The sequence below is a fragment of the Heloderma suspectum genome, chromosome 4, assembly GCF_057233095.1.
Source record: "Heloderma suspectum isolate Gila_16-S chromosome 4, 16-S_ref, whole genome shotgun sequence".
NCBI classification, from domain to species: Eukaryota; Metazoa; Chordata; class Lepidosauria; order Squamata; family Helodermatidae; genus Heloderma; species Heloderma suspectum.
In genome coordinates, this window is record NC_139461.1 from 194409102 (window position 1) to 194533452 (window position 124351).

A 124351-nucleotide genomic window follows, 5' to 3' on the forward strand; every position below is an offset into this window, starting at 1 on the left:
CTGCTTGGGATGGCTTGGTGCATTGACTGTATACAAGTCCATTTGTGGATCTCTTACTTCTATGGCTGTGAACCCGGAACTCGGTATACCCTTCAAACTCAGTAGTGCAAGCAATATACTGCATTTAATTCCATCGCACAATGACACATTTAGCAGAGAAGAACTAGCAGCACCAGCAACCTCAGGGTAAACCACCAAGAAGACTGTCTCTTCCTCGGAGGAAGGAGGGGGCCAGCTCCCATAGCCCTCTATCCAGGTGACTAAAACTGCTTCCTGTGTCCTTCCTGCTGTGGAGGGGCAGAGGGATGGGGTGGAGTCATCAATCATGTTACAGGAACCAATGATCAGGGGAGGGGAGGGGAGGGGAGGGGAGGGGAGGGACCATGGAGCCAGCAGCCCCCTTCTGTCCTGATTGTTCCGTGCAGCTCCGTCCAGCCATGAAAAGATACAATGCAGAGGGACGTGCTATGAGAGATGCTGTATACAGGCCCTGTCTAAATCCCAGAAAGGATCAGGAATCAAAGGGAAGGATTTGTAGTGGAATAAAATGGCAAGTGTGAAGAGAGCCTAGTAGTAGCAATGATTTTATTGTTTATCTATAAGCCATAACAAAAATGGAAGCTGAGCAACAGATTTTTGTCTCAGTTTCCTGGCTGGCAGTGGCAGCACAAGTAAGGAAACATGCAAGGTAACATAATTTTCATTATCAAACCACAGAAAACATACACCTTCAGTAGGTATAGCGAAATGCTTTCTCAGCCTAAACTCAGACCAATTTTTTTCACATGGATCCTTATCGAGAGGACATTGGGTAACATGACTGACGATATCCTCTACAAGAATTTTACAAAATACACGTAAATGGTGTTCCAGTGATAATTTCTTGATAAGTCTAGAAATACAATACTTTTAGAAGCAATTACAGTCATCTAAAAGTGAAACTTTCCAAGTGCTTGAAAGATGCTAGGCATTTGCCAGCTTTTTACCTCCCCCACAGACTAACACAAAATGCTGACAGCTATGAACAGCACATGGGCCACCCACAGAGGCAAGACTGTGCATTTCAACATATCCTGTTTGCATTGTTCCATTATAATCACCCTGCAATTATTTATAGGAGTAGATCTCATGGTCCTTTCTTGTAATTCACAGTCACTGACACTGTTTTGAATCAAAGAGGAACTCTGGGCTTCCCTCAGGTTACCCAATGATAGCAGACAAGAGTTCAGGAAGGTGAAATGATCAAGAAAGTGTACTGTGTTCCAATCCCACACTGCGTCACATATTCTTTAAAAAATTATTTTTCAAAAAAAGAAAGAAAGATGGACCCATTTAAATATTCATCATCGACTGCAGAAGCCGGACACTAACTAGAAAAGAAACAGGAACATAGTGAACTCAGATATTAAGAAGAATGTTTCAAATTCAAAAAAAATTTTTTTAAAAACCCCTTCCAGTGGAATCCATCACCATCCTAATAATGAATCAGGGTCACTTCAAAAATTACTTTTCATGGATATGCCTGTTAAGACTGTGATCAATCTCATTTTTTGGACACTGAATTATATCCAATGTTAGTTTAACTTAGATCCCATGCATTTCAATGGGTCTACTTTAAGTAGGGCTAACATGGGATACAACCCGTAGGGCAGTATCCAGTACTGTTGCTATGCTCTTGCTCACTCCACTGTGCCAGTGGGGCTCACTACTAGTGCAACAGAGAGTTAGGACTTCATAAAGGAACTTTGGAAATGATCAGAAACACTCATTTCTGGATCTGGCCAGGTCAGCAGAGCTCCCTTCTATGAGCTCTGCTGATGTTCCACATTCTGGAAATGAGCGTTTCTGCTAATTTCCAGTCACTTTATGAACCACTAGCTCCCCGTTGTGCTAGCAGTGGCTCCTGCAGGGGTGCAGGCAGCATAGGATACTGCCCGTACATTTCATGCCAATTTCACTTCTGAAATGCACATTTGGACAAAGGTGCAACTTGGAGAGGGAATTGGCATGCATCTAACTACGTCAAATAGCATTAACACAAATCTTAAGAGACAGGTCCGTTGTGAGACCCATGTCAATAAAAATTAAGGTGACCCTGAACCAACCCTGAGTCTGAGTCCCAGTGTGCTTGTTATACTTGCTGCCCAAAACCACAGTGAGTAATTCTCCACTCTTGCCATAACATCTTGAAGTTCTTGCCATGGAGATAGTTGCCACCATGTTGAGGGTCTCCATGCCACCACCATTGGCTGGAGGGAAAAGGCCCCCCGAGAAAAATTCCACCCTTGCCAATTCCAGTTTAGATGAAAAGAATGTCTAAGTTTGGAAGTATTTATAACCAAATGGCTAAAAATGGAGCTGAAGTGTCTACAGTATCAACAATACCAACTAGGTTATGCCAACAGTGAGATAATTGCTCTGAATGTATAAGTATTTTTAACCAACACATTGTAAAAATGCATGTGAGACACCCAGTGATGGAGCCATTTTGCTTAGATGTCTATATCTGCATTCACTTAAAGAGCCTAGGAAATAAACACAGGATACCAATTATCTCCTTTTTGCTGACACTTGTTCCACAATCACGTTAATTGGAATCAGAATAATTGCTTCCACGATTAGAGTGACAAAGAGAGCTATGCATTAAACTGGACTATGGTTCTGTTTAGATAGCACCCTGCCATTTTCAGAAGGAAGTTATCAAGAGAAATTCCTAAGAAAAAACCATGCAGGTGATAGAAAGGGAATGATGCAGTGCTGGATAGCTATGCGAGAGCAGAAGAGAAAGGTGGGACCAATCTGTAACAGCAAGATGTGACATTCTATGTACACCTTTTAATTAAAAATCACCGAAACTCACTCTACCTGATGTGTAAGTGATCCCTAAGATCAGCAAGAGGCGTGGTAATTAAAATGTTTAGGCACATTCATTTGCAACGTTTGAACATTGAATCGGACTCATTATTTTGCTTCATCTGAATCCCTGTGATGCATTAGACCAGACATTCCCGAATTATGTATCTAGTCCTTATGCTGGATCTAGTTCTCATGACAGTAGGTGCTGGAAGCAAGACAGTACAAAGGAATAAATAGAGACACCATTGCTAGGTGTCTCTATTTCACCCTGGGAACTCTGCCTAACACCTTAAGAGCTCACATGTAGTAAGAATATGGAATTTTTCTAAAAGTAAAGAGGTTTCAGGGAAGGATTACACAAGAGAGTATATAAACATATAGTCCCCTGCCTAGAATCTGAAATGGCCCTCTCCCCAGAGGGCTGTATCCCTTGATTATTCTGAATGTTTCAGATCAGCTTTTACAGGGGTAGGGGGAGTTTCAGGGACCAGACCTGGTTGTCCTGAAAAGACACATTTTATGGGTGCCCTTAGTTCCCTTAAGAAACACAAACGCTGATTGGTGGTTCCCTTGAGAATGACAGCAACAGGATTAAACAGGAAACGGGATTAAATAGGTAATTCCATCTGTAACATAAACACAGTCAGTGCTCTTTAAATCCAGACTGAGTTTATGCTGGGAAGTGGAAGAACAGGATTCCCTTGAAGTCAATCTGGGGTGAAGATAGTTTATGTGCCCAAACTGTGGTGAGTACATTTCCACAGTGGGCTCACCATTAAAAAATACATACATTCTAAATGTGTCAAAAGTAGTTTTAACAATCATTCTCTATCCCGAAAACATACGCTGCAGAAAGCAGTAAATGTGTATTCAAATTACTTCCACCAGACTTTTGAATGTCTGCCTGTCTTCACCCTCAGTTTCCATTTGTGGTTCTTCCAGAGCATCACCACAAGAGGATGTGATAATGGTATACGCACAGTACGCAAAGACCCAAGGAAATATGTCTGTAAAGCAATGGAAGTTGTGTGGGTGTATGGCAGCAATGTGACAGTGACAGATGGCTGTGGGTACAACTGAGAGAGAGTTGTGGGGCATTCTAAGTTATGGAGGAAGCTCTTAAACTTGAGTGTAATACTGTCCCTGCCTGCTTTATGGGATTGTTGTTCAGGGCCTGTGTCAAGGTTAGCACCTGCCGAGGGCTCATACCCCAGCAGGGGTGCACTAACCACAGCCCCCTTGACTTGGTCTTCCTCTTCATCATTGCAACCTGCTTGTTTTAGGGATGGCGGAGAATTTCTCCACGAATCTCCGGGAGGCCGAATGCCAATGCATTCGGCCCCCTGAAATTGGTGGTGAAATTCTCTGCCCCCCCGCCCCCCCCGGGATGGGACTTACCTCCTTCGAATGTCCCTCTCGGCGGCAGGTCCCAGCGGCGTTTCGGCGGGGGCGGCGGCCGGTCTTCCAACCGGCCGCCGCCGCCACCATTACAAAGTAAAGTAAACAAAAAACAAAAAACGTGATAGGCTACGTAACGATTTACGTAGCCTATCACGGCTAGATTTTCAAAGTCAGCCGTGATAGGCTACGTAAAGATTTATGTAGCCTATCACGGCTGACTTTGAAAATCTAGCTGTGATAGGCTACGTAAATCGTTACGTAGCCTATCATGTGTTTTTTTTTTTTAATTTACTTTTTTTATTTCGCGGCCAGGGAGACGGGGCGCTCCCACCTGGCCTGAATTTCGGCTGGGAGGGGCGGGGCGCCTCCCCCCCGCCAAGAACTTTGGGGGGAGAACCGAAGCGCCTCCCCCCCACCGCGAAGCAAGCTGCGGGATCAGGTAAGGGACTTTCGTCCATCCTTAGCTTGTTTCCCTGCCTCTTGCTCTGGCCCAGACAACAGTGGTGGTGGCAGTGAGAAGGCGGAGCAGTACTACTTGCTCACTGGTTCTCTGCTTCTCAAGCAAGCAAGTGGTAGCAATGATGAGAAAGAGGAGAAGGAGCAACAGCAGGCGATGACAAGAGCAGCGAGAAGGTAGACTCACTGAGGCAGGGGGGCCACTGATGGTCTGAATAGACCGTACCACTCCAGACTGCAGGTGTGTGTGCATGAGGAAAGGTTCATAATTTTTAACTCTCCCATGCATTAATTGCCCCCCTCTCCTGCAAGTAGAACATGGATACATATGGGAGTGGGCAGGTCTAGAAACTCCCCCCCACATGTGCTAATTTTTGTTTCCGGGTTATTTTTTTTAATGAGAGGGTACATTAAAAATATGGCATCCCGCACCTGTAACCTGAAGTGATACAGTCCACTCTGCTAGCTTTTTGTGCTGTGGTGTAGACCTTATTCTGTAGGGCCTTATTTTGCAAAGACACACAGCAAGGGTTTTGGCAAACCAGTTTTCTCTTGCTTTGGGAAAGATGTTTGGTGATCCACACTGTTTATTTAATGTCCTGCTTTATCCCAAGGGCAGGATGCAACAAAACAGATCCAATTTTATTACCTCTCTAAAGTAGGTTAAACTGGAAAATCATGATTTTATCTTGAGCCACCAATGAAGTTTCATAGCTAAACAAAGATTTTAGCCTGGAGCGCAGAGACAAAAGTGGATTTACCTGGTTTTCTGCAACTCCCATAAAGGTATATCAAAACTCTTAAGTTCAGTGATAAATGTCGATGGTTTCCCCCCTGAAATCCACAATTTTCCAGGTATTCCATACATGCCTGTGCCTGCCCAGCTTTACCTCTTGTCATTTCCAGCTGTTGAATCCTGAGCCTTTATCATCAATAGGGAAAACAGATTGACCTCAGTAGAGGGAAGGCGCCATATAGCTCAGTAGCAGAGCACAAACTCTGCATGCAGAAGGCCCCAGGTTCAAACCTTGGCATCCTCAGTTAAAGCAGGGGTGGGGAACCTATTTTGGCCTATAGACTAAATTGGCACTGGACAAGTGTGTCAGGGAAGGGGGCATGCCCCTAGTGGGTGGGGCCACCGCCCGAAGCAGGCAGGGCCGGAGACACTGCTGGCATGCGCCTTGACTCACGTGCACAGACCTTGTTCCCCATGCACACACATTCACTTGCAGGGAGGCAGGCAAGCACACATGCACACACGCTCACCCAGATAACAGGCAACGGAAAGAGCCCTACCTCAGAGCCCGGAAAAGTGCTGCTAGTTGGCAATTCTGGGTTTGATGGTCTGATTCAGTATAAGGCAGCTTCCTATGTTCAGAGACAGATTTTCACTCTAAATTAGAAATCCTCACACTGCCTTCTTCAGGGCTAAACTACACGCTATGTAGCATGCAGCTGATCCCACACCATATTGCTTACCTTAGTGTAAGAGTGTGGGGTGCTGATTGGGTAGGGGAGGTTTAAATCTTCCCCCCAACCACTGCCCCCCCCAATTCACCCCACCACCACCACTGTAGGGACTAAAAAGGGGCGGGGGGACATGCCTCCATTAGCGCCAATGGACTTCCCCCCCCCTTTTTTTAGTCCCCACAATGTGGTGGAGGGAATTTAGGGAAGATAAGTGGTTGGGGAGAAGGTTTAATGATCCACTACCCACATGCTTGCAGCACAGTAAACAAAATGGTGAGGGATCAGCAGCACGCGATGCATTTAACAGAGTATGGAGTTTAGCCCTCAGGCAGCTAGAATGAAAATAGCGAGCAGTTGGAAAGCAACCTGGCTGCCTATGCTTAATCAGTGGCATGAAGCGATTACGGAAACTGGCTCTGATGGACAATTAAAGCCACGAATACATGCCGCCAATGGTTCCAGCAGCCAGATGCCTTCATAGAAAGATGGTACCCGTTCATTTCACACGTGAGCTAAGACTCTTCAGATAGAGCAGCCTTCCCCAACCTGACACCCTCCAGATCTGTGGGACTACAACTCCCAGCATGCTGCAGCTAGGTATCTGAGGAATGCTGGGAGCTGAAGCCCAACATAACTGGAGGGAACCAATCAGGGAAGGCTGAGCTAGACCTTTTATTAAAGCCATCAGCTGTTATGGCCAGGTGTACCTACTTCATCAAGTTTTCATCTTTCTGGGGTCCTGATATATGAGATTTGAATTGTCTCTGCTGATATTGAAGCATACATGTTTACTCTGCTGCCCTGTGATTATATGATTTCCATTTGTTCTCCATCATCGGTCAAATATGAGGAAACGTGTTCAATAAAAATATAGTTTAAAAACAGAACATAAATTCTCCGTTTATCTTACTTGTAGTTTTTACTCACTTTTGTATATATTGCAAGATGCAATAGATTTGACTCAACAAAAACCTAGTTTTTGACTGGAGTCTTTATTTGACAGTTTAGTTGATGGTTTAACCTCTGACAGCATACTTATGCTGTAAACTAAGCATCATTTGCCAATCACCTCAGGATAATAGCTAACTCGCAGACTTAAGTTTGTTGATGGAAAGAGTAGTCCGCTCTTCCTTCTGCTTTTCAGAAATGTCACTGTTCTTTCTCAACAGTGTCATTTTTCTTGATATCGGGCCTGCACGACGCGAGACACCCCCAAGCCAAATGCAGCCCATCAGCCATGGACTGTCTGCCTGTGCCTGTTTCTGCACCCTCAGGCAGGCCGCAAGAACAAGTAGCTTTGCTGAGCCCCAATGGATTGCTATATACGACTGACAGGCTGTGTTGGATCCAGCATCATGAGTTGGATCCAAGATCTGTCTTCTGTGAATGGAAGGGCTCTACTCACAGAAGGCGCCTCCCCCAATTTGGGGGGATAGCACCCCACCACAGTTCACGCCATTCAGCAGGGTTCCCTGACCATCTGCGTAGCATTTTCAGGGGGCTGGAGGGGCTGCCATGGAGAGGAGAGGGCGAGGAAGCCCACTTCTGCCTGCCCAGTTGCATGTGCCTAAATCTGGATCCAACACATTATCAGTAGGTTCATCAAACATATGTTCCACGGTATGTTTTAGGCAAGCTCTCTTTCACCTCCCCAGGAAGAACTGTGGTGGCAAAAGAACAGGAAAGAATGAGCATCTGTCCCAGGGAGTTGGTTCAGGTGTATGACAGATATGAATCTGGTATGAATCTTCCTTCCTTCCTTCTTTCATATACAAGTTTGCAGGTTATACAGAACTTTTCCTCAGGCTATATGGTAAAGAGGCTAATTGCCATGTATAAAAAGAGTGTAGTTGGTTGCAAATGCGATCAGATTTTTGCCTGACACTTTCATTCAGATGGAGGCTGCTTATTTGCCAGCATTTCAGACATCTTTACTAGATTGTCATGCTGGTGATTAATAGGTTATGGGTATTGCCCATGAGGTCCCAAGAGCTGGGAATCCTCCATAAGAATCTCTAAGAATTTCTCCCTTGATAAATACCAGCATTGAAATGTATTGGGAATTCAATTGGGTCAGCTGTTCCTTTTTTGATTTTGGTTTCCAGCCTTACAGCTGTTTTTTTCCGGATCCCTATTGGTACTGTTGCTTAAACCAGCCTCCCCCAACCTGGCACTCCCCAGATGTGTTGGATTACGACTTTCACAATCCCCAATGGCCATGCTGGCTGTGGATGATGGGAGTTGTAGTCCAACCCATCTGGAGGGCATTGGGTTGGAGAAGGCTGGCTTAAAACCTTGCAGTAAACTAATAATTCCCTCAAATAATTTACAGCCAAGTTGGCATGCTCTGCTATAAACATTTCATTGGCATGAGTTTGGGAGGACTGAGGAATGCACAGGTGTGTGCATGTGCGTGGGGGGGGGGAAGCAGCAACAACGTACAAATTAAATAGTTGCAGAAAAGGCCTTGGAGGGGTGTTAGGGATTTAGTCCTAAGGAGCAAACAGATACAGGGACATAATACAAGTAGGACTATGCTGGGTTGTCTTTAGAACTTTGCACGATGCAAGCCCAGATGCATCTTTAGTGGTGAAATCAATGATGACAGAAGGCACATGACACAGCCAGCCTGACCCTGAAACTCTTCCACGTGCAGATGGAATCATGCAGGTAAATGGAGAGGGAATAAGAAGTGGGTGGAGAAGGTACAGCAGTAGGGCTCGATATAGAGCCCTGGGTGGAGTGCCAAAGGCAGGGAGGAGAAACAGATCAAATTAGGTCAGCTATGTAGGCAGAGTAGCAATACACCGATACTTAAAAGCAAGCGTCTTCAAAAACCTCTAATGGCCAAATTCTCCCAGGCACAAAGCCCCAAGCCTTCATCCTATTACTGTGGAAATTTTAATTCTCTCTCGATTCCCAGGTATTCCTATATAATTTGCCCCTGCAAAAACTACACCAGCCTTCCCCAACCTGGTGCCTTCCAGATGTGTTGGACTGCAATTCCCATAATTCTTGGTCAGCATGGGGAAGGCTGTTAGGATTTTCACCTTTGACAATTATTTTCACCATACTGTTATGGCTGTCAGTATGTCCTGAAATTGTGGATGTACTGGGGCTGATTACCTTGCCTCTGTTTTACTTTACTGTTTTACACTTACTTCAATGGGCACTGATAAGCAAAAGATACCTTTAAAAAAGAAAAGAAAGAAAAGAAAAGAAAAGAAAAGAAAGAGCTGTGATAGCTTTTGATGGCTAGTGGATGCTAGATACGAGGTGCATAAACATCCCTCTGCTTGGATGAGGGCTTGTCAGATGGAAAAGAGCCAGCAAAGAAGTCTGAATGTTGCTGCTGGCTAATAAGAAGGATCTTTAGAGCTAGGACAGAGAACGTGTCCTTCAGATCTTGTTGGACTACAAGTCCCATCAGCCCTAACCAGCATAGTCAATAGTGAGAGATTATGGGAGTTGCAACAACATCTGAAAGCCCAAGAACGTCTGAAAGACCGCATGTTCCCCATCGCTGTCCTAGAGGGTCTCAAGAGTGTGTTGTTTGCTTGCTAGAGACAACACTCTTGTTCTGTCTGGGTACTCAACTATCTCCTCATATTCAACTTGTATATTTGTATACAGACAGATATTACAAACACAGACACATACCACACATCTCCAGGGGCCCATGCTTTCTAACGCAATTCTGTTTAAAACCAAGTTTTCATGAAATCGGATTTGCTCCTCCCATGGCATGGCACATGCAGCCAATTAAAGCAGGGCATCCTCCCCACAAAAGAAACGATTTTGCATGGCAGCCTACAAGCTTCCTTTAAAAAAATCCATAGGCTCCCCCCCCCCATCCCACTCTTAAGTACAATGGAAGTCAATGCCTGGGTCAAGGGAGAGGAGTGTGTGCGCGTGTGAGCGCCTGTGTGCACCTTCCTCTCTCCTGGCGGCTCCCTTAACAGGAGTAGCCAGGCCATGAACCCAAGCGGGCGATGCAACGGAGGATTCATAGTGCCTCTCTCTCTCCGCAGCAGTGCTCCAGGCTCCACAGAGGCCCTTCCCTGGAAGGAGGAGGATTCAGCAGCCCTCCAGCCCAGCTCTCTTAATTTTATTTCCACCACCCCTCACCTCCACACCTCTGTAGCTGCAAAGGGGTGGAACCTCAGTGGAAGTCAATGGGAATTACTTATGAGTAGACATGTTTAGTGGGCTGTTTTCAGGCAGAAGTGGAGATTTCAGAAGAACAAAAGTCATCCCACTTCAATGTGCTGATTTTAAGGCTCAATTGGGGAAAACCAGAGCACAATCATGCGCAAGTCCAGTCCTCTGGATATGATGCAGCTTTCCCTTCCTCCTATCAGCGCTGCAGCCCCCAGCTGATGCCAAAGGCAGTATTGCTTGCTAGCTGAGGTCACACAGATACTGCACTGGACCCAGCATGATGGGGAGATCCCTCTCAAAACGACTTTGCAAAAATGCAGGTTTTACATGTGGTTGCTGTGGGGAGGGGGAATGTCATGTACCACAATCATCTGTGAGGCTCTGTAGCACCAGAGTAAATCCCTTATGTAGATGGGGCCCTGTATTTCTCTCCTCAAAAGAAACAGATACTGTAGAAACTTCTTACTGCTTTGGGAAGTGGTGGTTGCAAACCAATACAAAGACACACCCATTTCACATTTGATCTTCCCACTTCAATGAGCTTTCACATCTTTATCTCTCCACTCACTGACTATTATGGCAAGTGGCTCTGTATGATGGGAACAACCTTAATTCTTTCTCTCTCCAGTCCATTTCTCAAGTCACTTTTAGACATCCACTGCACGTTTTCAAAACCTGGAACAGTTCCTTCCAACCCAGATTTTACTCAGGTCTCTTTCTCCTTCCAAACTAGAGTTGCTTATGCAGCCATAAAAGATTCTGGTAGGCCTTACTCTGTTTCTAGTAAAATCATGTCCGTAAAGCCATGTTTTTCCCTGAACACATTCTCTGACTTTTCCTGAGTCCCTGAAGAGTCTTACAATGCTGAATCTGGAGCAGGTGCATTTGACTGTGGCCATCTCCTCCTTAAAAACCCTTAATCCTTAAAAAAAAATCTGCCTTCACATATCTGGTAACAATGTCTAATGTCAGCCAGGAAAGAACATTCTGTAAAAGGATAGGTACTTAAAATAATAATGAATGTACTGTATTCCGAAATGGTGGATGCATTTGGAGGCAAGGGCTTTGCTTGGTTTTACTTATCACTGGGAATCACTGTAAAATTAAGGAATATATAGGTGATTGTAGCTAGTTATTTATGATGGGATTATTTAGTAATGATGCCTCCTGTTAGAAAGGCAATTAGCAGAGAAAAAACAAAAAGGCAAAACAGGAGCCTTAACCAGTCCCACGAGCATACAGGCTATCTTAGAATAACAAAGGAGACCACACACTTCTTCAGTGAAGGAAAGAAAACAGTTTTACTCACAAGTATTCTTGCATATTCAATGCAGGTGCAGTGTAGAGTTTCAAGGAGAGGTTTGTTCAGTCCATTTTGTGCTCCATTACACCAGCAGGAGCAAGAGAACAAACACACATGCTCCCACCAATGGAGGAGGTCAGAGAGAAGCAGGAAGGGGAGGAGCAAAAGGAAGAAATCACAGGAAACGACATGGTAGGCTATAGAGATCCTAAGGGTAGGTATGGCCTATATTCCCATGAATTAACTAACTGCAACACTGCTCCCTTCCAGTAACTTGCAGAGACAAGGTTGTAATATTCCCAACAATGTAAGGTACTGATGGGCAGAAAAGAAGGGTTACAATAACCACAGTACATAAGGGATGCAAACTGGAGGAAGCTAGGGCCTTCTCCAAGGCTGCAATCCTATGGTTCCTGGGAGGGTGCCTCAGAGGCATAGGATTTCTTGGGATCTCCCCCTCTGAGGGCAGAAAGAGAGGTCTGCCCTTGGAGGGTGAGGTCCACTCTTGAAGGGTGAGATCTGCCCTCAGATATCCCCTCCCAGCCCCCATGGAAACCTCCGCAGCCCTTACTTCTCCAACACAGGAGGTCTGTTGACGGAGATGGGGGAAACTAGGTGTGTCAGGCTGGGTCAGTGGGCTTGGCAGGAGAGGCTGTGGATCCACAGCTCTCTTGCCTCCCAGACCCACCCCCAAACCAGGTCCTGATCTGTCCTACCACCAGAGTAGACATGTACAGGGTGCTGCTGCTAAGTGTTCAACTTTGGCTGGATCATGCTCACTATTTTCATGGGTATTTGTTTTCAAAGGCCTTTTTGCATGATTATTTTTAAGTCAAGGTCTGGTTCTTTCCTATCTGGGGTGCTGTGTGTGCACATTTTATTCAGGTAAATGGTTTTGTTCTAGAAACTGTAGGTTTTCCAATATATTAGATTTTTCTAGCTGGGAAAATAGAGTACACCCTCCAGATAACATATTCAAAACCATTGTAATTGCTGTGTGGATTGTGGTTGCATAAGCCTCATTGGTGCTTTGTGGGCACCGTTTGTGACTGTTTATGGTGAAAAGAGATGCTACTCCATTCTGTGGCTCAACCGCATTCCAAGGCTACTCTCAAATACTCCATTCCACTAGGTGATTTTCTTTTAGAAAAAAGAATTTGGGTGGAGCTTGTAAACTCCAAGCTGTCTAATGTGTTCCCAGTATTAGGAACAAGATTGTGTGGTAGTATGCTCAAGTCATCAAGCACCTGAGCATCACAGAATAGCTTGGTTGGGCTTCTGTAGTTTCAGCAGGTAGACCAGGAATGGGGAACCTATGGGCTGAATCCAGCCCACTAGGCCTCTCCATCCAGCCCACCGTGCCCCCTACTGAAGCCACCTCCCCCTCCCTGACACCCTTGACTGATGCTCAGTTGGCTTTGCTCAACCCTAGTCTTTCCTGTCAGGCTGTGGCCCCACTCACAGCTGGCATGTGGCCCCCAGTCACCTTCCCTGAACCCAATGAGACCCCTGGGCCAAAAAAGGTACCTCGCTCCTGAAGTAGGCCTTGAATTTTAGGATGTTAATGGACATTTTCAAAGGGTTTCTTCCCTCTCCCTGCTCTCCTGTCCCAGGTATTGAACACGATCAAAATAACCTATGCAAGCTGATACGCTTGGGTGCTTGAACACACTTGTCCCCATCCAAGCACTTGCCACATTTACATTACAGTGTTGCAGATCGGATACACACAGTTGTAACAGACAGGGTACTTGCTTGCAGACTGCAGAGCACACAAGAGATGCAGAATGTGAGAGTGTAAATAAAGCCCTAGAGCTGCCTTCCCCAACCTAGTGCTCTCTAGATGTTTTGGACTACAACTCCCAAGATGCCGGACAATTGGCTGTGCTGGATGGGGGATGCTGGGAGTTGTAGTCCAAGACCTCTGGAGAACACCAGGCTGTGGAAAGCTGCTTTAGGGCTTTATAACTTGTGACAATTACATGCACTGAAATCCCATTTCTTTCAGTAGGCTTTTTATCCCATGCCTAACTACATAACACAAAAGTAAATTCATCTGGAATGCATGGACTTAATTTTGAAGAATGTCTTTTGGATTGGGGTGCACTTAAAGCCCCCTTCATACGTTAATTCTGTGAAGGAACCGCCCCATAATAAGCAGGGAGTGGGGCTGTGCTGCTGGCCCTGCCCTTGGCATCAGGCACACCACTGGCCTTGCTCCCCAGAGGTCCACGTGTAGGTGTCTGCAAGAACGTCTGCGCATGAGCAGCCCTTCGCCCTAAGTTGTGGTTGAATCATGTCCTTCTGTCGTCATCAGCTGAACTGCCACAACTGCAGAGGAAAGATGCTGCCATTCAACAGTTGCTAGTGCAACATCTTCAGCCTTGAAAATGTCGGTTTTGAGCAGCCGTCCCCGCCCCAGTGCCCTCCAGATGTGTTTGGGCTACAGCCGTTTGGAAAAGGTATGACCTTAACAATACAGTGGCTAGGGATATACAGTTATTGCATAAAGCTCAGCTTGCTGTGGTGATGCTGCTTAAAGACCATGGGCCAGGGACAGGAGAACCAGGGATGCTTGAGCTTGCCAAAATCCTCCAAACTTCACGTCAAAGCTCAGTTCAGCTCTCTCCCATTCTCATTTGCAAACCGTTTTTTAGGTTCATTCAAATGGGAAAAGTGTACATTTTGAATGAGAAAAGTGTGCATTTCTGTGTGCATTTTAAAAAATGTGAGTTTTTAATTTTGAATGCAAGTTCGGAAATTTGCAAACATTTTTGAAGAACATGAGCTTCTGTTTGTGTTTGGGGTTGAAAACGGGGCATTTTCAAGTGAACTGAAATTCTTATTCACTCCCTTTTCATGGGCACAGCCAATGCAAACAGTGCCCTCTGGGGGCAGTGATTTGAAATTGCAGGCACAGAGAAAGAAGTTGCCAGGTGTAAACTGTGAGCAGGGGGGTGGTGGTGGTATGGTTCCACATGTGCCACCATGCATTGCTTTTGAAACTGAGCCCACAGGCCCCCTTTCAATGTGATTAGCGCAGTTCCATTTGAACACAAAGAATGACCACCACTGTACCTAATTCAGCCGTCAGGTTTGGTTGGCAGTTAAAGATTGCCAACTCTGCAGGTAAGATAGTCTCAGTGGCGTGAGCAAAGGCATCAAAGGAAACATGTACCAAAGGAGGAGGAGAGCCTATTGGGATGTCCAAATATTGCAGGGCTTGTGTAATAAATGAGGGGAAGACTTGAGAGCATTGTACAATAAGGATGCTTTTTATTTTGATTTTACCCAATTTTGGACTTGGGCAAACGTGAACATTTCTATTCAGTAGAAGTATGTGTCAGGGAAGCAATACAGAAGAGGGTAATTTTGCAATGTATTTGTACTTTGAGGGTTTTCAGTGCTCCTCCTCTGCAGAAGTCACTTTCGTGGCCTCCCTTTTATATTCTGTTCTTCAGCTCCAGGATTTTATTTCCACACACGTTGCTACGACACAGAAATATAACCATGTCATCCAGCAGTTCTTTTATTATCATCATCATTGCATCATTGTGATATAATGATGATGATGATAATACATTAGAAAACCAACAACACACAATCCGTGGGCCACACTTTTTGCACCCCTTATGTAAGGAAAAATTAGATGCATGGGACTTAAACTTGGTCCAGAGCCACACACTAGCTAAGGTTCCTGCCAGCAAATTCTACCATATGTAATCATGTAATACTGTGGAACATTTTAAGAGTAAGTATTACTCTTTGAGATTGATCGCCATTCCATAGGAAATTATATTTACCGTTCAACACCTATTGTTGTTGTAAGAAGTATCTTTACCCTGAGATAAAAATAAAAAATTAATAATTACTTTGCCATATGTGTGACTTTTTGCAGACAAATTTTTCCTCCGAGATCTCAGGTGAATGCTTCACCACGAATTCAGTGACAACATGATCACTCCAAAGGGGTTGCCGGATTCACACAACCATTAAGAATGTAAAGGCTGCCTTGCTGGTTCAGACCAAGATACATAGACTGCATTTGGATATAATGATAAACAATAGTTTATCATTATGTGAACTACTAAGCCTAAGCAGTCCTCACCCCACCCCCCTCCAGGATGGGCATGAGACCAGACGGGTTTGCTTCCATTTGCAATTAACAGCTGTTCAGCATTATGTCCAAACTCTAAGCTGTGGTTAATCTTCAAACCATGCTTTAAAGTTGGTTTGTTTTAGTGAACCCTAGTTAAGACCAGCGGTGTAGTGGAGGTGGAATGTGGGGGGGACTGCAGTTCCAGGCCTTTCTTCAAAGCAGGAGCAGAGACATCATCTGCCAGAGCGCCAGGATAATTGACTGATTCTCCTTGCTCTGGCAAGTGAATGAGGTGACAATGAGGCTTTCAGGTTTTACTGTTGTTTGTGATCGATTAGCAGAAAGGAAGTCAGAAAAGAAGGAAGATAATTCAGCAGGGACTGGATACATAGGGCTTCATCACACAAGGCTAAAAATTCTGCAATTTACCGGAGCTTCTGCTTCCAGAATCTCTGTGGGATCAGATCGGGTTCTTTCCATGTGGCTTAAAAAAAAACCCCTAAACTTCTCAATGATATCTATGTCTTTCATTACAAAGGCACTAGATGGCGCTATTGTTTTATTTGCAGTAAAAGCGACTTTAAACTGTATACCCTCATTTACGTCGACTCCATGGTGGGAGAAAGGAAAATGCCGGACTTTCCTCGTCATGGAAAACAAAACTGTAGAGCTCACAAAGAGCAGGAGGTTCCCTGATGGAGGGCTGCGTCGTGTACAGGACCCGCAAACTTCTGTGAGTAAGCAATCTCCATAGCAGAATAAAAGCCCTGCGTGAAGGAGCCAATAGAATAGAATAGAATAGAATAGAATAGAATAGAATAGAATAGAATAGATTGGAAGGGGCCTCTAAGACCATCGAGTCTTTCCTAGTCTTTAATGTGGTTCCTATTTCTCTTTAACTGTTTAAAAGAAAACACTCCTTTGCAAGAGTGTTTGCATTTCTAGTTAAAAGCTAAAGTTTACATATCAGCTGGCTGAAGATCTTTTGTTAAGGCTGCCATCCTGTAGATGCTTACCTGGGCATAAATGTCATTGAACTCAGTGGAACCTACTTCTGAGTAGACATGTATAGAATTGTGCTGCAAAGCTCAATGTGTTTTAGAAGGTGAACCTATTTAGTCAGAAGTAAGCACCACTGAGCTCAATGGAACTTACTCCTCAGTAACTATGCATAGAAGTGCAGTCATGCTGATTCTAATAAACTGAATATTATGCTACGTACTGCTGTTCTTTGGTATGTGTGTCTGTACATACTGTCATTATGAACTCCTACACTTCAAAATTTACCACTACACCACTGTTTAAGACTAATCACAGTTTGTCCGGGTTCAGACATAATCCTAATAAACCATAGTTTATTGTTACATCCGAATGCAGTGCTGGGTATTTTCTGATCATATCTCCCAGTGAAGTTGTCTGAAGATCTGAACAAACAGAGAAGGAAAGAGTCCGTACCTGGTTGTTGTAAGAAGATGCTTGACCCTGCAAAGAGACAAGCAGTCAGTCACCACATCGAATTGCTTCTGCCTGCCAAATCGCTTCAACCTTCTCTTCCCTGAGTATGGCAGCCTCCACACCACTGCTTTTAGCACAGCAGAAAATGCTTGTGTCATTTCCTGCATGCTGCATACACACCCTTGAACAAGACTGCCATCAGCCAGCAAGCCAAGAGCCACTGGGGGATTGATTGCACCACTTGCCTCTCAGGAAAACCATCAAGCCAAGGGGGAAACCAGTGTGACCCCATCCATCAGTCAGAGAAGGAGCAGTTGCAAGAAGCTTGCTTCCCCGTTCCCTGCTGGAAAGAACACCAAGTTCCAACAGCCAATACCAGCGAGCCAGTATTGGTTAGAGTGTTGGATTAGGACTGGGGAGACCCAGGTTAAATCCCCACTCGGCCATGAAGCTCACTGGGTGACTTTGGGCCAGTCACTGCCTCTCACCTTAGCCTACCTCACAGGGTTGTTGTGAGGATAAAAATGGAGAGGAGGAGGACCACGTAAGCCACCTTGGGCTCCTTGAAGGTGGGATACATATGTAATATATATTGGGCTGCGGAAATTAGAAGTGGCAGACTCTGGCATCTGCCACCAGTGCTGGCTGCTGGCTCCATGCAGCATCTCCATCCAAGCCAGACCACCAACAGGGGAAGATCTGCCTGGCTCCTACTGGATAGAACGGCCTGTTTACAACTCTTCTCTGTGTTCTTGCACTGATGCCCTTTCCTCCACGTTTCCCCTCCGCTCCCCTTATGTGTCATGGGGTGGATCCAGACTTAGTCACACTTAGAGGAGACCCAGTGAAATCAAAGGGACTTAAGTAACTCATGACTAAGTTTGGATCCAACCCCTTATCTTTTTAGTTTGCAAGCCTAACGGCACGGGCTCTGTCTCACTTTTTTAAAAAATTGACATGAGCCACTTTGGGAGACAAATTATGTCTGAAAATGAAGAGGAAAATGGAATAAAATAAAATAAAATGGAATAAATAAAGTATGTGTTTGTTTGGCCTAGAGTGTTGTTAGTTGCCTTGATTGCCATTTTTCTTGGTAAAAAGGTAGGATACAAATCAAATAAATAAATAGTCTCGGATTGTCTTAAAGGAAGGGTCAGCAAACCTTGCGGACTAGTCCTCGGATTGCCAATTTATGGGCAAAAGAAGTGTGAAGAAAATGGGTGACAGAACTAGCAGAACTTCCTGAACTTGATAAGGTGGGGGTCAAAGTACTTGCCCCACCACCCGTCCCTTGCTTTTCAAATTCGCTGTCCAGGAAAACTAGTTGCTGACCAGGGCCTTAGAAGGACAGAACTGAATTTGTATAAAACGTTATATTTCCAGATAGCAAATCAGGATTAATCTCTATATAAATGAAGAGAAAGGGAACCTACCGGGTTACAAGCATTACTATTGCCTTGAAACTGCGAACTGGCCTAAAGAAAAGAAACAATGCAGGAAAAACGCACATTAAAATAGCTCTTCAAAATCAGCTGAATTTCAGAAATGTAATGCTTAGAACCTTTTGGGGCCACGTGGAAGAATTTTGCCATTTATCTTAGTAGAATTTAAAGCAAATTTTAAGAAGAAAAGTATGGAAATTCAGGGCAAAATGCACAAACCCCACTGAAGTGAATGGGAGGTGCACAATAGTTCAATGGGGATTGTACAGGGGACCATCTCAGTGGGTTGCATCCTAGGTTGTCTCAACACCAAAATTTGTTACGGACATTTTCTGATAATGTCTTCCGGTGAAGTTGCCTGAAAATCTGTACATCTTGAAAGAAACAGACAAGGAAAGAGTCCCATCTTCTCTTTTCTGAATGGGCAGCCTTGCTAAAGGCTAAGTCCACTGAGCATTTAAGTCCACAGAAGATCTTAGATGTGGATCTAATGCACCACCAGGTCAAGTCCACAGTGGTTAAAATGTGTAGCCATGTTTTGAACTCCTCAATTTTCTCTTTTAAAGAAGGCTAGTACATGCTGTTTCCCACATGAAGGGTAATAGTGTAAGATCTGTACATCACCTAACTGGAAAGAAATAGCCCAAGGAATATGCCCCTACCTGATTCTTGTAAGAACTTTGTGACTGCCCCTGTGGAAAAACAAGAAACCAGTCATGACATGGAATTGTTACTCTTATTTATTATTTTATTTATTCAGTTTATAAGCTGCCCTGTAACAAAATGTTCTCAGGTTGGCTGACAGGTTAAAAACAACAAGTATGCTAATAAAAGTTTACAAATCTAAAATGTCTGGGAGAACAGAAATGCCTTCACCAGGTACCAAAAGGATAAGAGCACATGCACCCCAACTGAGAAGGCGCTCTCTCTTGTAGCACCTGCCTAATTTCATTCAGCAGGGGTGCCCAGAGGAGAACTTCCAAAACTGATGTAAAGTCTGAGCAGGTACATATGGGAGTAGACATTCCTTCAGGTACTACGCCCCCAAGCTGTTTCGGGTCAACAACACTTTGAATTGGGCCTGGAAATGGACTGGAAACCAAAATCAGTTCATCTTCTCTTTTCCTTTTTTTGAATATATTTTTATTTATTTTATTTTTATAAATGAAATAAACAATACCAAAATTACCAACAACCGAATCAATACTTCAATTTCCCAACAGTACAATATTCTGATGAGGACACCACAATAACAAAGAGAGAAGAAAAAAGAGAGAAAGAAAAAAGAGGAAAAGGGAGGAGGAAAGGAAGTGAAGAAAAAAAGGAAAAAAATTCCCTCCCCTCCCCCTCCCCCTGCTCTTAAAAAAATTAAGTTTAAACTCCAACACCCCCTGGCCTCCAATGCCATTCTGTTTTAAAAACTATGTCTATAACCTTAAGAATCTTACAGTTTAATAAACAACCTTACATTTCTATATCATATCATCAATCTTATATCAAGGAAACAGGTCTACAATTCATTCCTAAAAGCCTATATTAGTAGTAGTAGTAGTAGTAATAATAATAATAATAATATAATGAAATATATATATATAGTATTATATAATAATAAAACTTAATATAAACCTTCAACCAGCAGTAATAAATTTTATACTAGATATATTATCTATTTTAAAATAAAAAATATTTTAAAAAGCAAGAAAAAAGAAAAGATAAAAGAAAATAAACTATCTGAATTAGCCTGAGGCATATAGACTAAGCACAAACAGTTAACAAAGCTTGTTTAAAGATTCTAGTTCATGGGGTTGTAACAGAATTCTCACGCATTTTTACGTTAAGCCAAGCCTCCGTCATTTCATGATTTAAAAACTTCTTCATCTGACCTTCAAACACAATACAAAGTGTAGCAGGATATTTTAAGTAATATTGTAAGTTCATTTGTTTTGCCATATTCTTTGCCTTGACAAATTGCCTTCTTTTATTCGCCACCTCTTTGATGTAGACTGGGAATAACATAACTTTGTCTTGTTTCCTGGAAAGGCTTCCAGCCTCCCTTGCCAAGCGCAGGATATAATTCTTTGTGGAGTCTTCTGCAAATTGAACTATGATTGTGTAATCAGTCCCTTTAGCATCTGGCACACGAAATGCCTGCTCAATATCAAGTAAATAATCAGATGAAATAGGGAGTATCTCATGCAAAAGTTTATCCACAAAAACAGGCAATTTTACATCATTAGGCAGATTTTTAATCCCCAAAATCCGTACATTGGATCTTTCCGCGAAGGCCTCCAGTTGAGAGATTCTATCAGAGATATTTTTAAAATAAATTTCTGACCGAGTTTCATTTCCTGCCACTTGTTTTTCAAACTCATTAATTTTTGTCTCCATTTTTTGCCGTGACGTATTAATTAAATCTACAGCTCCTTGCAGGGTGGTGATGGAATTTTGGATTAAATCCAGCCTTTTGACTTGCTCCGTAAATTGCAAAGATAAAGTCTTTATCAGTGTAAATAATTCCCCTATATCTTCTGTCTTCGACACGTTTGACACAGAGGATGCGGGGGGAGTAGATGTCAGCTCCTTTCTTCTCCTCAGCACAAACATGTTTCTCTCAAACAGATCTTACAGGTCCTCAGATGTTCTCAGATATTGTTAATGTTTCTTAAATCATCCCTCAGAGGTTGTTGATATTTCTGAAAGCATATATTATTATGGAACATGCCAGCCCTGTTTTCTCCTATAAAATAGGAGTCTCAGTACAGCTTTTTGTGTTGGTAAAGCTCTGGGGAGATAATCCTGGAATCCAGCCCCCCCACTATCACGTGGGAGTTACCTTTCTCCAAGATGTTGTCCAGAGCTGTTGCCTTGCCCCCCCCCTTTCCATTCCAGCGGGGAGATGAAAAGGTTTTTCAACCTTTTAAAAAGCTATTTGAAAAAGCTCCCACGGAGACCCGTGGGAAGCTACCAGAGCGACATCGGTCCCAACTGGAAGTTCAATCAGTTCATCTTTTCTGAGTGGGATAGACTTCCCAAAGGTAACCCATGAAACCACCGACTTTCTGAGATTTGAATCCAGTCCACCAGTTCAACACACTGACTCAAATTCCGGCAATGTTTTGCACTTGTACAATTTCTTATGGGCATTTTCTGCTCTTGTCTCACAGTGAAAGTGCCTGAATATCAGAGCATCATCATATAACACCTGAAGGAAAAAGCCCCTACCTGCTTGTAAGTGCTTTGTGAAGGAGAAGGAGAAGGAAGAAAAGAGGAGGAGGAGGAGGAGGAGGAGGAGACTGGCCTTGTGAAAAAGCAAGGAACCAATCACTACATATAATTGCTATTTTCTCTTTTCTGAGTAGGAAATACTTGCCAATTTATATGAAGAAGTTGGAGTCATACATGCTGACTCCCACATGAAAGATTGTGTGGAATTCTGTTCCTGCTCCTCCCCATCTTCTCTGCATATTCCATTTCATGACCTCTTACTGAAGATCACTTGGGAACTCCCCACCCCAAAACGCACTCCATGTTTTCTTCTCAGCTACTTCTATTCTGATCATTTGAGCAGATATCAACATTCATCCAAACTGTCATATTAAATACTAATATGAAAAACTACTTTCCCTGCTGATTGTGCTGCTACGCAAATGATCTCACTAGGCATGACACCAACACACCTGTGTTTTATAAAATGGGATGCGGCCATTTTATAAGTGGGGTGATGGGCTATGGTTCTGGGCAAAGAAGGGTTTCCACATCCTTCCTCCAACTGCACTTTCCTTTTGAAAGCCCCTTCCCCCTTTTGCTTTTCTCCTAGCCAAACTCTGAGGATTCCTTCAGAATTTAGACCCATTGAGCTGGGGGAGGCAGTTTGGGGTGGCAGAAGTGTGGGCAGAGGAAAGGGTTCAGTACTTCCTGCTTGTCTGCCATTGGAGCTTTTATCCTGCTATTGAGATTGCTCACTCACAGAAGTTTGTGGGCCCTTTAGATGTCGTCATCAACCTCCAGGGCATATCCCACACTAAATGACCTTCATTCCATTTTTAAATAGATCGCAGATAATGAGCTATCAAATTACAGCGCTTGAATTCTCCTTGAGTTCCCTCCGTGAAAAGAGGAAAAGTCGCCATAAGAGGAGCTAGATCAAACATGGAAGACTCAGATAAGGGGGAGAAGGCGGGGGGAAGGGGGGAAGGAAGCGTGTGTAAAGGGAGTCCGTTGTGATCCTGCATTTAAAATGGAAGCAGAAAGCCCCGTTTTAAATGTGGGATTTTAGGCTGGTGTAGAGATGCTCACTGTCGCACCTAGTTAGACACAAAAACTAGACGTTTCTTAGGAATAAATCTTAAAGTGAAGTGAATTAGGAGGCGTACCCGATTTCTTAAAACCAGTATCACTATGACCCACATATTCACACTCACTGCTAGAGTGCCAGTGGAGCTGTAATTACTGTTCATGATATTTACACTACCATAGCCTTTTTGTATATATTATTTATTTATCCATAATACTTATATAGCGCTTAATATAATACCATCTCTAAGCCAGGGATAGGCAACCTGGTGCCTTTCAGATGTGTTGGATTAAAACTCCTGTAAACCCCAGGTAGCATGACCAGTGGTCAGGAATTATGTAAATTGTAATCCAACACATCTGGAGGTCACCAGGCTGCCTACCTCTTCTCTAAGCAGTTTCCACACAATATCAAAAGATCTATTAAGTGCACCAAGCAAATTGCTGCTGATGCTATGTCAGATGGATGGAAACTGTGGCCATAGAGATGATAATTTTGCTCCAGCCTCCCTGGTGTAGAAAAGATTGCCAAAGTTTTAGAGTACACTCCCACTCCCTTTGATTTTGCCTATTATGTTGGAATCCCAGTGTGCTCTGGATAAATGCAAAGGTTGTGAAGAGGTGGTTTAATATACTCTCCCTCTCCCCACAGCCCTTTCGCAGTGATGGTCATGTCACCAGTGTGCCAGATGGGCTGGAGAAGGGGGACATGAGCGGGGTGAATCTTCACTGTGAGAACAACACAGGGCTAAACTATATACTACATTAAATATGTAGCATGCAGTTGATCCTAACTTTCTTTTTTACCTTCAAGTAAGCACACAGGATCCTGACCCAGAGGTGCAAACTGAAGTTTCCCCCCTCCTTTTCGGGATATTTAGCAGGGTATAGCTGGGTGGGAACATTTGAACCTTCCCTACTCAAACATGCTGGTCCTGATCCAGATCAGGGACCTGCATGCTTACTTGAAGATAAAAAAGGTTAGGATTATCTGCACACTACGCATTTAATATAGCATGTAGGCTAGCCTTGAGAAATAGGATTTGCCTGCCTTTCTAAGGACAATAAGGCATTCCAACACTGTATTCAGTATATATGAACAACATGGAGTTAACTACACCAGACGTGGGCAGATAGCAGACTTGCAGGATCAACTCTTTTTTTATTAGAACACCAAGTTCCAGCAACAAGAACCTGTTGCAAAAAGATATATTCACTTAGTATTAGATCTTAATGATATAGGGTGGGATACAAATGTTTTAAATAAAATAAAAAATAAAAATATTAAAGAATCCTGAGCCCAGGAATATGTTTTGAGCACCAGAACAGTCTTTCCATACAAAAATCCACTCCTGGTTACCCCAAACTTTCTTCATTTCACTAGTATAATTTAGGGCAGGAGGGGAGTCACTTTACTGCTGCTATTGTTAAATAACTGTGAGTCTGAAATCCCTGCTGATCTACTGCAAATCACCCAGAGATCTATCAGTAGATCCAAATCTACCTTCTGTCAACCCCTCAACTACACTCGGGGTTCTACTGGTGGATAACTCATCCTCTCATACCATGGGAAAGCATTTATACCCAAACATTATATAGTTGTTCCAAAAGAAAATATATCATTACTACATTTATGGTACCTATCCATTCTTGTATTGAAGGCAAAAGGAGAAGGGGACGGCAGAGGATGAGATGGCTAGATAGCATCACCGATGCAATGAATATGAACTTGAGCACACTCCGGGAGAGAGCGGAGGACAGGAAGGCCTGGCGTGCTATGGTCCATGGGGTCACGAAGACGTGGACACGACTTAACGACTGAACAACAACAACATCAGTTCTTGTATGGTTTACTATCAGTAGCAAAAAATCTCAGACTCTCTCTCTGTATTATATATTTTAAAATTTTGGCTCAGACAGCTCCTTCTGACCAGCTGTTCAATTCCTAGATCACAGAGAGACAATTTTCTAAATGAACTGTCAAATAAGAAAACCTACCTGACCACAAGAGCTGCTACCACGTGAGGAAGATCCACCCTGCTTTAAAAACAAGAAACAAAAATGTTCTGTTAGATTTAAGGAGTGCTCTTGCATTCATGTCCTGTTGTGGGGTTCTCATAGCCATCTGGTTGGCCACTGTGCAAACAGAATGGTGGACTAGATGGGCCTTTGGCTGGATCAAGCAGGGCTCTTCTCATGTTCTTAAAGTGATGTATTTTATATACACATTCCACCAATTGTGGGGGTTTTGCCAGTTAATCCAAAATGGTTTAACACTCCTAAAATTTAGTTGAAACACTGGAGTCATCCACAAATAAAAGGTTTAAAAATGGCTAAAGGATTCATTCACATAGAAGGCAACCCGGAATGCAACAAAAAGGGATGATTACCTGGCTCATCAAAAGTACAGAGGCATTTTGTAGCCTAGAATCAGTTCTCGTCTGGACCAGGTGTGATCATACTGCTTATCCATTAAATACCCTTGAATTATTTGAATAACCTCCAGTCACTTTTTAAAAATTTCCTTCCTCTTGTGCTGGCTCCTTCTATCCATGTCTGACTTGACATAGGTTAACAGAAACAGCTGGTACTAATTTTGAAGCAAAGGCTCCAAAAATGCTTATAAAATGTTTGATGTAGCCTGTGGTTCAAACTGAAATGTCTATAATGTACTACATTTTTATCCCACTTTTCTGTCATGAAGCTCAAGGGAGTATACATGATGCTTCTCCCCCTATAGGGATGTTGAGGACCTGAGAAATCCAGTTCAAACCCTTGCTCCATCAAGAAGGTCACTGGGTGACCTTGGGCTGGTCATTCTGTAAAAGTATTCACAAGGTGACTTGCAAGAAGTGAAACCATCATAGAATTACCCTATGAAAGGGCATTGTAATTATGTATATTAAAAACCACTGCTTGCAGCTGCCATAGAAGGGAATGGTAAGATCTTAAGGGGGAGCATGTGATATTCCATGTAGCATAGGTACACACTAGTCCAGGGGTGGGACATGTGTAGTCTGCTAGATGTTGTTGGCCCACGACTCCCATTAGTCCTAGCCAATATTTTATTTATCATTTATTTGATTTGTACCCTGCCTTTCTACCAAAAATGGCACTCAAGGCGGCTTACCAGTGGAGGCTGGTGGCTCTGTTGTCAGTGGGGTGGTGAATCCGCTCTGGATTTCAGTCCTTGGATAGCTGCTTTGGAGTTCTGAGTGGTTCTGACTGAAACCTGAAGTGGATTCACCGCCCCACTGACACTGGAGCCACTAGCTTCCACTGCGGCTTACAATCACTAATAAAACTTGATAAAAACAATAATAAGCAAATACATTTAAAAAAATTAAAAACACAACAACAACAACAACAACAACAGAGTAAAAAAACAGCATCCAGCTCAACAGACCCGCTTATACACCAAAGGGCCAATTGAATAAAGCAGTCTTTGCCTGCCGGCAGAAGGAGAACAAAGAGGAAGTGAACCTAGCCTCCCTCAGCAGACAGTTCCACAACCAGGGAGCGGCCACCGAGAAGGCCATGTCTCGCATTGCCACCAAACATGCCTCCGAAAGTGGTGGTCTCAAAAGAAAGGGCAATGGTGTGGGCTGATGGGAGTTGCAATCCAACAACCTTTGGAGGCCTACATGTCCCTGCATTAGCGGTTACTATGGGAAGTGGCATTTGTGACTTAAATTACTAAATACGTTAGTATTAAGAGACACAACTGACTTAAGAGGCACCATGCCAGAGTAGGGCAGGCCGAATGGGCATTAACATACAGCATATGAAACTGTCATTCATGATCTTCCAGCTTCATCCTCTTGACCACTGAAAACCCAATTCAACATCTTAGAAAAAGAAGCCCAGTGAAAAATGCCACTGGGTTGGCTCCTCTGTACCTGGATCCCATGATTCTAATGTTATGCTTGAACGAAGGATTCATGCAGAATGGGCAAATCATATCAGTGCCACTGACAGAGCTGATGCATCCTCCATCCCACATGATTTCTCCATCCAAAAGCATGGGATGCCATTGAGGGGAATCAGCACTTCTATATTAAGGGTGCAATCCTATGTGTACTTAGACAGTTATAGACTAAGATTTACAATTAGTGAATTCCTTTGTTTCTTTAGTGATTTTGATTTGTTATTATGTACGTTCTTCTTTTTGTTGCCTTCATTAACTTTATTTTGAAATAAAATAAAATTTCATGATAAAAAAGGCTGCAATCTTATGGTTCCTGGGACAGCGTCTCTCCAAGTGTGGAGAGAGAGATCTGACTTCAGAAGGAGTGATGTGGCCTAGAAACACCCCTACGAGTCCCTGTGGAAACTTCACCTCTCCATCATTGGGCCTCCAACATCAGAGAGGGGGCAAGGGGGGCATATCAGGTGGCGATCTCTGGGTGTGCTGGGAAAGTCTCCCAGTCCCCGTTCATGCCTCCAGAACAAGGGGAGAACTGCGGTTCATTTCTCTCCCACTGATGGCAGGAAGAAAGAAACCATGAGAAAGAAAGAAAGAAAGAAAGAAAGAGAGAGAGAGAAAGAAAGAAAGAAAGAAAAAGAAAGAAAGAAAGAAAGGCAAGCAAGCATACAAAAAACTCAGAGGAAAATTCCACTCATTCCTGTCCCAGGGCTTTGGGTATACTGGAGTCTCCGATGTCAGAACTCTGCCTAAGGACAGGTAGGAATGCCTTGCCCAAGTAGTAATGCCTTTACAGCACAATGCTACACATGTTCACTCAGAAGTAAGTTCCACTGAGTTCAATGGTGTTTACTGGCCAGGAAAGTGAGTATAGGATTCAGCCTAAAACTGTATGGGCCTAATTCAGCCAAATTCAAGTGCTTTGCTCTTCCATTGAAGAAGATGTGATGTGCAATGTGAGCTTTAATCATAGGCTTAAAACTCTGACATGGAAACCAATGGTATTTAAAAGTGCTTAAGCTTTGGATAAACTGTGCCGTACATTTTTAAAACAAGCGATCATGACATCAGGAGATACGGGCTTAGTTATAGTACATGTTACAGAGCAGCAGAGCTCAGAACAGGACTGCTGAGCATATTTGGGCATATCTACACTTCAGACTTAAACCACCACTTTACCGAGGCTTCTGTTCCAGATTCTTTGCAGGATTAAGCTCAGCTCCTTTACAGGTGCTTTTTTCAAGGGTTTTACTTTCTGTTCCTTTCCTTATGTTCCATTACACAAGAATTGCGCAAATACACTAGGTTTCATGCCACCATTCACAAAAAATCCAGACTTTCCTTATGTTCCATTGCACAAGAATTGCGCAAATACACTAGGTTTAATGCCGCCATTCACAAAAATTCCAGACTTTCCTTGTTAGAAAACCCCCAGCTAAAATCGTTGCAAAGCACGGGAGAGTCCCTGGAAGATGACGACGTCATGTAAAGGACCCGCAAACAACCGTATGTGAGGAATCATGAGCCCACAATAAATGCCTTGTGTAGAAAGGCTCTCTGTGTTGCTTGCCACATAGTTTATCCTAACACCAGAATCAATCCTGACAGGCGTTTGTTTTTATAAACTTCCTGTGATGGAACTCCACACCCTTCCTGAATGACTCATCCCATTATCTAGCCCAGACTTCCCCAACCTAGTGCCCTCCAGATGTTCTAGACTACAATTCCCAGCATTCCTGACAATTGGCCAAGCTGACTGGGACTGATGGGAAGCGAAGTCCAAAACATTTGGAGGGCTCCAGGTTGGAGAAGCTTGATCTCATCATCAATTCATCCTTTTCAATATTTAACCTCTATTTTTTCCTCCCATGTAATTTAAGCTCCGTTTTCTCATCTCATTGCTCGTGGGCCTGGAAAACAAGGAACAAATGCAGAACCCATTTTGTTCTGCAGACTTCCCTCATATGCCATTTCCTTTGAGGCACTCCTCATCATGAAAACAGCCATTCTCAGGAGCTCTGAGGTAGCCAAGCTTAATCTCCCATGCACACACTGCATGGCTGCATAAGGGCCAATTACAGACCTGCTTCAGTGGTTACTAAGAGGCACGCCATGTAAAAAAAAAAATCACTTTAAAAATAATGACACAGGGATGCTTACCTGGTTACAAACTTGGATGTTATAGGAGGGAGAACTCTGTAAAGGAGAACAAACACCAATTACTTAGTTGAGAAACAGGTTATTTGAATACATCTTTTGTCCTGAGACATGAAAACTAATATAGCTCTTCTACTTGAGGCTGTTAATCAGCTATATCTACTTTTGCTTTCGTCACAGAATTGAGATCCGAGCACTACATGAGTATTTTCTTTCCTGAATTTCCACTACATAACCTCTAGGTGGCACTGTGGTATAGCAGAATAGTGCAAACACACAAGTGAAAACAGAATTTTCTTTTGCTTTTACAATTAAATACTGCATTTTCCCTGCTCTAAAAAAATTTGCAGAAAGTCTTTAGACACAGAAGTGAAACTGGTGGATCACAATGTCATCTGAAAAACACTTAAACAACTCTGAGTAGGAAACGATGAGTGCACGATAAATGCCTTGTGTAGAAAAGCCCTAATAGTATTTATAGCACTGTTGGGATGGAATGCACATGAGAAGTCATCCTGCCATTGGAAGGTGGCTTGGCTTGATCAACAACAGGGCATTAAACTTGAATTTCAAGATCAACTAGCAAAACCTGCTCAGCCATGGAATTAACATGTAGCCTTGGGGAAGTGAGCTTCAGTTTCTTGGGTGGTATCAAATTAATCTCTCCTTCTGATGGAATGGCTTCTGTCATGGTATGGGCAGGGGGAAATTCCTTCTTCCCCTTGCAGGCTCCCATGCACCCTCAAAATCTGCTCCAGAGGGTTGGAGGAGCCTTCAGATAAGTTTTCAAACAGCAAGCTGTTTCAGGGCATGCAAGCACTTCCACATATTAAAAAAGTGTTATATACATGATCATAAACTCAGCTCCCAGCAAAAGGAACAGGAAAGACCCTACACAACTGTCAGGAGGATCAGCCAACACTCCAATAAAAGGGCCTCCTGATCTGATGCCTCCTTGTGGTGAGCTGCTTAAGGCCACAGTGTGGAGGAAGAAAGGGCAGTGTTGTCTTCACATGTGTCAGCATGGCTCCATCTCCTCTGCATTCCCCCCCCCCCACACACACACACACAGCCCCTTGGTTCTTGCTGTCCTGCCCTGGCTATAAATGCTTCCAGGACAGGCCTGGTCAACTTAGCCTGCAGAAAGCCCACAAGCAGGTCATGAAGGCAATAGAAGGTTCCCACTTGTGTTCCCCAGCAAATGTTATACAGACTGGCATTCTGCTTCTTATATGGAAAGTCATATATAGCCATCATGACTGTTAGTCATTGATAGCCTTCTCCTCCATGAATTTCTGTCATCTCCTTTTAACGCCATCCAAGTTGGTGGCCTTGACTACATCTTGTAGTAACAAATTCCATAGTTGTGTGAAGATGTCCTTTGTTTTGCCTGTCCTGAATCTCTACCCATTCAGCTTTGCTGAATGGCTTTCATTTATCAAGATGTATCAAAAACTTTCCCAGGGTGGCTTACACAACATAGGAAAAAAACAGTGATATAACAACAAAATAAGATGAAAATAACATATAGTGGAAATGATTACTGACCTTATCACAAGCTTGTCCACGCTGTGAAAAAAAATCAAGAAATCAGGAAACTGGTCATTGATTTTATCAGTGGGTCTGTTTCAAGGTAATATTGCTAAAAAACAACAACCCCACCACAACACCCCCTTCCCTCTCCCTCCTTTTCCTCGTATTTGTTAGTGGATGTAAGAAGGAACCTCAGGTTCTATTTCAACTCAGCCACTCCCACCTCCACAGATTCTTCCACCAACATATTGGTGAGGGTTCTACTTTAAGATAATGACAAATAGAAAAGAAGTTTAAAATCTGGTCTGTCTCACTATACAGCACATACCTGAGGAACACCATTTTTCACATTTCAAATTTGCAGTGTAACTGAATGATAGTTACCTGAATAGTAATACGGATGCTTTCTGATGAACCACTTTGAGGTTTTGAACCCTGGAGAAAAAGAATTGTTGTAGGTGGATTGTTAATTGCGTTTATGCACTAACAGAATGATTCTCTGGCCCTCAGACAGCATCTGAGGGGCCACAGGGTAATTTGAATTCCCAGAGCCAAGGTCAGAGACAGCGCTCCGACCTCAGAGCTGGGAACTGGAGCTCCAATCCCCGCTCCCCTCCCAGCCGGTGTGAAAAGAACCTCTTTGAGATCAGGAACGCAACCTGAGAGAGTGGGGAAAGGGGGGTGTTTCAGTGGGCAGGGAGGGGAAGAAACTGGAGAGGCCAGGATACGAGCTATCCTTCCCTCCCCCTTAGAAGTGCCCCAGCTAGACAAGCAAAAAAGCCTGTCTGATGAAAATGCAGGGCGGAAGGACAGGGAGATGAAGATTGCCTCTGCTGCCGCTCCTCCTGCCCTGCACAGGATGGCTGTAAGCCGCCAAGTTGGGACGCTTACAATCATCACAATAGGATTGCACCCAAAATGACTTACAAGAAGTAAAACCATCATTATTACAATCAAATACCAACATTTAAAGAAACCTTCAAAGCAAAGTAATACAAACTGAGTCCAGTTCAAATCACACAACTGTAGCTCTGTAGAATTACCCTATGAAGGCCTTTGCCATTGTGCATACAGGCGGTTAGTGTTCGCCAATAAGGGAGACAATAAAATCAAAAGGAGTATTACATATTCCATGTTATATATTCCATATAATATGGATACACACCAGATACCCATTGTTGTTGTTGTTATGGGAAGTGGGATTTGTGGTTTATATTAATAAATATAACAAAGAGTCTTGTAGCACCTTAAAGACTGACAAATTTATTATGTCATAAACTTTTGTGGATGCACGAAGTGTTATCCTAAATTGGCAGGTATATATACGCATGGTTGTGGGAGAACTGTAAGCAGTGAGGTCAGAGGAAAATTAAATGCAAAAACTACAGACTGTGACAATTACGTTAAAGCTTAAATGCATTTAAAATTGTCACTGCGACCATTCACAAAGCAGGGTTGGTGATAACACGAACACCTGGGCATTGGTAATGGATGAAGAAAGACTTCTTACCTGGGAGGAGATGATACCACCATATTTGGAATTTGCAATTCTCTGAAAGAAAATAGGAAACCATTTCATTTGGCTATGGTACAGATATAGATAATGGGAGGAATCTATGAGCAAGTAATCAAGGTCTGCTCTTTAGCTTGATCATCTATAGCAGTGGCCTTCAAACGGTGTTCCAAGGAACCCTGAGGTTCCTCAGAAGCTTCTCAAAGATCCCCAGACAAGCTTCCCTGAAAGTAGAGATGTATGAGAAATGTGATTCAGTTCACTTTTGATCAGGGTTTATGGAGTTTGCAGCTTCTGGAGGGAACATGGACTCAGACGCAATCTGCACTGTAAATTGTGGACCCCCAAAAATGCATTCAACAGCATGCATACTTTTGGAAAATGTGTACAAATTCACTTTAATCAATAGGAGAAGAATGCGTACATTTCAAATATGCGCACAATTGATGTATACATTTGGAAAAATACGCATGGATTTTCATGCGAAGAAAACTAATCAAAACTCGCAATCTGATAAGGACCCGAGTTGGAATGAGCTTTGAGATGGAATTCGAAAAACTTGGGCAAGCCCGGGTTTTGCTGATTCATTCATCTCCACTTGAAAGACAGTTTTCCTACCTTTGCCAATTCTTCCCCGAAATGTGCAACCACAGAGGTGTGTTGGGTGTTCTTGAGAGTACACTTTCAGTTCATGCAGAACAACAGTGTAACCCAACAGGCTTGTGCAGCAATCTGCAGGAATGACGTGAACCTAGAACACTTCCACCAAACCTGTGCTGCAACATGTAGAGCTTCTTCAGCAGACATGTCGATGTGGGGAAAGTTCCTTGAAGCTAGAAAGTTTGTAAACTACTGTTCTATAGCAGGGTCGGGGAACCCCCAGATGCTGGATCACAATTCCCATCATCCCCAACAATTGGCCATGCTGGTTGGGACTGATAGGAGTTGGAGTTAAACAAAACCAGGACAGCCAGAGGTTCTCTACCCCCAGAAACTACTCACAATACATACATATTTAATTCGGGGCCTGTTGAACTTTCAAGATAAAGGGAAGTTTATAGAATTTATCTCAGCTGATAAAAAAGAAGCTGTGGACAATGCAGTTAGACTGGGATGAGTTGGTGGTAGGTAGGCCTAGAATTTGTCCTCCTCATGATTTTGAGACAGATTAAGACTATTAAAAGAGGCATTGTGCTTACCGATGAATAAGTGTCACGCTATTGGGAAAGAGAAAAACAAACACAAGTATATTATTAGCTTACAAATGGGCTCCTTACAGATGAAAGAACATGGATGAAAAACAAACACAGAAAATGCCACCTCAGTATAGATTCTTTTTATTGTTAGCCTCTTTCTAAAGACTTGATCTCAAGAGCTGTTGAGCAAGCTTAGAGTTTGTAATCAATTATTTATACTGCAATTCTATACATGTCTACTGAGAAGAAAACACCACTGAATTCAATGGGATTTCCTCCCAGGAAAGTGTGTAGTGGAATGCAGCGTTACTGTGATATGACCAAAAATTATAACAATTTTAAAAGTGCATACCAAATGATAGAAGCTATAGAAGATTAATCATAATACAGAATTGCAAATGTAGCACATTATCAATGGCTATGCCAGGACATCACCCAAATTATTGTATGCTAATGTCACACAGACAATGGTATGCATGTTCCGCAATGAATAAATCCATAGAGTCAATTTCAACTTCTTGAAGAAACATCAAGTGAATATGTGTTATCATAAGTATACTAACTGGTCAGCATCTAATAGTTGCCCAATCTTTGATCCACCTTGAGGTGCTCCTCACACCAAATTTTTACTTGGGATATATATACCCGTTAAAATGCATAGAAACAGTAACTGGAAAAATGATTGAGTCACTGATGCTTTGTATTTCAAAGGAAAAGGCAACAGTTTACACACACAAACACACACACACACATATACACACCCTTCACAAGTGACATACATGTTGTAGCCATCCTCAGGAGCAATTTGATACAAGGTCCCCATCCAGAGATTACATGTCATTTGAATCAATGATACTTGTGGGGCATGACTAGACAAACCAGACATGATGGTGACAGGCTCATTTGGTTAAACCTGGGCTTGCCCCAATTTTGTGTAAAGCAGGGGGTGTTGTCTAATTTTTTTTAATGTTTCAATTCAAAAATTTATAATGCACAACAATAACACTTCAAAAGAAAAAACAACTACTATATACATGATGCACATAGTGTAAAACCAATAATGAGCTGCACTTTTCCCATTTTGTAAGGTTTTTCTACTCAGTGGGTGGTAACTGGGTGTTTTTTCAGGTGATAATGCCCTTCTAAAAAAAACAAAATTGATTTTCAGGACACCTTTCTTTACAGCCTATGATAATAAAGGAAATCCTGTTGCAAAAAATGAATTTTACTGAAATATTCCTCTAATTTGTCTACTGCAGAGTGTTAATTTTTCTCCCAGGGCTATATTCCAGATTTAAAACAAAAACAAAAAACAGGCCTCTATTGTGTATTCCTTACTCATTTTCCCATACTGAGCTACTTCCATTCTTGCAGCTGCCAAAAGTAACATAAGAAGATCCTCATGTAAAATTTGTTACTGTCATCCACAATAGACTGCAGGGTCTGTAAAGGATTAGGGTTGACCAACTGTTGAGTTATTTCGGAGATATAATTGAACAACAGAATCCATTTTTTTTGTATGAAGCTACAAGGCCATCACATGTGAAACAAGCCTCTGTTCAAATGTGTATTGATGTAATGTATTTTGACTGGTGTTAAATGCCATCTGTGAATTGGCTTGGAATGTATTTCCATAATTGGTGCAGAAGTGATCTAACAGGAAATGATCTTAAATATAGTTAGGAACTGTAATTGCAAAAGATTTAAAACAGTTGCGAAAAAAGAATTTTGATCCAACAGTTAAGCAATTTAGAGTGGACATAAAGAAGTGGAAACAATTAAATCTCTTCTAGCTTGGCAGGATGGCTCCTATTAAAATGTCACCCCCATGGCTCTCCTTTTTATTTCAAAGCCTGCCAATTGTGATGTCACCAGTAGGGATGTCCGAATCAGCAAAACTTGAGCTTGTTGAGGTTCTGAAGTTCCACCTTGACGCTCGTTCCAATTCATGTCCATATCAGATCATTAGCTTTGTGATGTTTTCTTTTCATATACAAATGTGTGCATAATCTCATGCTGTCAGGGATGAGTCCCAGGACTCCCAGCATATTGAGTGTCAAGGGCTCCTTGGAGGCCTCTCTCAGTCTAATCCAGTAGCCAAGTCCAGACACAGACAAAGGAATTCCTTTCAAAGCTTTATTCTTCTTTTACAACTTAACAACTCTACCGTTAGCAACTAGATCTGAGCAGCACAGTACCTATGCCCTAAGTTGGAACAGTTGGTCCCCGTTTGAAAGGGAATTACTGGCAGACCCCTGAACTTAAGGACTAGGGAGAGTCCCTCCCCTTTTCCCTTGGATCCTCTGGGCGCAGCCATTGTTTGCGCGCCAAACGGGCACTACGCCGCCTTTCTGTGCCCTCCATTTGGCGCCACTCTCTGTGTCGGCGTCGCGCGTCCACCAAGTCTGCTACCCATGCTCTGTCACTCCCTGGACTGCTATCTAAGCTAGGAATGCTGGTGGGAGGAATCCCTGTCAGCTGTTGGCCCTGGGAAAGAGGAGCGCGCTCCTCTCCCAGGAGCGACTGCTCTTCCTCAGAATCAGAACTACTCTGGGATTCTATGGGCTCAGTGTCCACCCTGACATTGAGATGTCTGACAGCTCCGATTCCGAATCAGAGTTGGAGCAGCTTGATCAGAGGCTGGGGGAGGGGCCACTGAGATTCCTCCTCCAACGACCTTGACAAACAGATGGCCCGCTGAGTCCCTGCCCCCTCCCTCCACCATGAGAACTCAAGTTTCTGAGTAGGAGGAGGAAGAGGGGTGAGCAAAGCGGGAAAAGTTAGGGGCAGGGCTCAGATGCTCCGCCAGGATAGCCACTCTTGGAAACCAACATAGGAGGGAGCCATCCTAAGGGAGGGGCATCACTGTGAAGCAGTTCTGGCCATGAGTTCACGCCCAAACTGCTGGCAACTTCACTACCATCCAGTTCATCTCCTCTAATTAGGGATCTCAGAATAGTTGTTTAGAGGCCTGAGGCAGTCTGAGAGTTTCCTGGAATCTGCATTTGTAAAGAGGCTAGTTTCTAGCAAAATAAAGTAGTATTAGTCTGAAGCTTTGTCTCCTTGTGGTGTTGATTGTGAAGGGGGAAGGACGATCCATTTCTGACATATGCACATTTCCCCAAATGTACACATCAGTTGTGCACTTTTTTAAAAAAATGCATGCATTTTTCTACAACTGATTAAAGTTGTATTTGGGTGCATTTTTGAAAGGTACATTTTTTTCATGCACATTTTACAAATGTACTCATTTTTAAAATGTTTTGTTGTTCCGTGAATCACACTGACAGCTCAGAAATGTACAGACTTCAACCACAGGTTCAAGTCCGTGTTCAATTCCAGGAGGTGCAAACTGGGTAAATTCTGGTCAAAAATGGACTGAAACTAATTTCTCACATCCCTACTCACCAGCTCAACTTCAAAAATGGTGGTGTCTTAATTTTTAGAGCAAAAAGGCCATGCTAAAAACTCCCCCGGCCTGCAGCTTATTGCCCTGCAGTCTGCCCCCCAGGTGCATTCTTCCTCAGCTGAGATCTGATACCAAAAGTGGGAGAAGAGGCTGGGAGAAAAGCATTTGGGGGAGGAGAGGCCAAGGGAAGCAAGTGGAAGGGCAGGGAGAAGTGTTCAGGATCCTTTTCCCACACACCCTTTTGCTCTGAAAATTAGACGCAGGCCCCCTGCTTTATACATGATTAAGCTTGTGTCTGTTCCAAACAAACTGGCCTGCCTCCATCACATGTAGTTTACCCTAACTTTCACTGAGTTAGGAGGACCAAACTGTGGCAGAGAAAAGGTGCTTACCTCAGGTGGGAAGGGGTTGCTCTGTGGGTAGGTCAGCACCTGTAATAAGCAAACAATAATAATGTTATTTTCCAATGGAATGGTAGTGGTTTGGTTTTGCCCACTTTCTGGACAAAAGTCTTCAAAATACTGAACTTAATACGGGTGGAAGAAACATGGTATTGGAAAGTCACCTTCTATACTCATATACAAATTCTATACTAATTAATGGAATACAGCTGAACGTTCAGGAAATAATCTCCCTTCCTCCACCTTTACCCTGATTCTAATTACCTTCAACATCTGTCAGCTGGAAAAAATAATGTGAACTGAAAAAGAGGGGATACTTTCTAAAGAGGAATGGTTTTATGCTTAACTGTGTTGTTTTTGCTACAAATATCTAACTCTGATGACCGTCAGGAAAAATAAAACCTCAAGGAACTGTTGTGTCACCAGCGTTTACTAATCATCCACTAGGCTACATTGACAAATAAAGGCAAAATGGCCAGACACTGACCTGGTTTGCATGATCCTGGTTCGACATGGTGGCTTGTTTAAGCCAGGTGCATAATCACTGTCAGGTGTGGCTTGTGTTGTCCAAAGCCAGGTGGCATGGCTTGTTAGAAGGTTACACAACCCTCAAATAACCCATGGGCTGTTGTTCAAATTGTGCCCAGCATGTGCCACAGCTTAAACAAGCCACCATGGCTTGTTTAAGCTGCGGTGATCGTGTGGACTGGCCCATTAATTATTTCACAAAAATGTTCATAATTCAGGAGTTATGTGCATTTCTAACTTCAAAATAAGCATAGTTATTGGGTAAGATAGGGAAAAAAATGGCCCAAACCTTAAGCTGTGGCTTTTCCCAGAGGAGGATATTTTGGGTACTCTCCAGAGCTGGCAGTCCACCAGCACAAAACACATTGCAGTGGCAGAAATGAATGATAGTGCAATGGGGAGCTAGTGCTTGTTAGCGCAACCCCAGAAACTAGTCTCAATTAGAGCTTCCAGAATGGGACAAATCAATGGGGCTCCGTTCTGAGAGCTCCACTGACTTGCCCTATTCTGGAACTGCTAATTCATTTCATAGAATCATAGAATAGTAGGGTTGGAAGGGGCCTACAAGGCCAACCCCCTGCTCAATGCGAGTTTCTGTGAGTGCCGCAGCAGTGTTGGATACTGCCCTCTGTTTCCATATGTGTGGGTAATGCTGGTTTAGCATTTTGCTAATTGCTAAACATATTGAGGGATATCTCTGCCCCACATGGAAAGGAGTGGAGTTTGTCTTGCTGCCGGGGCTTAGTCTTGCTGTGGGGAAGAAGAGGGCCTTTTACATTTTAGTAGGCATGTACTTGAGCACTGAAGGGGTGAACACATAATAGCTGGAGAAGGAGAAGAAACAGGGAGAAAGGTGTTTATAATGACAGAGAATTCAAAATACTATGGGTATACAGTGGATGGACTTGTAATGCACCTTGAAGTGATGTCATGGGTGCCAGGCAATAGGTACTACTTGAGGACATGCCTTATCATCCTGCCTGATCACTGAGGACTTCTGAAGAGCCACCCCCTGATAGCCCCACATGGGTTAGAGATGTGGGGCCATCGGGGGGTGGAAACCACCAGGAGTAGGGCCTTGAATGTGTTGGCTCCCTCCCTATGGAATGCCCTTCCAATTGAGATCAGGCATAAGATCACCCACGTTACTTTATTTTAGGCATTTGCTAAAGACTTTTCTTTTCCAGCAAGCATTTCCTGAGTAATGACTAAATTCCAGCCACTGTTTGATGTTTCTGCTTTTATTGTAATTTTGTTTTGTATTTGTTGTACAACCCTTCGATATCTCTCAATATAGAGCTTATAAACATTTATAAACATTATAATAAACAATAAAATAAATACTACCCATGATATGTAACACAACCAATGTTCACACAGTAAAAGAGGCATAACACTTGTGCTTTCTGAAGCAAGAATCGTAGTTAACCAGCATTTAATTAAATCTTAGTTGAGAAGAAAAAGCACATACCTTTACTTTGGTGCCTCCAACTGACTGTAAGAAATAGAACAGCCATATATGTTAGTTATAATTCCTTGAAATAAAAATGTGTTTAGTAGCCATCTTATCCTCAACTTGCTCCAATATCGCCATCCTCAGGCGAAATTTTAACAGAATAAATTGTCCATTCGTGTATCTGTGGTCACCAGAGGAAAAAATCAAGATGAAAATCTTTTTTCCCGTTCATACTGAATTTTAATAGCCACTGAAGCCTAAAGAAGGATGGGCTTCTGGTAAGTCCCATGTGACCTCTGATAGAATAAATTGAAGGATCTCAGTTTTTCTTAGAGCAAGTATTTCAGGTCCATTAGATTCCACAGAAAAATCTGAAGTTGGGAGGATGGCTGAAAAGCTGAGAAATTACAGGAAGCCTGGACACAGTTACAAAAGGTTCATCATAATCTACAGATTATTTGTTCCTTCTGTTATAATACTGCTGCTTTGATTTGACCCCACATGATGTTGAGTACATAACTCTGACCAGCATGTTAAATGTTCAGTACATAAAGCACTTTTATTGGGTTGAATTGAGACTTAGGCAGAGTAGATCCATTGAAATCAATGGATAGTCATTACTTTTTTCATGACATCTTTCACGAGACCAGTTAAACTGTTGATCTAGGTTGAGCATGTAAAATAAATTCTAATGCAGAAAGCTTTCTTACCTGGCCATATGAAGACGGATCACTAATGCTGGCTGCACTCTGTAAACAAAAAAAACCCTCAGTCAATGTCTTCTTCTGAATTTTATGATTCAACCAACACTACTTATTGGGAAACAAAAAGATGCCTCTAAGGCTGTACTTGGTGGAAGAAAAAGGGGACCAGGAACTGAACATATTAGGGAAACTTTAAAGTTCAAGAAATGTGTAAATCAGGATAAAATCCACTGATCATTCTGGCCCCTGGAAGTTTCTTCGGGCAGTAGGCCACACTGCTGGAGTGGCAAAAACCTCTCCTAGTGGCCTTTCAGCTAAAAGGGTGAAGAGAAAGTTGGTACAGTCCTGCACGTTCCTTTCCTACTAGGAAATGCTCCAGAGTAGATACAGGGTATTTCCTTGATAAGGGAAAAAGCTGAATGGTTCTGTCCTAGTTCAGAGGAGGCGTAGCTCAGTGCGACAGAGCCCCTGCTTTGTGTGCAGAAGGTCCCAGCTTCGATCCCCGGCATCTCCAGGTAGGGTGAGGAAATAATCCTGCCTGGAACCCTGGAGAGCCACTGCTGCTGGTCAGTGTCGATAATACTGGGCTAGATGGACCGTTGGTCTGATTCAGTATAACGCAGCTGGCTATGTTGCTGTGTTTCTATGTCCTGCTTCTTGGGAATATATTTCTGCCTCAGACACGGTAACGTAAGTCTTATATGATGTCACTACAATTAAAAGTAGATCTTCAGGATCAGGCTGCCCAAATATATGTATCAGCAAGTAACTCTTTTGTATACAGAATTAAGAATTATCTACTTATCCCATGGTGAAGGATCCTGTATACCATGACATTCTGTGCACTTTCTTTCTAGAAGTATTGGTTTAGTCAGTAGATCAATCAACTAAAGATTAAGTTGATTAAATAACACTGGCATCTGAGAATTAGTGGGGCTGCTCATTAAGGGCATACAGAGCTGGCCCTTGGATGAGGCAAAGTAAGCCTCATGCCTCAGATAGCAGATCAGGAGGCGTGGTGAATTAAGCCCCCAGGCTCATTTACCATTGGGCCACCTGCAAGCTTAGCTCACTGGCCTCTCTGTCCCTTTGTCATCTGCCCCCTGAGAGAAAAGGCCTGCGTGTGCCTGTGGCTGGCAGTCACTACTACCTAGGAGCCCCATTGCTGAGGGCAATCTCCACCTTGCCCTTGTTGTGGGCTTCCAGAAAGCACCTGGCTACTATCGTCACAGTGCTGATCTACCCAGAATGGCCATTCATATGTTCAACAGATGACCAATCCACAAAAGTATCATCTGTTCAGTGTATCTCACTATCTGGTACTCAAGCAGCAATAATTCTCCAGAGCTGTGTGACAAATTGGCTCCTTCTAGTCCTTTCCTAGACAGAACAATATTGCTTTGTTCTATAGTAAGTACCACAGTTGTCAAGACCATGCTACCATTCATAATGAAAAAAATACTATGGGAGGAGCTCAGTAGTAGAGCAGATGCTTTGCATGCAGCATGTCCCGGGTTCAATCCCTGGCACCTCCAGGAAGGGTTCCCTGTCTGAAATCCTGGAGAACTGCTACCAGTCAGCATAAACAATACTGAACTAGATGGACCAATGCTCTGACTTGATATAAGGCAGCTTCCTATATTTCTATGTATTGTTGACAACACACAGGGATAAAACACAGAAGAAAGAGGTAATAACAGTGCTTACATCTCTGCAGCCATATCGGTTGTACACACTTGCAACTCCACCCTATGAACAAAATAGAGGACAGTTGTATACTTTTTTTCTCTAGGTAACAGACACACCACTGCCTTCAAAATAATATGTAGATCAGGATCACTTTTGAACAGTAGCCGTTAGTAATTATACAGGCACAATTGTGCCTGTATGGTTAAGGTGGCTAGATCACACAACATTTTACCATGTTAAAGCCTCAGTATTCTAAATGATAATAAAATGCATACAAAGCACATAGCTCCAGATAATGCATGTTGCAAGGGAGGGCTGTAAAAACCAGTTACATTCAGGGACAGAATTCAGGACGGCCCTGGCTTACCTAGCTATTTTAAAGGACAGGCCAGCCTACCATTTATTATTATCCTGGGGGTCTCAGTATTTAACCTCTTCCTTGTGTTAGATGAACAGAAAACAAGAGAAATATTTAGAAAATTAAAATTCAGTTTAATATATACACACACGTATTTGCACATAGACACACTCTGTCAGTCAGTCAGTCAGTCAGTCAGTCAGCCAGCCAGCCAGCCAGCCAGCCTGTCCGTCCGTCCATCCATCCATCCATCCCATTAAATACATGACAGCAGGCTCCAGAACACTTCCGCTTTCAGTAAACAACCTATGATCACCCCATTTGCAGGTTGTGAGAGTGACATCCAAACCCAGTCGCTCTGGGTTATTTAGGGCTTAAACAACCCAGAGTTAACTCAACAACAAATTGTAGGCAGCGGACTCACTCACTTAAATAACCCGAGTTGTCGTTATGTGTGAACCTGGTCATTGACTAGTCTCAGATTTCCTAGGGAGACTAACTTTCATCATCATGTGGTGACATTTCCCACTCAACAGTAGTCACCCTCTAGAACCACGTCTTCTGAGGGGTCCAGTGCACACCGTAGTACTCTATAGAAAACATACATTCCCCAAACTGATATAAGCTGGTCTTTTGCTTAAGGGGTTTTTAACTGGTTGGTGCTGTTTATTTCTTTTATTGTGATCTTAATTGTGTTTAAGTTATTTGTCTTTATGCTATGTTTTAATTAAGATTTTGTTCATCTGGATTTTATTGTTAGTCCCTTTGAACCCCATTTTTTGTTGGAATGGCAGGATAGCAATTAAATAAATACATAGATTCTTGCAGTGTGTAAAAAGAAATATGAAGCAGCCTCAAAGTCCATCTTTTAATAAACACAGTAACCTGGTTTGGTTCTTGCTGTCCATGTGCAGAACTTAATGTGCATATAGGGAGCAGGACTACACCTCTTGGCCACACCCACGGGCAATGCTTATCCCCAGCCCTGCTCCCTTGATGTCCAGCCACTGATGCAGACATCAGTGAAAGGAAAGACTTCACACACAGAACTGCATGTGCAAAGGCGACTTCCACATGCTTGGGAACCCTGCACAATTGGGTTTCCTGATCAAGTGGAAGCCATTGTATGTACATCTCTGTACATGAAGTCAGGGGGCAGGGCCAAGAGGCATGATGCTTCCACCTGTCTACACATTTAGCCCTACATCCAAAGCGGGCTGTTCAGGTGACTCATTTTTACAGGGATCCCCACCATAAATTGACTGAAAAGGTAACCCCTCACAGGGGAGGAGGGGACAAATTATGTTGAGAACAATTACAGAGTGACATAATCACACCACGTTGCATCTAATGATAGTCTAACTTAAATGCCACTCATTTCAGTGGGTCTGCTCCAAGTATGACTAGCGCTGGATACAACCCTTTATGTCATTATTTCAGTTACACAACACCCTCAGTACAACTTGATGACAAAATGTATGATGCAACATTTACTCAGGAACAAAATTCTAAATCCAGGCCTCAGAGTGAGTGAACTTACACCAACACAGCCACCGCCACGGCTGCCTCCTTGTTTTGCCACAATTTTTTCTTTCACTACAATCTGGAAGGAACAAAAAATCCAGTCACTTATTCATAAATCCAGACAGTAGTCTGCTATGTACTTATACAGAAATTTGAAGCATTTGATAGCTTGGTGCAGACATAATATTTCCTGGTCTCTCCACCATGGATAAGAGATTGCAAGCGCTCCTCAGGCTCACAACCTTCATATCCCCTTTCCTTCTCAAATTTCTGGGGGTTGGGCTTCTCTTTTCAGTGTAAAATATGGTTTCTCTCACATCTTCACCAACTTGACTGCTAGACATAGTTTGGTTTAGTTTGATTTCACTGGTGGTTTCAAACTCTGGTTTAACTCCAGCTATGATCACCATTCAACTCGGCACAAATGGAACTCTATTCATAGTTAGCACTGGAAAGGGAAAGAGGAGGGAGATTGGAGTGGGAGAGGGATGAGAAAGACTGTGAACCTAAGAGGGAAGGAGGAGGAGCATGTAATAATGAGGGCTACTCCAGAGGGAATCTTCACGACAACGGAACAAGAAGCACATTGGAGTATTATCTGGATTTTCATGGAATCCGCTTTGTCAGGGACACATGACACAAGATAAGCTGAGTGTACCACACCTTTAAAATCCGGTTTTCAGGGGTCACGCAATGCTTGAAAGGAACATACTTCTGGGGGTGGGGGGGGAGTAGAACTGAATGTCATCAAACTGGCAGGGGCTGCTCAACCAATGAGAGAGGCTTGTTTCCTGGCCCATGTTCAGGCTCTCCTTGCTACTACATTATCATGACTGGAAAGCAACTAATTTTTCCCCATGTGTGCGGATTTCCTTGAAGAAGCCAAAATCCCCTGTTCTTGAGTGCAGCATCTGAGAGCAGGCCACCCCACTCCCAATTTTGCCCCATTCCACCAAACTATTGTGGAGTTATTGCTTCCACCCCCCGCCTTTCCCCTTCCCTGGGCACCTTCACCCTGCTTGCAATGGCAGGCTCCGGAGACCTCGCCAGATCAGAGAAGCAACTTTACATAACATCAAAGAAGCAATTTTACACAATATTGGAGATGAGATTAAACACAACAGTGGAGAAGCAAAGTTATGCAAACATCAGAGAAGGGCTTCATCACAGAGGCTAATTACTGGTGAAATGGGAGTGCAGGGCAATTCTGAAGGCTGGAAAGGCTCAACAAGGTCACAGCCAGGTGAAAGACACACCCCTGGGCAGGGCTCTCATGCCAAAGTAAATGTGGAGGATAGGGGCACATAGCACCAGAAACGCGGAAAACCTGAATTAAAGAAATCAAACTGAGTAAAAGCTTAAAGCTCATTATCGAGCCTACTCTGTGGCAGTGAGGGTGGCAAATAGAAAGTTCTTCTCCACCACCATTACATCTTCTCAGTGTTGTCTAGCAGAGCTTTTCCGAGTGGTTCGCGGTCTCTTACATTCTGGGCCAGGGAGAGAAACTGTGGAACCCTTTCTAGCACATTGTGATGAGTCTGCACGACACTTTGAAGATAAAGTCGCTCAGACTCATCATGAATTGGACACCACAATTAATGACATTCCATTAGTAGAGGCATCCAGAGCACCATCTGGTCCAGTTTTGTTGGATGAGTTTCAGTTATTGAGGCCTCAGGATGTGGACAAGGTGCTTGGCCAAGTCCAGTCGACCACCTGTGTGCCTGACCCTTGACCTTTATGGCTTATTACATCAAACAAGGAGGGGATGTCCAGCTGGTTGTAAATTCCTCCTTGAGAGAGGGAGCGGTACCAGCCTCTTCAAAAGAGGTGGTAATCAGGCCACTCCTGAAAAAGCCTAACCTGGACCCAGAGGACATTAACAACTATAGGCCGGTGGCCAACATCCCCTTCCTGGGCAAGGTGCTTGAGCAGGTGGTTGTGGGACAACTTCAGGCACTCTTGAGTGAACCGTATTATCTAGATCCAGTTCAGTCAGGCTTCAGGACTGGTTTTGGAACAGAAACTGCCTTGGTTGCCCTGTGGGATGACCTTTGCCAGGAGAGGGACAGGGGAGTGTGACCCTGTTGATTCTCCTGGACCTCTCAGCGACTTTTGATACCATTCACCACGGTATCCTTCTGGATAGGTAGTCTGGGTTGGGAGTTGGAGGCACTACACCGCAGTGGTTCTGCTCCTACTTGGATGGCCAATTCTAGAAGGTGGTGCTGGGGGATTATTGCAATTGCTATGCTTGGCAATTATGCTATGGGGTTCCACAGGGCTCTATTTTATCTCCCACACTGTTCAACATTTACATGAAACCACTGGGGGAGGTTATCCGGAGGTGTGGGCTGAGGTGCCATCAATATGTGGATGACACCCAGCTCTACCTCTCCTTTTCATCAAACCCAGGTAAAACAGTGGCTGCTCTGAATTAGTGCCTGGGCACGGTAATGGACTGGATGAGGGCCAATAAACTGAAACTCAATCCAGACAAGATGGAGGTACTGTTAGTAGGTGGTTCGTCTGCCCAGCTAGGTAATATTCAACCTGTTCTGGAGGGGGTTGCACTCCCCCTAAAGAATCAGGTTCATTGTTTTGGGGGTGCTCTTGGATCCAGAACTGTCACTTGAGGCACAGGTGAACTCAGTGGCAAGGAGCACTTTTTATCAGCTTAGGCTGATATACCAACTACGCCTTTATCTGGAAACAGATTGCCTAGCTACAGCTTTCCATGCTCTGATAACTTCTCGTCTGGATTACTGCAATGCGTTATATGTGGGGCTGCCTTTGAAAACAATCCAGAAACTTCAGCTAATCCAAAATAGGGCAGCAAGATTGTTAACAGGGACTGGCCAACAAGATCACAGTATGCCAGTAGTTTTCCAGCTGCCAGTCCATTTCTGGGTGTGATTCAAAGTGCTGGTATTAACATTCAAAGCCCTAAACAGCTTGGGGCCAGGTTATCTGAAGGACTGCCTCCTCCCATATGTGCCTGCCCAGACCCTAAGGTCATCCTCAGGTGTCAAATGTCCAGGAGCCCACGTCAAAGGAAGTAAGGCAGGTGGCTACCAGGAAGAGGGCCTTTTCTGTTGTGGCCCCCAGCTGTGGAATGAGACCCTTAGATAGGTTTGCCTGGTGCCAACCAGTTGAAGACATTTTTAATCTCCCAGTATTTTAGCATTTTAGCTTCCTAGTCTTTTAGCTCTGGTTTTTTAAGTCTGTATTTCAAATCTCTGCATTGCTGCTAGGTTATATTCTGGTTGTACTGTTATATTGTGGTTTTAAGCTTTCATATTTTATATTGTTTTATGTTGCACTCTATGTTTTTAATGTTTGTGAACTTCCCAGAGAGTTTCAGCTATTGGGCGGTATAGAAATGAAATGAAATGAAATAAATAAAATAAAAAGTAATCTCAGAAAATCCAACTTTTCCATGAGAATTCTCCAGGGTGGCTGAAGATTGGCCATGATGTCATCTGCCACTAATGACCTCGAAATGCTCCCAATTCACAGCAAATCCCCTGTGAGGACAGCTGCCCAATCTCTTAACCATGGAACAGTTAGATCTGCACTAAGCCTATGAAAGAAGAAGCCTAACTCTTTCCCCTCCCATTGTTCCCCTTGAAGTTCCCCCTTTTTCCTGCTGGGGTTTCAGACCCACATTTGTGAGGTAAACAGTGTCTGGAACCCCAGTAAAGGTAAAAGCTTCAGAGGGAAGGGGAGTTTCAAACAGGAAACAGCATGAGGGAGAAGGGTTAACCAGCACTCCCCCAACCACTTCCCATTGCAAAATTGTCTCCCACAAAGACTTCTTCTTGCTGTGGAGCAGTTGTTGTGGGGCTGACGTTACATGCGGCTAAGCATAATGTGTAGTTTGGCCCTAAGCAAGCCTTGGGAAAGAGCAGAAATTAACTCAAAGTACCACAAGGAAAACAACATTTACCGTGGATTGGCTGCTGCTGCTCTGAGATGATCCTTGTGAACTCTGAAAATAAATCAAGAATTTAAATAGGATATGGCAGGGAATAAATTTAAACCCAAGTCTTTATTATTTAAATATAACGAAGAAAAAAATAATGCTTTCTTTATAAATTCATTTCAGTGGGCCACTTAAACTGTGCTGGATTGTTGCCTAGCTTTTTTTTTTTAACGGCTAGAATCTTTGACATGTGATTTGTTCAATGCATCTTTGAAGCAGTCATCAGGAACAATGTTTTTCTATGTCATTTGGGTGAAAATAGAAAGACATTTGCAGAACATAATGGTTAGCGAAAAGAACCAGAAAATTTCATGCAAAGCGGTGATCCTGACAGATCAAAAATGTTGAGCAAAAAAATAAGTCTCAAATTAAAACATCTATGGGCACAATTAGATGCAGAAGGTTCCCTGGTTCAATCCCTGACATCTCCAGGTAGAGCTAGGAAGGGAATTATGTCTGAAACTCTGGAGAGCTGCTGCCGGTGTCGATAATACTGAATGGACCAGTGGTGTGATTCCGATCCGTATAAGGCCATTTCCTATGTTCCTATAAGGGTGTAGTCCTATGCATGGTTGGGGGATGCTGTGAGTTATAGGACTTTTATCTGAACATGCATAGGACTGCACACTTAGCATAGTAAGTAATTATAAGATAAATATGCATATTCTTGCTATATCTAAAGAGAATATGGACTCTTGGGAAAATAACGCTTACCTTGACGCAACGGCCACTGCTTGATTGGAATGCTCCACCCTGACAAAAAAATTAAATCCACCAAAGGTTATTTGAACACACACACACACACACTCTGTAAATATCCTTCTGACTGAAGAGAATAACCTGAGTTTTTTTGTTCAGACAAGTCTGAAAGAGTATAAAACTAGTCGTTTTGATTTTGCCATCCATTTTCACTGAAATTGACAACTTCCCTTCAGCTTTCCTTTAACTACATGACGTGTATGATAAAGTATAATCCAAGTACAGTATACTGGAGAGGAACTTCACTAAACAACAGTTAAATTAGATAAGAGATACATGGAATTAAACAAATAAAGTGAAAGCTTCTAGACTAGATGGGATTATTAGGCTAGAGGTATAAAGGGTACCTTTCAATATGCCAACTTATAAGAAGCTCAGATCTTCCTTTCATGATCTAACACCTAGCACCCTATCCAGAGCACCCTCAGCAGCACTGCTGTGGGTTATTGATATTACTAACTCCACCCTGTAAATAATAGTTCCCCATCTACAAAGCTGATGGAGGGAACCTTGCATAACTTGGATGTAAATAACTTCTATTTTTGTTGTGTACAGAACTCGGGTAACAGTCAATATCTGTAACTCTTCCCAGTTTGGGCTCTCACCCTGCCCACTACTGGAATGAAGACCCTGACAAGTTTCCCTGACTGAGGTAATGTGGACCTCAACAGGAAAAAGGTTCCTCACCCCGGTTTTAGAAGGAAAATGCAGTTGCATTGTCCCACAGCTGGTGCAATTAAAAACAAGAACTCACTGACACTTGATAGTCAACTAGGGAAACTCTGAAGAATTCTTGAGAAAAGATTCTTACCTCAGCACAGTTTACATTCACAGATAGAACTGTCTGAAGAGAAAATAGATATGGCATCAATGTATAGGCACAAGGAAACATTAAAATCACCACAGACTCATGGTCAGTTATGGAAAGGTTTATTAGGATAACATGATATGAAGAGAGTAGGTTAAATGAAAAGATTATAGGTGAGGCAATCTCTGTAATGTAATACAGGATATTGATGATAGACTGTAGTCAGTGTATTCCCACATTGTTTTACTGTTTATTGATGTTCTATTTGTAAAAAATAAAAAATTAAAATTAAAATAACTTTGTAAAATAGGAATTGTGTGGCTAATCAACTGTAACCAGGCCAGAAGGTTCTTCATGTATCACCAGCCACAGGACCAGATAATTATTCATCAGTGGGAGCAAAACCAATAGACAATAGTGTAATCACTAGTTGTCTGATACCTACTGGAGTAGGAACAGACTTTACAATCACTACAGGGATGCCAATGATGACAACATTCCCATAGGAAATTCTAATATGTGTTTATTTATTTGAGGCATTTTTATCCCACCTTCTAATCCATGTATAGACACATGCCATGCTGCTGTTACATTTGGCAGCTCTTATCTCATGGAGCCACATGCACGCACATACATGTGACTAGGGTGGGAATGTTCACAATGCGATGGCTACCACCTAAGATGTGTGTGTGTGTGTATGTGTGTTTGTATCATTTATTATCATGGCGATACAGTTTTTGGTAGCAACTCCACAGTAATTGTAATACCCATCACTTGAGAGCAGGGGCAAATGTCTCTTAAAGTAGATGTTTGAGTTCACCTCCAATTAAAGTTCTACAGTCCTGTTAATAATGTTACCTGTGCCTAGAATTTTGAGGTGCTTTATAAAATGGTATAAGAATGACTATATCATCATCATCATCAGTACCGTAATACCATAGTCACCACTGCCATGTGATTCCTTTCCTATGCTTCTCTGCTAGGATGCGCACTGAAAAAAACATGAGGAAGGGGCATATGACTTGGTTACTTCCTGTTCCAGTGCTGCAGCCTCCAAGGAAGATTGGGTACTGGCACCAGATTCAGAAGTAATCACATCACGCGTCTCTCCCAGATTGTCTTTTCCATGTAGTGGCAAGAGTGTTGGACTGGGAGCCGGGAGATCCGGGTTCTAGTCCCCACTCGGCCATGGAAGCTCACTGGGTGACTTTGGGCCAGTCACAGACTCTCAGCCCAACCCACCTCACAGGGTTGTTGTTGTGAGGATAAAATGGAGAGGAGGAGGATAATGTAAGCCGCCTTGGGTTCTTTGCAAGGGAAAAAAGGCAGGGTATAAATGCAATAAATAAATAAATAAATAAATAAAATTTCTTACATTACTGGAGAGATGTGGGAGGCAACCATGAAAATGAGGCAAACATCCTGCTAAGCTAAGCTAACATAGTAACAATCCATATTCACATTTGAATCAGAAAGGGGATATAAAATGTCTTGGTTAAACCTTGAAAAATAACCTGCATTTGTGCCAATCAGTTGAGTTCTCTTTTAAAAAATGTTTAAAACACATTTAGAGAGCAATCCTATGGCCCCTAGACAGAGTCTGGGGGGGCCATAGGATAGTTCGGATTCCTGGATCAAAGGTCGGAGACAGCACTCCCCACCCCCATCCTCTCAGATGACACAGAGAGAACCGTGCTGGCTGCCTCTCCGAGGTCACAAAGGTAACCTCAGAGGGAAGGGAAAGGGGCATGCTGTTGGGTGGGGAGGAGACAGCTTATGCCATATCCCCAGCCTTCCCCAGCCTCCTTCCCTCCCCCTCTCTGACGCCTCAGCTAGATGGGCAAGAACACTCAGCTAGTTGAAATACAGAGCAGAAGGAGTGTGGAGGTGAAGATTGACTCCATCGCACCTCCCGCCCTGCTTTGGATGGCCGTAAGCCTCCGAATTCAGAGGCTTACAGCCATCCCTGTAGGATTAGTTAGTTAGTAACCAGTTTTTCATATATACCTTCCTCCTACTTCTTCGTGTGGCATTTTCTCTGGAGTCAGGGATTGGCTCAGAATTGACAGGTGTCTCAGATCCATAATCTGCATCAATATCAGCAAGGAGGGTGTTGAAATCAATATCTTCATTGGATGCTTCAGAATCAGCAGTGAACTCAGAAACCATGGATGCTAAGGTATCATTGGCTATATATGAGTTATTGGTTGTCATCGAATTATTGACAGTTGTGGAATGATTGGCTATGTCCGAATGTCTGGGCGAGAGGGTTTTGCTATGAACACCAACCCAATAGGTATCAGAATCTTGAACAAAAGTTGCCCTGTGGAGAAAAAAAATGAGGTATTATGACCATCGGGGTAGGGAAGCTTTTCTCTAACAAGATACTAATACTGTCAACAGTTAATATTTACACTCATGGTAATTTGCATTATACTTTTCAGCTCAATGTGCAAATGACTTTTACCAAGAACAAACAAATGAAAAAGGACAAAGAGAGCTTAAATAGTAAACCAGTTACATTTAACTGTGAGGCTTAGGGCCAAAACAGGCATTACTTTAAATGTGTGTCTAACAGCTACATCTTCTTTTCGTTTTTATTCTACTGTAGGCACAGGGGACCAGTCCAGATCTTTAAAGCCTCCCTACCCCCCATGCTAGGATGTGGGGACCCAGATTGGGGACCCTGAGCCTACTCTAGAGTAAAACTGAAAAGGAAAAAAAAAAAGACATCACTGCTAGGCACCCATTTAAACTAATGCCTGTTTTGACCCTCAAGCTGTTGTTCTCTTCGGGGCACCAAATCACTGTGTTGTGCGGAACAGTCCAGCTATACAGCATGATCTTTTGATCTTATTCATCTGAATGTGTTCAACCCAAACACCAATTTTCCCCAAGGGGAAAATATTCCTTGAAAATAACATGCTCAATAATATGGCCCTCTCCATATGACTATTTATGAATACTATATTTATGAGCCAAAGCACTAACTTTCCTTCTGCAAGAAAAGCTAAAATTGGCTGGGGACTCCTGGGAGTTATAGGACTTTTTTGTGTCTAAACGTACATAGGATTGAGCCCTTAATAAATATTCCACAGCTAGAAATTTGTAACTTACACAAGCCAAATCTTTTTAGTGCCCTGGGGAGCAACCCAAGCAGCTGCAATTCTGTGCTTGACATTGGGATTTCTGTGACTTACTGCTGAATTCTGGGAAGAGAAAACAAATTAAATTGAGAATCAAGGAAACACAAATACACTTGCTCGTTAAAGGGAAGGAGTATAGATAAAAGCAAGGGGTTGGAGCCAGACATAGGGATACACTACGCACTGCATTAAATACGTAGTGTGCAGCTGAGCCTAACTTCTTGTTTTTTTTAACTTTAGTGTAAGTGCACAGGCTCCCAATCTAGATCAGGATTTAAACCTTTGGCACCAATCAAGTTTTTGGGGGGTCTTTTTTTAGCCCAGCACCAGGGGGTGGGTGGGTAAATTTAGGGGAGGGGGAAGTGACTGGTTGGGAAAAATTAACCTCCACACAAACCCCACCCTGTGAGTGTGGTGGTCTTGATCCAGATCACTCACATTAAAGTTAAAAATTTAAAAAAAGATCAGCGAGACGCTACGCATTTAATGTAGCATGTTGTTTAGCCATTAGTCATACTTAGATTAATTCCATGAGATCACGAGTGAACAGCACAATCCTATATATGTCAATTGCTCTGCCCCAGGTTGCAAATTGTCTTGGACTAGCCCTGGGTGAAAGACAGATATATCTTACCTCCACTATTGTTTTTATTTTAAAAGGAGCAAAGCACGGATGCACTCTGTTCTGAGGTGTTGCCTGCGGTGTTGCGTGCCCATTATAAAAAAGTTTTAAAGTAGTATTCTAGTAAATGCAACTGAAACCAAAATGTTAAAAAGAAAGAAACTGAAGGGTTTGGTCAAACAAATAACCCAATGGCACTGTTAGCTAAGTAAATTATCTGAACAAAGGAGTACATACCGAAACATTGGCACATGGAAGGCCTTGTGAATTTGGATCAATAATGCGAAACATACCAACAGGAACATTTCCATCAACTTCTCTGGCCTGTAACATAAATTCTTTAAATCCAGATGGTGACGTTCCTTCTAGAGCAACTAGGGGAAACCAACAGGTAGATAACTGTAAGTTTCATATGTCTCAATGAGAATCTTTACTGACCATTATGCGCCATTTATAAAGTGTACTCTCTGCCAGGTGAAAAAGTACATGCAGGGCAGTGAATAGCAATCAGTTTTGAAAACGTTCTGTAATCAAAGGTACAAGAGGATGTTTTGGTGATTGCAACTTTTCAGGTTATAGGGCTGTAAGGATGAGAAAAGCTGCACCCACCAAAATTTTCTCTTCTACCCAACTATTCAAGGTTACCCTCTCTTCCTTTGCATCAGGTCACCTTTATCTAAAGCAGTCTGTAGGAAATATTTACATCTGAAATCGAGAAAAGATAGATTCTGTAGCCTGCATAAAATATACAAATACAGCACATTTGCATAATCTCTCCTAGGTTGTACAGCGTATTCCGCAATGTATGCTTTTATTCTGGTTTTTATAATGGTGGGAAGAGGCAAGGAGCCATGTAGTCTTGTCCCCAACCCTGGGGAATCTATGGTGGCTTCTGAGATGTCAGAATGCATTGCTCACATACTTTTAACTATATTTTTTGTAGCCATAAAGGCTAGAAACTTTTTTTTTTTTAACGAAAGTTTAAATGCTCAGGAAGATCAGTCCTGCATTCAGTCATTCCTCTTGCGTGTTTTTTGCACTGTGAAATTAACACTCCCTAGGCCAGGGGTGCAGAAACCCTTTCAACCCAAGAGCCAACTTCCATTTTGGAGAAACTCCCGGGGACCGCACTCCAGTCGTTGATGGGACCGAAGGCAAAAGGAGTGCGGCCAAATCCCCCCAAATACCGGCATATTTCAGCTTGAAGCTCTTCCTGCCAGTAACTAAGCCTTAGGAGAGGCATTTCAACCTTTTCAAATGGGGAAAAACTATACAAAACCTGGGAAAACTTTGGTGCATGGGGGAATGGGGGTCGGGGTCAGGGGAAGGGGGCGTGGTCTTCTGAGGGACCCCGGAGGACTGGATTGGGCCCCTCAGAGGGCTGGAATTGGCCCCTGCGCCTGAGGTTTTGCATCACTGTTCTAGGCTGTGATCTAGGAGCCAGAAATATATTCTGCTACGTGAACTGACCTCACAAGACAGGCTCTGTAATACAAATGGTACAATGCAGTAGCAGCTTCCTAATTATGGAACACATCCAATGCATACAAAATCTTAAACATTAAAGTTAAAGAAGTAACTACCCTTGTCTCTTGCCACTTGAATACATTTATCTTATTATAACTTTTTGAGTGAAACTGTGGGAAAACATTAAACCACATCTGGATTAAACTTCGGTAGGGCCACCCAGGGTAGATAAAATGGCTTAAAGGACCCACAGATCTGGCCAAAGGTTACCAATGAACTAGCCGCCTCTCTGACCTATATCATTGTGCAATTTACCTTGTATTTCATTTCCTGGGTCATATCTATCAAATGATAAGGAGATGACGTAAGGTGGAGTAGATGTCTGTGGTGCACTTCCATGATCAGGTAACATGGAGTCACAAGCTATTGAAACATCACCATATGGAAATCCAAGGGCCCCGTGCATGAACACCGTGCAGAAAAGTGCCACAAAGAAGGAATACTTCTCCATCTGAGGAAAGAGAACAAAGCAATGTTTAAGAAAATGGTAGGGTTATTACTGACAAGGGTGAGCAAATAATATTTAATAAAGTTACATAATTCCAAATGATTGTTATTATTTGTTACATTTCTCTACCGACTCATAGCCAAAGCTCTCTGGGCGTTTTACAGAAGTTAAAACATTAAAATACAATATACAAAGCTTAAAAGCCATTTACATAAAAGCACACAGACAATATACACAAACAACATATAACTAAAACAACTTTGAACTGTCAGTCATAACTAAAGACACAGCCAGAACCAATTAAACTCATCATGTGCTGCCAAATGCCAGGGAAAAGAGATAGGTCTTAACCTGGCGCTGAAAAGATAACGATGTTGGTGCCAGGCAGACATCACTGGGGAGCTTGTTCCACAGACTGGGGGCCACCAGTGAGAAGGCCGTCTCCCTTGTTGCCACCTTCTGAGCTTCCCTCAGAGGAGGTACCTGGAGGAGGACCTTAGATGCTGAATGTAGCATATGGGTAGGTTCATTTCAGGAGAGACATGCCATCAAGTATTAAATGTTAAATGTACATTTACATTTACTTTCTTTTAAAGTTAAGTGTACTTACATTTACTGACTTTCCATTAAAATCAATGGGACCTAAGTTCGAGTATCTTTGGATCCAACCCATAGTTGGTTCATCTCTCTAAAAGCCTACACTCCTAATCTATACTCTATAAAATATAGTTTTTAAGTTTACTCCATGCATAAATTCAAATCCATGGGTCTTGGTTAGGGTTCACGTATAATAGTATATATTAAGTTGTACACTATTCCTTTAAAAATCTCATATCTGCATTCTTTCATCAAGCTGTTATTTTGGCCCAGTTCACACATAACAACAGCCTATGTTTAAAAAATAAATAAATCCCTGGATTGTCATGAATGAACAAGCATGCTAATTCACACTGCCTGATCGCTTCTGCTTCAAGAGCAAATGCCTAAACAACCCAGGGATCCAACTCTGGGTTGACAGGGGAGAGACATGCCAGGGTTCCTGGTTCACACATCATGGCAAACAACCCAGAGATAGAGCGTCCCTGGGTTGTTTAGGGGGCAATCCTATCGGGATAGGCGGCCACCTCTGAACTTGGAGGCGACTGCCTATCCAATGCAGGGTGGATGGAATGTGGATGGGATCTTCTCCTCCGTGCTCTGGCCGCCCTGCATTATTGGCTAGACAGCCGATTTTGGCTGTCTAGCCAGAGTGGTTTGGAGCAGGGGAGGGGGGTGGCTTGAAAATGCTTACGCCGTCCCCGCCCCTCCCTGTCCCCGGGAACTCTCCCTTTTCTCCCTCTCTGCGCTGCTCTTCCAAGTGCGAAGCCCGGGACGATCCGCACCACCTACGAGGCAGTGGGGGAGGGGAAGTGGTTTTCTGGGAACCAACCTCAGAGTGTGGGCTCCGAGGTCGGTTCCCAAAAACAAAAAAATCCTATGGGCATCTAAACATTGTCTAGCAGTCATAGGATTGCGCCCTTAGTTGCTCCCACTCTCAGAGGAAGCTATCAGGCAGTATGCACATGCAGGCTCATTTGTTCACGATAATCCAGATTTCTTTTTTAAAAGCCTGGGTTATTATGACATGTGAACCAGGTAACTAAGTGAAATAAGATAACTGTATAAAATGATTAGCTTTACCTGTACCTATCTCTTAGAACTAATTAATTGTTGGTTTATTAATGGTTTCAGGGTCTGTTTTTTAAATAATTGTAATTATGGTACTTACTTACAGGGCCAGCATCAAGGGTAGGCATGGTTGGGCACCTGCCAAGGCCCCACACCTCAGCAGAGTCCCACTGACAAGAGCCCCCTGGACTTGCTCCTCCTCTTCAGCATTGAAACTGGCTTGTTCACGTGTGTCTCGCCATGGCCCAGACAACGGTGGGGGTGAGGAGGAGGAGCAGTAGATGCCACGACCTACTTGCTCAGTGGCTGTCTGCCTGTCAAGCAAGCAAGCGGTAGCAATGATGAGAAAGAGGATGAGGAGCAATGGTGACTCATGGTAATGGCAGTGAGAAGGTAGATACATTGAGGGAGGGGGCCCACTGAGGGTGTCTTGCCCAAGGGCCCTCCAAAACCTGGAGCCAGCACTGCTTACTTATATGGAAAAAATATAACAAATTAAAACAGGTTGGGTTTTTGTTGTTGTTGTTGCTGTTCAGTCCTTAAATCGTGTCCGACTCTTCATGACCCCATGGACCATAGCATGCCAGGCCTTCCTGTCCTCCGCTTTCTCCCGGAGTGTGCTCAAGTTCATATTCATTGCATCGGTGATGCTATCTAGCCATCTCTGCAGAGCAGACTTATACTTCTGGCTTTAATGCTGAAGGGAATTATACCCTGGAGCTGCCAAATAATAAGGGAATCACAGATTCTTCTTTAGAACAGAGGAAAAGAGAAAAAAAAACTTTGAAAGATAAGGAAATTAACCTTAAAAATGAACTGTAAGAAACATAGATATTAGCTTTACCTGAAACTTTTTTCTATTTCTTTGAGGCAGTTACGTTTGCTAATGTAACTCATGAGACAGTCCCTAAGAAAATTTATACTGCTGGGTTGAAGAGGTGAATGGCATTCCTGCCTGCAATTACCAAATAATAGGGTGTTGCTTCAAAAGCTACAGGTGGCGTGGGGGAAACCTTGCGAAGAATAGGGAATTAATACTATAATACCTGTAATCTTAAGTAGGTGCAGAATATCACTATTCAAAATGTATAACAGTTAGCCTTAAAATATTGCTTACATTAGGCCCTAATGATTAGGGGAAACTGCTGAGGGTGTTATTCTCCCTGTTGGGAGATGGGGAACTTTGAAACAGGAGGACCCTACAAAGGAGGCAACAGAAAGAGGTGAAGGAAACCCAGACAGGCAATATCAAACCTGGTGCTTTTGGTTCTTCATTTATTCTTCTAGGCAGGGTCCAAGGATGTGGAGGAGAGGGCCTGAGTTGCAAGTTTGTCCTGGGTCCCAAAAAGCAATGCTTGGGCCCTGCCTCTAGGTGGCAAACTGTATAAAAAGAGACTCCCAATACATTTCCTGCTTCCAGATTAGGCTTTTATTTTGCTCTGCAACAACAAAGCTTCATTCATTAATGGGGGGGGTCCAGATGTTGTTGGCTTCTACTCACAACTCTCCCCTGTTTTCCCACCACTTCTTCCATCTTTTTTCTAGACATGCTGGAGAAATCTGCTGCAGACCCAAATGAGGCTGAATTCCCAAGAATCTGACCTCTGGATTCCGCAGCAGATTCAGCAAAAGCCTGCAATTTACACAGAAGGAAGTACTTTACAGCCACAAATGCCATAAACTATGCAATTTACAGCTGTAATTTTCCCGTGATAGGCTAATGGCGGCTGCCATTAGCCTCGCATACCTTTTAGACAGCCAGAGAGCCGCCTCGTGAACTATGGCAGAGGCACCAGGGCTCCAAGGAAATTCATGGGGCCCTAAGTGGCCTGGATTTCTCTGTGGCAGCCCCCCACCCTGGATTGGACATCAAGGGGTGGGTGTTGCCCATCCCTACATTTTTCTTACTGTGAAATAGGGTAGCCAAGTATCCTACTTTACAGAGGGCAGTCCTCTATTTTGGAGAGCTGGTAGAGGATGCTCCTTTGTTTGAAGGTGTCCTCTATTTGAAAACTAAGGAAGAAGAGAAAGGTCGTTGAATTTGCCCATCAGCAATTAGCACCTGGACAGCAGACACACTGGGGTGGGCAACTTGTGGCCCTCCAGATGTTTTGGACTACAACTTCAAACAGCCCTAGTCAGCATAGCCAATGCCAAAGGATCATGAGAATGTAAGGCCAAAACATCTGGAGCACCACATATTGCCCACCCCTGATCCTACTCAGTCTCCCCACTATGGTGAGATGTCTTGTATTTCTATATAAATAACAGCTCTTATTTCTAAATTTTGACTTGTACATACAAATGTGCATATGCAAACATTATGTAAATTGGCGTCTTCTTTTTTGGTAGAGTGTTTCCTTTTGAGGGCAATGTATAAGTGGCCATCCTACTGTGAAAAATCTGTTAAGTAGGAAAAGCCAGAAGAGCTGTGCAACGCCTTCTGATTACTAGCATTAGGACCCCACTAGCACCATGGTTTATTTAATTTCTATATTGCTCTGAAAGAGAAAATGGTGTTGCTGTTTTGCAAAGAGTGCCCCACAAGATGATTAAGAGAGAAGAACAGCAATAGTTATACTATAGGGGGATATTTAGGTGGAAGTGGGAGATGGTAGGGTTGTCCATGGTCACCTTAGTTTCTGGCTAAGAAGGCTGTACGGGAAGTTTCTGCTGATACTTCCAATTCCCTTTTCTGTGAGGTGACCTGGTGGTACAGTGAGTAAGGAGATGCTACTCCCAATTTGAACCCTGCAATATGTGACACCCTATAATGTAAAACCTGTTTTGTTAAACTAAAATGTTCTTTTGAAACTTGGTTGTAATTTGAACTTGAAACTGTGTTCCTCTGACTCATACCGCCAGTACACTAGATCTAATTGTAATTACAGACAGTACATCCAAATGTACCTCAAAAGCAGATGTTAGTGCTTTTATTTCTCTGAGTCTGGCTTTCCCCTCACCTTCACACCGCTAATGACAAATGGATATACCAATGGTTCCAGTACCTTCACCCTCTCCCCATGCTTTCTGTTTTTATTTATATATTTAGGTCACAATCCTATGGCTGCTAGACAGCGTTTAGATGAGCATAGGATTTTTTGGTTTCTGGGAACTGAGCTTGGAGCCAGCACTCTGAGCTCAGTTCCCAGAAATCCCCCTCCCCTCCCCCTCCCCCTTGTTGTTTGGCCCCAGCTCCACGCTTGCAACAGCAATGCAGAGCAGCTGAAAACGGGGAGTTCCTGGGCACGGGGAGGGGACCACAGAAGCTCCATTACGATGCTTCGTATGTGCCATCTGGCCTCCCCACCCCGCCGCTCCAAGGTGCCCTGACTAGATAGCCAAAATCGGCCATCTATCCATAAATGCAGGGCGGCCAGAGCTCAGAGGAGAGGATCCCCTCTGTACTCTGCCCACCCTGCATTGGGTAGCTGGTCATCTCTACATTCGGAGATGGCTGACTATCCCCATAGGATTGTGCCCTTATTTAATTAATGTATAGACCACTTGACTATATCTCAAAAAACATCTCAAAGCAGTTTACAAATGATGCATGTACATTTATTCAATGAAATGTACATTCACCCTTTATTCTGTTTTGTGTTTTAAATAATAAATGACCCCAAACTTCTTTTTAACATTACAAAACTGCTCTGGGGATTGCAGGGAGGGTAGTTCTGTGACAGTATAACAACAAGCCAATCAGTGCTGTACACTTCTGCAGCAAACTGGCAGAATTGCTTATAAATGAACTCTCAGTTCTGGACATAAAATTGTTTGTCTGACCAGAACACAATGAGTGCACTTCAAAGTATCCACATTATTTACATCTATAACGCACTCTTAGATGCACTGATTTTAAAAAGGAATTCGGTAGATTTATGTGCTCTGGTTTGGCACCATAGAAAGCACAGGATGTAAGTTTGGTTTTCCCCTTTCCTTCCTGAAGATGGAACTTCTTTAGAAATATCTAAAGAAGTAGACTGGACGAAATGCACATAAGCTATATAGTTGCTCAGAAATGGAGATTATGCATCGAGCAAAAATGGTGGGGCCTTACAAAGACTGACATATTCCAAGGAAGATATATATAGAAGGCCATCTTGCATAATGAGACAAAACAAGCAATGGTCTCAGAAGTCTCCTTCTAATGACATGGCATGCTATCCTATACTTAGGACGCTGCTTTATACCAAAGGTGCTTCCAGATGAGGTTTTTATTGTGCAGTCGCCCTGCCTCATTCACAGAATTTTACAGGGCATCCATATGACGCTGTCTTCCATTTGTAACCTTGCCGTGTTTTCCAGGGCCTGCCCTGCCATAAAGCAGAGTGAGGCGACCGCCTCAGGCAGCAGATGCCGGGGGGGCAGCAGGTGCATCCCTCCAGCTGTTCCTCCTGTGTTCCCAGCCATTCCTCTGTAGGAGAACATATCTATGTATGTCACATTGCTTGCCATGAGCACCTAAACTAGACTACTGTCTCTGGTGTGGGGGAGGAGACTATCCGGCTGCCAGTGTTGAAATACAATTTATCTACCAGTCCAGTTGTCTTCTACACATGGAATTGGACACGGGCACCATCTTTGCCTCAGGCAGCAAAATGTCTTGGGCTGCCCTTGGTGTTTTCCCACCACTTCTGTCTTTTTTCTAACCAGAAAAATCTGTTCAGGAGGAAAAGAAGGGAAAAGCGTACAATCCCTTTTGATTGGTAGGACAACGAGGCCTCCATCTCGAATCACGCTAAGTCGAACCATTCATGTATCTAGCTCAATATTGTTGACACAGACAGGAGTTCTCAACTTTACCTGGAGATGTCACAGATGGAAGCTAGGACCTTTTGCATGCAAAGGATCTGCTCCATTACTGAGCTATGGCCTTCCTTACTTGTACAATAGATGGATGCAGGTGGTAGCCTTGCTGTGTTATGACAGCTGTACTGTTGCCTCCACCACCCCGTTCTAAAATAGGTGTTTCTGTTATGTTTCTGCTATCCTTATGCTGGAAGGAAAATATATTTTTATTCACACAGGTGTTTGAGTCTAAGCCAATTTGCTGCCAAATTGTTTTGGTTTATTTTAATTTGGTGGGTGCTCTTATTTCATTCTTATTGGTGGTGTTTTTATTTATCTATCCTCAGACAGAGATGGAATAGTACCAAGATACTTGCATAGGACTAGTGACACCCCAATCCTAGGAGATATACTCCCACCTGCCACAACGTGAAGGCTGAGCCCAATGACCCCACTGCCACTGCCAGAGCACCACCCACCCAAGAGAGCCAAGCTGCAGACTGGCCCCCACAATGGCAGAAGTGGTGCAAAGAAAGGGTTTGGTTTAAGGTGACCTCAAGGAAGCACATGGTATCTCTTCCTGCTTAGAATCTCCCCATGAAGAAACATCTTCAGTGAAATGTAGGACTAAGTATCTGCTGGAGCTAGCCCTCAGAATGCTCTGGAGAAAGTGGGACCAAAGAAGTCCCTGGTAACCAGGAGCACAGAGACTCAGACTGGACCAGTTGTTGCAACATCACTGTAAATCCAGCTCCCTAGGTTTGTACTTGCAGTACCTCTCTTCCCTGCACTGCTTTGTGGTCAACTCTGAGGCTGTGTTTTGAGCAGCTTTCTGCTGTATCCTGCTCAAAGCTTGTTTTGGTCTCAAGCGATTGATGAACTTCTCTTTCTGATGCTCAGTGTGATCCTTCATCAGGCAGGTGAATCAGCAGCCCACATGTCTTCTGGCCTGAACAGTCTTGGTAGAGCTGTCAGCAGGAGTTTCTCAGCCTTGTACAAAACTTATATATGCAGGCCTGCCTCCCACTTTTTCCTCCAGAGACACATGGATTGCCAGGTGGGCCCCACAATGTACCCCACCCTCAGTCTGTGGGCCTGTTTCTCAGTCATAGCAACCCACTCTTTCCAGCCAGTTAAACTAGGATAATGATGTTGTGTAAGAAAACCCAAATGTAGACTGAGACTTAGCCATAAAAAGAAATATTTGCCACATGGGAACTTGTGCAATTCATAGTTAAGTGAAGACAAAGAAAACTAATCCCCTGCACGTTTCATGGTTTCATATATCGAGGCAACTCCTGCTTAGTGTCATGAGCCATTATGCAGGAATGTGAGAAATGAAGGCGCTCATCTTTTCCTTTCTCCCTCTATGCATTTCCATGCCCTTGTTGACACAACATGTACCCCGACATCTTCACTCAACACACTTTGAACTTGGCTTGGCTTCATGGCACTAAATACACAGCCTGTGTTATCTGGTTAACTCTTCCCTACAACAAGTGTTCAGTGCTAATCCAGGCCAGCAGAGTGAGGCAACCACCTCAAGCAGAAGATGCTGGGGGGCAGCAGTGACAACCCCCCCACCCACTCCTCCTGAACACTCCCCTGGGCATTCCTCTCTCTTCGAGGGCAGCCTATCCCCTAAACTAACCTGCTGCCTTCAGCTGTGATAGAGGATGCTGCCCTCTTGCCAGTGTTGAAGTAAGATTCAAATGCAGTCCAGTCAGCTTCTGTCTGTGGAATGGAGGGGGAGCATCATTTTAGCCTCTGCCTCAGGTGGCAAATTGTCCTGGACTGGCCCTGGAGCTCATTGGGCAGTCAACTGGATCCTCAGCCTCTTGGCTCAACTCTTAAATTCATAGTAGTAACCCAAAAACATCCCTCAAAAGGGCAGTCAGTTGTTTCATTTTAAACTCCCAAACTTTACTTCCTGTATGAAATATATCCCTAACAAGCCAGTTTGAGCCACCACACGTTAGGGCTCAGTATTAAAGCCACACTTCACCATCAATTTCTAATTTGTTTAGTCAAGATACAAGCCATTAAATGCAATCCAGAGTCTCTGAAAATGAATGGCACAGATTATTCACTGTTCATTTCAGAATTCCAGCAACCTACCTTAATAATCCCTGTTTCTGCTCAACCGTGATGCCTCTGTAGCTTGTGTGCCACAGCCTTGTAGTGTAGATCCCTGAGGGGAATGTGACAAATAGCAATGAAGTACTGGGAGGCTCAACCAGTCACAAGAGAGAGGATAGAGAGCAGCCAATCAGAGACACTTGAATCTCCACCTCAGAAATTAGCACGTGCCAGGTGAAATTATTTATGGCAATAGTCATTCTCTTCATGACCTTTACACCACCTTTTGTGGTTTGCAAAGCTGTATATGTAAAATTGTTTGAACTGGACAGTCAAGCCAAATGAAGCTTCAGCTTTACTATATTATTCTCAGCTTTGTGCATCTCTTTCCTTACAATGGAAATGGCGAATGGGGCAATTTTACCCCCCCCCCCAATCTGATAGCTTTGTTTTGTGTCACATTTACAAAGCAGGTTTGCTTGTTTATAAAGTATACATGATATGACATGTATAAGTTGTGTGATATGTGCATGTATAAATCTTATTGCGCATCTCTTTATCAAGAAACAGCAAGGCGTTTTCTCAAACATTCATGGTACATGATTTATCTATAATATATGGGCCTAACAGGACATTTTAAGACACAGAGTTCTTTCTCACTGCTTCCTGTCTTTTTCTTTTCCTTGTCATGCCTAGCAGAAATGACATGTGATGTGACATTGGGCATGTCTACACCAGCCTAAAATCCTACATTTCAAATGGGGCTTTCTGCTTCCATTTTAAATGCAGGATCACCACTGACTCCTTTTACATGCTCTTCCTCCCCCTCCTTCTCTCCATATCTGAGTCTTCCGTTATCTTTCATTGATCTCGCTCCTCTTCTTGCTGCTTTTCCTCTTTTCACGGAGGGAACTCAAGTGAAACACAATGGGGAAATTTGATAGCTCATTATCTGTGATCTATTTAAAAACGGAACAAAGAGCATTTAGTGCAGGAGACGCCCTGGATGATCATGGCGTCATGTAAAGAGCCCACAAACTTCCATGAAGGAGCAACCTCAATAGCAGGATAAAAGTTCCGTGTGATGAAGCCCATTATCACACCATCAGTCTTCCTGCCCCAGCAACCAGTGATGTGAGGTGGGGACAGGGAAACTCAAAATCACACATTGTTTGTGTTAGATCTTATAAAGAAGAGAGAAAAGTTAGGTAGGTAGTGCAAACTAACCAGTATATCTTATAAATGTCTAATTTGATCCTAATTCTCACATTACTTACGTTATTATATAGTATCCACTCATACTTTTGGGGGTTCTCCATCAGAATCAGACAGAAGGTACTGGCAGATCTCTGTGTGAACTGCTAATTTAACAACTGCAGCAAGTAAAATTGAAAGTTTAAAAAGAATCTCTGCCATGACTGGTCTCGTGATAAACCATCCCATCCCAACCTAGATGTTTTGGATTTCAGGCCCCATCAGCCCCAGCCACCATGGCTAATGGTCAGGAATGCTGGGAGTTGTAGTCCAAAACATTTGGAGGGTATCAGGTTGGGGAAGGCTGACATAGTATAAAGATAAGTTGCCTAAGTGAACGATCACTGTTGAAAATGCTTTTTTTCTGGAAGTACAAGGCATTTCCAAAATCTGTACCTTTTCCAAACTTAAAGGACATGGAAAAATAAAGACTTGCTAAAAGGGAGGTGCCAGAATTCCCTTTTCAGGGAATGTTGTAACAACTCTACTTGTTGCCATCTCTTGCACATAAAGGTATTTCGTCCTCAAAGTACTTCTCTGTGCTCCAGAGCTGCATCATACCTGTGGCAAGGATGGTTTAGTAGCACCCACAGAAGAGAACTGTTGCTGACATCAGGCCAGAATTGTTGCTATAGCAGCTGGTAGCCAGAGGCATCACAGCCTTCCCCAAAGGAGACGGTGGGAGAGTCATGATCTGATCTGCTCACAAATCTTCCACTCTGTCATTTAGTTTGGCTTAGTTTGGCCCTAAGTATATTGCAATACTTACTCACGATGCAATCCTCAGCATGCAGGAATTTTTTCTGTCTAAACAACTCCCAGCATGCCCCAGCATAACTGGCTGGGGCATGCTGGGAGTTGTAGGCCTTTTTCCTGTCTAAACATGCATAGGATTGCACCTTTAAAGAGAGAAATGTTATTAGATTACTTCAGGTCATCCCAGAACCCATATACATATACTAGAACATGGCTGAACATCTAGACCATTCTTCCTCAAAGAGGAAAAGGCTCGAAATTAGCCCCATATCTTTAATTTGTTTCAGCCTAGTCCACACTGGCCAAGATGCCACATTTTCAGTACTTCCCATATGCTCACTTCACTATTTAGTGAAGCCTGCAAATGCTTAATATAATGTGATGGACATTTTTTTTTGCAGAAGACATAAGACAAACATGGCAAACCTGTTAATGTTTGTTGGTCTCTACAGTTAAATAATCCATTTTCATGCCTAAAGGACACAATATACATTCATAGAGTCTTGCAAAGTTTAACAAGAACAACCTGAGAACGCATCGTATTTGATCTAAGCAGTCCGGTTTTTCTGTTGAACAATATATTCTGGGTGCTATGCAGGTGCTATGTGCAAAAATTTGCCTGCCAATCTAGCATCCATATTAGGAGCAATGACTTCTCCACTTCTTCTAGATGTCTGTTTAAATGGCAGTCTTGTGCCCTTGTACCAAAGAAGATGTCAAGCAAATATTCCTTAATCTGTCAAGCAACTGTCTCTTAAATAAGTCTTTATGCCAATTTGGCCATGCTGGCTGGGGATGATGGGAGCTGTAGTCCAACACAGATAGAGGGCGCCAGGTTTGGAGAGACTGCTTTACACCCAAAGGTAACCCAGTAATAATGGTACAGGAGCAGGCAAACTTACAAAGCCTAGAACAGGGGTGGGCAGAAAGTAGATCTCCAGATGTTCTGGACTTCAGCTCCCAGCATTCCTGACCATTGGCCATGTTGGCTGAGGTTCCTACAAGTTCAAATCCAAAAACATCTGAAGCTCTACCTTCTGCCCAGCTCTGGCCTACAGATTCTGTCCAGAGCATCTGGAGCAATTCAAAACGCAGAAAGGCCAGTTGGGCAAAGGGATGCGGAAAATTGTAGTGCAGAGAGATGGGCGAAGAGACGAGTCTATAGCAGCATGGCAACAACAGGCATCTTGGACCAGATGCTGATTCAGGAAGTCTGAACCAACCAAGAAGCATATTGCATGAGTGAAAGGGCTGCAAAGGAGGCTCTTTTCCAACCCTGTTGTGAGACAACAAAAACATAATTATGTCAACTGCATCACCATTCAGAGGTTTCCTGGCTGAACCCAGGAAATGAGCATGTGCAGATTTCTATAAAAGCAATGAGGCTTCAAGAGAAGCTGGGGTGCTTGAAAGTGTGAAACCATCACTCAGTGGTAGAGAACATGCTGTGTATGTAGAAGAACACAGGTTCAGTCTCAGGCATCTGCAGTTAACAGGAACAGGTGCAGGTGACAGGAAAGTCTCTTACCTGAGTTCTAGAGTGCCACTGCCGATCAGAGTAGATGGGGAGAAGGCAGTGGAGGCTCGTGGCTCCGGTGTCAGTGGGGCGGTGAATCCACTTGAGGCTTGCAGGATATATTTGCTTTTAATACTAGAACCTTGAAATCCGTCAACTGGAGCTTGCAGCAAAAGACATATACTTAAAGTGAAAGACTTTTGAGCCCAGGAGTTTGTTCTGAGTACCAGAAATCACCTGACCTGACTGTCCTTCCACACATTTTGTTGTGGAGTCACTTGGTTGTTGCTCTGCACCTTGGATAGCTCCTTTAGGGGAAATCCTATGCATGTTTAGATAGAAGAAAGTCCTATAACTCCCAGCATTCCCCAGCTAGCATAGCTGGTTGGGGAATGCTGGGAGTTATAGGACTTTCTTCCTGGAAACAATGAGCTGGTATCACTGGAGTGATTGCAGCACAGGATGACAAGTTATGGAGAGATAATAGGTTTTGTACACAACTGCCACACACCCAGCTTTTCTCATTTGGCAGGGATGGTAAATAAATCCGGGATGGTAAATAAATTTAAAATAAATTATAAAAAAATAAATAAATAGCATAGCTGTCTGGGGAATGCTGGGAGTTGTAGGACTTTCTTCTGTCTAAACATGCATAGGATTTCCTATTCCTAAAGAAGCTATCCAAGGTGCAGAGCAACAACAAAGTGACTCCACAACAAAATGTGTGGAAGGACAGTCAGGTCAGGTGATTTCTGGTACTCAGAACAAACTCCTGGGCTCAAAAGTCTTTCACTTTAAGTATATGTCTTTTGCTGCAAGCTCCAGTTGACGGATTTCAAGGTTCTAGTATTAAAAGCAAATATATCCTGCAAGCCTCAAGTGTGCGCTCCCTTGATGGAGACAATCCTGTGCTAGATGGACAAACAGACCTGCTATAAGGCAGCTTCCTATATTCTCTATCATAAGCAGATATTTTTAGAGCAGGCTTCCCCAACCTAGTGCCCTCCAGTTGTTTTGGACTACAAATTCCATTGTGCCCGACAATTTGTCATGCTGGCTGGGGCTTCTGCCCCTTATAGTCCAAAGCATCTGGAGAGCACCAGGTTGGGGAAAGCTGCTCTAGGACCTTCTCTTTGGAGACCCGGCATCACTGTTTCAATGAATTATACCTTATGATCCATTTTAGTGTTGGTCATGCTGTAACGTTGTTCTTCATTAAATGAAGCAGTTGGGTGTTATTAAAATGAAGAAGCTGTTTGCTTGACAAGGAAGTCAAGAGCTGCCTTCAAGGCTTTATAGGAGCTGATCAGTGGTAATAAAAGATCTGGTTTTTATCTTCTCAAATTCAGCTTGTTCATCCTTGACCAGTCGGGTTGCTTTGGGGGTCGAGGGGCACTTGCTTCTTGGGGTGTTTAATCCCATTTTAAGATTCTGGCCCAAGTGCCTGCACAGCACTGCAGCACAGATAACTAATCCAGCAAGCATTTTGCAGCTGCTGCCTGGATAAAATAGGTGGCCGTTTGGAAAATGCCAGAAGATGGGGTGGCTGGAATTGGGACTAGATGGGAGCAACAAGCACTAGGTGGCGCTCTGGTATTCTGGAATTGTGCAAATACACTAGGTTTTATGCTGCCATTCACAAAAACACCAGACATTCCTCATTAGGAAAAAAACCCTCTAAAATGGTTGCAAAGCATGGGCAAGGCCCTAGAGGACAATGATGTCATGTAAAGGACCCACAAACTACTGTGAGTGAGGAATCACAAGCACACAATAAAAACCTCATGTAGAAAGGCTCTGTATCACAAACATGCAGAGGCATATGTTTCCAGGTTCCTAGAAAAGAATGGGCATGTGGAGTCAAGAGCATGAACTACATGTGACACCTTAATAATTGAGATAATTACCTCCCATTCTTTAATGTTGTATGACTCATTCCATAAGTAGAGTGGGTGTCTCTTCCCTGTTGAGAGGGAGGTGGCCTCTGCTCCATACAAGCAGAAGTCTCAGAGGCAAGATGATTTATTTACCATCCCTGCCAAATGAGAAAAGCTGGGTGTGTGGCAGTTGTGTACAAAACCTATTATCTCTCCATAATTTGTCATCCTGTGCTGCAATCACTACAGTGATACCAGCTCATTGTTTCCAGGAAAACAACACAGGGCAAACGAGTTTGGGGCTTTGCTTTCGGTTTGTTCTCCAGTCTCCAAATTCTGTTCCATTTCAAGAATGCAACAATTCAACAACGGCAAAGAAGGACTGTGCATCTGAGAGAGAGTGTAGGTAGAAGGTGGGGCTTGGGTTCAGCAATAGGGAAATGTCATGGGCGGAAAGGTGCTGCACATCAAAGGCATGGGCCTAGGACCATAGCTCTTCTCAAGGTTGATTAAGAATGACCAAAGACTGGGGAATTGATGATGGAGTTGCATCATGAATTGATGATGCAAATAAAACTGAGGCTGGTTAACCAAGGAAGGCTTCCTGGAAAAGAGCAGTTTTCAGGAGGCACCGAAAACAACCCAGTCTTGGGTTCTCACTTCCCAAAACCAAATGTGCACCCAAACGCATTCTGCAGTCGAAGTCCCAGCATTTCTGAGCTTGCAATGTGATTCACAGAGCAACAAAAATTCATATATTTGAAAGACATTCATGCAAATGCATACTTTTGGAAAATGCACATACTTTTGGAAAATGCACATAAGCACACTTTAAATAGTGTGAGAAATGTGTACATTTGAAAAATGCGCACAGTTCATACATAAGTTTGGAAAAAGCATACAAAAATATGCACACATTTTTGTGCGGGGGGAAAAACACCGCTCTCAATCTGATACGGACATGAGTGAGAACTAACTTGAAGGTGGAATTTGGACAACCTTAAAGAGCTCAAGATTTGCTGATTCGCACAACCCTAATATGAAGTCACACTCTTTCAGTTCAGGCAAGACAATTGAGAGGTCTGATAGGCTGGTCTAATATGTACATAAATTGTGTGTGTACTCTAAAAGTCTCTACATTGTGCCTCTCCCAGCTCAAACATACCCATATACTACACTCAGCATCAAAGGTCCTCTGGGTGCCTACTCCAAGGGAGGCTCAGAAGACAGCAACAAGGGAGAGGGCCTTCTCAGTGGTGGCCCCCCAATTACGAGGCCCACCTGGGGGCCAACATCATTATCTTTTCTCTTTTCCCAGGCATTTGGCAGCATGTGATAAGTTTTAATTGATCCTGGATTTGTTTTATGGTTTGGCTGATTGCTCAAAGTTGTTTTTAGATTTATGTTGTCTGTGTATACTGTCTGTTCTTGTGTTCTTCATATTTTTAAATTTTTAAATTTTGTATATTGTATTTTTAATGTTTTAAGCTTTGTAAACCACCTAGAGAGCTTTGGCTATGGGACAATATAGAAATGTGATAAGTAAAATAATAATAATAATAATAATAATAATAATAATAATAATAATAATAGAAGGTAAACAGAAATCCCTCTCCAATGCACCAGAGTAACATGATAGACATGCAAATGTTCACAGGCAGAGGAGTCAATATAGAAAGGGTTCCACGCAACCATAGATGGTTTGAAAAACACTGTATTAGTGTCATCTCTCCAGGGTGCTGGCACATTGGTCACTGCTCTAAGAACAGCAATCCATGGAGGGAGGTAAAAAAAAAAGGGCTTAACATCTCTTGCCGTTGTGGCTACAGCCAGGTAAGGAACAATGGAGAATTCCTATGCATTTCCAACTCATTCAGAACAAGGTGAGTTTCACTTGCACAGGGTTTAGCATGTGCCCCATCCGAGAACCACGGATCTTTGAGTCAAGGCCAACAACTGTCACCATCCATAATTTGCACACATGTTAAGACATGATTGCAAAGAGGTGTTGTTTGGTTTTTAAAAAAAAGCAGCACAGGAAAGTCACAATGAATCATGCTATATTACACAAGTGTTTATGAGTTACAAAGCTGATTGCTAGCTCTTCAAGTACGTTTATGGAGCTCTTTTTCATGCCATAAATATGAAAATAGACTTGTAGACTTATGAATGTCGTGGTTTTAAATCGACAAAAGTAACTGAAAGAATCCAGACTGACTTGGTAGTCAGCATGGGTCAATTGTACTTGTCCCATTCTTTCCTGCATCAAATCAATTAATTGTTGATGTGACTAATATGTATCCTTCACAAAAACTTTTCTTATGGATAACTACAAATCGACACCCACCCTTGGCAGGTTAGGTTTACTATACACAACAATTAGGAAGGGAACCATGGTTGATCAGATAGATTTCAAAGTCTTCCATACCAAGTTCCTCTTGAGCAGTTGTGTAGTGGTAAATCTTGAAGTGCGGGTGCTCGTCATGACAATCCCCATAGCCACACCCCAAAGAGGACCCCAAAGTGTAGGCAGCTGTATTGATCCATATCAACAAACCAGTTCTAGCAGTTTTATCTTCACCAGGAGGAGGTCTTTTTTAAAGCAAATGGGTCTTAATTGCCCATCCAAGACGAAGCCACCCCAGAATACTTTGCATTATAACAGGGACTGTTCAGAACAATATAATGTTGCTGGGAAGATCCATTCCACCATCCAACTACTGTGAGGGTTGCAGTGAAGCTCAGGGCAAACAGGGAAGCCTGAGCAAGGTGGCAAAATTCTAGCAAGCCGTATAAGGCCTTCCATTAAGCTCTCTGTCTCTGCAGAGCAGCTTTCCCCAACCGGGTGCCCTCCAGATGTTTTGGACTATAACTCCCAGCATTCCTGACCATTGGCCATGTTGGCTGGGGCTGATGGGACTTGATGTCCAAAACTTCTGGAGGGCAACAGGTTGATGAAGAGTGCTGAAGAGCAATTTATGCCCGCAGGGTTAGTCTAACCTATAGGAATGTTTTGCTGGATAATTTGCTATTTCTAGGACAGAGACCTTTTGAACTCATTAGGCAGCCACAAGGCGTTTCCAGACACTTTGATTTTAAAGTGAAAGTGGCTGAATGACCAATTGTGAGCTTCATTCTCCTGAAATATGTCACAGATACACAGTCAATTAGATGGAGACACCCCTCCCCCCCATATGCAACATGTGGTGAGAGGAGAGGAATTGGGGGCGGAGGAGACAGAAAATGCCAAGTATGAGTGGTTGGCATGAGTGCCAAGTATGAGTGGTTAGCAGGGGAAGACTAAGACCGATTCTGTCATCATGTGCACACAAACTGTGTTTGGAGTTGCTGAACGGGCAAAAGAGTGTCCCGTCTCACCCATTCCACTGCTATAGCCCCTGCCCCCCCAGGTGATGGAAAGGACTCTGTGGTCCATATGGAGGAGGCCTGCAATCTGGCCCCCTGCAAATGCAATCTATAACATTGCCACCCCCATTTTTAAGGGTTTGTTTTCACTGTGTTACCTTGAAGTCAGTTTGTCCAGCCCATCTCCTCTGTCGTGCTATTTGGACCATTGGATTGCAATATATCCTTGTTTTACATCGGTCTGCCAAACAATTTGCATACTCACCGAGATAATAACAGGTCTAAAATCAATCATGGGAAGCTAGTCAAAGGAAATAGCAAGCTACTTTATACAGTTTACTTTTGACAATTATGCTCAATTAGTCAAGTTGGGGCATGAAGAGCAACCCAGATGATCACCTGGCTGCTCACCCATTTGCACATTCATTGGGGAGTTGCAGCAGCTGGTGTTCAGCCTTAGTAAGCGTTTTAATGGAAGGGCTTAGACCAGGAGTGGGGAACCTGTGCCCCCCTAGATGTTGCTGGGCTCCAACTCCCATCAGTCCCAACCAGCATGGTCCATGATTGGGGATGATGGGAGTTGTAGTCCAATGGCATCTGGAGGACCATAGGTTCCCCTTCCCTGGTTTAAAACCTGGTCTAGACAAGCTCTTGAAGGCCATATAGGACATGGGGTGGCTCTGCATTACAAGTGACCTTGCCTTTTCAGTATTATCATGGCACTAGGACAGCCTCCATCAAGCTTGGCACCCTCCAGATGTGTTGGACTGCAGTTGTAGCCCAACACATCTGGAGGGCACCAACTTGGGGAAAGACGCATTATGAAAAATCATGCCATGGCCTAGTGCATTTATATCTGTGGGCCTTTCCAGATACTCCATTTTGTTCTGTATCTGTATTGCAATATGCCAGCTTTCCCCAACCTGGTGCCCTCCAGACGTGCTTGGACATCAGCTCCCATCATCCCCAGACAGCATGGCCATCCATTACGCATATGATGAATTAAGGAGAATCACTTTGCTGTGCAGGGAAGAGAGACATACCGCTGTCTTTCCTTTAACAGTTCTGTCTGAGGGAATGCTTAACTTGCAACGTCGAGGTCTTGAGGGAGCCGTAACTGATTCACACCAAGAAGAGAAACTGCTTTTCATTTTCATCTTGGCACCCAAGTCCAGCTAAAGTCTCAAAGCAAAGCCTAAAGACTCACTGCAGCAGGAGAAGCTGAAGGGCTCTCCAAATGATTTTACCTAGAGGGCTATTTCAATGAAGTTGGGCATCATTCAGACATTAGGTGGAGAGTTCAGGTTTCTCATGATCATTGATGCCATGGGCACTAATGCTCCAGATTGCAAGGGAACCACTGCCTGAGGAAAGAATGGCAGTTTTCCAGTCTAGATAATATGCAGCTAGTAAGCAATACTGCATATTTCTTGCATGAAGACCTATTTGGAAAGGACTTTGTTTGGAATGCTGTCTAATTAAATAAGAACTGCAGCATGCTTCCACACAGGTTGGATTATTTGGGGGTATCTAAAAACTTTCCTCTCCAACCATTTTATTTATTTATTTTGCAAGAACAACATGGTTGTGCGTTGATACTCTTGCCTGTATAAAAGCATCTTTGATCCTATTTCCCACCATTTCAACTGTTTGGGCTTGCTAAACAAATGTGTTCACTTAGCAAAAAGGATTTGTTAAAACTGCCAATGTAATATTCTAAACTGAAAAAAGTACACGAGGGAGGAGCTGAGATTTCCACCCTTGCACATATTAATCAGTCACTATTTGTTGCAACAGTTCTAGGCGTAACCTGAAATCTGTATGACACCAAGTAAAGTCAGTCCATTTAAGCCTATTCCCCATTGCATCTTAAGATTCTCACCATACAGACTTCATGACCTCAGCATCAACAGCCCTCCCCACCTGCTTTTTGTAACATCTTGCCCAATTAAGGGCACAATCGTATGCATGTTTAGACAGAAAAAAGACCTACAACTCCCAGCATGCCCCAGCCAGCCATGCTGGCTGGGGCATGTTGGGAATTGTAGAACTTTTTTCTGTCTAAACATGCATATGATTATGCCCTAAGAGATCTAGAAATCTCAAAAGCTTGCCCACAATTTTGTGCATGTTTGCTTGTCCCTAATAAAGCTATTACCTTACCTTGGATTTTGGATTTTTTTTTATTATGGACCAGTATGGCTTACTTTGATTTAATAGGAGAAATGTTAATATTATGAGCTCTTATAGCAGTTTTTTGTAGCTGCAGGAAACAGTACATAATACATCAATTGTGTATTCTTCTATGCTCATTATATTATTGGTCAGATCTATTATAATTAGAAGTGCTAACTGTATATGCTTTATAATGATAGTTCCTTCTGCCAGGGGTTACGACTGATTGCTAATTATCTGTGTTTAAGAATAGTTAACTATTTACTACTTCCTCCAGCTGAAGGATATGATGTTGCCATTGAGCTATGCAATGGAGCCCAAGGCAAAGATTACAGGTACAAAATGTTGGCTTAATACCTGTGATAATTATTGTTTTGGCTTTTTTAATGATCATGGATGGAAGGCAAACTATGAAAGGGGTCTCTGTCCTCTCTGTGGATGAAGGAAAGTGATACACAGAGCAAAAATGTTTCAATCCTATTTAAGGGTTATCTCTACCAGTCTTGCCCAACCTGTGCCCTCCAGATGCTTTTGACTTTAACTCCTGTCAGCCCCAGCTAGCATGGCTGTGAGAGATAGTCTGAAATGCTGTGAGATATAGTCTGAAACATCTGGAGGGCACTAGGTTGGGGAAACTGATCTATATACAGTGGTCGTTGGTTTCCCTGCTGCCTGTTATGGAAGGGCTATGGTTTTCTCGTGATGAACAGAGGAAGCTGCCTTATATCATCAGACCATCCGGCTCAGTGCTGTATGTAGGGATGTCAGAGAATTCCGCCACAGATCTCGGTGAGGCCGAATGCCAGTGCATTCGGCCTCCCGAAATCTGTGGTGGAACGGCCTGCCCCCCCCCATCCCCCACAGATCCCCCCCCGGGACGAGACTTACCTGGGCTGGATCTTCCGACTGGCTGCTGCTGCTGCCATTTGTCTTGTAAAAAAAACAACAAAAAAACCACAACGTGATAGGCTACATAAAGATTTACGTAGCCTATCATGGCTGGGTTAAAAAAAACAAAAAAAACACAACGTGATAGGCTACATAAAGATTTACGTAGCCTATCATGGCTGCGTTAAAACAAAACAAAGAAAAACCACGTACGCAAATGGCGGCGGCTACAGCCGCTGCCATTTGCGTTCCTTATTTTTGGCTGTCTTAATCTACGTAAATATTTACATAGACTATGACGGCGAAAATAAAGGGGAACACAAATAGCGTAGCGGGCGCTATTTGCGTCCCTTTTTGATTCGCCGTTTTAGCCTGCGTAAAGATTTACGTAGGCTAAAATGGCAAATCAAAAAGGGACGCAAATAGCGCCAGCGACACTATTTGCGTTCCCCTTTATTTTCGCCATCATAGTCTACGTAAATATTTACGTAGATTAAGACGGTCAAAAATAAGGAACGCAAACGGCGGCGGCCGTAGCCGCTGCCATTTGCGTACGCGGTTTCCCCCCCCCCAGACCCCTCCGCGGCCGGAAATCCGGCTGCGGGTGGCTCTGGGCTGGGCTGGGCCTGGCCAGCTGCTCCGTGGAGCTGCCGCGGAGCACAGCTGGCCGTGGAAGATTCGGGGGGGGAGGAACGGATCGCCTCCCCCCACAACCAACATAATCCGCGGAAAGGTAAGTGACTTTCGTACATCCCTAGCTGTATGCTCTGAATTTCAGCAGCTCCCCAGGGTCTCAGGTAGCCTTGCTACATGAGATCCTTTAACTAGAAGTTCTGGGTACTGAGCCTTGTAACTGGTGATTACAAACCATGTACTCTACCACCGAGCTCTGGCTCTCCCCCTTCACAATAAAAAATAAAGGCAATGAAACAAGATATTAACATTATACCAGAGACGGGGAACCCTTGGCGCACCAGCTGAATGTAACCTGCCCATCCGGCCCATGACGGCGTTGGGTGAGGCCCCTCCCCCTCCTCAAAGCTCCACTCCCTCAGAGAAGGCAACAGGCAGTTTGAAAACATGGGAGGGTTACAAGTGGAAGATCACATTGTCTGGGTCCCCCTCCCAATAAAATTCCATGAGGGAGGCAGGGAAATTGCATAATTAAAGCTTAATCTGGAAGGACCTATAGTCATTGCACTCTGAGAAGGGGAAGACTGCAATCTGTTTTATTTGGAAAATCAGATACAAATAGCCAACAGAAGGTTATAAAAGGGTTGAAGACAGGATGAAGGTTACAGTTCTTCCCCCTCCCCTCCCCTCCATAATAGCTTGGGCAAAGTCCAGGGGGTTCGGCTCCGTTGTACCACCTGCCTTACAGTCCTGATATGGGTGGCTCTTGTTGTTGTTGTTGTTCAGTCGTTTCCGACTCTTCGTGACCCCATGGACCACAGCACGCCAGGCCTTCCTGTCCTGCGCTCTCTCCCGGAGTGTGCTCAGGTTCATATTCATTGCATCGGTGATGCTATCTAGCCATCTCATCCTCTGCCGTCCCCTTCTCCTTTTGCCTTCAGTCTTTCCCAGCATCAGGGTCTGGGTGGCTCTACCATTAGGTAAATGAAGTGGCCACCACAAGTGGTAGATGCTGGGAGTGGGATGACAGTAACAGCCCCCATCCTTCTCCCGGAGCCCCCTAAGCTAGCCTGCCCTTTGCCAACTAAGCTAGTACTCATGTGTGTTAGAGGTTGCTGTCCTCTCACCAGTGTTCAATTAAGATTCAACAACAGATCAGTTGAGTAGAACTGAGACGAGGGGAGGGATCTTGCCCTTCACCTCAACAGCAAAATTTCCTGGGCCAGCCCTGAGCTAACCTGTCCTTCGCTTTTCTGAGCTATTTGTGTTTGGAAGCTACCAAGACAGGAGAAATGGAGGTTCCTGTAATGGAAAATTGGCAGGCTGGGAAATAGAAGCATTATATGTGTTCACAAGAGATAATATTGTGTACAAGAATGGTATTTTATTATTCCAGCAGATACAAAAAGAATTATATTTAATTGTACAAAATCTGAACATTACAAAGGAAAGAACTTGTTACATAAAGAAGAGTAGTAAAAATGTCACCAACACCAATGTTTTGTTTTTAATTATTACAAACATAAGAATTACCCTCCTGGATCAACTACGGTCTATATCAGGTCTATATCTCTTTCAGCTTGAGGGCTGAATTCCATTATGGAAAAGCTCTTGGGGGCCACAGTCCAGTGTTGGGCAGGGCAAAGGCAAAAGGGGCAGGCCCCCAAATGCCAGCATATTTTAACTTAAAGCTATTACTGCCAGTAACTAAGCCTTAGGAGAGGCATTTCAATCATTTAGAATGAGGGCGGGGGGAGAGGGAAAATGTATAAAAGCTGGGAACCCCAAACCATCAGTGGTCAGGGGAAAGAAGGAAGGGGGCGTGGTCAACTGGGGAACCCTGGAGGGCCAGATTTCGGGCCCAGGCCTGAGGTTCTGCACCCTTGGCCTATATAGCCCAGCTGATTCTCTGTCAGGCTGCTAACCAAGCATAGGACATCCCAGTCTGCCACCTAAGGTCCTCTGAGGGCTCTCTGCTGTGGCTGCCTAATGTGAGATTGACAGCCTCAAGCAAGAGGACCTTTTCCTTTGCCGCTCCTCAGTTGTGGAATGACCTGCTGGTTGAAATGCTCCTGCTGACCCCTTTGAGGGCCTTTAAGCAGGAGTTAAAGACTCTGTTATTCTGGCAGGCCTTTGCTTTTTAGAACTCTTGTTCCTTTTTCTGACTCCTGTATACTGTTTTTAAGCTGTGTTGTTTTTATTGTTTTCAGTTCAAAGTTGTTTTTAGTTATATGCTGTTTGTATATATTGTCTGTGTGCTTTTATGTAAATGGCTTTTAAATTTTGTATATTGTATTTTAATGTTATAACTTTTGTAAACCGCCTAGAGAGTTTCGGCTATGGAGTGATAGAGAAATGTAATAAATAAAATAGGAAAAATGCCAAGTACCTCTACCCCTTTCTACCTGGCCACTGTTGCTGGGTGAGAAGTGGGAAAACCAAAAAGTATTTTCCTTTTGCACATGCTTGCTAGGGCTAGGGGGAGCTGGACAGCAGCTGCCATTTTGTGCACACAGACCACTGAATTCGTCTTGAGCACTGTTGAGGATTGGAGATGGCGGGCAAGCAATAGCAATGCAAGCTGGTGGGAGCAATGAGGACCCTTCTCTGCTGCGCTGACTGGGTTGAGCAAACAGTGACAAAGAGAAGGACAGAGAACAGAAGGGACAGCTTAGGTCGGAGGTGGCCAGCCAGGGTGTTGAATGGTACTAGTGGTAAAGGCATCAGGTGCCATGGCAGTTAGACTGCAGAGCCCAAGGCTTCCTTCAGATGGAGCTTTTCTCCTGTGATTGAGATTGCTCCGTCAAGGAAGTTTGTGGGCTGTTTGCATGACTCCATCATCCTCCAAAGCATCTCCTGCACTAAATGCCCTTTGTTCCGTTTTTAAATAGATCACAGACAATGAGCTATCAAATTACCCCATTGTGTTCTGTTTGAGTTCCCTCCGTGAAAAGAGGAAACGCAGCAAGAAGAGGAGTGAGATCAATGAAAGATAATGGAAGACTCAGATATGGGGAGGAGGAGGGGGGAGGAGGAGGGGGGAAGGGGAGGGGGGAAAGGAAGTGCATGAAAAAGGGAGTAGTTGTGATCCTGCATTTAAAATGGAAGCAGAAAGCCCTGTTTTAAATGCAGGATTTTAGGCTGGTGTAGAGATGCCCCGAGTGGCTTCCAAGTTCTACCTTCCTGCTCAGCCAGAAACAGAAAAGCAGTAGCCACTCCAGTTCAAAGCCAGCTTCCTCATGATTAGTGTGAAATGACCTTATTTTGCTATTAATTTTAGAACACAGGTATGTAGCTTTTATCAAACTTGCCAAGACCCAAATGTTGTTAATACTTGTTGGATTAAATCACTGATGCAAGGGCAGCAAAATAAGAGAAAAACCTAATGGGCAGAATATATGATTTATTTGAAGATTGTCATAATTAAATGTATGCCATGGTCCATCAATTGTTTACTGATGCAAGAACTCCATTGCACAGAAGGAGTTTTTCTGCTACATCCCCAAAAGCTCCTATTTATTTCCATAGAGGGAGCTGATCCACTCACACCAAAGAGTGACCACAGATTGGGTTCCACTTCAATAAATGAGGCAGCCAGCACTTGTGAGAATTCTGTGTGTATCTGAACAGAGATACAGTGCAATCCTTATCGGGAGGAAATTCCAAAACAGTCAGTGGGTTCTACTTCCAAATAAATGCTTTGTAGTGTTTCAGCCCTCAGAGTTTGGGAGCATCGAAAGAGTAACTGGATTGTGTTTCCATTAAGCAAGCTAATGAAGCCTATGTACTAGCTAGAAGCTGTATCCTGACTGAGAGTGAAATGGTACACATATTAATAATAAAAACAGCTGATTACTAGAATAGCATCGCAAAAGAGAGCAACAGTTTGCCATGGCTTGAAATCTACTACAAAGATGCAATGCCTATGCAAATTTAGGTCAGTTTATGTCAAATACGCACATTTGCTCCAGACCATGCTACATATTTAATGTGAACCCGCTGCTGCACTTGAATCCTTCATCTTTGGATCCATTTGAAAATACGTTTTCCTTAGCCTCATTATCATACGATATTATGCACAGCGCTCCATGGAGGCTTTCAAAAAGTAGTCAGGATACCCAAGTTGAAACTGCACTGAGGAGATTAAAATTTCTGATTGTCTATTTTTGGGGGTTGCAGGGTAGCAAGAGAGCAGAAGTAATTTTCAATGTTCCACCAGACAGGAAGCCCATTTTACGATCTTCCGATTCCTACAAGCAGAGCAATTGAAAATGCCAGGTTGCCACACAGATAGATTAGCAGCAGTAATATTTCACTTTTCATCTAGAAAGGAAAAATACATATTATGTAAAACTTTGTTTTGCTTAGAAGCTATGTTTACTCATCGTTATATAAAATCCAAGATCTTCCAGAATAATGTTACAGATGTCTGTTCATGTGTCTTATCTATTTGCCAGCCTTATTCCTTCTGGACAGCTTACCAGTGTGGACACAGGAGAGATACTATGAGAAAGCCAAAAAGCAATAACTACATTCACTGCCAGTTCTAGTTTTTGAGGGCCCTCAGGCAAGAGACCTTCAATGGGACCCCATCCTCAGTGGGTCTATTTTCTCACTGTTATTGTCATGAGCTGCTATTGCTCTGGTGCTTTTTAAGATGCAGTGAAGGTTTGAGGCCTACAGAGGCAAGGAAAAGAAAAAGATCAGGCCTAGAAGCCTGGACTACTTTTGTTGGGAGGGGGTATCCTTGAGATAAATAATTTCATTTTCCCAGTTAAGTTTTATTTTCATTTCCCCAGCTAAATTTCATTTCTTCAGGTTTGAAAACTTTTGGTTTTGAGGGAGGAGGGTATATAAAGAGAGCAAGAGAGCCAGTAAGAGAGAGTTGGGGAGACCAGAGCCTGAAGAGGGAGCAGGAAGAAGCAGCCTGGAAAAGTCTAGGTACAGCTAGGTAAAAGAACTTGTGTTTTGCAACTTTTATTTTCTCTTAAGGCCTTTTGCATCACTCAGCTCTATTGTGTAAATACCTTTAGTTGTGATTTGCTTGCTTTAATTTACCAGTAAACTGTTGTGGTTAAACCCTGTGTCTAGAGTGTCAATCGCCCCATGTCTACAGCCTAAACCCCATGTTACTGGAAAGGGGAAGTATAAAAGGAGGAAGGTAAGACTCTTAAGGAGATAAGAGATCCTTAAGGAGTTGCTCAGTGGGTCCATGTCATAAACGGAACTCTGACAGATGCACACACCAAAAAAAGCTCCAGAACCTCCCAAAGTATGGGCAGTCAATGGGAATTCCACTTTAAGCTTACAGCAGAACAGCAATGGTTGACATCACTAGGAGCCCTTTGCCTGAAATCACCCCAACATAAATTGCTTAAAACAGCAAGATCAAAAATATTACCTTGGCTTGTGAATCCTCACATATTTCTGAAAAAATGTAAAACACAAAACAAGACTGTAATGAATCCTGACTTTACTCCTTTGCTTTGTTAAAAACAGGCAGAAAAAGCTTAGTACATGTGGATCAGAATCAAGCTTTACCTTTCTTTTTCAACCACAGATTTACATCCAGCATGATGACTATAAATGCCTCCCAGCTCACAAAGCCTCCCATGGTTTTAATCATCCACTGGCTAGGAGATTTGCTGAGTATTTGCAGTCCCAGAAATATGGCAGCAACTACAAAGAAAGATAGAGAAACTATGGCAAGTAGGTGGCATTTAGATGACTAATCTTTTCATGGTACCACACAAACACACACATACACTACTCCCTGCATGCAGAAGAATAGGGTGTCAGGGACAATGTGAGCTTGATTTTTTTTAACTAGGTGGAGCATTCAAACATGCAGTCCTCTGTCTGAAGTGCTACAGGAAAAGCTTTACCATGGCTTCTCCTGATCAAAATGATCCTGGAATCCTGAATAGAAATTTGGTATGTTTACACTGCATATCTATAATGGTTTATAACACAAACTGTTATAGGTTTCCATAAAGAATCCTGGGAATTCTAGTTTGAAACAATAGTGGGAATTCTTGGCAAGAGATCGTTGCCAACTTCACAGAACTATAATTCTCAGGTTTCCTATAGAAGAAAAAATTACTGTTAGACCAGTGTAAGGGCTTTTCCACAGCAGGCTTTTTATCCCACAATTTACCAGGGCTTCTGCTTTTGGATTCTTTGTGGGATTAAGCTCGGTGCCTTACACAGGCTGACACAGGCTTTTTTTCCAGGACTTCCTTTGTCTGCAAGTTCTACATGTCTCATTATACAGCCACTAGATGGCGCTGATATAACGAACTACACAATTTCACACAGCCATTAAAGCAGATTTACATTTATTACTGCATTATCCATGATCTTTTAAAACCTGGGACAAAGGTCAGAAAGTGTGGGAGATGCCCTGGAGATTGAAGATGTTGTGGAACGGGTCTGCAAACTTCCATGAGTGACCAGTCACGAGCATGCAATAAAAGCCTCATGTAGAAATGCTCTTAGTCTGTAGTATGGGTATGCCCTGTCTAACTTTTGTAAGTATTGCCTAAAGCCCATTAAATTTCTATGTGTTTAGAAGATATTGCCTACTTGTACTTAGGTTTTTCTGGGCGATGCAGAGCTAGAACCCAGCCTGTTTAAAACAAAACAAAAACAAAAACTCTTAGATCTTTATAGCCTGATACTGAACACAGGTAGTTGGAGACAAGTTTCTCTTATGTGTATTAATTGCTGTTGTGTGCCAGGTTTCTACCTACCACTAGAGTTTCTAAGCATGGGTGCGTAGGACCAGGCTGTTAAGATTTCCCAGCAGCCGCCTGATTTTGTTGTTATAGATCATATCCCATACTCTGCCGCAGTCATCACAGTCATGCAAATTTCTAGAGTGCCTTGCTCAATAGGATCTGAGCATTGCACTTTTAAGTCTGAACAGAAATACCCATCCACTTACCTGCCAAAACTTTGATGACTAATGCATTTAGCATGTGAAACCAATTAAAAATAAACCTCCTGTTGGTGCAATGCAAAACAGTGTGTTAGATATCGTTGTTCTCTAAGGTGTACACATTAGCTGGTTGCAGGGGGTAGGGCATTATGCCTAATCTTTCCACCACATGCTCCTCGTGATGGAACAGACATTTGAGAAGATGGTAAGGCTCTGTTCCACTAAGCAGTAGATGGAAGAATCCTCTTTATCTAGCACACCTAGGGCTGCAGTTGGGGGGTGGGGTGGAAGAATGACATAGCAACTACACTGCTATTAGCTTATGGAATAATCATGTTCACGGGTAGGCTGCCACTGCTGGGTACTGGGGAGCAACAGCAGAGGAAGGCTGTGTTATCTTCATCCCCTATGTGTGAACTTCCTAAAGATATTTGGTTGGCCACTCTGGCAAACAAGATGATGGACTAAATGGGCCTTTGGTCTGATCCAGCAGCCTCTTTCTTATGTACACTGATGTATTTCCTTCACATTCCAAACCAATGGATTAGGGTTTTCTCAGGAAAGCAGTCCCTTTTCTAAATGCAACAGGGTTGCAATGGGTAATATTTGGGGGGTTGCCAGCTGGGAAAACCATATTTATTGGCTTTTATCTATTGGACACAACTGCTTGAGAGCCAGTGTGGTGTAGTGGTTAGAGTATTGGACTGGGACTCTAGAGATCCAGGTTCTAGTTGCCACTCAGCCCATGAAGCTCACTGGGTGACTTTGGGCCAGTCACTGGTTCTTAGCCTAATCCTACCTCTCAGGGTTGTAGTGAGGATGAAATGGAGAGGAGGAGGAACATGTAAGCCGCCTTGGGTTCTTTGCAAGGGGAAAAAGGCAGGATATAAATGGAAGAAGAAGAAGAAGAAGAAGAAGAAGAAGAAGAAGAAGAAGAAGAAGAAGAAGAAGAAGGAGAAGAAGAAATAGGAGTCTTAGGTAAGAGGCTGGAGTTACAGCAGCAATTCAGACAACTTTCCTTTTAGGGGTGTGGTCATGGTTTTGCATGATGACTTTTGACAGCCATCTAGAGCAGAAGTCACAGGGACAGTGTACGGAAGATAATATACAAGACACCAACTGGTACCCTTTTCCCAACATACAGATATAAAGAGCTATCTTAGAGGCAGGCAACCTGGTGCCCTCCAGTTGTTTTGGACTACAATTCTCATAATCCCTGACCATTGGCTCTGCTGGCTAGGGCTTGTGGGAACTGAAGTCCAAAATATCTAAAGGGGAACAGATCTGAACAGTACTCATTCACCTTCCACATAGGACATTGTAAAAATCTTGCAGTGGCTCGTGCATGGAACTCCACTGTTATCCCTGTGCATTATAGCTACTGCAGTAAAATGGGCCAAATACAAAGCTGTAGAATCAGGGCCTCAGTGCTGAATATTTTCAGAGGTGCCAAGGCTCAGTTCTATCTGAAAGTCATGCCTTTTGTCCTATCATTTTTGTCTAATCCCAGATATTGCATAAGGGTTGTAGTTAGTCAATGTCTGAGGAAAATGTACTTTGCACAGGCTCAAATACACATTATTATTTACTGCTATTTCATACATCCTAGTAGGGGTGTGCAGGGTTCAGATTTGGAGATACAAAGCATGGTGGCCATTTTGTGAAAATCCGCCATCTTGTGCGACCCCCTCCTACCACTAACACCACAACCCCTCTACTGGCAAAAGTTGGTATCGCAGATGAAACTGAAACTCTGTTCAGCCCCAGAGACATATTTAATGAACAGCCCCTCAGACACCTCCCACTTTATGCAAATGACCCTGGTCTTTGCCCTTTTCCCACTGCTTTGTGCATAGATGAGAGGTGGGGGTGGGTGGGGATAGAGTGGGCGAGGGGTTGGGTTGAAGCCCAGTTCTCTCCCCTGATCCCCCCTGTTATCTATGGGGGGGGGGCTAGGGAGTGAGGAAGAGGGATGGGGACGGGGAGAGGGAAAGGGCGGGAAAGCCCACATGTCTAATGAACTGCTATTCTGAATTGTATTGAACGTAATTCATGTTAGAGGGACCAGATAAAACACATAACAATAATCTTACTAATCTGGATAATTATGAAATTTATGAGAGTCCTAAAATCACTTTCAGGCTGTAATTCTATACACATTTACCAGGAGTAAGTGCCACTGAACTCTATAGGATTGTGCTGCCTATTTTGAATTATCAAATAATAATAATCAGAATCTTCCAGAATTTTTTAAAGCTATCTAAACTGCAGTGTGAAATTCTGAGGAATGGCTTTACACTCTTTACTATAAACTACTTTGGTAATTTAAGAGACAGTTTTAAACCAGTTCATTATACTTGCATAGCAATACAGGTAATGTATCATATATTTGGTTAAAATAACTGAATGTACAGACCGACTATTTTGAAGAGAAGGTCGGAAAAAAGCTATCACTGCCTGAAGGAAAGAGAGGGTCATGACAATGCATCCAGTAATGGCATGAGCTCCTGCACTCTGTGGAAAAGAAAAATGTGCAATATACATTTCTGCTTTGTTAATACAACTGAAGCCACCTCCTTAAAAAAAGTTACTTTAAAACGAATACAGACTGCAACCCTGTTCTTCCTCATAATGCAGTAAACGCCGCAAAGAAATGCAGTAAACTCTGAGATAGCTAAGAGCAGAGACTATAGCACTCACATTTTACTTCCTTAATACTGAAATAACCTTAGTTATTTTCCTTGTAGGAATCTATCATTTTGATGCCATACAACAGGACTGGGGAACCTATAGCCCTCCAGATGCTGTTGAACTACAATGCCCATCATTCCTGACCATTGGCTATGCTGGCTGGGGCTCCTGAGAGCTGGAGTCCAACAATGTTGGGAAGGCCCCAGTTTCTCCAGCCCTGCCATATGTGAAGAAATGAAACACGTTCAATCATATCTATTTTTAACTGTCAGGAGGAGCTTCAGAGCACTAGGGCCAAATATGATTCCTTTGGGACCATCTGAATTCCAGTTGCCAACTCAAGGGGAGGGGTGGCGTTTTGGCCCCCACTCCTTCATCACCTCAAATAACTTACCATTACAATGAATTGTTCACTATGGTCTTAGAAGCTGTATAAATTGAGAACATGTAACTTACACCACTCCATCCTTCTGCTGCCAGGAAGATCAATATGAAGGCAATTACTGTTGCCACTACAGTTAGCAACATCATAAAAAAATGGATCTAAAGAAGAAAAAGATAATTAGTGCTTAAGGGTGCAGTGGGGTCTGGAAGGATGCTGGGAATTGTAGGACTTTTTCCTGTCTAAACATGCATAAGATTACGCCCTACATGAGATTATAGCAATATGAATTGAAGAATTGTTTCTGTTTGGCTGCTATATTACTTCTTTATATGATGACCAATTAACCTATCCTTTATGTTAATAATGCCTCTAAACTCTGTCATATGCTGTTGCTTCATCTTTCAGTTGCCTTGTGACATGCAGGGCTTCTTCAGATGAAGTTTTCATCCTGCTATTGAGATTGGTTAGTCATGGAAGTTTGTGGGTCCTTTAGTTGATGTCGTCAACCTCCAGGGCTCCTCCCGCACTAAATGACCTTTATTCCATTTTTCAAAAGATCGGAGATAGCAAGCAATGAAATTACAGTGCTTGAGTTCCCTTGGTGGAAACAGGAAAACCTGCAATAAGAGGAGTTAGATCACAGCGCCATCTAGTGGCTGCATAATTAAACATATGGAAGAGTCAGATAAGGGGGAAAAGGTGGTGGGAAAGGAAGCACATGTAGAGGGAATTCATCATGATCCTGCATTAAAACAGAACCAGAAAGTCTTGTTTTAAATGCAGGATTTTAGGCTGGTGTAGAAATGCTCGCAGTCTCTCTCAACAGCCTTGGGAATTATTCCTTTTTTAAAGGAATTGATTCACTTTCAGGCAGAAATGTGCAAAACCCTTGGGGGAGGGTTGGGGGAGGGTTGGAGGGACTTGTCAGAGACTGATCTATTTCAATAAGCAATAACCGTATTGAATATACAGAAAACGACACAAAAAGGAAAAGGGCTGACTGGTATGAATTTCTCTTCTTTTCTCAAACAAACCCAGACATCAGAGAAACAGGGAAATACTGCTCCTTTCTCATGCTGCATTCAGCACAGGATGGATACTGGAGCATCATGTTTTGCTACGCAGGGTCAGCCCAAACCATGTTGCTGCCCGTGGTGGTGGACGGTGTCTGCCCATTCCACACACAAAAGTCAATCAGAGTGGCAGGTGAAACCTGTTTTAACACTGGCAACAGGAGAGTTTCCCCCATTACACCTGAGGGCAGCAGACTATCTTAGAGGGCACAGGACAGGCCATGTGGCACATACAGCTCTATGTGCCAACGCTTCGCCACTGATCCCCTCTCCTGAGCATCTGCTGACTCCACCTGTCACTATCTGCCTCACTCTACCTAATGATAGGGCTGGCCCGGCGGCAAGTTGCAATGCAACTGAGGCTACAATCCTATACTTGGAAGGAAATCCCATTGAATTCAAGGGGATTTTCTTCCAAGTAGCCATGTAGAGGATTTTGCTATGAAAGGTAAATTAGACAAGGAGCAACTGTGAAGGGTGAGATTTACAGGCCCTATTTGCTCATACAATTTTAATACTAAATACTATCTCATAATAATGGAAAGATAAGCAACAATTATCTAAATGTTATATTTATATACATAAATGTATATAACATTTATATACGACAAGGCTGCATATTCTCGCCCTGTTTATTTAACTTATATGCAGAGTACATCATGAGAAATGCCGGGTTGGATGAATCACAGGTCGGAATTAAGATTGCCGGGAGAATTATCAACAACCTGAGATACGCAGACGATACCACCCTAATGGCAGAAAGCGAAGAGGATCTAAAGAGCCTCTTGTTGAGGGTGAAAGAGGAGAGTGCAAAAGCTGGTTTGAAACTCAACATTAAAAAAACTAAGAGCATGGCATCTGGCCCCATCACTTCCTGGCATATAGAAGGGGAAGAAATGGAAGCAGTGACAGATTTTATTTTCTTGGGCTCCAAGATCACCACAGACGGTGACTGTAGCCATGACATTAAAAGACGCTTGCTCCTTGGGAGGAAAGCTATGGCAAACCTAGACAGCATAGTAAGAAGCAGAGACATCACCTTGCCGACAAAGGTCCGTCTAATCAAAGCTATGGTTTTCCCAGTAGTAATGTATGGCTGTGAGAGCTGGACTCTAAGGAAGGCTGAGCGATGAAGAATTGATGCTTTTGAACTGTGGTGCTGGAGAAGACTCTTACGAGTCCCCTGGACTGCAAGGAGGTCAAATCAGTCAATCCTAAAGGAAATCAACCCTGAGTGCTCATTGGAAGGACAGATACCGAAGCTGAAGCTCAAATATTTTGGCCACCTAATGCAAAGAGAAAACTATCTGGAAAAGACCCTGATGCTGGGAAAGACTGAAGGCAAAAGGAGAAGGGGACAGCAGAGGATGAGATGGCTAGATAGCATCACTGATGCAATGAATATGGACTTGAGCACGCTCCAGGAGAGAGCGGAGGACAGGAAGGCCTGGCGTGCTTTGGTCCATGGGGTCACAAAGTGTCGGGCACAACTGAACGACTGAACAACAACAAAAGCAACATTTAAAAGTGAGATCTCTTGCAGTGTGATGTTGCGCTGGGAAGTCCCCAGTTCAAATCCAATTTGAGCCATCAGGTACCACTATTTTAGGCTGGCCCTCCATCTACAATAAGGTAATAAAAAAACAGTGACCTGCATTATACTGTTGTATGTGAAGTCCTTTGAACACTTGCAATATGGCATCTGCATGCTAAGTATTATTGTTTTGGCAACTTGTGAATGCATAAGGATAGATAGGGTGTTTTTTAATAGCTGCATTGAACTCTTACTAATAAATGTCATGTTTGCACATTTCCGTGAACAGAAGCGGGTAAACGCCACCAGTTTATGCTTTCTGTAATTCCAAAGCTAGAATGTTGTTTCAGCAACTGAAACTAGTCTAGCAAAACACTTATCTGTAACTTATTCATAGAGGCCTATATAAAAGAGGCAGTCCTCTCTGCCCAATCATGCATCTGTAAACGGGCATACCTGAAACCAATTATCTTTACCACGAAGTGATTTTTTGATGGACTTCTTCAAGTACCTGGCAAATATCATTCCTACACTGCCTGTGGTCATCCAAGAGATCAGCATGAGGGCTCCTGACAAAAGCAAACAATAGGCACGAGGGACAATGTAAAAAATGACCTCTTAAAAATACAGTATTTCCAACAAAGCTGCCTGAATTTAATATATATCCCATGATGCGACTCAAAACACATGGGCATATACATTAGTTTTTAAAGTCAAAGGAATGTAACAAGGATAGGTAAGTGTAGGGATGATGGAGAAATCTTCAAAGGTTGATTCTATGAATCCAACCTGTTGCTTCCCTAGCAAACTGGCTATTTCTGAGTCACGCAGATTTGCAGACCAGTATTTTGCTTGGGGGGGGGGGGAGAAAATGCACACTTGCACAAGTACACATTAGCACAAGTGTGCATTTGCAAACAAATTAAATTCTCCTACAAAGTATCTGATTCCATCAACGAGCAGACAACGGAATTAAAGACTCCTGACAATCTGTGAAACACAGAAGGAATAGATTTAACAAAATTTGTACATCCATAGGTAGGTGTGTCTACTCCTCAGAGTAAAAGTACATTTGGCAAAACTCCAGAATCTGTTCTGGAACAAGTACTATTTCATGGTAAACTGATGTGGATTTTTGCAGACCCTTAGGGTGTACATACCCAGGTTTATAAGGCAATGATTAAAGTGGCTCCTAATCATTCTGCAAGAAATTTGGTCTTTGAGTGAATTTAGCAAGAATGAGCCTCATTACATGTGCAAAATATGTAATCCATTATGCTTAAAAGCACATCCGAAAACCTATAATCTTCTTGTCAGTAGCTCAATTGTTGTCACTGCATGTTTTTTAATTTTATTTTAATGAGAACACTGTGTAATAGAACTAGCAGCAACATCTGTGAGTGACTGAACCCTGCAGAGGAGATAGTACCTGGGAAGGTGGGTGGGTAAGGTATGCAGGTACAGGTTGCAGTACCTGTAGTCCCAAGCCAGAGATGGATGGCAGGGCTTGGCTGACAGGTAAGGAACAGAAAGGAGCATGCAGTTTTTCGTGTGGTGTCAGAACCTGGGCACTGGAGGCAAAACAAACGCTAACCAACAGTGTCTAGATGAGAGACATATAACCAGGAACAAACTGGTTTGTACAGAATTGTGCTGGTTTTCTGTTTGATGCACTTATGATTGTTACCAGCATTTTATTCCACTATTCAGCTTAAAAGGCTCCCAGAGCAGCTTGGATCAGATCAATAACAAGTTGGTCCCATAGGCTTACAATCGAAAAGACACAATGTTAGAGAAAAAAGGGATTGAGAGGGAAGAGGAGAACAAGCAAGCTCAGGCACCAGGTCTTCAAATTACAAAGATAAAGTGAAATTATAGTCTCCAACATGTTTTCCTTTGAAGATACTGCAAGGAATCTTAACAAACAAAGGAAACTAAACCCCTTAGTGCCTGCAAGGTATCCAAAGGTGTGAGATCAATGTAATTTGTCAAGGATAGTCCTTGAAGGAAGGAACAGAAGGATATCTTTCCCACCCACTCTGCACAATTTGGGCTCACTTAAACATGTGCAAAATCCATTCACAAGACCAAGACCTACTGGGAGCCTCTCTCATAAAGGTACTGCAAAAGTGGGCCCAAAATCTACATGAGCCTTTTACTCCAGGGCAGCTACAAGTTGAGGTCCCTTGGGACAGATGACATAGTCACCACTTTGCAGCCATCCGTGGTTTTCTTCTAGAAACTGTAGATTTCCGGGGTGGCGTTTTACTGCTATTTTGGGGGTTTGCTGTGGGTTTCCCTGTGGTTGCAGGCCGTCTGTCCCTTCCCCGAACCAACTTCGCATTTGACGGTGGGCATGCTGTAGGTGTGTGTAGTGCTTGTGTCGCTCTGTGATGCCCCTTTATTCCCCCCGTCCCTTCGCAGCTGCACAGTTAAAGAGGCACAGAGAGGCGTTTTCAGTTATTTAATCACCATTTCGCACATTTTTGCAGCTTCATATCTTCGCAATGGTTGCTTTTGGACTCAGTGCCCAAGGGCTGGGGGTGGGGGTCTTGGGGGAGGACCACCTTTGCTCCAGCCACAATTTCAGAGTGATGGGTAGGCACATACCGCTCACACTTGTGAGTGTGAACCATCGCGAGAGACTCGGACTGGGGAACTGACAACCAGATGGCGTGGAAATGAAGGAGCACAGAACAACCAATTTTCAACTAACGAGGGAGAGAAAGACAACAGAACCCCTAAAATACAAAACAGCCAATGAAGTGTTGCACCCCCATGCTCACAGGACTGCACAGCTGCTCATTTAAGTTTAATGGGGCGGGGAAGGACACAGCAAGTCTGTTTGGGAAGGGTGCAGTAAATTGTGAATCTATCGCAGGGGATGCTAATTTGAAGCTGCATTGCTGCGCAGTTGCAAGAGGGTGGGGAGTGAAAGTGGTGCCATGTAGATGGGGCCCTAGTGTGGAAAGAAGCAGTGGCATGAATCCACTGCCAGACAGTGACTTACCGTGAGCCTTAATAATCAAAGGTGTAGAACTGGTGCCACCTTGTGTTTCAAAGCCTGAAATGTTCACCTTCTGATCAGTAATAAAAGGTCTGATGGGATGCTTCAGTATCTGCCCTTCAAATATTTTTTTTTTAGGAACAAGAAGAACAAGCAATTATCACAGTGCCTTCCCACTATCACAGGTGAAGCTACTGTGATAACACACAGTAACACACATCTAGACAAACAACCACACTATATATCTGTAGCAAAAGAAGACAGGGCTCCTATACCTTAACTAATTGTGTCGAAGAGGGAATTTCAGCAGATCTATCTTGTCATGAAAAGGTCCTGTCCTTTCTTGCATCTGGTTACCCTAACAATATTCTAAACCAGGGATCCTCAATCTTTTTGGGTCAATGGGCACATTTGAAATTTTAAGAGATTCTTGTGGGCACTCTCACAAAATGGCTGCCATAGGGGCTGTCCATTCATAAAATGTCTACAATTTGGCCAGTCACAAAACACGCATTTCCCAGAAGGTAAGCTGATTAGACTAAAAGAAAAGTAACCTACCCAAGAACCTACAAATACGGCAGAGTTGGGGTCCGACCTCCAAAACAACAAAACCACTTTTTTGCACCCAAAGATGGAGAACATCATTTCAGTTTGCAGCATGCCAGCCTCCCTGTTAATTTTTATTTTTAATTATAATATCAACAAATCTTTACATAGACTACGGCGAAAATAAGGGCAACGCAAATAGCGTTGCCCTTATTTTCGCCGTAGTCTACGTAATCTTTACGTAGACTACAGCGACCAAATAAGGAACATGAATGGCGGCTCCCTATGGGGGCTGCCATTAGCTGTACGCGCTTTTTTTTTTTAAAGTCACCCGTGATAGGCTACGTGACGATTTACGTAGCCTATCACGGCTGACTTTGCAAATCTAGCCATGATAGGCTACGTTAATCGTCACGTAGCCTAACACGGGGGCGGTTTTTTTTTTTTAACTTTTCTTGGAATGGTGGCAGCGGCAGCCGGTCGAAAGACCAGCTGCCGCCCCTGCCCCTGTCGAAGCCCTGCCGAACCGCCGCTGCGACCTGCCACCGGGAGCGACATTCGGGAAAGGTAAGTCCCATCCCGGGGGGGGGGGGGCGGGGGGGCGGAGAATTTCTCCCCGAAATTACTTTGGGGGGCCGAATACGTTGGCAGTCGGCCCCTTGAAGTTTCGGGGAGAAATTCTCCCCCATCCCTACCCGCCACCCCAGTACGCCACCACTCCACTGTGTTGCTGATAAAGAAAAAATAGAGGGAAAAGTAATGGTTTATCAATGGGTTTCGGCAGCAAACCACCACAGAGGTTTAGAGCAGACAAATTTAGCTTGAGAACAAGCTAAATTTGTCCATTTTAAGCCTCTGTAGAGGCTCCATAGCAAATATAGCTTGTTTTCAAGCTAAATTTGTCTGCTCTAAACCTCCGTAATGGTCTCCCCCCCCCCATTATAGCAAACAGCTATTCCCCTGCCCCTTTTACAGTGGGTGGTGTGGCAGCGGGAGTGCAGCCCGCAACACATTCAGGAGGGTAAAACTGGCCCGCAGACTGCTTGAAGATCCCCACCCCTGTTCTAAATGTTTGCGGAGATTACTGGAAAAAATTAGAGTCTCTTTGCCATTCCAAATAAAGACGTTTGTTACAGTTAAGGCTTTTCAGCTGCTTCTTAGATTTCAACTACAGCATTGTGTATGAAGTTTCTCTTGTAAATGCTGCCTCTTCTGCCCAGCTTCTAAATAGAACTCACCAGCTGATGATGGTCCAAAAGTAAAAAATATATAGAAAAGACTGTCAGCATCTCTTGACTGAGTTGATATGGCATTTCTTAAAACGAAAGAACATTTGATGATTCCATCATTAAAGGATGTTGCTAGAATATCTACTTCACCCTAAAAACACAGCTATTTTATCACTGATATTTTGACAGTGACCGTTATACATAAATTTATAAATAAAAATAGCAATTACTATGATAATACTCAATTACAATTATTTGAGGCTATTAAAGTATCTCTGCATTTTCAACAAATCATGGATTAAATGATGCACATTTCCCATTTAACATAATGTTCTATGGGAATGTGTTTGGAATTATTTGATTCCAACAATGAAAATCTACAAGGGTTTTTATTTCTTTTACAGAAAAGATCTGCGAAATAATAGATTTTTTGCCAATTCTGTTTTGAAATACCCTAAGTCATTGCACTATTTGCACTTAATGTAAATCCATAGCTTCTAGACAGGAAGGGGTCACATCACGTTTAACCTCTGTGTAACACCTATCATGCTTTAAAAATATAGTAGCAGAAGAAGACATTTTTAGTACCAGAGGTTTAGGGCTGGGAGTAGTTCGACCCATTGAGAAGGCACGTTGAACAGCTATGTCACCTGTGGCATTCCTACCACAAATATAGATATCATCATTCCCCTGGAAAAAAGATATATAAATAAAAACATCACCATGATCCAGTCTCCAGCAATTATTATTCAGAATTAGTTCAGCTTATACTGGTTTATTCTCTGATGGCTAGCATACGGGTAATCAGCCAGCTTTAATCCTTAGCAGTTGCAGTCTAGTTAAGGCTTCATCCAGATGTACATAGCTTTAGGGATAAGCCTGCTGTAAAAATGCACCCACCAGGTTTGGGGCATGTGCATAGTGCTCAGGGAAATCCCATTCTTCCTGTTTGTGCACAGCTGCTGTGACTGCAATGCTGATTGGCTGGCCCTTGTGACAATCAAAAAGCCACTTCTACACTCTTCAGGTTTCTCAGGGCATTTTATTTTTCAAACTTTGGCAACCATTTAATCAGATGAACCTGTGAAGTGCTTCAAAATACCTTTAAATGAGCAGAAAGCCCATCTGATGTCTGAGAGGAGGAGAAAAGAAGATAAGGAAATCAGTGTAGGCTTCAGAACAAGTACATGGATGAGTAATTTCTAGACCAAAGTTGTGGGGAAACCAAACTCACTCCACAACAAAACCCCCAAACTTTGCTCCATGAGTGACACACATACTTGCTCCAAGTCCTATGCTGATTTCTTGTTTATACATTTGATTGTAGACATCCTAACAAACACAAAACTAGGGACCTAACTACCCTTAGGGTGCAATCCCATGGGTAGCATTCTGGGTACTGGTAAGCCCCAAACTTGGAGCCTTAGGAGTATCCTATGCAAAGAGGGAGGTGCCTTGTGCATGCTGTGCTACATTTTAGCTAGACGGATGATTTTGCCTGTCTAGTGGAGGCTTCAGGGAGGGGGAGGGAAGGAGGATGGGGCGGCAACAGGAAAAGGCATAAGCCAGCTGCCCCAGTCTCCTCCCCTCCCCACACCCAGGAACACCTTCCTTTCCCCTTTCTCCGTGCTGTGTTTACCAAGCGCGGAGAGCCAGCTGGCGTGGCTCTCTCTGCGCCACCTACGAGGGGGAGCGGAAGGGGGCAGGGAGTGTGGTTTCCTGGCTCCAAACCCGGAACCCTGACTTTAAGTGTGGAGCCAGGAAACTGAACAATCCTATGTCCCCCAGATGCTGTCTAGGGGACCTAGGATTGCTCCCTTAATGACCTAAACCAGGTGTGGGCAACTTGTCTTTCAGATGTTTTGGCCTATAACTCCCATCAGCCTTAGCCAGCATAGCCAATAGGGATGGATGGATGCTGGGAGCTGTAGGCCAAAACATCTGGATGGCTACAAGTTACTAAACGGTTTAGGACCAGGATAGCTGAAGGAATGCCTCCTGTCACATGAGCTTTCACATCTGTATCCCACCAGCAGCAGAACAGGCCCTTCTCTGTAGCAGCACCCAGGCTCTGGGACTCCTTACCCCAGATGGCATGTCATCTCCATGTAAAAACTATTTTGTTCAGACAACTCTTTGGGCTTAGTTGAATTACATATTTGATATGATCACTCAAATTGCGTTTTTCTGCTTCTACTTCTATGGGTTTTTTAAATGATGGTTTTATCATGTTGACTCTAAGGTACCTTGGGCATTGCTGTGTAATGGAACGATGGGATAAGTGTTTTTAATAAATGAAATATCTCTATATCTCACCATAATAGTGTCACCAGAGAAGCCAATGGCTAAATATCCATTGGAAAAGCCGCTCATTTCAAATTTGAAAGCATCACTCTCCAGTGCCTCAGATGACATGAAGTAACAGTTTGGGTCACGTGGGCTGCAGCCTGCAGGGCTACTGAAACAGAATTTCTGTGTCCCGCACCCTTCTTCCATGGAGATCTGCAATGAAAAGTACCCCCAGCCCGTCACCAAATTTGTCAGCTAACTGTAATTTGTTTTTTAATGCCACCTCTTAAATAAGACTGCGTTCTCCTGTTGAAGTACGTACATCATAAATGCACTTACAGCTCAATCCTGTACATATCTACTCAGTGGTGTAGCGGTGGCAGGTCGTGCGGGGGCTTCATGCTGGCACTTTTTTTTAAGCCAACCCCCAGCCGGGTCGCAGTCTGCTAGGGAAGGAGGAAGGAGAAGAGGGAGTGCAGGCGGCTGCCTCTTGTCTACTATGCAGAGCAGGCCAGACAAAGGGAGTGAGCAAGAGAGGGAGGAGGGAGCCTGAGGGAGCTCTGCAGCCTTATCTCGCCCCCCCTTCTCCTCCTCAACTCTTGGCTTCTCCACAGGTCCCTGCTTCATGCCTGTGCGCCTGGTGCTGCCCTCATCTCCTGCAACACCGGCCACCCGTTCAGGGCTGCTGCTGCTGCTGACCACAGCAGCACCGGGGCAGGGGACGCTGCCACCATTATTTACTTATGGGACCGGGCAGGTGGCTGGTTTGTGCCAATTTTTAGGATTTATCACACAATCCTATGCATGTTTACTCAGAAGTCAGTCCCACTAAGTTCAATTTAGGGATGTCAGAGAATTCCGCCACAGATCTCGGTGAGGCCGAATGTCAGTGCATTCAGCCCCTCGAAATTCGTGGCGGAACGAAGCCCCCGCCCCCCCAACCCACAAAAGGCGTGCAAAATGGAGCACTTACCTGCTGCCGTCCGCGCTGACTTGCGAATGGCGGCCGCCCTGCGGCCACCATTCACTCCTTCATCATAGCCGTAATAGGCTATGTAAATACTTACGTAGCCTATCACAGCTAATGCAGGGACGCCTTTCACAACAAGCCCCCCCCCAAACAGCGTACGCAAATGGCGGTGGCTATGGCGGTCGCCATTTGCGTTCCCTATTTTTAGCCGTTTTAGTCTACGTAAATATTTACATAGGCTAAAACGGGGGGGAAAAGAGGAACGCAAATGGCACCCACCACGCTATTTGCGTTCCCCTTTTTTTTGCCGTAATAGCCTACATAAATATTTAGGTAGGCTAAAATGGCTAAAAATAAGGAACGCAAATGGCGGCCGCCATAGCTGCCGCCATTTGCGTACACTGTTTTGGGGGTTTTTTGGCTTGCCGTGATAGGCTACGTAAATACTTACGTAGCCTATCATGGCAGCTTCGCAGGACGCAAATGGCAGCCGCCATTTGCGTCTGCAGCAGCCCGTCCGTGGCCGGAACTCTGGCTGCGGACGGCCCTGGCTAGTGGCTCTGTGGTGCCGCTGTGGAGCGAAGCCGGCCCAGGGAGGATTCCGGGGGGAGGGACGGAGGGCCTCCCCCCCATCGCGAATCCAAGCTGTGAAAAGGTAAGTGACTTTCGTACATCCCTAGTTCAATTGCCAATTGGGCTTTCTCCCAGGTAAGTGTGCGTAGGATTGCAGCCTTGGCTGCCTTCCCAAGATCTCTGTAAATTTAACTTGAAATAAACACCCATTGGATTGCACTGTTCATTCTTGACCATTAATTTCTACAGTAAACAGAATTGCCAAATGCAACCTGCTCTGTCAGCTACACTTTTGGTACAAGGTTGGCATGTACCTGGGCAAACAAACCCTGGTGGAGGGGAAGGAAACAGAAAAAAATCAGTTGGGGGGAAAGGAGAAAGAAGGGGTGTGTGCGTGTGTGTATGTTTCAATCCAGTTGGGTGTGTGGACATTTCTGTTGTGGGATGGGAGAGATATAATGAAGGAGCTTAGGAAAGGCTAATGGGTAATGTTGTGGCACTAAGGGAGTGTGCAAAGGGGCTGTTTAAATGAGAAGGGATCTGTCCATGAGGGCTGAGTTGAGAGGGTGAAGCTTCCATAGAGTATCATATTTTGAAAACCTAAAATGTTTGTGTGTGAGTGGGTGAAAAAGATTAACACCCCTGCATTTTTTCTCAGACATCCAATTGAAATACCACTGCCTTACTCTCAGCTGCACTGTTTTTGGATCCCAGTTGAAGGCTGTATATCTTACAAGGTTGCACAATCTTAGAAGGGGGCGTGGCTGTGAGGGGGGGTGGCTGTGACTGTCACAAAGAGACCCTGCACTTCTGAATTTGCCACTACACTACTGTGACTACTTAGAAGAGCCATTTAGTTCAATAAGAACCACTTCCAAGTGAGTTAAGGATCACATGTGTTTGCCTTTACACTAAAGAACCCCCCCCCCCCCCGCAGTCCTCCCGTTCTGGAGCCTTTCCATGTTTACTCCCAGACCACGACCACATGATTGCTGAGAGGGGAAGCTTTTAATTTTCAAGGTTCCATAAAACTTAGTGAAACTGCGCCATCTAGTGGCTGTTTTAATTGCGTAACATCCTGAGTCATTAGTTCCGGATCATTTTGAGATGAAATAAGCAGGAAATACCTCTGGATGTGCCCTGGAGGTTGACAATGTCATGAAAAGGGCCTGCAAACTTCCATGAGTGAGCAATCTCAATAGCAGGGTAAAAGCTCCATGTGAAGGATGCCCATGTCTGGCATTACATGCATTTGTTGCTGCGATCTTCAACCCACTTCTTTTAGAGCAGGGGTGGGGAAACTCAAGGCTGGGGGCCAAATCCAGCCCCCCTAGGGTCCCAAGCCAGACCTCTGGGAACCCCCAGATAGCCCTATCCCTTTCCTTGGTCCCACTTTACCCCAATCACCAGTTGTTTGGTGGCTTCCTGGCTTTTGTGCAGGTTTTTCTCCATTCTAAAAGGTTGAAATGCCTCTCCTAAGGGTTAGCTAGTGGCCAAAAGAGCTTTAAGCTACAATATGCAGGTATCGTTTGTAATTTTGGCTCCACCCCGTTTTGCCACTGGAATTCAGCCCAAGAGAGCTTCTCAGAAATTGAATTTGCCCCTTGGGCTGAAAGAGGTTCTCCTCCCCTGGTTTAGAGATTGTCAAATACAGCATACTTTAAGGGCTAATCCACACATTATACAGCAGCAAGCCTGGGTTTGTGATTGACTGTGTGCTTGATAGGGAGCTGCAGCTAATTCTTGTTTTCTGATGAGCGTACTTTTATGATGTGCGTTTTCCCAAACATGTTTGTCTCATTCACACATTATATTTTAACTATAAGGTATCAATGAGACACCTGAAAATAATGATGTGATCAAACAGATCTTGGAAAATATATGATTCCCTCATAGATCCCCACACAAAACAAGAGTGGGTAGGCTTGCTTGCTTTCTGGTCCAAAACAGCTGCAGGAAGGTGTTTGAGTTCTCCAGTCAATCTTCCATGCTGTCCTGAGAGGGAAATCCACACACTCAGTGGGTATCATTGTCCTAGAACTGTCTCATTGGATACAACAGACATAAATAGGGGCTGTCAGTCAGACATAAACCTTGATCAAGTCCTTTGGTAGCTCCCCAATATAGCCCTTAGTGCCCTTACCACACTTTGAAAGTTTAACCTTTTAAAAGTTTTCTTTAAAAAAGATGCTTATATCAAAAAATAAGAATGATGAATAAAATCACAAGAATCATGAGATAAAAACCACTAATCATTAAACAGAATAAGCAGGAAGAAGTAATATTAAACCCAGTTTAAAAAGCAACACAGAATAAGAGATGGCAACAAGGAATAGATCTTAGAAGACCAATTTACATAGTGTTAAGGCATTTAAAATTATAATTAGAAATAGAGAAATAATTCCTCTATCCCCATTCCGCTCCAAAAAGTTTCCATGTCTGGGCTATTTTTTAATTGAGGCCTACTCCTGGTGCCCCTCGCCATACTAGCATGAGGGAACGGCACTAGGAATAGGATTTGGAGGAATTGATAGTAATGAAATTAATGTGGAATCAACAATACGGTTTTAAAAATTTATGAGTGTGGCCACTGAATTTTTTCTGGATGGTGGTTGTGGCCCTTCATCCAATTTGACTTGGACACACTTGGTGTAAACCATCAGTGGTCTATGGCCTGACACAATAGTAGTTGTCTCCAATACAAACACTGTAAATTACTGCTGATATGGAAGAAAAGGGCTTGGACAGGTGAGAAAGGGGAGAGGGCAAACTATAAAGGAAGTAAGATGCAGAGACCAACACTTATTGTTGCAGACAAACTGGTACTTTGTGGGAAACTGGGTAACAGCTATGAAAGAAACATAACACCATCAGTGAGGCCATGTTATCTGAACGGATGTCCCCTCCCATATTTACCTACCCAGACACTAAGGTCATCATCTGAGGCCTTCCTCCACATGCCCCCACCAAATGAGGTGAGGCAGGTGGCTACAAGAGAGAAGGCCTTTTCAGTGGTGGTACCCCATCTGTGGAATGCCCTCCTCAGAGAGGCTCGCGTGATGCCTACATTATGGTATTTTTGGTGCCAGGTGAAGAACTTTTTATTCTCCCAGGCATTTTAAGAGCTGTTTTAGTGTTTTGGATCATTGCACTTTTAGTTTGCTGCTGGTTTTATTTTGGTTTTTATGTCCTAGTATTTTTTTTTTTTACTCTTTGCTGCTGGCTTTATCTTGGACCAAGTCTCTATGACAACACAAGGAGAAGCGAATGGAGGAGTACTGGATTTTTTTAAAAGGAATCAGCTTTGCTGCACTTTGGTCCATGCAGGGCTCCACAAGCGAGATCTCCACACCAGTAAAAATCGCTTCACAGAACATACTTCCTGGTGGGGGTGGGGGTTGGAGTGAATGTCATCTGACTGGCAGGGCTGCTCAACCAATAAGAGAGGCTTTCCCCCCTCTCCCCCCCTTTCTCCTTTTCCCATGAAGGTCCAGATGCACCTGCATTTCAGGAGCAAGCCTAACTGACCACAATGGGAGTTACTTCTAAGTAGACACACATATGCTTGTGCTGGGAAGGGGGGGGGGGACACAGGGATGGGAAACCAGCCCCCTTTCTAACTGCAGGATCTCTATAACAAAGGTGTGAAGTAGTTACTTCCTAAGGCAATAAGCCAAGCCACGGAGATCGCAGGTTTGGTAAAGTGCTTTACAGGCTTCAGGGAATCAACACTTTAAACTCTGTATTCAATTCAGGGGAATCTCTGTAATTCTTATGTGGGCATTCAGAGGGCAAGCCTCATTCAGCACAATGGGAGTTACTTCTGAGGAGACACTAATGTTTTTTTTGTGGGAAAGAGAGCAGTAAATACAAAGACGGGAAACCAACCCACATGATGCTGCACAGGATCTCTGTAATGAAGGGTTGGAGTAGTTTCTTCCTAAGGTGATAAACCAACAACGGAGAATTGAGCCTTGAGATTGCACTTTACAGCACTCAGGGAATTGGGCTTTAAACTGTGCCATTTCAGTTGAGGGGGATCTCTGTAAGTTCTCATGTGGGCATTCAGGGGAGAAGCCTTTTTGACCACAACGGGAGTTACTTCTGAGGAGACACAAATTGGTTTGTGCAGGCACAGGACACACACAGGAAACACCCCTTGATCGGGGTCACGGTGAAAAGCACACCCCTGGGCAGGGCTAGCATACGCGAGGTCAATGCGGGAGCTGGGACACACAACAACTATAGTGGGGAGAACCTGATTTAAGGAAAAGAATCGGACTTTTAGCAGTCTCAGGAAATCCAGGTTTTCCCTGATAAGCGCTGGGGTGGCTGCTGGATGGCCACGATGTCATATATCCCTAACAACCTCCAAACGCAGCCAGCTCGGAGTAAATCGCTCATGGAGACACCCCTTTGGTTTTTGTGTGTGCTGTTTTTATTCATTGTTTATTGTATTTTATGTTGAGGGAGAGCAATCCATGGCCCCAAGACAGCGTATGGGGGCCATAGGATTTTTTGGACTCCTGGATGTGAGGCCAGAAACAGCACGCTGACCTTGGACCCAGGAGTCCGAGCTCTTGGCACCCTCACATCTGGTGCAGAGAGAACCATGCCAACTGCCTCTATGAGCTCACAAACATGAGGAGGGAAAGGGGGCAGTTCTGTGGGTGGGGAGGGGACGGCTTATGCCGTATCCCCAGCCTCCCCCCCCCCCCGAGACGCCTCAGCTAGATGGAAGGAAATGCTCTGCTTTGGATACTTGTAAGCTTCTGAGTTCAGAGGCTTCTGAGTATCAAGGGTGGATCCGATAGGATTGCACCCTAAATGTATTGTACGCTGCCTAGAGATCTTGGATTACTGGGAAGTTTAATTGGGAAGTTTAGCAAGCAAGCAATATACAAATTAGTTATAAAAATAAAATAGTTAAGGAAAAGGAATTTCCTTGTCAACTTTTCCATCAAAAAATCCTGTGATCAAAGAGGAGGCAGTGGGCTGTCTATTATAAAACTTCACCCAACCATTTTTTCCTTTAAAAAAACGTAGTCGCTTGCCAAATTTGGAGGGTATGTCGCACTGAGAATTAACAGTGTGAAGCAGGAAGTACCCAAATACAGCAGCAGTGATTTCTTCAATCATGGTGGCTGGCAAAAAGGTATGTTGGTCAGCAACTCCAGCACAGCTGCTGGATGGGAATGATGGAAGATGCAGATCAATACATCCGAAGGGCATCACAGGTTGGGGAAAGGCTGAACTAACACCAACTTGGCTCTTGATTTATACTGACACTTCTCAACAATTTCACAAGTAAGTGTGAGGCTGCAGGTGAGCCCCAAGTACTGACACATAACAAAGATCGATTACAAACGGATTGTGGCCCACTATTTAAGTACATTAATATCCCACCTTTCTTCCACCATGGAACTCAAGGCAGCAGAGATGGGCTTCCCAGGTTGTCTCCCATCCAGGTACTGACCAGACCCAGACCTGCTTAGCTTCAGCAAAGTGGCTGCATCATTCACCTTCATGCCATCCTGGTCTAGCATGCTGAACAGAAGGCTAAAATGATGTGGCCATATTCATAGAAATAACAGTATTTCTTAGGCCTTGGCCAACTCAAGTAAGATCTCAAGGAACACTGATGTAGGGAGAAACTTATGTACACCAGCCAACACCAATAGAGGGGCTTTTTCATACATCATTAGTAAAGAAATTGTTTTATGTATGAAGAGGACAGCCATTTCAGTCTCTTTCCTCAAATTAAAGGAGGACAGCAGCATTCATCTCTCTCAACGGGGTGTGTGCGTGTGGGGGGGGCAGGGTCTTATGTCCCCAAACCTCTACTAGAAGAATGCTTTGTACATTCCTGCATCGTCACACATCACCAGGTTAAAAAATAAGAAAGTGGCTATCGCTTGCATCAAAGTTACTGAATGGTCACAACTACAATGGGAAAAATCAGCTTTTCTTTGTGTGAAATTGCCATATGTCAAGGTTAAGGTGGTAATGCTGTTTTAATACAGTGCAGCTTGCAGAACATGGATATTAACTGCTAGTAAATCAGCTGACAATTACTGGATAGCGTTGCATATTATAAGTATGCAGAATGATAGAGGTTATAGTGGAGGAAAAAAGATGGAAAAGATGTAGAAACAAGTTGCTGGACATGCCAAAGGGACTTTGTGGACTTCATTTATATTTGGTAGCATTGTGCAAGCATTAAAAATGATGATATGTTGCAAAACCATTAGAATATTATTGGATGTTAAATTCTGGTAACAAATATAATGCAATAAGGAAAGTGCTAGCATGGCGTGTCAGCATATTCTACATTTCCATGTAATGCGCGTACAGGCATATGGATGTGTCTTTTTCTATAGCCAAAGTTTTCAGCAAAAGAACTTTTAAAATATTTACATGACCTGGAAACCTTACATTAAAAAGCAACATTCCTTATCAGTGCAATTCTATACATGTCTACACAGAAGTAAATATAATTATGTGTATGACTAGAATTAAGATGTATTTTTGTTTTTTAAACTAAATGCAAAGTATTATTAAACATTTATAAAACAACATGATCAGGGTATCATCTTAAAACTTACTGAAACAAATGGAAGGCTGGAAGACGCAAGAACTTGGCTTTTAACTTGAGTCCAGAATACACTAAAATTCTGGAGCACTGTTGCTCTAGAAAGGGGGTCGGGGGAGAAACATAAGTGAAGTACAGTTTTAGGAGGCATTGACCAGGTACAACAAACCAGTTCTTCCACATTACACTATTATAATTTAATATAAAATAGTTATATTAGTGAGCTTTGTTAGTGAGAACAAGAAGTTTCTGTTTCACACACTGATATATATCTTTCATCAGGCAACATGCAGCATGCAGGTCATGTATTGCAGCCTAACAAATTCTTGACAAGCCCCTTGATTCTACAGTCAGGTGTGCTATAAAATCATGTGGTTTAAAGGAAAACCCAGCTATTCCCAAATACATGGAAGGTCAATAGCCTGGGATTAGTGAGTTTTACAGGCTCGACATCATGGGCATCTCTACACCAGCCTAAAATCCTGCATTTAGAATGCGGCTTTCTGCTTCTGTTTTTAAATGCAGGATCACAAGGACTCCCTTTTTCACCTGCTTCCTTTTCTCTCTTCCCTTCCCCCCTCCTCCCCCCATATCTGAGTCTTCCATTATCTTTCATTGATCTCTTTTTTTTGGGGGGGGGGGGACTCAAGCGGAACACAACAGGGTAATTTGATAGCTCATTATCTGCGATCTATTTAAAAACAGAACAAAGCGCATTTAGTGCAGGAGATGCCCTGGAGGTTCATGGCGTCATGTAAAGAGCCCACAAACTTCCCTGAAGGATAAAAGCTCTGTGTGAAGAAAGCCCACATGTCTGAATTGAGAATGCACACAGCGCTATGTATTCCTTTATTGCAATAGTTCCTAATGCCAAAGAATCAAATACAGTGCAACTTGGAAAATGGTTTGTCTCTGTAGCAGAACGTTGAACCATGAAACAAACAAAGCTACTGCTGTATACACAGTTATCCTCATGAATATAGATTCTTTGGACCTCAGCCCTTATTTCCTGGGAATGCGATGACCCAAAAACCCTGCCTCACACAGTTCTACATCCATCGAAAGACTAGGATTGAGGAGCCATTGAGTTTGGCTTGAAAACTAACAAACTAAAAACTTGTATCCTTGTATTATGAATCTGAACTCAGAGTTAACAATCCATTTAAAAAGTCAAAATATGTTATGATTTTTTAAAACCCCTTTGTACTTGAGAAAAAAAAGAATGAAATCTCTCTGACTGAATTTAACAGTTGAAAATAAAGGAAGAAATTCCACAATTACATTTGCAACTATGTCTAAAATATAACTGCAACAAAGGGGCCATACATAGTTTTCTACTCCAGATCATTTGTATCATGATAAATTTTGTTTAGCCTTCAGATTAAGGCTTTATGAAGTGCTGCTACTTTATATAAAACAAATATATAAATAAATAAGCCTGTACCTGAATACAACGTGCCCCACACCAGGAGGTGCAATCCAAATGGCCGTCACATTTCGCTTTTTTCTCTGGTTTGTGTGACTCAATGAAGAATTCTGCAATACATTTAACAAATGGATAGAGAAGAAAATAACACTTCCAGGATTCCCAAAATGCAACATTCTCAATATTGCCTTGTGACAGTGAGCCCGTACTGATAAGCAAATTAACCCCCTGTGAGCTATCTCACACAGTGGCCTCATGCTCATCTGCGTGGTTACAGGCAACCTTCTTAGCACAGTCTTTATGTCAACATCTGTACCAGGATGTGTGGTAAAATGGGAACAGTTTGCAACTTCCATTAGGGAAAACACAAACCAACCAAACACATCAGCACTGGTCCTTTTATTAGAATAGTACCAAAGGAAAGGCTCAGTTCATTTTTAAGGCGGCAACAACTCCATGGTGCAGAGGGAGCTCTGGCAATGGAGTGACAGGGAAGTGGAACAGTCTTGGGTAATTAGTCACATAGGAGGAGATGGGCAAGGCGGAATTGCTACAGCAAGTATCTCCCATTGCACTGGGAAACAGGGACACAATATCACATGATGGTCTTGTAGGCCCCTTCCAACCCTATGATTCTATGATTCTAAGTGATATGAAGGAGAGTTGCAACAGGGATGTGCTCATCCCATCCTAACAGCAGCCCCAGGTCCTCCTGACGTCCCCACAACCATAATCTTTCAATGCGTTTTGGCTAGGCTCCAGGGTGGCCATTTACACATCAACAAAAAAAGAGGAAACGCATCACCAAAAAAGAGGGCAAGAGCGCGCCCACAATTTGTACACGCTGATTTATATTGATATGACCTCTGCACCCCAATTCTCCAAGCTGTGCATATGCACCTCCCATTTTCCAGGGGTGCAAGTGTTACCCAGGGTTTTGGTTTTCTTGGAAAGAGGTACTAGATGCTCATGGTGTTTTTGTGATATACGGTTTATTTGTACAGATATACACGTTGAGTATCAGATGGAGCTTCACAGCATTAACACTCCAAGAGAGGTCCCAAAGTTCACTGCTCCTACATCAGATCCCTAAGGAGACAAGCCAACACCCAGAAAGGCTGTTGCAGAGCTCACACTCAGCTCTCTGACTTTGAGTCTTCCACAAAACTCCACCTTCTCCAACCTGGTGCTCTCCAGATGCTAGCTGGGGGATTATGGGAACTGTAGTCCAACACAGCTGGAGGGCACCAGTTGGAGAAGACTACACTAACTTAAGTTGCAGCATGTCCAGGCCCTACACAGGCCAAATTAGTACATTCCTTAGGGAGGGGGAAAGCAAGCCTTGTTCCCAAATGGTTCTCACCTTCCAGGACAGTCTATCTATTGAGAGACATCTCCTTAACAAAGCACGGCAATGACTAGTCAGTTATCTCCTGCGGTCCTGCGGGTTACATTAACCTGCTCCTGACCAAACCCCAACCCTACAACCAAGAATCCCAGGGCTATAAATGTTCTCTGATGGGTCATTTAAACAGGCTACCCCAAAATAGCATCCTCCAGATGTATTGGACTAAAGTTCCTGTCATCCCTAATCAGCATGGCATGCTGGCCAGGGATGATGGGAGTTGTAGTCCAATAAATCTGGAGGGTTCTGGGTTGGGGAAGACTAATTTAGACCAACTCCAGATCTTATGACAATATATATAGATGCAAAATGGGACAGAATTACTTAAACAGAAATCTAATACATCTGACCATAGTAGGGAAGAAGGTAACCCATGTACCTGATCAATCTGCTGTCCAAGTTCCAACTGTTGATGAAGTGCTAACTTCAAGCCCCCTGCTCTCCCTTCTTAAGGTTCTTTATCTTTAAAGTGGACTCAGACTGGACAGCCCTTCAACAGCCCTCTGAAAACCCTTCAAACAGAGGACTGTCCTATGTCAAGTAGAATATATGGCCACTCTACTAAGATCCAAAGAATGCTGCAACTAGTACCATGCATCCATGATGCACATGGAACGAAGATGCTATTTCTCACAGAGTGTTAAGAACGCCCCAGCTGCCTCTTACAGTCCCCTCCAAGAGCCAACTCAAGCCACAGACGAAAAGGATGCTTTCCAAGGCTTTATTCCTTTTACAGCTTGACTCTTTCAGATGCTAATCACCAGCGACTAAGCAAGGAACTGCACTGGGGTAGTTGGCAGAGTAGCCTAAGCTCCAGGTAAGGCAGTTGGTCCCTGTTTGAAGGAGAAGAGTGGGAAGACTCTGAACTTATGGGCTATAGAGAGATCCTCCCTCTTACCCTTGGGTCCTCGGGATGCGACTGTTATTTTAGCGCCAAGCGGGCAGAGCACTTCCTCTTGGCGCCCTCCATCTGGCGCCACTCCCTGCATCTGCGCCAAGCGTCCAGCAAGGCCCCATCCCCCGATCTCTTGCTGCCAGGGTCACTATCTCTCTCAGGAATGCAGGCAGGAGGAATCTCTCCCTGACGCTGTGCCTGTGAGAGATGAGCGAGCTCCTCTCCCACGGGTTGTTGCTCTTCCTCAGAATCAGAACTGCTCTGGGGCTGTATGGGCTCAGTTTCCACCCTGACACAGAGCAGCCCTCTTTCCCAACCCTCACAGCACACTGCTTTTGAAACTGAGCGTTTTTAAAAGCATTTTAATATGATTTGGGGTGTGGGGTCATAGATAAGCCCTTAGGCACGACCAGAAAGCTCTCTCCAAAGCTCTACTCTGCAAGAGCAGCTGGGTTTTGCACCACAAGGAGCTGCAACGGCAGAGTTCCAGAAGGCAGAGTTCTACATACCTCAACGCTGTTGCACACAAGGCCTTGCATGCTGGGATTTAGGATCCGAAAACTTCCCACAGCTGCATCTCCTCCACTCACTTGGGCCTGTAGTAAAAATCCTTTAAAGCTGGAGTCACTGGATGCAGTTAGAGATACTGAGTAGGAAAAACATTTTTTAAAAAATAAGTATACATTGGAATGTCTTGCTATGAGTGGTATTAATAGCAGGAATTTAAAAGGACAGAAGTTAATGTTGTAGCTATTTGAACTTGGACAAATAGTGCAAGATCTAACACATTTACTTAGACATTTAATTACGTGATTAACTCTCTCCTTGAAAGCAATGGGATTTCAAAATGCTTAACTTTAGCTGGAACATTTTATAAGTATATTGCTCACACCAAGCATTATTATTTTAATAAAGGATTTATATACATCGGCTGGAACATGCCCAGTGCGCCTTCGTTTAGCTTTATTTGTAGAACACATAAGAACATGACAAATATTAGGAAAAGTGCCAAGCCCAAAGCAGCTGGAAGACAACAACATGTAGATCCCCTTTGCTGGAAAGGAATGTTTTACCATTCCCTTCCAGCAAAGGCTGTTTTACCATGCCATTGTCTTTGGGGTTGGTTTCACCAATTAAGTTTCTAAACTCTTGCATTCAAGGGAAGGATAATAAGCTACACAATTTTCTTCACTCTTTATAGAAGACTATAATAAGATTGAAATTGGAAACTCTTCAGCTGGACAATGAATCCTTCTGTCTTGCTCAATACCAAACCCCTGTGATCTTGCTGGCAATACGTAACACATTCATTGCAGCTCTTGGCCGGGATCCATTCCACCTGCACACCAGGGCTTTTGAAGCCCCCCCGCCCCCCGAACAGCCATTCCTGATAATTGGGGAATGTTTAAGAGTAAGGCAACTGATGTTGTGCAAGGGGCTGCAGTCAGAAGGGGAAAAGCAGTGTGGGTGCGCGCGCGCACACACACACATAGAGCAGTTTGGATGCTGGATGTGGTCATCTCACATTTCAGGGCTGGCCCATAATATTTTGCTGCCTGAGGCAAAAGACATAGTGGTGCCTCCCTCAACTCCCCCATTCCATGTACAAAAGATGACCAGACCAGCAGTTCCATGTTATTGCAATGCTGGTGACAGGATTGAGTCTTCCACTGCACCTGGAACATACCGATCTATCTATTCCATGCCTTTCAGCATCTGATGCCTGAGGTGGCTTCCTCACTCTGCCTCATGGTAGGGCTGGCCTTGTCACATCTGGGCTTAGGGATCAAGATCTCTCAAACAAACTTCCACTGCCAAGCTGACACAATGCTGGATAAAAAGCACTTCCTAAAACGAAACTTTTAATTTTAAAAAATACAGAATGCTCTTTTCTTTCTCACACATTCCTGCTTCTGGATGGAGGGCTCCTCCTAGAACTGACTGTCAGAAGGCATTGTGCAGGTATTCTATCTTTTTTCCCTTAACAGATCTTTTCTGGTAAGTAAAAAGATGGAAGAAGTGATGGGGAAACACAAGAGGGCTACTCCCAGGCATTTGATGGCATATGATGGTGCTTTTTAATGTTAAGGTTTTTTTTAATCGGGTCCTGGTAGTTGTATTGTTAATTGTTTTCAGATGTGTCAAACTGTTTAATTTTTTTGTGTTAAAAGTTTTATATCATGTTTTATTATGTTGTAAAGTGCCCAGAGAGCACTGGCTATTGGTCGGTATAGAAATATAATGAATGACTGAATGAATGAATGAATGGGAGTGCAATGCTATGCTTGTATAGACAGAAAATTCCTACAACTCCCAGCGTATTCCAGCCAGGGGAATGCTGGGAACTGTAGGACTTTTTTCTGTCTAAACATGCATAGCATTGCACCCTTAATTAATTAATGAAACACTGGTGTCTGGGCCTTTTGTAAAATTCCATGAATGAAGCAGTACAATTGCACAATCAAAGCCCCATCTGGAAGCACCCTCAGCAAATGATTCTACATTCTGTATTCACCTATGATCTCATCTCCTGCTGTAAATGATGTGTTGGAGACAGAGATGGCATATGGTGGTGGAGATGCCTGTGGAATGAAGTCTCCATGACTGGGTAACATAGAATTACAGGCCATACTGATTTCTCCGCTTGGGTAGCTGAGGACTGTTGACAAAAACACCTCCCAAAAAAGAAGATTAGGCAATCTTTCCATCTGTGAAGAAATAAAACATTTGAAATGTGTTGACAAGGTAACAGACCATTGCACAAGTGCTCTGAAGAGAAACAAAACCTCACTAAATTATAGCCTCTGTTTAACATCTGAAGCAAAGTTAAGGTTGTAGCAAATGCAACTGGCAAAGGGCATCACAACACATAAGTACATCAAGAGAGCCCCTGCTGGCTCAGACTGAAGGCCTATCGAGTCCAGCACTCTGCTCGAACAGCGGCCAGCCAGGTGCCTCTGAGAAGCCCCCAAGTAGTACATAAGCACAATAGCAGCTTTCCACTTGTGCTCCCTAGCACATGGTGTTCAGAGACATACTGCCTCTGAGGGTGCTTTTGCACTTGGGTCCTTGTGTTGTTGTTGTTCAGTCGTTCAGTCGTGTCCGACTCTTCGTGACCCCATGGACCATAGCACGCCAGGCCTTCCTGTCCTCCCCTCTCTCCCGGAGCGTGCTCAAGTTCATATTCATTGCATCGGTAATGCTATCTAGCCATCTCATCCTCTGCCGTCCCCTTCTCCTTTTGCCTTCAAACTTTCCCAGCATCAGGGTCTTTTCCAGAGAGTTTTCTCTTCGCATTAGGTGGCCAAAATATTTGAGCTTCAGCTTCAGTATCTGTCCTTCCAATGAGTACTCAGGGTTGATTTCCTTTAGGATGGACTGATTTGACCTCCTTGCAGTCCAGGGGACTCGTAAGAGTCTTCTCCAGCACCACAGTTTGAAAGCATCCATTCTTCGGCGCTCAGCCTTCCTTATAGTCCAGCTCTCACAGCCATACATTATTACTGGGAAAAGCATAGCTTTGATTAGACGGACCTTTGTCGGCAAGGTGATGTCTCTGCTTCGTATTATGCTGTCTAGGTTTGCCATAGCTTTCCTCCCAAGGAGCAAGCATCTTTTAATTTTATGGCTACAGTCACCGTCTGTGGTGATCTTGGAGCCCAAGAAAATAAAATCTGTCACTGCTTCCATTTCTTTCCCTTCTATATGCCAGGAAGTGATGGGGCCAGATGCCATGCTCTTAGTTTTTTTAATGTTGAATTTCAAACCAGCTTTTGCACTCTCCCCTTTCACCCTCAACAAGAGGCTCTTTAGATCCTCTTCGCTTTCTGCCATTAGGGTGGTATCATCTGCGTATCTGAGGTTGTTGATAATAGTCAACAATAATTGGTTGTTGATGATAGGACTTGGGTCCTACTTGTAGGCTTCTCACAGGAAGGTGGTTGGCTGTTAAGGGAACAGAATGCTGGACTAGACAGGCCTTTGGTCTGAGTCAGTAGGGCTCTCCTTATGTTCTTGGTATTAGAAGTAATATACAGCCATCATGACTAGTAGCCATTGATAGCCTTATCCTCCATGAATATGTCTAATCCCCTTTTAAAGATGTCTAAGTTGGTGGCCATCATGGTAGAGAATTCCATAATTTAACTATGCACTGTGTGAAATAGTACTTCCAACGCCTTCACATTTTTCAACAGTTCAGGAACAGAAACATGAATCGACTATAAAGTATGCGATGGAGCGTGCCAACTTCCTTGAAAAATTCAGTTGGTGACTGAAAGACCTACATGCACAGGAAAAGGAATTAGGCCCTTCTGCCACACATTTCAGCGCTGACGCAGGTGATGTACCAGAACATTTTCAACTTGAGTTCCTGGCACTGCAAAAAACAACAACATGACTTTCAACCTGAACTCCTGGAACTGCAAACATTTACATAGCATAAAAATTATCCCATTATTTTCAATGGGAGAGTTAAATGGGTACTTATTTCTCTGCCACTGAAACGAATGGGGCTTAAAAGTGGTTAGCCTTTGCTGAAACATGACCTTTATTTTTCTCAAAAATCTGGGGTACATCCAGGCAGGTAAATCAGGAGACCAGACACACATGACCGCTTATTTATTTGGAGTTTCACTGATATTAGAGACAAAGTGAATTATAGCAGGGATAGCTGCAATCCAGCATAGTTGCTTATGCAAGCTGGAACAAGCAACTGCATTCATAAAATGCCATACTTTTAAGCCTCTGAAGAGAAAACAATCAAAATTTTCCACCATACGCATAGTGTGGTGTAGTGTGTAGTGTAGCGGTTAGAGTGTTGGCCTGGGACTCAGGGGATCCAGGTACTAGTCTCCACTCAGCCATGAAGCTCACTGGGTGACTTTACTGCAGTCACTGATTCTCAGCCTAACCTACCCCACAGGGTTGCTGTGAGGATAAAATGGAGGAGGAGAATCATGTAAGCTGCCTTTGGGTTCCTTGCAAGAGGAGAAAAGGCAGGATATAAATGTAGTAGTAATAATAATGGAACATATGAAGAGCCATGGTGGATCAGAACAAGGGTCTATCTAGTCCACCACTCTGTTCATACAGTGGCTAACCAGCTGCCCATGGAGACCCACAAGCAGGACATGAATGCAACAGCACCCTCCCACCCATGTTCTCCAGCAACTGGTGTACATAGGCATACTGCCTCTGATACTGGAGGTAGCATATAGCCATCAGGACTAGTTGCCATTGATAGACTTCTCCTCCATGAATTTGTCAACCCCCCTTTTAAAACCATCCAAATTGGTTACCATCACTATTATCTTGTGGAAGTGAATCCCATAGTTGAACTCTAAGCACTGTGTGAAGAAGTCCTTCCTTTTATCTGTCCTGAATCTCTTACCAATCAGCTTTATGGGGTGAGCCTGGGTTCTAGTATTATGAGAGGGAGAAAAATGTCTTCCTATCCACTTTCTCTGCACCATATGCATAGGGTGAGGGGATCTAGGCAATGATGTGGCAATAGTGCACCTTGCATTAATTGGATTGATCCAACAGTGGGGTTGTGAAGACTAGGAAAATGCACTGCATGATACCATGAAGAATGCATGCTTCAGTACATTTTATCACTTATGGTGGCTGACCATGCCACTGATGTGCTTTGAACCAACACTGGGGAAGCACCAGTTGTTGGTGATGTTTGTCTGTACCAAAACATTCCACAAGCTTTTCACACACATATATCTCTATAAAGCTCATGAGTTTTGGATTATATGTCAGCTACTGTATTAGCAAATGCAGCATTCTGATATTATCATAAATTATCAAATGCACATCACTTGGGTATTTCAGTTGCAACTGAGACTCATTCATTCAAAAAGGTGCCTTTCCAGTCCTGAACAGTGACAAAAACCACCTTCATGAAACAGCTACTTGGCCTAAACCACTTTAGAGAGAGAGTAGGAGGGGGCAAAATTGCTGCCCAAATGAATAGGTTATAAAGAGAAAAGGAGACCCTTTTGGTTAAGGGTGTGTTGCAATAACTTCTATATATTAATAAAGATGAGATTATATACTGAATACAATGCAATTTAACAGTACCGGCCTATACATGTCTACTCAGAAGTAAGCCTCATTACATTTAATAGGGCTTACTTCCAGGTAAGTGCATATACGATTGCAGATGTAATGAGCGCCTTTTATTACCATTACCTTCAAATGAGCGCCTTTTATTACCATTTTTTAGAAAAGATTTAACTTCAAGTAAAAGAGCAAACATATTTTGTGTCTCGAGTTTGTAAGTAGTTAAAGTTGGGTAGGCATTTTTACTATAAAACAAGTAGGCAGTGAAGCACAAATTTCATTCGCTGGAACTTTCTAAAAGAAACATTCTGCATCCTTCACCTGACCCCATGGTGCATTGCAACAGCAGGCACTCAAAAATGCATTGAGAAGTGGCAGGAGCAGCATGGACTTCCCTCCTTGTTTTTAGTACTTAGCTGAAACTAAACAAGCCAAAAGGGTGGAATGGTTTGAAATCCAAGCATGGCCAGCCTGCCAGTTGGAACTCAAGAGTTTTCATATGTGGAAATAGAGAAGAGATGGCCAATGGACTGCTAATATCTCAATATCCCTTAAGAGAGCAATCCTACGTGGGAGTCTGGGGCGCCATAGGATAGCTGGATCTTAGGTTGGAGACAGCATTCCGACCTCGGACCCAGGAGTCTGAGCTCCCTGCCCCCTCCCACTTACAGCCAGCGTGGAGAGAACTGCTCCTGCTGCCTCTCCAAGATTGCAAACGTGATCTCAGAGGAAAGGTAAAGGGGATGTTCCCATGGGCAGGGAGGGGAGGAGGTTGGGGAGGCCAGCTTACGCTGTATTCAGGGGCCTCCTCCAGGGGTCTCCTTCCCTCCCCCTACCTGATGCCTCAGCTAGGCAGGCAAAAATGCCCATCGAGCTAAAATGCAGAGCGAGGGGAGCGGGAGTGCAGAGGCAAAGATCACCTCCACTGCTCCTCCCACTTTGTATTGGATGACTATAAGCCTCCGAGTTCAGAGGTTTACAGCCATCCCTATACGATTGCGCCCTGAGTCTGCATTGAGGAAACCCTTCACTAAGGCAGCCCCCTGCAACACAGTGCCTTCCAGATGTGTTGAACGACAACTCCTATCATTTCCAGCATTTTATTTATTTATTTATTTCTATACCGCCCAATAGCCGAAGCTCTCTGGGCGGTTCACAAAAACTAAAACCAAACAACACACAATAAAACAATTTAAAATATATAGAACATTAAAACCACAATATAACAATACAACCACAATAAAACCTAGCAGCAGTACAGGAGTTTAAAATACAGATTTAAAACAGCAAAGATAAAAATTTAGAAAGCTAAAATGCCTGGGAAAATAAAAAGGTCTTCACCTGGCGCCGAAAGGAGTACAATGTAGGCGCCAGGCGAACCTCACTAGGGAGCTCATTCCAGAGCCGGGGTGCCACAACAGAAAAAGCCCTCCTCCTAGTAGCCACCCGCCTCACTTCCTTTGGCAGGGGCTCACGGAGAAGGGCCGCTGATGATGATCTTAAGGTCCGGGCAGGCACATATGGGAGGAGGCGATCCTTCAGGTAACCTGGCCCCAAGCCGTTAAGGGCTTTGAATGTTAACACCAGCACTTTGAATCGGGCCCGGAAATGGACCGGCAGCCAGTGCAGCTGGAAAAGTACGGGCGTAATATGAGCTCGCAGGCCAGTCCCTGTTAACAATCTTGCTGCCCTATTTTGGACCAGCTGAAGTTTCCGGACCGTTTTCAAAGGCAGCCCCACGTATAACGCATTGCAGTAATCCAGACGAGAAGTTATCAGAGCATGGATAACTGTAGCTAGGCTATCTCTGTCCAGATAAGGGCGTAGTTGGTATACCAGCCTAAGCTGATAAAAAGTGCTCCGTGCCACTGAGTTCACCTGTGCCTCAAGTGACAGTTCTGGATCCAAGAGCACCCCCAAACTACGAACCTGATCCTTTAGGGGGAGTGCAACCCCCTCCAGAACAGGTTGATTATCACCTAGCCGGGCAGACGAACCACCCACTAACAGTACCTCCGTCTTGTCTGGATTGAGTTTCAGTTTATTGGCCCTCATCCAGTCCATTACCGTGCCCAGGCACTGGTTCAGAACAGCCACTGCCTCACCTGGTTTTGATGAGAAAGAGAGGTAGAGCTGGGTGTCATCCGCATATTGATGGCACCTCAGCCCACACCTCCGGATAACCTCCCCCAGCGGTTTCATGTAGATGTTAAACAGCATGGGGGATAGAATAGAGCCCTGTGGAACCCCATGGCACAATTGCCATGGCACAGAGCAATAATCCCCCAGCACCACCTTCTGGAATCGGCCATCCAAGCAGGAGCGGAACCACTGTAGTGCAGTGCCTCCAACTCCCAACCCAGACAACCTATCCAGAAGGATACCATGGTCGATGGTATCGAAAGCCGCTGAGAGGTCCAGGAGAATCAACAGCATGCTGGCTGGGTGATGGGAGTTGTAGTCTGAAAGGCACCAGGTTGGGGGAGGCTGCCCCAAGTAAGGCAACATGTCACAGGCTTCCCAATACCTCTGGTAAACTCACTGGTTCTACAGTGACTGTGGGCCACACTGCACATGACCTTAAATCAGGGGTGAGCAACTTGTGGCCATCCAGATGTTTTGGCCTATAGTTCCTCACCAGCATAGCCAATAGTGAGGGATGATGGGAGTTGTAGGCCAAAATATCTAGAGGGCCACAAGTTGCCCATCCCTGTGCTACAATCTACTGACAAAGGCCCAGGCGGCCATTGACTGCATTGGTCCAAAACATAGGGAGACTCAAGTCATTTTTAGGAAGCATTATTTTTATTATACTGTATCAATTTATGTGAGTGGGATCCAATTAACTCATTCCATATCCAGACAGCATGTGTGGTATAATAGAAAGAGTGAGTGGTTTGGAGACCTAGGTTCAAATCCCCACCCAGCCATGAAGCCTACTAAGTAGTCCTGCGGGAAAGCCACTATTATCTCCCAGCCCGATTTTCTTCACAGGCTTGTAGAATGGGAGTTGCCTCATACACACCACTCTAAGCCTCTTGAAGAAAGGATAGGATAAAAATGTAACAAGTAAATAAGTAACTTTGCAGGACTAGCCTTAGGAGTGGGCAAGGCAGGTGCTTGCCTAGGGCGCCAAGCTGAAAGGAGTGCTGAGTTTGATGAGTGTACTGTCTGTAGCGAGGTAACGCCAATGAAAGCAGTCAGGGCACAATCCTATGCATATTTGGGGAATGCTGGGAGTTGTAGGATTTTTTTCTGTCTAAACATGCATAGGATTGAGCCCTAAGTTTCTTTAACCTTTTTCTCAAGGTTCTACAGGTTGTTTGGGTACAAACTATACAAACGAACTTCCATCAGTTAGCCTTTATGTATTTTTTTCCCAATTTCTAGCTTAGTGCCTTTTTTCAATTTCTAGCTTCTGGATTAAAAAAAATCACCAGAACATGGCTTTACTTTGAGACAACATTGTTGTTGTTCAGTCGTTCAGTCGTGTCCGACTCTTCGTGACCCCATGGACCATAGCACGCCAGGCCTTCCTGTCCTCCGCTCTCTCCCGGAGTGTGCTCAAGTTCATATTCATTGCATCGGTGATGCTATCTAGCCATCTCATCCTCTGCCATCCCCTTCTCCTTTTGCCTTCAATCTTTCCCAGCATCAGGGTCTTTTCCAGAGAGTTTTCTCTTCGCATTAGGTGGCCAAAATATTTGAGCTTCAGCTTCAGTATCTGTCCTTCCAATGAACAGTCAGGGTTGATTTCCTTTAGGATGGACTGATTTGACCTCCTTGCAGTCCAGGGGACTCGTAAGAGTCTTCTCCAGCACCACAGTTCGAAAGCATCCATTCTTCGGCGCTCAGCCTTCCTTATAGTCCAGCTCTCACAGCCATACATTACTAATGGGAAAACCATAGCTTTGATTATGCGGAACTTTGTTGGCAAGGTGATGTCTCTGCTTCTTACTATGCTGTCTAGATTTGCCATAGCTTTCCTCCCAAGGAGCAAGCGTCTTTTAATTTCATGGCTACAGTCACCTTCTGCGGTGATCTTGGAGCCCAAGAAAGTAAAATCTGTCACTGCTTCGATTTCTTCCCCTTCTATATGCCAGGAAGTGATGGGGCCAGATGCCATGCTCTTAGTTTTTTTAATGTTGAGTTTCAAACCAGCTTTTGCACTCTCCCCTTTCACCCTCAACAAGAGGCTCTTTAGATCCTCTTCGCTTTCTGCCATTAGGGTGGTATCGTCTGCATATCTGAGGTTGTTGATAATTCTCCCGGCAATCTTAATTCAAACCTGTGAGTCGTCCAACCCGGCATTTCTCATGATGTCCTCTGCATATAAGTTAAATAAGCAGGGTGACAATATGCAGCCTTGTCGTACTCCTTTCCCAATTTTGAACCAATCGGTTGTTCCATGTCTGGTTCTTACTGTTGCTTCTTGACCCTCGTACAGGTTTCTCAGGAGGCAGGTAAGGTGGTCTGGTACTCCCATCACTTTAAGAATTTGCCACAGTTTGTTGTGATCCACACAATCAAAGGCTGTAGCGTAGTCAATGAAGCAGAAATAGATGTTTTTCTGGCATTCTCTTGCTTTCTCATGATCCAGCAAATGTTGGCGATTTGATCTCTAGTTCCTCTGCCTCTTCGAAACCCAGCTTGTACTTCCGGTAGTTCTCAGTTCACATACTGCTGAAGCCTAGCTTGTAGGATTTTGAGCATAACCTTGCTGGCATGTGAAATAAGCGCAATTGTACGGTAGTTTGAACACTCTTGGGCGTTGCCCTTCTTTGGCACTGGAATGTAAACTGACCTTTTCCAGTCTTGTGGCCATTGCTGAGTGTTCCAAATTTGCTGGCATATTGAGTGCAGCACTTTAACAGCATCATCTTTTAGGATTTTAAATAGCTCAGCTGGAATACTGTCATCTCCGCTAGCGTTGTTGTTAGTAATGCTTCCTAAGGCCCACTTGACTTCACTCTCGAGGATGTCCGGCTCAAGTTCAGTGACCGCACTATCATGGCTATCAGGGACATTAAGAGCTTTCCTGTATAGTTCTTCTGTGTATTCTTGCCACTTCTTCTTAATCTCATCTGCTTCTGTTAGGTCCCTGCCTTTTTTGTCCTTTATCATGCCCATCTTTGCACAAAACGTTCCCTTGAGATCGCCGATTTTCTTGAAAAGATCTCTAGTCTTTCCCATTCTATTGTTTTCTTCGATTTCTTTGCATTGTTCATTTAAGAAGGCCTTCTTGTCTCTCCTTGCTATTCTCTGGAACTGTGCATTCAGTTGGATATATCTTCCCCTTTCTCCCTTGCTTTTCACTTCCTTTCTTTCCTCAGCTACTTGTAAAACCTCATCAGACAGCCACTTTGCTTTTTTGCATTTCTTTTTCTTTGGGATGGATTGAGTTGCTGCCTTCTGAACAATAAGGATGCAATCCTATGCATGTTTAGACAGAAAAAAGTCCTACAACTCCCAGCTGCCCCAGCATGGCAGGCGTGGGGGTCATGCTGGAAGTTGTACATAGGATTGCACCTTAAAGGAATGTAGATAATAACAGAAGCTATTGTATGCTGACCGGTGGGTGCCAAAGGTACTCCTTCCCTAGGGGCACAATTTATCCAAGGCCAGCCCTGTAACTGCAAGTGTGATGTTCCTCTGGTATGACCGATTTCAGGTACAAATTTATTTACCCACAGTAAATATATCTACTTTACCCTACCATTAGGCAGAGTGAGGCAACCACCTCATGCTGGGCCGGGGGTGGGGAGCGCATCAGCATGAAACCCCCACCTGTTCCTCCCCAGATATCCCCATCCACCTGAGCTGGCACCCTGGCAGTGGCAATTCTTGCATGTTGCTGGCCTATGTTAGCAGGGCTAGTTACTTCTCTCAACAAGACATGGACAGCGATGGGCGGGGGGGGGGGCTGCCTATGACCAAATGAGCAGCCAGCTGAGGAGATGCACTTCAGCCAGCATCACATACAATATGCACGTATGTTGCTCTGCTTACAGCAAGCAAAAGCCAGATGGAGCGGTGACAAGGTGTTGGAAAATAGAACTGTATGTGTCCCAAAGCCTGCCCTGCACACTAGCTGACCCGTCACCACTGCTGTAGTAAGATTCAAGTGCCAGCTCAGTCAGCTTCTGAACACAGAACAAGAATGGGTGCTATCTTTTCCTGAGCCTTAGGCAAAATGTATATATATTTGGCTGGCGTGTTTACTCACAAAATAGTTTCTGAATACTTGTTACTGAGCCTGTGGTAGCTATTAGAGTTTCCAAATTACACAGAATGCTTATTCTTTTAAAAACAAAGCCTTACCTGTTTTCAATCCTCTCAGCAGTTTTTTTTCTGTCCCCCCCCCCCCCTGCAGACTTCCATGCTATCATGCTGGAACATGGCCTATCAGCAATTCAGGTATTTAGAGCCAAACCTGCAAAAGCGTCCTGGCTGCATGTATCTTACATATTCAATTAGCATTTTTAAAAAAAATTCCTCCATTAAAAATGATTTCTCACAGCCACAAGAGTTCCATTAACCACAGATTTCTGACACACGTAATTTAATTTTGATACAAATTTTGATACAAGCTGACGGGGGCGGGGGGAGAAGATAGAGGAAGAGGTACATTTTTAAAAATTAGCATCATTTTAATGAGGATGCCTGTTCATAAAAATAGCCATCACAGAGCTTCCTTTAGTTCAATGAGACTCACTCCTAGGTAAGTGTTTATAGGATTGCAGTCTCAGTCACTTTGGGTACTGGTAATGCCCATTTCCCTAAAAAGTACCTTGCTTTTTAGTCATCGTGCTATACAAGCATCTTAGAACGCACAACACTGATCTGAGAAGGACTTGGTAAAGTTAGGGATGGGCAGCATAACAACTGTGGTTGCACTGGAGGATATCATGTGCTCTGGATTCACATTTTCCTTTGGAAAAAGCACAGCACAAAATGGGTTTTGCGAAGGATGCTTTATGTGTGAATTGGCATGCAAAGATCTAGCACGCTTCAGGACTGAACCAGTGCGCCACTAAGCCCTAGGTGCAACTGAGTTTTCAATTCTGCACTGTAGGCAAACCAATAAAATAACACACATTTCTCCCAAATTACACCTCCCGCGCTTTTTGCCCAAGGGAAGAAATTTCTGAGGTGCAGACTCCCGCTCATCCTCACTCCTGGGGACCCCACCTATTCCAGCACACAAGCCCAAAGGAGCAAATCTAGCAGGAGTGGCAGACTCACACTGCACGCACTGCATGCGCCAGCAACCTGTACACACAGCAAGACCAGTGAAACTGGATCCATATTTGCCCCTCTCCCACACACAGATTACCGTACCTTTAAGAGTCAGGCAGACCATTCAACAGGTGCAGTTATTTCTTACGAGGAGATGCAGTGACAGGAAAAGCTTTGCCAGGTGAATGTCTGCCAGCAGTTCAATTCTTAAAGGCACAGGGGCCTTTCCAAGAGAAAGAAAGGAAGAAACTTAGGTACATTTGGATGGCATGTTGTTCAGGCAGCTGACTTCTGAATGTTCTTCTTGCTTCTGTCTCCTGAACGCTCCTTAGCCCTTCACATGACCTTGCTTTGGAGTAATGAAATGAAAGCGTTGGGCTTTCTACACCCGAGCCGCCTCCCTGGCTGGTTGACTACGAAGCGGGAGCCTCAGGGTGGCGCCGGTAGATGTGCAACTGCAGCGGGCGTGCCTAAGCGGCGCCCCGGTTCGGCAAGGCTCGACACCGCCTCTCGCAACTGTCCGGTTTTAGAACTCCCAGGGTTGTGTGGTGGATGTGGTTGTGTAGCCGCACTCCGGTCCCCCCGCTGGCCAATGTGGGCATTACATTCGTTGCGAGAGCTAAGCCCTTTGTCGTGGCTCTGACTGATGGCATTCGCCAATTCCTATTTTTTAATCCTGCTCTCCGCGTTAGAAACCGTTTAGACACAGAGCCTCAACGCTTTCCTAAGTCTGAAAAGGGCTGAAGTTGCTTTCTTCTCACCCGCACCTGGAGGTTGCTGCCATAAAAAAACAAAACGAAAGCCTTGTTTAAGTGAATATTGTTGAGAAAGCGATTCATGTTTGTTTTAGCAGATAATAGCATAGAGTTAAGAAAGCTGATTTTTATGTGTGTGGCTGTACAACTGGCCACATAAAAAATATCAGAAAAGACAGCCAATCTTAAATGTTGTATGTTGCCTTTTGACCTAGGTAAAGTTTTACATTAAAATTCCAAATATGGGAAATGTCAGAACCAGCTTAAAAGGATGCAAATAATAAAGTGGTTATTTTTTGCAGACATTTACTGTTTAAAATATTAATTGTAATGATTACAGAACTTGTCAATTCATTTAAAATGTGTGTTCTGTTAATTGTTAAAAAGAGGATTGTACTGATGGGACCAACTGGTAGTCCCAGGATCCCTGTACTGGAATCTCTCTAGAGGGAAAATCTCAGCACATGAATTGTCTGAGAGTTAGGCTCTATCTTTATTATTAATTAATTAATTAAATTTCTATACCTCCCAATAACTCTTAAGGTGCTTTACAAAAGATGAAAACCTTTAAAATGCAATATAAAACATAATATAAAAACTATTTACATACAAAAACAATCAGCAATAAAAATCCCAGGGGGTCCTGTCCCCCTCCCACCACCATGATCTTTGAACACTCAGATAGTCTGAGGATGCTTCCAGACAGACGGCTCTTAGCGCTAAAAAAAAAAAAAAGACTGAAGTGGTAGGAAAAGATGGGAGGGTTACAGGTTGAAGACATAGTCATGTAGACCCCCATAAAATTTTGTTAATCAAGGTGGGCAATAGTGCAAAGAAGCTTCACCTGGAAGCAACTTGAATAATAAGGTAAGCCCCTGAATGAACCACAGACAGAGGGGTCCATCACATGGAGCTTTTATCCTGCTATTACGATGGTTCTCTCTCGGAAGTTTGGGGGCTCTTTAGATGATGCTGTTACCCCCCAGGGTGTCTCCTGCAATTTTCCCCAGCCTATCCTGTGTTTTCCCCAAATGCAATAAATGTGGTATTTTTTCCACCCCATGGAACAGGGGTGTCATGACCTCCCTGTGAAATTCTCCAATAGCAGGAAACACTGCTCTATCTGCCTGCTGTGGGTGTTTGTTTTCAGTTGCTGGGGGCTTGCGCAGTCAGGATGACAAAGGCATTGAGGATGGGAGTGGGGTGTGCAGGAGCAGTAGATCTGACAGGTGCGAGGGCGAGAATCACCTGTTGATTGCAACTCCTGCATCTGCTCAGGTCTTGCTGAGGAAGGGCTTTCCTAGATTCCCAGTGTCTGCCATGTAAATGCTTGAGCACATCTCTCAGTTGGAGGGAGAAGAGAGTAAAATGCCTCCCTGCAACTAAGGGAGACACATCTGAGCTTGGTGGGGTGGGGGATCAGAAGCAACATCCTCTGTTAATTCAGACCACCCCATTAAGTTCAATGGGGTTTACTCCCACATAAGTGTGCCAAGGGTTGTAAACTTACAGCACAGTCTTACATTTTATGTCTACTCAGAAGTAAGTCAGAGGTTTCCTGGGGGCTGTGAGAAAAGAGTACAGTAGAAGTTAAGCTACATAAACAAGAACCCCCTTCCCCTCCCCTCCCCTCCCCTCCCCCAGTTCAAACCACATGTCTGCTGTGTAAAGGAGCCCATCCTAATCCGTCAAAGAAACTGAAAGCAGGAAGCTCCAGAAAGGATGTGGATTTTTGCAGGGGTTTTGCTTAATGTAGAAACACCCAGAGGCTTCCTGGTTTGTTTAGACACTCCCACTGGCAGGAATAGCCAAGTGGGAGCAATGAAGCAGTGTACACTAATACACTTCTGGATAGATACTTCCAGGTAAGTGTGTAATAGGATTGCAGCCTATATATTTTACTGTTGATTTGTTTTATTGATGTAATTTTAATTTGTTGTTTTTCTTGTAAGCTGTCCTGAGAACTTGGTTATAGGCTCTAAGGACACAATCCTATCAGGATAGTTGGCTGCCACCAAATTTGGTGGCTGCTGACTATCCAACGCAGGGTGGGCAGATCACGGAGGGGAGCCTTTCCTCTGTGCTCCGGCTGCCCTGCATTTGTGGCTAGACAGCTGATTTTGGCTGTCTAGTTGGGGACTTTGGAGTGTATATGTGTATGTGTGTGTGTGGAGGCTGCATGGCATAATTATGCTTCCATAGTCTCCTCCCCTCCTCCGGGAACATCACCTTTTTGCCTGCTCCATGCTGCATTTACGAGTGCAGAGACAGGGAAGAACTGCGCTGCCTATGAGGCAGTGGGGGGAGGGCAGGGAGCACAATTTCTGGGAACTGAGCTCGGAGCCCTGGTTCCGAGCTCGGTTCCCAAAAACCAAGAAATCCTATGGCTGTCTAGACACTGTCTAGCAGCCATATGATTGCTCTCTAAAATGATTTATTAATTTTCGTCAATAAGATTGAGAACTTCATTTTTTGTCACCATTATTTGCCTCAGTTCCCCAGACTCCCTTCCTGAAAACATCATTCCATATAGATGATGCACAGGTATCTGTCCTATGTCTTCTGCAGTGAAGATAGATGAAAAGAATTCATCCAACTTCTCTGCAATCTCCTTGCCCTCCTTTAATACTCCATTGTCATCCAACTGCGTCCCTATCTTGTTTCCTGCTTCTTATATATTTAAAGAATTATTTATTCCACAGACACAATAAGCATGGGATAACATCTTGGCCGTGACAGCACCTGTAGCATAGGCAGTAAGAATACAGAAGCCAAGAGGCCTCAGCCATCCCTGCACACAGGGGTTTAAATCCCCTCACATTACTCATGCACAACAAAGAAACTAGTCTGACTGATGTTCAGCAAAGGAAAAGCAGGTACTCCAAAAGATGATCCTGGGCAGCAGGCATGGCCTCTTAAAGGGACAGACCAAATTAGCCCATGGAAAAAGAACGAAGCTGGAAAACAAGTGCCAACCCATGATGCCATTCATATACACCAGAATTGGAGTAGTTGAACAGGGAAGTTTGGATAAGGAGAACACCGTGAGTCCAACAAGCCTGGGATTCCCAGTTCTGCTTCCCAAGTGTTAAAAGGATCTACA

General features: G+C 43.6%; 2 protein-coding genes across 11 annotated transcripts; both read right to left on the reverse strand.

The window, feature by feature from the left end:
- Positions 1–14898: 14898 nt before the first annotated feature.
- Positions 14899–63268, reverse strand: LOC146347906 (uncharacterized). Of its 8 annotated transcripts, none has more exons than XM_084851799.1 (24): positions 63202–63268; positions 56393–56606; positions 54432–54627; positions 52887–53023; positions 51999–52090; positions 50889–51204; positions 48885–48917; positions 48029–48067; positions 47279–47320; positions 43346–43408; positions 41466–41507; positions 39765–39803; positions 39070–39093; positions 37045–37100; positions 32062–32103; positions 30936–30986; positions 30567–30587; positions 29022–29057; positions 24935–24976; positions 19306–19335; positions 18635–18676; positions 17202–17228; positions 15451–15489; positions 14901–15136 (listed from the first exon to the last, which is right to left on the reverse strand). In XM_084851799.1, the coding sequence occupies exons 3-24, from the start codon at positions 54625–54627 to the stop codon at positions 15091–15093; spliced, it is 1455 nt and encodes a 484-aa protein (XP_084707925.1). In that variant the 5' UTR covers positions 56393–56606; positions 63202–63268; the 3' UTR covers positions 14901–15090. The 8 variants fall into 8 exon arrangements, with proteins under 8 accessions (XP_084707923.1, XP_084707922.1, XP_084707925.1 ...); XM_084851798.1 differs by lacking the exon at positions 56393–56606 and adding an exon at positions 62735–62817; XM_084851800.1 differs by lacking the exon at positions 63202–63268 and adding an exon at positions 57547–57654.
- A 16319-nt stretch (positions 63269–79587) lies between these two features.
- Positions 79588–120977, reverse strand: LOC146347907 (ferric reductase 1-like). Of its 3 annotated transcripts, XM_084851790.1 has the most exons (17): positions 120596–120683; positions 109698–109890; positions 107692–107828; positions 104901–104992; positions 103470–103554; positions 95349–95534; positions 94135–94164; positions 93621–93722; positions 93042–93183; positions 91261–91374; positions 88707–88819; positions 85715–85801; positions 84984–85081; positions 82574–82632; positions 81169–81306; positions 81029–81054; positions 79588–79950 (listed from the first exon to the last, which is right to left on the reverse strand). In XM_084851790.1, the coding sequence occupies exons 2-17, from the start codon at positions 109888–109890 to the stop codon at positions 79861–79863; spliced, it is 1692 nt and encodes a 563-aa protein (XP_084707916.1). In that variant the 5' UTR covers positions 120596–120683; the 3' UTR covers positions 79588–79860. The 3 variants fall into 3 exon arrangements, with proteins under 3 accessions (XP_084707916.1, XP_084707917.1, XP_084707918.1); XM_084851791.1 differs by lacking the exon at positions 94135–94164 and having other exon boundaries at positions 120596–120977; XM_084851792.1 differs by lacking the exons at positions 82574–82632; positions 84984–85081; positions 85715–85801; positions 88707–88819; positions 120596–120683 and adding an exon at positions 111469–111555.
- Positions 120978–124351: the final 3374 nt, after the last annotated feature.

Coding starts and splice junctions, on each gene's coding strand:
- LOC146347906 (XM_084851796.1), bottom strand. CDS start 57,567: ATGAAGAACCAAAAGCACCAG. Junction 39,804..41,465: donor ACCGATATGGCTGCAGAGAT/GTAAGCACTGTT, acceptor TTTTGTTTACAG/AGTGCAGCCAGCATTAGTGA. Junction 18,677..19,305: donor AAAGTTCTTACAAGAATCAG/GTAGGGGCATAT, acceptor TCTTTTCTTTAG/GCCAGTTCGCAGTTTCAAGG.
- LOC146347907 (XM_084851790.1), bottom strand. CDS start 109,890: ATGGAAAGATTGCCTAATCTTCTTTTTTGGGAGGTGTTTTTGTCAACA. Junction 85,082..85,714: donor CAGCAGAAGGATGGAGTGGT/GTAAGTTACATG, acceptor TCTTTTCCACAG/AGTGCAGGAGCTCATGCCAT. Junction 82,633..84,983: donor CCTTCTCTTCAAAATAGTCG/GTCTGTACATTC, acceptor TTGCACCAACAG/GAGGTTTATTTTTAATTGGT.